The sequence below is a fragment of the Nipponia nippon genome, unplaced genomic scaffold (assembly GCF_047370975.1).
Source record: "Nipponia nippon isolate SJK-2023a ecotype South Korea unplaced genomic scaffold, ASM4737097v1 scaffold_6, whole genome shotgun sequence".
NCBI lineage: Eukaryota > Metazoa > Chordata > Aves > Pelecaniformes > Threskiornithidae > Nipponia > Nipponia nippon.
Genome location: NW_028262380.1, coordinates 60,689,954 through 60,834,132, shown reverse-complemented (window position 1 = coordinate 60,834,132; position 144,179 = coordinate 60,689,954). Strand labels below are relative to the sequence as shown.

The 144,179-nt window shown below is 41.6% G+C and overlaps 1 protein-coding gene and 1 long non-coding RNA gene across 8 annotated transcripts; one reads left to right on the top strand and one right to left on the bottom strand.

The window, feature by feature from the left end:
• Positions 1–50,941: 50,941 nt before the first annotated feature.
• Positions 50,942–120,697, bottom strand: TECRL (trans-2,3-enoyl-CoA reductase like). Of its 5 annotated transcripts, XM_087736949.1 has the most exons (14): positions 109,165–109,285; positions 108,056–108,159; positions 106,097–106,148; positions 81,699–81,743; positions 80,326–80,429; positions 67,807–67,922; positions 65,034–65,139; positions 62,035–62,107; positions 59,947–59,990; positions 56,151–56,208; positions 54,765–54,850; positions 54,283–54,328; positions 52,631–52,719; positions 50,942–51,955 (listed from the first exon to the last, which is right to left on the bottom strand). In XM_087736949.1, the coding sequence occupies exons 1-14, from the start codon at positions 109,202–109,204 to the stop codon at positions 51,818–51,820; spliced, it is 1,101 nt and encodes a 366-aa protein (XP_087593075.1). In that variant the 5' UTR covers positions 109,205–109,285; the 3' UTR covers positions 50,942–51,817. The 5 variants fall into 5 exon arrangements, 4 of the variants coding, with proteins under 4 accessions (XP_087593075.1, XP_087593074.1, XP_009472907.1 ...); XM_087736948.1 differs by lacking the exons at positions 108,056–108,159; positions 109,165–109,285 and adding an exon at positions 120,413–120,697; XR_015699792.1 differs by lacking the exons at positions 108,056–108,159; positions 109,165–109,285 and adding an exon at positions 120,413–120,697 and having other exon boundaries at positions 51,921–51,955; positions 54,733–54,850.
• A 165-nt stretch (positions 120,698–120,862) lies between these two features.
• Positions 120,863–132,122, top strand: LOC148051508 (uncharacterized). 3 transcript variants are annotated; one of them, XR_015700006.1, is made up of 4 exons: positions 120,863–121,045; positions 121,533–121,659; positions 129,205–129,337; positions 131,670–132,122. It is a non-coding gene; the product is annotated as an uncharacterized LOC148051508 (long non-coding RNA). The 3 variants fall into 3 exon arrangements; XR_015700005.1 differs by lacking the exon at positions 121,533–121,659 and having other exon boundaries at positions 129,208–129,337; XR_015700004.1 differs by lacking the exon at positions 121,533–121,659.
• Positions 132,123–144,179: the final 12,057 nt, after the last annotated feature.

The following is a 144,179-nucleotide window of genomic DNA, read 5'->3' as shown; positions in this document are numbered from 1 at the left end:
GAATTTTAATGCGAAGAGGCAATGTTGTGTTGCTCAGCGCAGACCAAAGCAATCACTCTTTGCTTCCACTTCCTATGTGACTTTGTAGTTGTCATTTTGACCTCCGTGGACATCCATTTCTCATGTGTAAAATGGGAGTCCATCTGGAGTACGTGTTTTGGGACGTGGACTGAAGCTCATTTGTTCTGGTTATGCTGAGGCTAATGTAGCAGCCTTCATAGTGGAAAGCAACAAGAAATTACTATGTATTGTTTCGGATGGAAAATTCAAGAGGAATATGTCTGATGATGAGCTAACTAATTCTAATGCAGAAGTGGCAGGGGTTTTCAGCAGAGTTACAGCACGGTCAGTTTTCAAATGCCATTTAGATATGGTCAATAATTCTTACTCTTTGTACTACTGTAGCAGCTAGAGGCTAGCAGCGAAGCCAGGATCTGGTATATTGTGTGATGCTGTAGTGTTTGTGCACACAGTGTAAGATATTCCCATCCCAGAAGATGTGCTAAGATAAATAGATAAGACAAAAATACTGAGGGAAAGAAAATATTTTTTTATTTTTGCTTGGTCAGCCCATGGAGATAGGGCAGAAGTTAAGAGAGACTTTCTGATTACCCACGGAGTTGCAAGCACAGCCCTGAGGCAGACACTAGTACCTTGGTTTCCGGTAGGATACTTTAACCTTGTGGTTATCCTTCATGTGCACAGGAATCAGAACACAGCAATGGGGGAACATTGTGTTTCTCAAATTTTGAAAAGGTCCAGAGCAAGCAGACGTTTTTGCATAACAAAACTGCTTAAGGATTGTCAACAATAACAGTATGTGTAGAAGGGAAAACATATATTTTTAAAATCTGCTCCACTCTGATCAGATTAGGAAATACTGTCAAGGCAATTAGAGGAAAATAAAGAAGAATGAAAGTGCTCTCAAAATAATGGAAAAATAATTATCAGTGTGCTAGCCGATTGCATGTTGTCCCTGCTGGATGCCAGAGGAGAAACATCTATTTTCAAAATGCTCTTTGGGCCTCATTGTACATCACGCTCAGCTTGCTCAGTTCTCATGCAATGTTGATGGAAACCAGAGGCACCCAGCACCTCAGCGGCTGCCCTGAGCATCTTCCAGGATCAGCCCACTCATCATTGACAAGAGCAGCTCACGCACTGGCAATGAGAACAACACAAAGGAGTTGAAAACACAACAAATGAAAATAAAATGTGTTGAAAAACATTATAACTATAGATGATGGCATCTGATCGTGATTTATTAACTTGGTTGCTGTCATGTTTCCAATGATTATTTGCTGTTTTGGAAAAGTGTCTCCTTGGATGTGCTTACACATTTGTGTCTGTTTATTGTGAGAGATTTCCACAAAACAGCTCAGCAGCTGGGAGACTGCTGGTACACTGGAAAGTGTGTGCATCTCCTGGGGAAATGTCCCCTTGACTTTGATGAGGAGTGGATGGAGGCTATTGTGGAGAGGCTTTGAAACGCTGTCCTCCTGCTCACATTAAGCTACTCCTAGAATGGGCATAGAAAATAAAACAGGAGTATGGGGGTGGCTGTCTTTGACAGCTCCTAAAAAAAGACTAAATATATTTAGTCACTGCTGATAGGAAAAGAGTAGAGCTCAGAGGTTCATTGTGCTAGCTGTTGTACATGCATAGTTAAGAGATGATCCCTTCCCATGCTGGCACGGTTATCAGCATAGGCACTGGTGCTGCACAGGCAAGGTAGAAACTGGGCAGTGAAATGATGTGCCCAGGGCCCCGGTGTCAGAGGCAAGAATGCATTTGAGGGTGAAATCTGGGCCTTATTGAAGTTAGCGGACCTTAGAGTTTGATCTGCATCTCAACCCAGTATCCAGTAGTCTCACACTGCCTTACACCCACACGGATACTTAGTTAATGTCCCTGATTTTAATTTTAATGACAACTTTAGAAAGGTTGACATTTACTTTCATGGCCATTGGTTTGCAAACTCTTGCAGCAGCAAAGGGAGAGGCCAGAAGAAGTACTGGGAAAGGGAGTTAGCACAGCTACTGCTTCTCATGGCAGGAAAAAAATGTAGTGAAATTCATGAAGCTGTTGTTTTTCTTCTGTCTTGCTGCTATTTAACAGAAGCAGATGTTTTTTGAAGATCAGAGGCACAGCAGTCATATGCTCTGGCCTGTGACATGAACACATATCAAACCATTCTGAAGTCTTCCCTTTCTTGGCCCAAAAAGACGATGGCAGCAGGAGTGCTTACACCTTACCCTCCTGCTGTAAATGTTCTTAGGCCCTTATAAGTAACAGCCAAGGGGAGGACTTTCTTAATCAACCTCATTGGTGATCTGACTGGGAAGGTCTTTAGCAAGGTTTATTATTTTCTTCATCTTTGGCCTGCGCTGGTGAGATGGGTAATTAATTATAGTTTATCCATTTGTCAGGATGATTAAAGCAGCTCAGCTGTGTAGCTTGACCTTCAGATAACCGGAGTACTCCTTTCACTTAATGCTACCTACCATTGCATGAGATTTGTCCAGCCTTTTACATGTAATACTTTTCTCTATGTTTTTCTGAACATTTGTATTCTTCCAGTAGGATTTTTTTTTTTTTTTACTGAAAAATACACAGAATCATTCCGGTTAGGATTGGAAGAATTTCTGGGACCCACAAGAAAATTCACATTGAATATTGTGGGCAGTTCTTGTAGGTTTATCAGCTTCTCTACAGAGCTACAACCCTTTTATTGAAACTAATATATAAAGCTGTCCTACCTCTTAGTAATTCATGCTCTCTTTTTACCAAAGCTAAAGATATTTCTTTTGCGATCCTACTCCCAGAGGTTTCATTGAAAACTGCACTTTTGCTTATAGAAGATCCTCAGAGAACCAGTTTAAAGCCTACCAGAGTGGTGGAGGGTGGTGAGGTTTTTGTGACTGCGAGTCCAGACTGATGCTGGAAAGGGCATTCCTGCAGTCTTGCATGTCATCCTTTTGCTTGTGCTGAAATAGTAAAACAAACTATGACTTACAGATTTTCTTTGTCTTTACCATTCCTTGACTTAAAGAGTCTCTCAGTTTCTTTCTCCTTCCAAATTATCTCTTTTGACTTCTTTAACTAGACAACTCCAGCAGATGCTTCTGTTTCCGTCTTGGGAAGGACTTTTGATCTAGGATCCTAAACCATAGCAAAATAGAACTGGCAGAATGATGGAGGACAGTAAGCTTGAAGCTTGGCCGCCGTCCCTCTGGTGTGCTCTTGAGAAGCACCTGCTTTTTATTCCCTAGCGACTTTTCTTACAGTACCATTGCGTGTTAATTCACTGCATTTCAAAGGAAAATGTTCTAATTTAAAATACAATAGTGCCTGGTGTTGATACTGTAATTGCATATTCGTATTCATAGATTATTTCAGAACAGTTCGCTACTTGCTGAAGAAGAGAAGTTATGAGCAAAGATTCCATAAATCATGAGATTGCCTTAAAATCCTGAGACTCCAGGATGCGTGCATGTGTATTTCTCTTGGGTATTTCTTTAGGGTTTACATTTTCAAGCTTTCCTCTGCCAGCTGAAAGGCAAGTCACTTATGAATAAAAGAAAAGCTGAGAATTTCCTTCATGTTAGAGGGCTTCAGGAGCCACAACTTGAGCATGAAATGTCACTGGATTTGTAATGAAATATAGGAGCTGGCAGGACTGCCAATTTACTGTCCTTTGCCTACTCCTTAAGAACCAAACCCTTTAAAATTGGACTAGTGTTCCTGGAAAATAAAATATTACTGCCCTTTAATACATTCCTCCTGTTCTGTGGAACCATGTTTAATTACTTTGCATTAAACATATGATTAGCAGTGAAGCAGAGGTTTTTAATAATGATAAATATCTGAGTAATTAATGTATATCGTAGTCCCATTGACGTGAGTCCACCTCTTTTTTCATTGTTATTGTTGGTTTTTAACTGCCTTACACATCTGCAATAAAACTGTAGTAAATATTTTGAGGAAACTTTTACATTATTCCTTCCAAAAAGATTTTTCTCCACATTCCAAAATTTTGTAATTTAAAACCAAACATACATTGTCCATACATTTCAAGAGGCAGCTGGATTAAAACCTTTTGGATGAGATTTTAATGAATGACTGTGTTCTCTCACTGAATCAGTGCAGGGAGTAAATTTTTAATGACTCATTAACAAAGTTAATAGTTTTGAAAATCATTACAGTGTGATTCCATTATTTTGTTTCTTTTTGCAGTGCGACTAATGCTCCGTGCATCATAGTAATGTTTTTCTTTTGGCACTTCCAGCAGAAGTCGTTTTGACTCAGAGATTCCTCTAGGAAATGTGTTATGAAAATGGCAATTTAGAAATACTCCAAGATGTTCAGGAGTCCTTAATGGATTTAGAAGCACTATAGACCTACTCGAGGGACAGACACCACAGCTCACATGGGTCCCTTGAGAAGCAGATATATACCTAACATGATTTTTAAAAGTATTTTAGTAGCCTAACATCTTGATTTCAGTATGAATTAGAGGCCAAATCTCTGTAGGCACTTTATATTACCCTATCAGCTGCCTAGCTTAGTTTTCCTTCCTTCACTGTTTGAAATGTTTCAGATGGTCCTAGGTCTGCTTTCATACGGCTGCTGACCAGCAGCCATTTGCCTGGCATAACAAGAGCTTTATACAATACTATGTGTTCCCTTTTGTCTACAGGCAGCACTTTCTATTAACTATTTTTTATGTACAGACATATCTTTTATAGGAGCCTTTTTGCTACAGCTGTCGCCATGAAAATCATTCTGTTGCATTCAATTCAGATTGACTACTTCTAGTGGATAAAAAAATACCTAAAATTATTTGCTGCAATTTGTCTCTTAGTCAAATGTCTGTATAGTCCATTGCCCACTGAGTGAAGAGTATTTATAATAAATGTTAGTGAATAAGCTTCTTCCTTGCTAACTAGAGCATTAAATTCATTGACAAATGTTGTCATGAGTTGGTTTGTGAGGAAATAAATGGAGTTCAGAGGCAAGGAGAAGAAATATGAGGCCACAAAAAGGGGTCTGGAGCAATTTGAAAGCTTAGCGCTTGTAAGCCTTAGAGAAGACTTTTATCTTGACAAAAACTCACAGGACAAAGTTTTATAAAGTGATTAACGGATTAGGTATTATGGTCCCCCAACCCATACTGAAAGGTATATAGGTGTTCAGAGACACCAAAAGAAGTGAGTTTAAAACTAAAACAATGATCCCTGTTGATTTGAGAGCAATTTATGGTACCAAATTAGATAAATACAGCTGGTCTTATTTTTTGTGAAGATTGCTTCCCATATGGGCAGGTATTTACTATTTTGCAGACAACACCAGTATTTAAGCCTGCACTCAGGACACCTTGCAGCTTGGGCCTAAATGTAAAATAACCATAAGCAACTGACTTCCCCTCTTGCCTATCTACCCCCTGCCAAGCATTGTGTAATTTTGCCTCTTTAGATTACAAGATCTTTGGAGTCAAGAAACCTCCTAGCCTGCAGCATATACCTCTGCTGAGGCCTTGAGGTGCTGCTACGGTGGCATTATATTTCTGAAAGATGCTAAATTGTAATTTCTTGGCAAAGCACCTTGTCTCTGTTTTACACATTTCCTGCTGTTCCTAACAGTCCTACTGCAGTTTCTCCTTGACCTGCATCATCATCTTCATATGCATCTGTGTCATGATGGGGACTGTCATGCAGGAGATCTTCATGGATGAGATTTCCTTTGTCTGCAGGAGAAAGACCCTGCAATAGTCTCAGTCTTGCTGTTTTGTAGGGACTAAAGCCTGCTGTCATAACAGTGAATTGGGTTACTAGCAGAAATGAATTTGAAGTGCTTTCATGGACAGGACTACAGGGAATCAAGATTTTATAAAATGTGTAAATAGGAATTTGTAAGAAACACTACATCCACTTGCTTTTACCTACTGATAATAAAAATGTGTTTCTTTGGCTGCAGGCATATTATTTTGCTTGTCAGTTATATGTGATACTCTATTAACCACTGTATTTAGGATTGCTATTCATTCAGTACTTTTGTTCTCCTTTCAATAGAGGTATGGGGGAAGAGTATCTTCTCAGTGTGTATATGTGTGTAAAGTTCTTTTGCGCTAATGGAAGATACACGTGGCTGCATTCATGTCAAAAGGAGCCAGCACCTGATGCTCTTTTATCTCTCTCCTTCCCACAAGAATAGGAGACCCCATTTATTTAACAAGGTGACTCCACTTAGAATATTTCCTTATGAACCGATGGGAGGGAGTCTTGCAGTTTATTCCTGAAAAGGGCTCAGGGAGCCTTATCCCAAGCCTGAGCTGGGCAGCAGACTTGGCTGGTTTCTGGGTATAACTTCTGCTTGCCCTGTCCTGTCGCTGTGCTGCCTCTCAGCCCCATGAGCCTCAGCGCAGTGGGTAGCTGCATAGGCAGCGTTGCACCACAGACTTGCCTTTGGCAGCACCTTCTGCTGTTTTTCATGCTTTTGGTTAGGCTTTGGGGGTGTGTGTGTGAAGGATGTACAAAAGCACGGAGTAATTGTTTAGAAAGCAGCTTTCAATGCATCAGGCTTGCAGCAGAGAAGTTAGGTGTGGCCTGTGTAAAGGGTATGCAATTTTCTCCAGGCGTTCCTGAGCAGGGTCTGAGCAGAGCCCACCATGGTTCCTACCTACCCAAGAAGCACTTGCAGATTCCACAATTGCAGTCATAACTGGGAAGGTACCTATGTGTCACTTATCCAGTCTCACTCCTGCTCTTGATGCTCCCCAGGTTTGGTTCCTTTTGACAGGGGCACCAATTTCCTCATCAGTCTGTTGGTGACAATACCTAAAACTCAGAGCTGGCCCTGCCTGTGCCAGGAGCTGGGTGGTGCTTAGCATGACTGAATGGGTCTGCAGGTATTTTGGTTTCAAAGGAACAAATTTATTTTTTACACTGGAAGTGTCCCCTGATGTTAAGGACTGTAAAGAGATCCATGGAAAAAGGGTGACCATCTTGAGGGGTTAGAGATTGCTGGAGAGCGTGAACAGAGAAGAAAGGCAACCCATATTTTTTGGCACCAACCTGCAACCAGCAGGCCTGGCTGCTTCTTCAGGTGCGCTGTGGTATCTTAACAGGTTATTGCTGTATTATTATAGTTGCTGATACAGGTTATGCTCAACCTATGCAAACAATCATAAAATTTGGACTCGTGCATGCATGTTTAGGTCAAGGCAGAGTGAGATAGAGCAGCGTTTGGAAGGGAGGCTACTTAGTATGTGCTGCCTGTTACTGGGGAAGTTCGAGGGGAAATTCAGTGTGCTTTGTCCTCATAAGAAACCAGTGAACTATGCTGTATACTAAAAATTCTGTGTAGAGGTCTTAGAAATGGCAGTGCTTGAAAAATAAAATGGACTAATAGTATTGGCACATTCAGCATTGCAGTATTTTTAAGAGTACTTATTGCTAATATATAGATTCTAATTGATAATTCCCACTTTTAATTATCTTACATTTAGTTACAGCAAATGGTCCCCTTGTTCTTTAAATGTAAATACATTTGTGTGAGCATGTGTTTAATGGCCTCTTTCATATTTTCCTTTTCGCCAGCACTGGAGTTTATTCTACTTGAGCTAAGCACCTCCATATTTTGTGGCTGTTTACTTTTCTGTCCTTCTTCTGAAAGTATCACAGTCAAGGTAAATGGATTGGCACCAATTTGATACTTGGGTGATTAACGTGAAAGCTATTTCTAAACCATTAGTTTGTACGTGGCATTTTGTCTTTGTTTAGGAAAAAAAAATGCATGAAATGCAGATGCTAATAATAGATTAAGAAATCTTGATTTATTTTGAAATGTAATAAATCTTCGAGAGGGGGTTGCCTCCAAAGGTAATGCCCTCACTCATAAGTGCTCAATGTGCCAAATATCTTTATTTTAAACCCACTTTTACTTATTAGTTTGAGGCGTTTAGCTGTCCAAATAACAATGCACTCCAGAAACACTGATTTGTGTTTTGTTTAAAAAAAAAACCCAAACACGGCCACTATTCAGAATTCATCTTTCTGAAATGTACGCTGTTACTCCTGCACATCCCCAGCAGCTGATGGCACTGAATAATTTGGTATTCAAATTCCAGTATAAGATTTTGTGTACGTCACTTCTGAGTGAAGATGTTTCATCCCCAGCAGTTTTTGTTAACACTTTTCATCTAACAAAAGCTGAAGGCTGTCCTTTAATGCTTTTTTTCACTGATTTAAGTTACATATGTGATTTTATGTCTCGCATACAGCCTGGGCTTGGCTTTGGGTCCCATGGGGCCTTCGGTTTTACCAGGTGCAATTTCTACTGAAAGCAGCAAAATTTCCAGCCAGTTCATGAGGAACAAACTTCAGTCCTGAGTGTGTGACTGATGAGTGGATGTCACGATGGCCAGCTAAAAGCATCACACATTGGAAAACTTTTTGGAGGGAGTGATTCTGGGTGATACAAACAATAATACAGATGCACAGTCACTATTTGCAGTATGTCATCTGAACTTGCAGAGTAATAAAGCAGGGAGATGGTACTATGAATTATCATGGGCAGGGAAAGATGGTCAATAGTGTGATATTAATGAGATTCATGGTATAGATTTCCATTTGCGGCCACAGTGCTACTGATAGAGAAGAAATAACAACTGTGATGTCTCTAATGAAGGTTAGATCTCATGTGCTGTCTATTTAAACCCTAGTTTTGTACCCCAAATCAGTTCTTGGTAGCTACAAAGTTATCCAACAGCCCAAAGAGAAAGAGATGACTCTAGTCCTTGATTAGATGGGAAATTGAACTTAGAGCGCTAGTTGCTTTTAGTGATGTTTATGGCAAACCAATGCCATGGTTTGGAATAGCACAATGTATTCTGACTTCTACCCTTAAATATTACTTTTTTCCTTCCACTTTGTGTCTACAAAATATTTTTAAACTTCAGCCTTTGGGGATTAACGTGGCCTGATTCTTGAAAGCGTTCATCTCCTAGCAGCAGCCAGGGAGATGGGAGAAGTGTGCCACATAACTGAAGACATATCATTAGCTCTGTCAAGAATAGTTCCCCAAGGACAGGCCTCTTTAAAAGCCCCAATTTCCAGGAATCCTGACAGAGATCAACTTGTGTGTCCCAAACATCTTTACAAATCTGGCTTCATATGTTGTCAGTCCTGGTGCAAATTTGAAATGTTGATAGTCATGTATATCAGGTTTCTGCAGAGTTTACACATACTGACCTCCTGTGGACTTTGGCCATCCAAAGAATGCATTGATTGCAGAAATATTTTGGTGTGTCCTATGGTCTGTCTGTCATGTGGCATCTCATGTCTTAGTAACCAATGAGATAATTCTTCAATAGAATAGAAAATAATTTTGCAAAATGAGAGCTAGTGAGAAAGAAAACTTAACCCAGGAAGATAGAAAACAGCATGATAGAATTAATAGATTAATCTATTCCTCAATTACTCTTTGAAGTATATGTCAAGTTCGTTTCTTTTGATTTGTATCAGATGGATCAGCATTACTTCCAGGAATAAAATCATCGTCTTTTTGCTCCTTTTGCTTTCTTTCCTTTCCCGCCTAAGACACATAATCAATATCTATAAATTTCTTCATTTTTATTGTTCCAATGTGTAAAATCTTTTTTAAAAATACTTTTAGCTAAGGCTTAATAGGCAAAACTTTTTTTTGCAATGACCGCTTGAAGGCATGTTGTTCTTCATTCCTGCTCAGCACTTGCAGTGAAAACTTCATCTGATGAGAAAGGAAAGAAGGATCAGTGACTAAGGCATAACTTTATCTTATACCTCTACACAGGAGTCTCTTTATTCCTGGGTAGGAAATGCTGCAGGTTTGTTAACCATACAGATATAGTAGCCTGAAAATACTGCAGTAGTTCAGATTTGGGCTTTGTCAAGGACTCCTGTGCAAGTGTAGGGGGGAACCTTTTCCTCTTCTTGTGTCTGGGCAGAAGCGGTCCCATTCTCCCAGACTTTAACTTTCCTTTCCTGACAGACTATAAATCTTACATAGCTGGGACCTCCTTTCTGCCTCTTTTGATGTGATATTAGCTAATGCTTGGAGATTTGCAAGTGGTTTCCAATGGATGGAGAAACTTTTGATAGGCTTGACTGTATTGCAGGAGCAGTAAGGCTGACTTTCCTTTCCCTCTGATCCTTCCAGTGTCCCAGTGAAGGAGGAACAGTCACTGGGTTAAAATGTATGAGGAAAATAATGGAGGTGAACAGAGAATGTGCATGATGATGTGGGTGTATTATTTATTCCTAGATTCAAGATTTCAAAACCCAATAAGATGGTTCTTTTCTGACCTTCACTATTACTCATAGATCAGAGCTCATAAATCCTGCACAGAGCCTATAGTTTTGGCAGAGATGCTGCCTCTCCTAAAAGGAGACACTGGATCCTCATTTAAATGCTTCAAATGGGAAAGAATCCCATGTCATCCCTTAATTAGGTTGTGATTGTTAATTATGTTCCCTGCTAAATAATAGCATGCAGTTTTCTCCAGCATGCATTCAGCTCACCTTTCAGCCAAGTAATCCCACTGTAGTGTTGCTGGCTACATGGAGAAAACCTCAGCAATCAGCTATTTTCTCTATTGTTGTGTGAATAGGGACAGCAGGGTAACTCATTTCACTGAGCCTAAGATGCATTTTGCTGTTTCCACCATTCAGCAGTGGTTGCTGCCTACCTCAGTATATCAGTGTGGGATCTGGGGCAGGAGGACAGTATGTTCTGTGGGCATACCCCTCAGTTTATATTGCTTCAAGGAGTAAACTTGACCAGCTGTTGGCAGAGGTGGGATCTTTCAGTGCTGTGAAGCCTGGGCTGTGACTGAAGGATGGGAGATCCTTTGTGATGAGAAGGGGAGACACTTGAAAAAGTGATGACTAGTGGGCTGGAAATCGCTCATTGGCATTAAACCCTGTGATAAAATAGATCTTGTAGTGCTACAGCAGATTGTATGTCCTAGAAAAACATTTTAACAAGTGTCTGTTTAAATTAACGTTTTCAATCTGACCTTACTAAAGAAATGTCATATAGATGCAGTTAGAGTTGAAAAGATGACTGGTCCAGAAGATTGATGTTTCTTGTTCCAGGCGCTTAGTAGCATCCATGTTACTGCATTTTGCAGGTTCTAGATTAGCCATTTAGGTGAAGAATTGTTCTGTGAAAAACTTCCCAGAGGGAAAAAAACAAAAGAAAAGAGCAGGAGGAGCTGCAACAAGGATTGGTGGTTGTGAGGAGCCTTGGTTGTAGGCAGCGCTGTCAGTTTGACTGTATTCAGTAAATAACACAAGTGCATTCCATTTTGGACCATTCTTTCTCCATCTTTAGTACAGACCGCAGGGGTAATATATCCAGGCATAGGCTTGTGATCATCTGGTACCTACTGGCACAAAAGTGAAGATGGCGTCACCTGTTTCCTGCAGTATCAGATCCTTATCAACAGATCACAGTGTTACTGAACAGAAAACACATTTCTGAAGGATGTTTCCTTGTTTATTGAATTAATTTATTTTCTCTTCCCTCCCCCCCCCCCCCCTTTTTTTTTTAAGAGCTGATTGTGAAGCCACATTCTGCTATGCAGGAAAAGGAAAGGAGCTGTCAGACTCATGCAACCAGTTCTCTCTTGCGATGAAAAAGCACATGCTTCGCATACCAGTGACAGCGCGGAGGACTAAAAGGCCTGGTGAGTTCACGACTACATAGGAGGCAGAACTGCAATGGCAGGTCATTCACAGCATTTAAAGCACACCTGTGAACAGTCAGATGCCTTCTTACAAACACTATCAAGTAGATATGGAAATATTTTTTTGAATGAACGTTTGGATTGGCAGAGGACACATTACTAAATAGTTTTGTATTGAAGCCACCGCGTGAAGGAGTTGGAAATGTTTGCAGATCAAAAGTACAGCACATTTTAGCATGAATTGAATTACCTGCATCTTCAGCGTCCACTTGCTCCTTACTGTTTTTCTTTAAAATCAGGAGATCTACTCCTTGAAGTACTGCAGCAGATACTTGTGAAGAGACAGACTGCATTCTGAAGGGCATGAGCTATGGAAAAATAAACAAAGATGCTATCATCAGTATTACAGGGCAGATCAGCAACAAAGCTAAGTATAGAGCCAAGGTTTCTTTTCAGTGTATCAAAAAGCACCTCCCAACAGCACCTTGTAAAGTGTCTTCATTGTTGTTTCCTATTTAAAATGTGATAGTCACGCAGTCTGTCAGCAGCCATGCCCAGTAGTTTAGATAATCAACCACATGGACAGGCAGCAGCAACTATCTGATGGGAAATGCTAAGGATCAATGATTATAATAATGAAAACTTTTCTCGAAATTTTTCAGAAATGAGAAAATGAGCAGAGGGATATCAGGCTTGCTAACCAAGAGAGACATTATTTGTATTGATCAATATTTGTAATAAAGTTCCAGTAGTTATAATGGTAGATAACACTGGATAAGAACAGACACTTTCAACATCCCAAACACCTTTTTCTCCTTTCTATATGGCTATATTTACTGAAATGACTGTGTGTCTCCAAAATATTTGAGTCACTTATCCCTCCAATGGCTGTGCAGGACAGGAAACTCTGTTACTTGCTGTCTGGGAGACATGGGAGAGAAGCTCTAGTAACAAATCCATGCAAGAACATCAGCAGGAGAAAAGTTTCTTGGCTACCATTTATGTGTTTGGGGCATGACATTCTGTATGTAGGAGTGGAAAGAGAAGTCTTATAGGAGGTGTTTAATTATCACGTGCCACATAGCACCTTTCCAACTTGGCTTTGATTTCTAGTGTCATGTTTTTTGTGGCAGCCTACAATGGCTGAAGCACGCTATTTGCTTTCATAGCATGTGATTTCAGTGCCTTCAGCTGAGCCATGTTCTCCACGGTAGCTGAAATGTTACTGTTTAACAGCATGTTTACCCAAATTGCATTTTCCACATCTACTGCAGGTCTTTTCTTACATTGTCTTAAAGAGAAGGTGATTTTTTTCTACCCAAGATGACAGCGTATTCGTTACAGACAAAAGATGATTACAGTAGATGTCTTCTCTTAGGCATGTTTTGTTTCTGATATTATCTTGAAAGCTATGATTGTACTGATAGTTACTCCTATAAGCAAATCTATTAACTTCAAGGTTTGAATTCTTCCTGCTAAGAGTGATGTTCATTACCTTTTGATTGGTATAGTTTAAATATTTTTTATCAGAGGTGGTTAAGAAATACAGTTCTCAAAATAATTTCCACTTTCACTGATTTGTTTTTCTGTTAAATTTTAGGGTTTTCATTGGCCAACTGACAACCAAAACATATTTGCCTCCCTGTATGAATTTCTGCCTTTGGTAGGAATCATACAATTATAGAATGGTTTGGCTTGGAAGGGACCTTCAAAGTCCAACCCCCCTGCCATGGGCAGGGACATCTTTCAATAAATCAGGTTGGTCAAAGCAATGTCCAACTTGACTTTTAACTCTTCCAATGATGGGGCATCCACAGTTTCTCAGGGCAACCTGTTCCAGTGTCTCTCCACCCTCATCGTAAAAAATGTCGTCTTTACATCCAATCTAAATCTACCCTCTTTCAGACCTGGAAGTTTTTTATTGAGTAGTGGTTGTCCGGACTGTTGTGCCTAACTAGGTAGCTGCTGCAGGAATGTGGTAGATGTGAGCTGGAGCACAGATGATTGTTTGGCTCAGTGAACAAAAAGTGAGTCGTATGCTTGCCGTGTCCTGTCTGTCCAGCTCATTGCCCTGTTGTTATTCCTCTCTTTAATTAGCACAAGAGCAGATACCTATGCAATTATCTCTCCTATCCAATGTCTCAAGAGCCCAATATAAACTCATTTCAGACATTTACATGATTAAAGTAATGAGAAGTAGTATGCATAGCTTGCTGTGTCCCCAGGGGGTGACCACTTGGCTAGCAAATTACCACTTTACACATGTCCACTCCAGGGAAAAAATATGTAAGACCAACTCCTGAAGAAGACACTGATAAACACACTGTAGCTGAACCACATTTGGGCAGTGGATTTACACACATATGCAAGCACTTTCCTAAGTGAGTTAGAGCCTTAATGGATAAATCTGATCACTAACTGAGAGAAGCTATGCGGGTGGTGACTTGTAGCAAAATGGAGGGGATGTCACCACTGATGTAGGAATCTGTTGGGGAGAGGAAATCAAGTTGAAGAGCATGCATTTATTGCATGGTGGAATAAAACTGGGAAAGTAAGAAATGAGAGAGCATGAATATGTGCATGTCTGTATCTGTACATGTGTACACTGACCTCTAACTCTAGAACTACTGCGCTCTTTGTGGTCAGGATTTGGGTATTCAGGAGATCTAGGAAACATCATCCACATCCCAACTGTGAGTCAGCCTGTGTTCATTGCACCCCAGCAGAACACTTGGCCCACGAACTTTTAAACTGAGTTGCTTTTTCCCTCATCCCTCTAATTACAGCTCTTCCACTTTGAATGCATCATTAAATATTCCTTGGAACAGAGAGAGCCTGTTGCTCTCTGGCACATCAGGTCATTCCTAATTCATGCCATAAGAACAGTTGGGGAGAGTTTGCCTGAGAAGGGACGGCAAGCACATGTGAATTCTCTAGCCACTTTATTGTGTGACCGTTTTGTTTCCTGTCTTGTGTTGCATGAATATTTGAAGTTTTCACTGGGCTCAGTTTCTGCTCAGGATTTTCCTCAGTATAAAAGAAGCAGAAGTTACTGCACAGTTGTATCATTTCTGGTTGAAATCATCTTCTTGGAGGGGCAGTAGCTTAGATGTGAATTCCTTGCAAAAAGCAAGATTGTGACAGTATGCTCAAGGGCTGACTATTGGACTGGAGTGAATGAGTGCACATACACATTTGCTCTGTGAAACACTGTAGGCCTAAAGTATATGCTTGTAAGTTTGTACAGGATATACAGCAGGCTTGCCTGGATAAGGAATTTCTGAGATGTTGTACAGGGAGCTCTTATGTGCACTGATAGCTGGCTCTGGAGGTGTACCGTGATCTCCTGGCTCACTCTGCAAGAAATTCCACACACTGCTTTATCCTGCGTTGGAGCTGTGATACCACTGAGGCTATAAATGCAAACATAAATGAAAAGGGGAGGTGGAGTAGCTCTGCGCTGTCACTTGCTGCTCTGTTGGCTGCAATTGCTGGCGTCAGGTCAGTGTGAGGGTAATCCTTTCCTCTTTCCACTATGTATGTCCAAAGGCAGTCCTCATCAGGGGCCACATGATAGCCCTTCTCTTGTGGAAAATGAGTTCATTGTTGTCAGTCCCACTACATGGGCTCTGAAGGTGGCATTTCCTGGCAGTATCTTCCGGGATCTGTGCGGAGGTCAGATGGCACAAAGGAATGCATTCAAATAGAAAAAATAAAAACCAAATTATCAAAGGCAGCTCATGGCTTTTTTTCTTTATTTTTATTTCATAATGCAACACTTAACTGCAAATACAGTGCAGACTGTGCTGGCTAGGTTTGGGTCTGGAGTGTGGGCAAGCTCATTTATATGTCTGTATGTATGTGCCTCTTAAGGAGTCAGGACAGCTGCATCACAGGTAGACTTGGTTTGGTTCCAGCCCATGTTCCAACAGTCTTCAAAACAAACTTATATGCAGTTCCAGACCAAGAAAAATGAGGGACTTGGACAGTTTTCGTTTAAAATTTGATCTGACTTTTTGGTGCGTGTGGATATATGACATCATTTGCATTATTTTATGTGCGGGCTGGTCAGAGAAGTGATACATCCTTTACTGTCCTTCATGGAGCACCATTTCAGGATGCAGCACAAGATGTGATGGGTGCTGGGAGGGAAGGTGGGTCTCTGCAGCAGATGGAAATCAAGTTGTTGTTTTGATTTCCCCATCCTGTGGCATCAGCCCAAAGAGAGAAGGGAGCTGCTGCAGGGAAAGTCTGCAGAGCCATGTGGCTGCAGAATTAAGAAGGGCTGGAGGAGGGATCAGCTGGGACAGAGTGACTCTGCATTACTCCTCCACACGCTTTTTCAGGGGATTGAGTAATTATTTGTGTGTGACTCTACGGCCAGTATATAATCTTGTTCACAGTTTTCAGCTGTGTTGTAGTGTATTTGCACTGGATCTAGAGGAAGCTATTTTAGGGCCATGTTATAAGTAGTATGATTTGGAAATCCATATAAATTGGCTGCAGTTCTGGTATTGTACCAGAACATAGGTGTTCACAAGAGAGTTCTGCAGAGCAAAAAGATAAAAATATGGAACCTTTTTAGAAATAAATCTTTTTGATCAAGAAGAGGATGAAATATATATTTTACAGCATTTTCTTTCTCAATTTGCAAAGGCTGATGAGATCATTTCAGTGTGCATGGCTTTCAAACAGGCAACAAAATGAAAACAAAAGTCAGGTTTACAAGAGATTAATGTTTTCAGAAGTAATTATACGGAGTGGTATTAAGACAGAGCACCTAAAACAATGCAACTGAATTATCTCAACAGATATGTATTACAAATCCTGTCAAGAGTAATTAAGGTCACCAAACATCTTATATTGAAAAATCTCACACAGGTTAAAAAATAGGAAGGTTCTTTAGTCATTAATCCAATTTTAAACCTGAAAGATCTTATAAAAAATAAACCGAACAGGAGAGGAAGACAGAAAGAATAGGAATGAGTTACCCATAAGGCACAAAAGTTGCAACATGGAGTTTGAAATCTTTGGTTTGGGGTCACTTTCATGACTGTCCGGATGAACTTATTCTACTCTTAACATAGCAGCAAACTCTTTACAAGAACTGAAAATTCAGATATTATTAGTGTCTTTAAAAAGACACCACTTTTGTGGGTGAAAATTCAGTGTAAAAAAAAATCTGAAAACAGTGTTCAGTATTGGTAATCATGTTTGTCTGCTGTCTTGACTGACCTTTGGTCTCCTGGAGTCGGTCCATGGTAGCGCCGTGAGCTGTAGCATCCCCTCTCTCCTGTCTCTTCTCCGTAAAACATTCTTGGAGATGTGGAAGAGCCTTTCTGCTGTTCAGTTCAGGGCTGCATGTTGGCTACGTTCTTGCGTCTTGGAAGGGGCAGCTGCCAGGATTGCTGAGTCAAGTTCCCAGCATCATGAGATTCAGAGTCATCTTGGGCAAGCATGTGGCAGCAAGTCCCCTCTGCATCTTGGTTTTTTTCTTCCGTAAGTTGACAGCCATGCTATTTGCCATCTCCTGTGTGTAGGGTGTATGCTCAAGTAGTGCACTGTGTAGGTGCCAAATATCTTCACTCAGTTGCTTGGCTATAAATATTACTAGGCTAGAATACTTGACTCGGTGACCTAATATGGGCATTAACTCAATAGGTTCACTACTGATAGCATTAAAATGTGCACTCCTTTAAAAGCTTGACCTTTTAATCACACACCATTTTGCAGGTTCAGTAATAACCTTTTGATGGATAGAAGAGACTTGGGATGATCTAGGTTTTAAAATTCCAAGTGGTGTCTTCAGTGGCTGCTTTTCTTTTCATCCAGCTTAGCAGATCCTCACCTGCCGCAGCTGACAAAGAAATCCTTTTGCCAAATGAGAGGAGGTTTCTCTGCTGGAATAGTGCAGTTTCAGCAAAGCAGAAATTTCATGGGCGCATTTACATTTTCATGCCATTTTCAATGGGAAGTGGTGGAAGCAAATAGCTTGCTCACGTCATTTAAGTAATGCTGAATTGCTTGTCTCAATGAGTTAAAACATTTAATTTCTACACTATTTCATTTAATTCAACTGAGACTTTTGTACTATAACATTCATTTTATGCTAAAATGCTCTTTATTTTCTTTTATACTGCTTCAATGTTGATTTAAAACATCCTCTTGTCTTTTTAAACAAAAAGATTCAATATTATCAAAACACAGCCTTTTGGTATTTCCCAATTTTTAAGTTTCACAAGAAATCTCAACTCTTGTGCTATTTTACAATACAAATGCATTTCAAAATGTCAGAAGATCCCACTGAGTAGAAGTATTTTCTAGTTCTAGTGGATAAATTGCTTTTGGACTGTTACAAGTACTGACAGGATGTATTATTACTTCTGCTGGGTGGTATTTCTTCATTAAGTCTTCAGTCTGAGTTCCGTCTAGAATGTGTTTAAGTAGTCAGCATATTGGTCTTGTATCACAGGCTCTTTCTTTGCATTTAAAGAAAAAAGGTATGCATTACTCAGTGTTTTGGTGATCACGACCTCACACCATATATAAAGGAGGTGGTCAATGACTTGCCAAAAAGGCATTTTATGCAATTCCTATTCAGGTTATCCTAGCATAGCACTCATCGCTGTTCGGTTTTTGTTGTTTGTTTGTTGTATTTTGGGGTTTTTTTTTGGTTTTTCTTTTTTTAATTTTTTTCTCTGTCATATTATTATTTCTAATCACAAACCAAACTCCTATTCCCATTAATCAGCCAGCTGGGCTTTCTCTTTGTTTCTTATTGCTAAGGCTGATCCCTTTCCTTGGAAAGGGCTTGTTTTTGTCATTCATCTAAATGATTCCTTAGGATACTCGGGGTAGATATGGTGAACGGGCTAGTTCAAAGGAAGTTTAGGTAGCATAGCCAACAGCTATGGAGTTCAGCCTGGGCTAACATCCAGGGCATCTGGATGTGTGCACTTTTGGGATGTGTGCACTCTTTGAGTGTGCTCTGTAGCCCACAGCCAGCTCAAAGCCTTCAGAGACACACTATTATGAGCAACACAAATAGCTTCTGTACAGTGAGCTTGATAAGACTTACCCATAAAGTAACAGGTCATTTTAATATCAGGATGAACTATTGTGATGGTGATTGTGATTTTATTGTTTCTGGTCTGCAATTTATCCTACACTGTATTGTTTGAAGTGGCATATGGCCTTCATTTGCAGGTGGTTTGCCCTGTCCCTGAGGACATGACTCTTAATTCCAGTTTGCTTCTACTGCAAACCTCTTGCCTTTGAATCACACCTTTGTCTTGGATAAACCTAATCAAATGTCTTTAGTTTCTCACTATGAGGTAGGTGATCTACATCCTGACAAGTACTAGTAACTCTTTTGCTCTCTCTCAGATGAAAGAAACACTGAGATCAGAAAAACACTGAGATAGAGTGGAGATGCAATGCTTTACATGATGCAGCTGTGCAGAAGCAGCTGTAGCAGGCAGGTGTGCACTGTCTGAGTTGGTAGGCTGTAACGACTGGCATGACCAAGGTTAGAGCCATAAAAATAAAATTCATTGGGACTGCTCACGCATGACTTTTTGAGGGTGAGGACTATGTATTAAAAGCATCAGAACAGCTTGATGTTAGTATTGCATTTTGAAGTTTAGTCTTCATGCAGTATTTCTGACTGAAGACTTCTGGATTGATTTGGGTTTGTGCTAAACAAGAACATAGCCTTCCCTCTCCCGCCCCAGTGGTTGGTGAGAAGCAAACCTACATGAGGTGTGCTACAAGTGTACTTTCTACCTTTACTTTTACAGTCTTTGTAATCTGTAAACACATTTTGACTTTTGGTGAGGTACATTTTCGTGGTACCACAGTTACAAAGAAAGGATGGATCTGCCCTCCCGTATGATTCCCAGAATGGGGAGAAATGCTACAGGTTTGTTTCCTCTAGAACTTACTCAGAGCAGTACAACCAACCAGGCTTTTAGTGAAATGTCTAGGTAAATGTCCAAGCTTCTTTAGATAGCCTGTATTCCTGTTGTGAGTTCATCCCTAAGCCTTCATTGTTGCATGGTAGGACATAGAAGAGGGAAGAAAAGTGGCTGTGAATGTAACTGTTATCCCTGCATAACAGAGAATTTGCAACCCCTGTCTCTGCTGTCAAAACCCAAGTACCAGGGATGTTACACTCCATGGTTATTGGAAATTGTTTTCCCAGTTATTTAATGCACTAAGAGCTCTTAAGACTGTATCAGTCCTCTGCATTAAAGAGGAAGACTAAAGAAAGATACAGTGTTTTCCTTGACTTGTCTCCCCTGCTGACAAAACAAGCAAATGAGAGGGCATAGCTTGTGTAAAGTCCAGGGAACGTCATGTCTCTTACTCCTGAGGTTCTGTGTAGGAGCAAATCAAATGTAAAAAAAACCTTGGAATGATAAAATATGCATTTCTAATGGTGTTTTTAAGGGATCATTTGCTGTCACAATGGCATTCCATCAGCAGGTCTGAAAAAGGTGAAGAATTCCTTGGCCATGCTAGTCCAGATCTTTCATGGCACATTTTCCATTGCAGATGATCATGTCAGAGCTGGGGGCAGCCAGAACAAAGAAAAAAAAATGCTACCCCCAAATTATAATTTCCAAGGCTACAAAACTGAGAAATAAAATCAAAGGCATGACTGTCATTTGGTGACACTGAAAATGTTTTGCTAAGTGTTCCAGTAAAGATGATACAGTAATGGTGTCACATTGTGCATTTATATGTCACAATGCTTTTTACAGTAGCTATAGACAGATGCACTCCTTGATAATCCCACAATTTTATCATCAGGGAGTGATAAGCTCTCAGATATGAAAGCTGATGTCAGCGTCTTCTGCCACTTTGATCTGCGTGAGCTGATGCCTTGAGAATTAATGAGAATGCTACATGTGAAATCAAAATCAATCTACTGTGGATTTTTTCCTCTCTCCGCCTTTCCAGGAGAGCTGGCAGGGGGAGGGGGTGGGTGGGAGACATGCGTTATCAAATCTGAAGCGTGGCAGAGTATAAAGGCTGTAATCTCATCTCAGGATTCTTATGGCTTTAATAAACTCTTCATGCTTCATTCTTGCCGTTTACTGCATCATAGGGACCCCTCTGCAAAACTGCAGCCATAAATTTTCTCTTCTGCCGGACAGATTTTACTCCCTTGCTTTGGTATATGTCATCCTGCTTTCAACAGAGTTGAGACATGACAAAACTGATTAAATATTTGTATTACCTTTTCAAAATATATAGAGAACTACAATTTCTTAGATGGAGGGAAAGAAGGCAAAAGCATTGTTGAGTACAGTTCATGGGTACTTCTTGGTGCTTACAAACACACAAAGAAATGTAAAATTCAACTCCTGTCACGTCTTGGGATGAAAATTCCTTGTCGCTTGATCTAAGATGGGCAAAATATCTTTATTACCACTGGCATTTGGCAAAAGGTATTAGTCAATCATCCAAAAAAGCATTATTGTCCTGCCATCTGCTCCCACATCTGCTTAAGTCCTGATGGCCCCCAAGAAACTGTCTGCCATTAGCAGTGATCCCTAAAAATAAAGTCCTTTTACTATGGGTAAGTGAGCTAAGTAGACCACGTTCTCCCTTAAGATGGTCATCTGGCTGCAATTGCACATTAATTATGTTTGGGGCTGGCAGCTGTAAATTGCAGTAATTGTTTGCCAGCTTCTGCTGGAGGAATTTGTGGGGTGGAGCCTATTGCAGTCCCATCATATTTTCATCTCTATTCTTTGTCTCCAAGGCCCAGGCATGGCCTCAGCTCACCCTGCTGCTAGCAGAGCTTTCTCCTTTTGCTGTGTGTATTGCTCACCGGGGCCAGCTTATGTGGCACAGGGCTGGCGGTAGCAATTGCTGTTGAAATGAGCACAGCAATGGAGCTATCTGCCAGGTGTGACACCTTTGTGTCCCTGCTGCCGTCACCCAGGCTAAGCCAGTGATCTTACCACTGTGTGTAGGGCCCTTTCCCAGGAGGAGGTAAGCATCGAGGGCTGTGGTTTCCTCAGCCAGGAGGGCCAGAGCTGGGATGGTTTCTATGTTCTGCAAGGATGGGCTGTCTGTGCTCGGGAGACAACTGTTTTCCAGCTGCCAAGGGAGGGAAACTGCAGAATGTAGAGTCAATACAGCTGGCAAATGTATCTATGCAGATGACAGCAGTTTGGTACCCACAAGTGAGCTAGCATCAAATTAACAGTGGGAACTGGAAGCGGGCATCTCTGGGCACTCTGTGTGCACATTTAGGTCATGGTCTAAGCTACATGGAAACTGTACTTACAGCTAGAAGTAAAGTTTTATGTGTTTGGTCTTCATTGCAAACCGTTTTGGGCAAAGTGTCATATCAGCATTGAAATGGGGTGACAGTGTGACATTTGTAAAACCTCGGCTTTATAATGCTTTGACCACTAGGAAACAAACTAATCAGAACCTAATTTTGGGGGGTTTGAGATGATCAGAAAAGGTTTTATATGGACAAGGACATCTCCATCTTCCTAAAATTCTCAAATAAGCTGTAGAAAAGGTAGAATGTTTCCATTACAAAAAAGCTGCTTAGTACTAAAGCTTAAGACTTAGAAGCATTCGCTTTGCTTTTCTTCTGTTTCAGGGACTTGTGTTCAAATTAATCACGACCTAATATATTGAAGGATCTTTTACTGACAATGAAAAATAAATTCAAATAACTCTGGTGCCTTGGTATAAATGTCATGAAGTTTGAAAATGCAAGTCTAGAGTATCAAAACTCAAAGGTCTCCAAACTAAGAACCAATTTTAATTTTGCAGCTATCATGCTGGTTTCAGCAGGGAGCGAGTCTAAAAGGATGCGGTATAGGAATTGAAAAGGCAGTTAAGATTTATATGTCTGCATTACCATTGCCAAAAGAATATTTTCCTTTTTTTTTTTAAATGGCACATATTAAGTCTGTAGATTCTTAAGGAAGGGAAGAAAAGATACTAAGCCTTAAATACGAAGACAAGGATGAGACATAAACATTTCATAGTTAAGGATTGTAAGATGGATGGGAAGGAAGATGGATAGACAATTACTGTGAGTTTCTTCCAGCCTTATTTCCTGTTGTCCTATAAATCTGAGAATTTGTTCTGATCATCCACATCCATGGTGGGATCCAGTGGTGTGTGGCAGTGGAGGTGCTCCTTTAGGTTCCTGACTGGGTCCAGTTGTATTGCTGCATGGACATGACTTGAGGATTGCTGTCTTCTCTACTGTAAATGAAGACCAGTGATTAAGCCGTTCTGTTTTAGCTAGGTTTAACCCACATTGGAATAGGCAGCTCAGCAGTTAGCTTTATATATTCATATGTATTCACGCTATTCCTAGAACCTCTGTCCTTCCATAAAGAAAAGTGAATATTTCAACTGAGTTCATGTTTTTTAATGACTTCCACCATTCATTTTTTTCTTGCCATTAGCCTGTGGAAGAGTTTGAGGCATACAATTTTCTGCAATTACCTTGCTCAGCTCTTTACAGGTATATCCATGAGGAGCACTTCTGCAGCGTGTTGCACCTCTGGTCTGCAGGACTTGCTGCTTCTCGTAATCCAGAGTGCTGAACATGGAACATAAAGCCCTCCCGCAGAATGTGCGCTAGCTGTATTAAAGGCCCTGAGATGTATATGCTGAAAAGACTTTGAGGACCTTTATAGTGTCTCACTGATGTTTTGCCTGACAGGTTGTAGCAAAAAAGGTAATTGAAATATGGAACACAAGATCTTCATTCTCAGTGGGTAGAAAAAAAAAAGAGGATTTCCAAAATAGTTATGGGATTTAGGAAGACTGGTTTCTTAGGAATTCATTAGGAATTCATAGAGCTGGCCAGGAAATTGATATCCAAAAGATATTTCAGCAGAAAATATGATTCCTGCTAGATTGTTAAAGGCATTTTATTTCCAGTGGAAAAGCTGAAAAGTCCATTTCATGTAACTTTCAATATTTGAAATTGTAGGGATCTAGAGGGTTTCGTTCCAAGCTAATGCAATAAGAGGTCAAGCTGTGCACTCTTTTGGTAACCTGTATTTCCAGCCCTTTCCATCTCGTCTGGACAGGGTCTCCTGAAGTACTGGTATTTCCAAAGAGACACTATGTTAAAATACATGTACCCAAACTGTACAGCACAGCCTGCCACCAACATAGCCACAGTGCTTTAAGGAAGATGTAGTTCATAGTAGGAGCTTGGGCCACGAGCAGGGCAAAGAACTACAACTTTCACGAGCCACCTTAGGGATCTCAAAGGAAGAAGCAGCCGCTGTGGCATTTTTCTGCCAATTTTAGCCAGACAAGAACTACACTCATTAACCTTCACATCACATTGCATAGTCTGTTTGATCAAGACTTTCCTTGAAGGAGAGAGGGTATACGTTAAGCTGATTTGGCAATAAAAGCATCAATGTCAGTTCTGCATTCCTTTATGAACTCATAATGTTTTAAATTTAAATACGTTTGTTCAGAGACTGCCATGGATATACATCCATCAGAGAGGAAAATAAAGTGTCACACTATTTCTGATTCACCAGCAGCTGTACAGAGCATCAGAGGCTGCTGTTCTATGTCAACTGTGCTACTTAATCAGGTGGAACAGGGGAAAAAAAAGTTTTCACAGCCACATCCTCTTTCCATTGTCCTGCTGTGTTGGTTGCTGCATTTCCAAGGCACTTGCCTGAGCATTGGAAACTTTCAAAGACATCCAGGACAGCTTATCGCCCAGCTCCCACACCAAACCCTACCCAGTACAAGATCCTCCTATGAGTTTACCCAGTCAGATAAGATGTTGTTTCTTGTAGGTTTATTCAGTCCTTGTAGTTGTACATACTGGAAGGCGGAGCAGAAGCAGAGCAGGGTGCCAGAATGAGTCAGTGCTGGGGCCAAGGGAGAAATGGATGGACATCTGCTAAGCAAGAGGATGTCCAGGGGAATGTATTGGCCCAGTTACTCCCCAGTACTCTGATCAGACCTGTTTTAGTGAGATTTGTCATCCGTGCTGTGTCCTAGAGCCTCAGAGGATTCAGTCAGCATAAATCAATTTCTTGTTCACAGGAAACATTGCACTGGAGCTGCAACCTGTCTGTGCTCTTAAACTGGATATCTCAAGAGCCAAAGGCAGGCCACAGGTTTGGTATCAGTGTTTGGACTGTCCTGTTTCATTGTCATGCATTATCCCTTTCACTTGGCATTTGCTAGTTTTCTGCCCATTATGCCTGCTCAGCTACTTAATCTGTTCACATAACAAAGCTACAAGAAACAGGTTAAGCTACATATTAATGTTTCAGTGCAACACTGCAATTTGATAACAATAAACAGAAGCTTTTATGAGGCTGTAAATGTCTCTTCCATTTATAAATATTGTACTATAATTGCAGGCTCTGGGGTTATCAGGCAGTCAAACCTTTCATCAAAGCCAAATAGTTCCTAAAGTACCACTCTTAAAAATATTTTGCAGGCATTAATGTTTCATTAGTTCTCTCAAACGAGTCTCCTTGGGAATCTGTATAGCAAGTAAAATGTAGCTCTAAACCATGGAAAAATTAACTGCATTTTTAATTCATTTCTTCAGAATTTACTCCACGTGGCTTGTGGTGGTACATAGCTGGTATTGCAAATGTACTCAATTTTAAAGGGTATCAGTAAAATTAACAGCATATGTACAAATGCACATTGTATAAACACACGCTCACCCTCTGGCCAGCTTTCTTTCTGCATGCCCATCCAGCTCTCCATCTATCCCTTGCTTTTCCATGGAGAGGGGCTGTGTCTACCTCAAGTAAGTGCGTACTCAACAGAGCATATTGCAAAGCTTGCTGAAGCTCCGAGTATGCTTATACTACCATGCAGCACCCTGCAGGGATAGTCCATTTCATCTTGAAAAGTGTGTCATTCAGCTAGTGTGATGCAGAAAATCTGTCTATGCAGGATATAGCTCTGCTGCTGCTAGATCGGTCTCATTTTGCCCAAACTGGGGAATCTACAATGCGTGGGGTCAGCATGTGCGCCGGCAGGCGGGTCTGCATATGCATCTCTCCAAACCTGGTGCTGCCTGTCTCTGCTTAGCCAAGCCAAATTTCCAGAAACTACACTGAAGTTGCACCCATAGTGCAACAACCAAAGCAGTTTAAGTGATTCACAGATTTTTCAGGTCAGCAGGGACCACAGTGACTGCCACAAATACACCTGTTGCCTATCTAATGTACTACTTGAAACAAATTGTACCAGCAGCACACACAGCCTGTGTATTCACCGTTCTTTTTTTTTTTTTTTTTTTACCTCTAGCCTTGAAAAATATATATCCTCTGTTCCTGCTCAGTGTTTAAATGTGAGTAATTGGTAACCTGTTGTGACTGCACATTGGCATGGGGTTTTATAATTGGTGTGAAAGAAGTTGATTTGGGCATCTGCAGTGGCTTTGTGTTTTCCAGTTCATATGTGGTTTTCCAAGCACTGCTTAATTTTGTGTAGCTTATCCAGCAGACATTTAATAAAAAGTATAGCCAGAGTGCAAGTGGGTAAGATTGAACCTGCATCTTTCATTTCACAAATGACTGACAGTTTATCCTCTCTGGGTAGGCTTTTTTGGGGTAGTCAAGGCCTGAACTGATCAGTAGATGTGCTTTGTGAGCATTTGTGGTCTTATAAGGCCTCTTAGAAGTAGAAACAAAAGGAAATGCCTGCATGCTGCCTTGTTGAGATGTTGGGAGTTGGGATGGCCAGTGCTGGAGGGAGGAAAGAGGTAGGGGAAGGCAGGAGCACATCAGGGAGGTGTGTCTCTGGGTGCCTGGGGGACTGCAGGTGTGGAAGCGGACATTAGCATGTGAAGTCCCATGGTTTACACTGCTGTTCACACTGTTGGTTTGAACAGGGTTGTAGTTCAAAGTACAGTGAGCTGAGCTGTTTCTTGCTTGGTCACGTCCAGCTCAGTGTGACCTTGGCTCTCCCACTTCAGAGAGCTTTGGCTTTGGGGCTAAAATGAACTGTTAGCATTGGGAAGAAGCACGAGTCTGTCCTTGACAGGGAGCTTGAACATGGTTATACCTGATGTCAGCATGTCTGTGGATTTCTGCAAAATACTGACATTCATCTCCTTCATCTTGCATCTCTCTGCTATTGAACCAATTGCAAGTGTGTTTACTGATAGCTACCCAAAAGCATTAGTAAACAGGAAGTCAGCAACAAAATGATCACATATCTGATGGGTCGCCCAGGAACCTCTTTGGAGTGATTATTCTACATTATCTGTTCCTGTGGTCTGGAAGAAACAGTCCAACCTTTGCTGGAAAAAAAAAAATTGAAAATAATAGACTTGGTAGAGTGAAAAATAATAATGGGGACAATCAAGTTGCATGGGGCAGGTGAGATTCTGTGGTGCCATTGCTTGATTTGAACTACCTCTTTAGCGTAGTCAACACAAGATTATGCATCCAGGAATGCACACGATAGTTCCCACTGGCTAGGTGGTGTTGAGTATCTCAGCAAATGGTGTCTCAGGAAAGGTGTTGAGCATCGCAAGAGAAGAAGTCAACAGAATGTGAGTTGACGACTTCTGCAAAAACCTACCTGTGCCAAATCATTATAATAGGCCCACAGGGATGTTTTACTGATCCACATGCTGAAAGCATTTGTCCTGCGATATCACATGGTCATTTGCAGTGAGTACAGAGGCCCAATTTGTGAATTCACTCCCCAAGTTTTCCTTCTTTCTTTCTCTCACACTTTATAAAATTGCTGTCTGTAGCAGTGACAAGGCAACATGTAAATACCTTGCAGAAGAGTTACTCATCATTAATGCAGACAGTTTGAAGCCCTAAGCAAACAGCATTTGGCAGGAAAAACTTTTTAATGAGAATGACATTAAGGAACTCAATTTAAAAACTGTGAAGGGATTCTCTGCACATGCCTCCTGCTGCTCAGCCTTCCAGTTCTTTTCTTGTCCACTAAAGATTAAAAAAAAGAGGCAATTTGGGGTTCATTTCCCCAAATTCTGGGCTTCATTGATTTCACATGACATCTTTGCCACTCAGCTTCTCACAAACAGGAACTGCAAAAAGACTTTAGAGTTAGGGGGAAGTGCAGCAGGGATTTTTGATACTAGAAATCTCTAGAAAAAAAGCATCATGAAAATAATTGGCTGGAAAATGAAGCTGGCCAAAATGAGTCTATAAATAAAGTGAAAATGTTTAACAGGGAAGGAACAACTAACCTCAAGTTGGGGTGAATGATCCATCTCTTGCTGTGACATCTTTCTAAAGAAACTGCTAGTGCTCAGTCAGGAATTACGGGGTCGATGCAGAGATTATTTGGTATTGATCTTCGGCCTGGCTTTATGCAGAGCATAAGTCTGTAAAATTACAACAGTCCTTGCAAATCTATTAAAATGGCTTAAAATTTATTAATCACTTTGGAGATGCAGGTCATGGACTCTGAACTAGAATAATAAAGCTTTAAGCCACTACCAATTATCTGAGGAGTTTGTACAACGGGGTGGTTCGATTACCCTGTGTGCATGTTTCCCAGCCAAACTGCAGCAAGGCCACACTCGCCATCTGTCCTTTCCTAAGTAACTGGGGCTGCCAGCACTCCCCAAATTAACACCATATCCCACCATCCACAATTAATTCTCATTAGTGAGGTACGTCTGTAAATTATTACAAGATTATTCAAATAAAATATTAATATCAGACTCAAAATATACCAGACATGAGAAATGGGAGACATTAGAAAAAGCTATGGGCATGCATCACTGTTCAGGGGAGGGGTGGGGGGACGCTTTCTTATCTACACAGAAATAATGGCTGTGCTGTCGTATCCCATTGCTCCTGATAAAGGAAGAGGTCATTGTTGTACATATTTTCTGACAGAATGAGGTCGTTGATGTTATCCCTGATTAGTTGAATAATGGCCATGACAGATTCTTCCTTGTCTTACCTTAGTAATGACAGTCTAGTTTCCTACCCTGGCTGACCTTTTTTTCTTAAAGGGAACTATACCTGCAAAACAGCAGCAGAAGCTAAGATATGTGGGGGTTGGGTTTTTTTCCTCTCTGCTTGTGAAAGAATAGTGGGAAGAAAAGAAGAAACTTTACTGGGTACTGCAGCAATAAGCACCCCTGTTTATCTTGCAGTGCATGTGAAGGATATGGTCTCTGTGGCAGCAGACCTGGTGGAAGAAATTCCTCCACCTCAGCTGTGGCAAATTGTTGCCCCTCAGAAGAAGCAGGAGAGCTTCTTGCAGGGTTATTCTATAAAAGGATCATAGAAACGGTCTGAGCTAAGAGCAATGCTGTCTGGATGGAAGAATGGGGGTTGGCAGCACGGGGAGGGCACTTTTACCATCAGCTCTGCCATCAGAAGTGGATCTGCACCCTCTGCTCTGCAGGGTCTCACAGGCTCGTGGTGGCTGGAGATGCTGCTCCTCCCACCTCTGCCAGAGATGATGTCCTTGCAGCAAGGGTCGCCACTTGTCATCATCCCACAGGAAGCGGGAGGGTGGTGGCACAACCCCAGGGAGGAGAGCAGGCTGTGACAGCTCACAGGACTGTGGCGAGGAGCACCCCAGATCATCTGCCAAAATGCTCAGCTGGTTAAACTGGGTCTCATATAGCTGGGGCAGATCCCTGCTGAAGAGACCCTGAACAGCAATGGGCTACTCTTTAAAGGAAAGATTTTACTGGTTTGCTTGTGTGAGAAATTTCTTAAGTTTGTCTCAGTAAGATACAGTTAAAACATTGCAGAGCTGAAATTGGGGCCTTCTTATTTCAGATAAGTTTAGCAATATTTCCACACAACTTGATTCAAACTGGAGAAGGCACTTTTATACCAAAATGAAAGTTTAAATTCAGGCTTTATTCATTTTCATAAATTTGAAGGCCAGGAGGACACATTAGATCATCCGCTCTGCCCTCTATAGCATCTCAGCCCTGTGCCCCAGTACCGAGCACAATAACATGACTAAAGCTCCTCTTAACATTTAACGGCCCCATTAATTTTCCATTGATGCACCACTCAGACTAAGGGGTTTGCACCCTTGACCTTGGGCATCTAACACATAAACTATCAGATTATGTTTTTGCAACTCTCTTGTACGCATTCAGTCTTTTAGTGCTGGGAGCACAGACAGTTATAACCAGCTCAGTCAGCAAACATAAAAACCACTTAAACTTTTCTGGCATAGACAAGGCTAGAGACACAGGAGAAATTCAATGTCCTTGTCTTGTTTAATAAGTCTGCAAGCTTGACAGTGTTATTATACATTCAGAAAACAGAATGTGACACACTTAGAGAAAGTTTGTGGGAATTACCTTTTTTTAAAAAAAAAAAATTCCTGTTGAAGTCTCCTTGAAAAATGAGAACTGAGAACAGAATTCTCATTTTTGGTGCCTTACAGTAATTTGGATTGAATGTGAACTGGTTTCTTTTCCTCTCCATTCATTTAGCCAGCAAATTCTGCTGCAAATTTAACCACATATTCTGCTTGAAAAACCTTTAGGGAGTGCATGAGAATGAAGTTATTCTAAGTAACCACTGCATTAGAGAAGTAATACAAATGAGGCTCAGTTTTTCTGTGGAATTTCTCTTGAATTTGACCTGAAATGCAATGAACTAGATCAGAGATACACATTATAGGAATAGTTAAATTATAGGGAATAGGAAGGAATGCAAAAGTTAGAGCTAGAGCTGACCTGTGCCTGTTCTCTGGATCATCCTCCTTCCCTGCCCACCAGACTTGGATAAATTTGGGGTTTGTAGTGGATGTTGTTAATTATTCACTTTAAGCAGCTATGGGGAACTAATAAAGCACTAAGGCATCATGAGGGCAACCTTCAGTGAGTTAAGTGGCTGCTTTACTGGAAAACTCCTTCAGACACTTCTTACTGTATTTGCAGCAGGAAGAAGGGTGACATGTAGGTACAGGGTGGCTGTAAAGCATGAATAAGCTCTTGGGTGAAGCACGGTGCTGTATTTCTGAGACTGGTGTGCCACGTGCAGTGCACCTCAGGATTCAGCAGGAAAGCAAGGAGGCTCTGAGACCCTCTGCAGTGTCTGTGCCGGGTGATGTCTATCCTAACCACCTATGGGGCCCTTAGGGCTGTCTAGGTGCTGTGAACCTTCAAATGCCATCTCAGTGCAGGTATCTTGGTAGTGTACAGTGTTTTCAGGTCACTTACAAAGCTAGTGGAAACCTGCTAATTTGAAAGAGGACCAAAGGCAGTGAAATGCCTTCTCTAGGAGTCAGTTTGTTATCCATCTTTGAGGCAGAGTCAGGACTCATCTTTGGTGGGAGACACAGAGCACTGAGATTATGGGACTTGGGTACAGGCACATGAGATGGAGATGGCATCAGTCACCTGGCAGGGGCACACATGCATTCCCCAGATTGTAGCAACATATTTTCTGGGATGGCACTGGCCAGTGTCTTCTGTCCTGCAGCAGGGCTTGGTTTGCTAGCCCAGCCACTGGCCAGGCCACGCCAATCCCCTCGTAGTACCCAAGGCGGGGAGTCCTGGAGAGGGAGAGATGCTCCTGCCATGCCATGGGAGCAGTGTGGACTCTGAGACAGCAGGTCTCACACACTGCATTTTTTCTGAGGCATGTTCTAAGCAACATCATCTCTGTTTCTTTAGATTTAATGAATTCTCATTGTGAAACCTGTTAGGAGGCTAACTCAAAGAGCTATAGTGTTTGGTTCAGTATCATCCACTACTTAAAATGAAAATAGTGACCAAGCCCTTTGTAGAAAAAGAGAGAGGGCAGTCTGGGATGGAGCAAAAAATAAACTGACAATCTAAAGTTATAACCACACCGGAAAGGCAAAATAATATTTTCCAAGGCTGTGATTAGGGGAAGTTAATAGAGCTCTAATGAATATTAATTTATATCCACATAGATTGCTAACTTCTGTGCTTTTGCTGACATGGCGAGCAATCAGTATTTAAATGTCTAGTATTTCTTTTGATTTGCCACAATTAATGTTTCATGGCATGTATGTGAGTTTATAAATTAAAAAATTTAATTAGAAGTTGTCGTTCTTGGTTTTTTGTAAAGACGGAATGGCAAACAGAGCCATAAAACCATGTCATACTTAGAATCAGGATGCTGATGTAAATATGGGTAGATGATGCTAACGACTCTGAGTCATTCCTTTTTAATCTCCTCATATTTTGAATGGAAACATGGCTTCAGATGAAAATGCTCATTATACAAATTAGATGGATGTTATTACTAAGCACATTAATCCTTTTTTTCTCCAAATGTTCACTTTACAAATGTAATTATTTTTAATCATACTAGTTCCACTAAATTAGAGATTTGGTTTCCTTTTTATACTCAAATTCAAGGCCTTTGTATTTAAAAGCACATTATTTTTTATAGATTATTTCCTGCCATTTTACTTCAAAAGCACCTAATAAAATTTCAGTAAATGTGATTAAATAGCACAGAAAAGTTGCCATGGTATTTTTCTTCCTTTCAGCATTGCAAAATAGCTGGTTTCTCTATTGCAGGTTTGCAGCTTCACAGGGGTGTGGGTGTGTAATTAATCTGATTCCTTAATGTGTGTATTGAAAATATATTCTCTTGCAGTGCAATGACCGATAACAAGCTATTGAGTATTTAACCCTGGCAGAAGATCAGGACAGGGCCTCTATGGCATTCAAATACTGCCTATAGCTTATTTTGAAGTCTCACAAGGTACTTAGTAGACCTTGTTGTCATCTCAAAAGCAAGCATGAATTCTAGCCCATGCTTAAAAAAAATCCCAAATCCTCAAACCCACAGGAGATTTTGTGGACTGCTTTTCCCCTGGCAATTTGCAGCAGAAAAAGCAGCACAACATGTTGTGTTATCAACTGCCATCTGGCAAAATTTCTTTGTCTGAGCTTTTCACTTGCTTTATGAGGAACAACAATTAAACTCCACACTGAAGACTGTTCAGCCTCACAACCAGATCCAGCCATTTTCAGTACTGCCCCTCTGTTATTGTGTATAATTAATATGGACTTTGAGACATTAAGCAACAAATTCTGTAATTGGAAGATATTTCATGTGCAGATTAGGAAGCAACCATCTGCCACTTTCTTTGTGCATTACTGTGGTTTATTTTAGAAACAGAAGAAAAACCCTAACATATTTGCTGTTTTGCAAAGACCAAACATGCTCCCGAGAGAACCTGGCTTTGCCTTTGCCGGAAAAGTAGTTCAGCTACAGGTGTAAATTCACATTCTCTGTGCATGTTTTCTTCAGCAATTTTGCTAATGTGTTAAAGAATAGTACTTCTGTGAGATTCTGCTTAGCAAAAAGTTTAGCAGAAGTAAAGAAAAAAAAAAGAAAAGAAAAAATCTGCCTTTTATGTTAATCCGCACAGCAATCCATGAATAGCATATTATTTGTCTGTGATACGATGTTACTTATGTTGGCATCCCATGTTCTAATTGCAATGTTGCATTCAGTGCTGCCATGCTCCATGTCTGATCTCGTATGTTACAGTGGTTTGGTGGGTTAACTCCTGAACTGCACTTCAGTGATGCTTCCCCATCCAGCTTGTACGATCTTCATCTTTTTTTAGAAAATAAAAATCCACCTAGCTCCTATTGTCCCTGACTTTGATGTTGGTTATATGACCAAGTCTGCCTCTCCACAATTAGTCTACAAAAGGGATCATGCAAAAGTGCAGATGAAGGAGAAAGATTAATTGATGGGATTTTGTAATTTGGAATGAAGCAGAGATGTGCTGTGAATATTCATGATAGTTAAAGGGAGCATAGGCATTCATAAATATGTAAAAGAGAACATCCATCCAAAAACTATTCCATGAGAAAACACTGCTCATGTCATTGCATTAGCTTTTTAATGCACTTTGAAAAATAGTGTGAAAGATCATCCTTTTTTCATTCGTTGTGCAGCAGGTTGCTGTTATAGAGCATAGTGCTACAGCATTGATGATTTGTTGTTTCAAAGGCATTTTTGAAAACTGGCAAAACATCTATACCGCTTTTGTAAAAGTGAGCAAACATCTGTCAAAAAGAAGGTTCGGGGGAAAAAAGGGATTAAAGACATTGGCAGGAGAGAGGCCCATTGGTAGCTATTACATGCAATGTCTCACTTGCAACCTGTTGTCTCTACACTGCAAGAAGGTGGGAGAGAGTCACAGAGGAATGGGTATTCTGCCTATGTCCTCCTCTATGGTCTTCTGCAAGGGCCTCTTCCTGTCAGGCTCAGAGGTAGAAGCTCACTCTGTGGACATTTGAATTGATCCATAAGGGCTGTGTATGTAATTCCTGTGTTGCATTTTATAGATTTTACCGAGATGATTATCTTGGATTTCCACGTGAAGTTCAAGGAGGCAGGGAGGTGTGTTTCACTGAGTTATGCTTGTCTCAGTCCTATAGGGTCTTGTAGGATCCCAACTGAAATATTTCTCTTCTGCACTTCTCTGTACAGTGTAAAGCTTGTTTTTTTCTTTCTGCTCCATAGCGGGCACCACGGACTCATCCCCTCCTTGCGGCTCTAAATATAAAACCCCTCAGGTGAATGACCACAGAAATCCAGCACCATAGAGAGTCAGGGCAGTAATTATTTTGCCAGTGTTATTGCACCTCACTGGCATGTTAAAGAGCTGGCAGCTCCATCTGTAATGGGATGAATTGAGCTTGGTTTCCTATGACTTTTTGTGCCAGTGTTGGCTTCTTGGAGGCTGATGCAGGTGACTCGTCCCCATCTGTTCCTTCAGTGGGAGGCTGCTAATATATCTCTCTTTATTAGCTTTCCCAGTTCTGTGAAAGTTTTTAGGAATTTACTGTCTTTAAGATCTCTGCTTTTTTGTCAAATTTGATGGAAATCTTTTGCATTTACTGGGGAGGATGAAGGCACAGATGTACGGATACATACAGCACGATTACCTAGCCTTTGTTTCCTTAGGGAAGCTAGGTAAAAAGTGTTCACTGCATCCCCAATCCCCATCAGTGCACAGTGGTGAAGCTGTCTTTCTTGAAAGGCATTTAATTACGGCACAATTTTAAAAGAGAGTGAGTGATTTGAGTTCTATCAAGTTTGTAGTAAATGGGCTGGGATTTTTTTTTTTCACCCTTCAGAATCCTTGACATATAACCTTTTGCTTATATAAAACACTTCAGCTGTTCATTCATAGGTTTAACTATGCCAAAGACTATCCAGTGGAAAGAAATCTTATTATCTCCAGCTTAATGTTTCATTATCTGGCACAATATGAGGATATTAGACTTTGATTGCTGGTTCTCTTCAGAGATTACAGCATTTCAGTTCTTATTCCCATCGTCATTTTAAATTTTATCTTTTTTTTTTTTTTTTTTTAAATTGGTCACATTTACGTTACATTTAAATCGTGTCTTTCAAGTTTTCAGGGTAAAAAGTTTAGGTGAGAAATATTCTAATGAGGTTTTTCTTAAATTGCCCAGATTATTCTGGTGTTCATCCACTCATTTTACATCCTAACAATATGTAGACAAAATAATGGACATCAAGAAATTGCAATGGCCATTTGCTACACACCACACCACACATCTGACCAAAAAAATCCCTTCAAGAACAATATGATGACCTGACACACCTATGCATTTTACGAAACCGTTAATCTGTGACATTGTCACCCAAAGTTACAGTAAATAAGTTATCGAAGTAGTTTTATGGGTCACAGTAATGCACCTGCTTGGAATCTGTTGTACTCAGAAAGGCATATACATTTTCTGTAAATGAATCTTCAATCTCTGTGAATCATTTTATTCTTTTTTTACACACTATAAAATGGTTATTTTTATGGCCAGGCTTGATGTACGATATGGCTGAAGAATTGTATGAGTTAATTAAAGAATAAAGGGCTGTCACTTCTGCTGTATATTTCTTCTCATGACATTAGCATCTTAGGACCACTGGTTTGTACCGTGCAGAGATTTAACTTTAAGTGAATCATATAGGTTGTGGTAGGTGTAATCTCATACTGTGCAGGAGCATGTGGTCTGGTCCAAAATCCAGAGGCTTTGTATCACCAAGGCAAGCATCTGCACTCCTAGGACATCTTTACATTTCTTTGAAAGCATCAATAACATCCCAGACTGCAAAGTGGAGTAGTTTCTGTAAATAGTAATCCCACCAAGAAAATGAACATGGAAAAGTAGGGCAGGAAAGGATCACTTAAATTCTGTCTGCTGCTATCACAGATGGCCATGCTGTCTCATCCCAGTCAGGCATGCATCAGCCTCTACCTTAAATCTCCTCAATGTTTGCTTTTTTTTTTTGCTTTTTTTGTTTATTTTTGCTTTTTTTCTTCCCTCACTGGAAGGCTGTTCCAGGAAATCCCTCCTCGAATAGCTAGAAATCACCCTCAGCTTTCCAGCCAAAATTTATTCATGCCAATTAATGTTCATTTGCTCTCGTGCCAACATTGTTCTTTAGCTTAAATTGCTCTTCTGGCTCCCTGATGCTTACCCCAATGTATTTATAGAGCTCAATCAGATCTCTCTTGGCCTCCGCTTTACTAAGCTAGGTAAGACAAACTCTCTTAGTTCACTCTCGAGAGACAAACTCATTGTTTCTTTGATCATCCTGCACCTATGGCCTGTTGGGCTATATTTTTGCACAGAGCTGGCAAGAACTGTCCCCTGAACTTCAGTCAAGGTCTCCCCAGGTTGTCTTATGTGGGAAATTATACTCTTCTCTTCTGGGAGGAGGGAATCAGGGCCACCGAAGTGTCCTGTTTTGCATCAGCCCTCAGAAGTGAATGCGTGTACCCAAACGCCTGACTCTGAACTTTACACTAGCCATGTATTTCCCAGGCAGTAGCTCTCATCTCATACCAGAGATGAGCAAAAATTTTATAGCCAGGAAGCACCTTCAATTTCAATAATTTCCCTTTGAATCCTGGCTGCTGTGCATTAAATAAGATAGTTTCTTCCTCTGTACCTGTGTGATGGGAGTTCCCATAAGCACTTTCCTTTTCATCAAGAGAATATAATTTAGATAGCCAAAAGGAAGGCCATTGTAGCATAGGATGATCATCAGAAAGAGAAAAGAACACCTCCTTATATTTACATTTTAGAAAGCAGGAAATTCTATTTAGCTTGCTCATCATTATCCAGTATGAGCTAAGACATTTGCAGAATGTGTGCTCTCCAAAACATTTTTAAAAGATAAAATATTCTAGTTGCTCTGAAGTACAGAACAACTTTTCTTCTCCATATTAGAGAAAAAATAGCATGAAAGTATCAGGAACTGTAACTCATTGCTGGTTTTCCACATAACTTAATCATGTGCTTTAATTTGGAAGCCCATATCCAATAATGCAAGTTCATGTTTAACAGCATCTTCAATAAATCATCCCAATTTTGTCTTCACAAATATGCCATACAACTATCATTCCTCTCACATACTAGGATTATCATCTCCTTGCCCTTTACAGCCTTCCTCATGTCCTCTGTTAGCTCTAATAAAAGTTAATCCATAAGAAAAGGCTCAAAAGACCAAGCTGACCGAGCTCAATTAGTTCTTTGATTAACTTTGTAATTGAGCAATAAGCCACAGAGCCAGACCTTCCTCAGCCAAAAGGGATGGCACTCGCAGGGGCAGGGTAGAGCCTGCTCAACGTGTGTTTCAGCACAATTGTATTTATATTGCAGTCTTTTATAACTTAAAGCATTTGTTCTTATTACTTGAGTCTTCATGCATTTTTCTTTTATCTCACCCTGTCTGTGAGCCAGCTGGAAGGGCACTCTCATAGCCTCTCTCTCTCATCACATATGGACTTCAGTAAATGAGGATGCCAGCCCTGTCTACTTGGCACGAGCCACTTAGGACCTATAAATATAACTTAGCATGAGTGCAAACCATTTGGGAAAGAAACCTGTAGTTCTTCTTTAGACATTTCACCTCAGTAGAAGGAGGGCTTTGTATTCTAATGAATGTATAAAATGGTTAGGGGTATATATCTTGGTTAACACCAGGTAGATAGGTGTAAGACCCTAAATAAGACCACAGTTTGTTTCTCTTGCAGATATACGCCAACTGTAGCCTGCAAGATGCTGATCTTCTAAGCAGAGTGTATTCGCCTGGGCATATATGTTATTGCTGTTATGTGTTTTCTGCCCCAGAGATATTTTGATTTTGGCTCTTTGGGTTGTACGCTGAGCCTGTCTGCTTCTGCCCACGTAGATGCACCTGCTGAGTCACAGTCCTGAGGCATATGCAATCGCTTTGTCATTGTGTTCCTCCTCTATCATCCTTTCTGGATGCTTTTGAAGACAGGATGCTGGGTCAGATGGGCCTTTCATGTGATGCAGTGTGGCCTTGTGCTCTGCTGCGGATGAGGGTGCCCACAGCTGTACCCAAACCTTTCATGTGCTCATGACCCTTTCCCTGACATCATCACATTTTCATTTGCAAGGTTTAGCAGGGAGGTAGTCTGGGTGTAACATGAGCTTTTGTTAGGAACACCAAAAGGTAAGCAGCCAGAACTAGACATTAATTTTTAAACTTGTTTTTCTGTGGTAAGAAAGTCCCCCTGCAGTGTACTGCAGAAGTGTCATCTTTTTGAGGCAGCTGTGTCCAGAAGCTCTGTATTAAAGAGGGTGGGAAATGCAAGGATTTGGGCAGGGAGGCAGAGGGGAGGCAGTAGAGGAGAAAACAGGAGGGTCCAGGAAGGGTGCCTGTGATGCACTGGTATTTGGGAGCAAAGCCCAGATGTCTGTCCATGCAGGGGGAAATCTGTCTGTCCTTCTTGGCATAGTGTGCAGTAGGTGGGGTTTCCCTTGGATGTTTCTGTACTGAGATATTCATATGTACAAGACACTGTAGGTGTTTGGAGGAGAAGAGACAGAGGAATATATTTTTAAGGAGTCTGCAAACAACTCAGGTTGGTTTTCAGAAGTTTTCTCTGGCAATTGAATATTCAAAAAATGCTCTCACAATAAACGTGTACCCATCTGTGATATTCACTAGCAGCTTGTTTCAACTTTATGATGCTGGAGACAGACCTCTAATCTCAGCGGGTGCATTCTCACTGAAGAAATAGCCCTATAAAAGGTAATGGATAATTAATATAATCAAAAATTCTTCAGTAATGGCTGGGGATATCAGAATTTGGCTCATATTTCCTTTTGGGACCATGGAAATTAAGTTTTATACTTTCTGGCAAAAAGGCTGATCTTTCTATTCTGAGTACTTTTATCTCAAAGTGTATATGCAACAGCAAATAACACACTTTGGCAGTTTTGTACTTTTCTTACCGGAATTTGATTTCTTCCTTTACTAGTTAAGGAAGGACAATCTGAAACATCCTCAAAGTCTAATGAGATGCTAACGTGCTAGAAGGAGCCTTTGAATGAGCTTGTTTTAGTCAAAATATTGCAAGTGTGTTAATTTTGAGACCTTCAATGACACTAAAAACACTCATTGACAAATGCCTCATTTTCTCTTAATAACACTTGCTTTAATGTTGCTGTAAATGACATCAACTTTGCCGTAATGATACAGCACTAGCAGTTAAAATCTACCTTCAATGGTTATTTGTATTTTAAATTTCGCATTTTCATTTGATCTCATATGCTTTTGACAACCCTGGATTGATTTAAACCCAGGTGATTACAGAACACTGAATTAAAGCAGAATCCCGCGTACATTACAAAGGTGAGGGGGCAGCTAGATTCTAGGCAACGCCTGAGCTAATGTCTCTTTTCTAATTGAGTGATAGTCAGGCAGTTTGCAGTGCCAGCAAGTATGGTTAAATCAAATTGACTTTTAGTGTTAGACCAATGGTGCTAATAGGCTGGGTTCACGGTCTATGAATGGATATGGAAAGACAAATACATTAAAAGCAAAGGTCATTCTTATCTTTTGCTTTTGGCAGCACAGACTTAACCATATGAAGTTCGTTTCCCCTCCAAGAAATTATTGTTCTTCCAGTTTATCTCAAATGAGTTTGGTACTGAAAATCTAGAAGGATTTTTTCTTTCCACATCCTCCTCCATAACTCAAGACTTATCACTCTCATACCTTGTTGTATTTGTTGCCTTCCCTCATGCTCAGAAGGGAGTAGGGATTGTTTTCCTTTTTAATTTTGCTTACAGCACCCAGCACAACAACGTCTTGATCTTTGCTTCAGGTGTAATGTAGCAACTAATAAGCAACAACGGGTCCAAGTATGGGAAACAGGTGGAGGCTGTGAGCTGTCTCGGGGAACGGAGCACATGGTAGGAAATGTGGATCATTGCTTCCTTCAGCATCCAACCGAAAGAGAAACAGGCACTCTGGTGAATTTGCAAAACTATTCCCCTGCTGAGTTCATGAACTTTTTGCCAATGCTAAAAGAATGGCCTTTTCACATAGCTGAATACTGTGGGCAGGGGAAGAGCTTTAATACTGCTTTCAGTGTTAAATGTCAGGTACTGAGGGCTGCAGAAGTCTTGGCCCATTGATTTGTGTGGGGCTTGTAGTCTACTTGGGGTTAAGTATGTGCCCGTGTCTTGGCTCAGGGTAGCGACCAGAGAGCTCTGAACGCTTGTGTAATGCAGATTAACAGCAATGCTCGTAGCAGTTAGTCGGGGTACAGAATAACTACCTTTAGCACAGTGGTAGCAATGACAGCACAGTAAAAATCCTACATGTTTACAGCTGAAGGTTTGCATCTGGTGATGAGGCAGGATGAAAGGAGTTGCATTTCAGGAAGGACCTCAGCAAAAGACAGCAACATCTTCTTATGCTAAGAAGTAAGAAAAAGATTTTGTCAGTAAATAGCAGGATCCTCTACCTATTGATCATGCCTGAGAGTCCTGCCAGCATTTCAGCATTGTCTGATTTGTAGTGTTATGTATCTAGGGCTTCCTGTCCCGTAATAGGCCTCTGAGAGCCATCTGGGCAGTGCTGTCCCCCACACCAAGTCACCTGTGCAGGAGGGGAAATTCTCCTGAGAGCCTGATCCGGTCAGGGGATCCATATGGGATGTGCTTCAGATCCTGCCAGCACCCACAGGGTGGAACAGGAGAGAGATCTCTTACTTCTGGCTTGGAGCCATCTGTTACGCTGAACGTGATGGCCATGATTCGCAACGCATCACCTGCTCCCTAAATGATTCACAAGGCACCACCCGCTCCCTAAACTGCTGACTCACCAAGGTGCTTCTTTCCAGTCTCAAACTTCATGGTTTGTGTTACTGGGGGGTGCACATGGAGGGAGCAATTTCTGCATGCTTGGGTTTAACGAGCCGAGAACTGACAGTGCTCTGTGCATTGCTGCTGCAGCCAGGAGAGGCTTTGTCATGCTGCCTATCCCTGTGTCTTTGGAGAGCATAGAAATATGAGGACTGGGGAGAACAGATGCAAGAGGTCCGACACTCAAGAGCAGGTTGGGCCTGAGACTCATGCACTTTGTACCTTCAGTTATCAGCACATTCCCTGGAGCTGGCCAAAGCCGTTTTCTGGAACGATTTTTGTTGGGAAATGCTCTTTTGTTGACATCTGAAAATTCTGTAGGAAGATATCCAACAGCTGAATTCAGACAGAGCATTTTTTTTTCTGAGTTTCATTTTACCCATCAATAGTACTGCCTGTTTGTATTAGTTTGGATAATAAGTCATTTTTAAATGCAACTGTCATACTCTGCATTGTGAATTGCAGTGATTCTACCATGTTGCAAGGAAACACTTTGGCGCTGTGAAAACTAAACTTTTTACTCAAACGTTTTTCACATCCACAAAGGTAAAATTTTGTGTGCTGGTTTTGGCTGGGGTAGAGTTAATTTTCTTTATAGTAGCTAGTATGAGGCTATGTTTTGGATTTGTGCTGAAAGCAGTGTTGATAACACAGGGATGTTTTCGTTATTGCTGAGCAGGGCTCACACAGAGTCAAGGCCTTTTCTGCTTCTCACCCCACCCCACCAGCGAGCAGGCTGGGGGGCACAAGAAGCTGGGAGGGGGCACAGCCAGGACAGCTGACCCAGACTGGCCAAAGGGCTATGCCATACCATATGCCATCACGCTCAGTATATACACTGGGGGAGGAAGAAGGAAGGGGAGGACATTCAGAGTGATGGCGTTTTGTCTTCTCAAGTATCGGTTACATGTGATGGAGCCCTGCTTTCCTGAGGATGGCTGAACACCTGCCTGCTGATGGGAAGCAGTGAATGAATTCCTGGTTTTGCTTTGCTTGCGTGTGCAGCTTTTGGTTTATCTATTAAACTGTCTTTATCTCAGCCCATGAGTTTTCTCACTTTTTCTCTTCTGATTCTCTCCCCCATCCCCCTGAGGGGGAGTGAGCAAGTGTCTGTGTGGTGTTTAGTTGCAAGCTGGGATTAAACCATGACATTTTGGTATCATCATTTCATGGTTTCACTATAGACCAGGTTTGAAATTCTGTTCCACAATACATTTTGAGCATGCAACAAATTTTTTCTCACTTGATTTAGGGAGGACAGAATAACAAGTGAACAGAATACCAGAAATCTGAAGCTTCTTGCAAGTTGAAAATTCCATGTTTTGTTTCCCTCTAATACCAAGAGAGAAAAGGTTAATCTGAAAGTACACAGAAATTCACATTTACAAAATCTGGTCTCCACAAGGCCGTGAAATCGTTAATTTGTTTATTTCTCCCAGAAGAATATAAATCACTGTTGCATCCTCGAAATGTTTGTGACTTTATCAAAAGGAGCATTTATTCAGCATTCATTCCACTCTCTCATTAAATCCTCTGGATTATATGGCTGTTGTTGTCTTTTAAATTCCTGGTAAATATGTTGCTGACAACCAGCTGTTCTTTTCAGTGCATCATAACCAAGCGTCCTAGAGTAGATCATTAGTCTGCTTGCATCCATCTATTTTATTTACGTCACTCAGGGAGATTACAATGGCCATCTGCAACTGTGGGCAACTTTTGTTTTGGAGGAATGCGCTATGGCACCATCGAGGGCAGGGGAACGTGAGGGACAGGGCAGAGCTTCAAGGATATCAACTCACTTGGAGCGATAAGGCTTGCTAAAGAGCCCAGTAAAGGGACACTTTGGTGTCTCTAGTGACTTTGGCCCCTCTTGCCCTGAGGCTGCTTTGGACTGATGCAGACTGGGGATGCTGTGAGAAGCCTCTTGGGGCTGGAGTCCCAGGCAAGGTGTGGTGAAATGCATGACCCATCGTACCACCTGGTAATCCCTGGGAGCCAGCGGGTCTCAGAGACCCTGTGCTCCATCAGATCCTCTGCTTCCTCCTGGCCCCTGGCCAGTGAGCCCATGCTAGTAGCAAACTCAATTGCATCAGCTGGGGGGAAGGAGAGAGGCAGACTCTTTCTCACCTGTTTCTCTCTCACATTCATCCCATGGATAGAACAACCTGGACACTGTCCCCATGTCTACACTGCCATTTCTGAACATGAGCAGCAGTGTACCCAGGTGGCCAAGAGGGCCAGTGGCATCCTGGCTTGTATCAGGAATAGTGGGGCCAGCAGGACCAGGGAAGTGATCGTCCCCTTGTACTCAGCAGTGGTGAGGCCGCACCTCAAATATTGTGTTCAGTTTTGGGCCCCTCACTACAAGAAGGACATTGAGGTGCTGGAACGTGTCCAGAGAAGGGCACTGAAGCTGGTGAAGGGTCTAGAGCACAAGTCTCATGAGGAGCGGCTGAGGGAGCTGGGGTTGTTTAGTCTGGGGAAGAGGAGGCTGAGGGGAGACCTTACTGCTCTCTACAACTACCTGAAAGGAGGTTGTAGCGAGGTGGGGGTCGGTCTCTTCTCCCAAGTAACAAGCGATAGGACGAGAGGAAACGGCCTCAAGTTGTGCCAGGGCAGATTTAGGTTGGATATTAGGAAAAATTTCTTCACTGAAAAAGTAGTCAGGCACTGGAAAAGGCTGCCCAGGGAAGTGGTTGAGTCTCCATCCCTGGAGGTATTTAAAAGACAGGTAGATGTGGTGCTTAGGGACATGGTTTAGTGGTGGACTTGACAGTGTTAGGTTAACGGTTGGACTCGATGATCTTTAAGGTCTTTTCCAACCTTAATGATTCTATGATTCTATGATTTCAAGTATAAGGGCAGCCCATTTTCAGAGCAAAAATTTGGGTGTACAATAAGTCTCAGTTATGGTACAGTCCTTTTCCACTCATACTCTTACCCCATGTTACGTTTGTTAAAGAAAAGGTCAGAGCTTTCCAGCTATGCTTGTTTCCCCCTTGGCAGCATGCTGAATCTTCCTGCTGCGGCTTTTGACTTTTCAGTGGTCTGAATCATCAGCTTTGGTTCACTCACAGTTCACGCTATGTCAGACTCCCATGTACAGAGCAGTCAGAGGATGTTTCTGCTGGGGAAATCAAACATTATGTTTTCCAGTTTGTAGCATTCAGCCCAGCTGGTTCTTTCTCTGAAAACAAGGGAATGCTGTCCCTTGCACTTGTAATTTACAGTAATTAGCAATGAAGTGATACTTGGTTTGAGGGAAAGAAGCACTGTGAGCAACTTCTTCCTAAAGAGGAGATTTGGAGAGGGGGTCCCCAGTGGGAAGTAGTGCATTTTGTTTCCTGGTGTAAACATAAATATTCAACACTTTCTGTGAATCAAAAATTGGAAGGGAAAAAAACAGTGATTTTGGATTGATTGAACTTTTTCTCTCCTAGCTTATGCTGAAATGCTTAGTATTTCAGCTGTGTGTGAAATGCAAGCAAGCTAATAGATTAGTTGTATTAATTAGAAAAAAGAAAAAAAAACTAAAGCAAAAAATCCTAGCTGAGACACTTTACTTTCAAGGAACAGATGGCTTTCATTTCTCGCAACTGTAGAATATTTTGCTGCAACATAAAGGCATATAGTATATCCTCTGGGGATGAAGGAAATTGAGATGGAGAGAAAATGTTGCAGGGAAATTCATTAGAAGCTCTAGAAGTAATAGAAATACCAGGCATGATTTTTGGTGCCACTAACCTTCGTTGGCTTCAACGGGCAAGTCCTACAGGGCTTGCCTGAGATCAAGGCATCAGGACCCCTACTTACCCTGAGTTTTCCACCCTTCTCCCCATCAGGACAGCCACAGGAGAAGCCCTGTCTGCAGACCTTTGTTGTGGCAGAGGACATTTTTTATGTTTCCTCTACCAGCCTGCCTGGCTTAACCTTTTGACCATCCAGCCTGCCTCTTAATGTGACCATTTTATTGACAATTGCAGTTAAAATGGCAGTCAGTTTAGCCAGTCCTGTCTGCTGCTGCTTGAAATTTTTATGTATTGTGACCTTCTTTGTGCCCTTAATTTCTGCTGGAGATGCTCATCTCCTTGCACTGTAACCAATGAATCAATTTTATTTTCTCTGCTGAAGGTGGAAACAAAGTTCCCCCCCCCCCTCCTTATCTCCAATAAGAAAACTCCTGCCGTTTTTCTCTTTATAACTGCATATTGATTGCGTATGTCAACCACACATTTGTGGGCACCAAAGGATTTGATTTTATTTCTGTTTGCTCAACGATATCTGAAAAGTGAGTGTTCCAAGGGCTGCTGAGAAGTGGGGAATATTGTCAATATGTTTTATAATACATTATTCGCATATAATTACAACATGGCAATGTGATTACAGGAGGTATTTCCTTTTGCTTGCTTAGATATTCCTTTTGGATGATATATGCATCTGCAGTCCCGAGGCCCCAGAACTGCAGTAGGCAAGATTGCCCCATATTGCCTGTTGCACGTGCCCAGATTTAGTGCTCTTATATAAACTGTTTGCGAGTAAATAAAAGTAGTCATTTTTCTAAGTGTTTGATGGCAGCGGCTGCTGTGCTCACTTCTGTTTGTCTGGGCAGTTCTCCACCACTGAGAGTGAGTCAGATGTGTGCCTTAACAAAGCACAGGCTGGGAGGGACCACAAGAGTTGCCTAAGGGACGAGAAGCAAACATCAATGACTTGCTCAAGGATGAAAAACTGTTTGGCAGGCTGCTTATTTAGATGGCTAAGCCCATCTTGCATCTGGCTTCAGCATCCTGGCCTTGCAGCTGCAGCACATCTCCTAGCACAGCTGTGGCCGGCTTGTGACACTTCAGCTCTTGAGTAGTTCAAAGAGGACTTGTGCACTGAAACTGCTGGCCGGGGCCATGGCCCATGGGCAAAGGGACTCAGAGGGAGAAGCAGTGGCTGAGATAGATAGATAGATAGGCTTTGGTCCATCGTGGGCTCAGAGCCATCAGCACTGGAGCAGGGCAGTCCGTGGAGACTGTTATCTCCTACCTGTGAATGACTCCTGAACTCCCTCCGTGAAGCTCACGCCCTTTGGCACACTCAGTCAAAGTCTTGTGTCTGCCCTAAGGATTTGGTATTGCAGTTTGTAAGGGCAGGAAAATCTGCCACTGCTTCTCTGGTAGGGAAAGCACTTAATTTCCCTGAGAATAAATGAAGACAAGTGACTATATATAATAACAGGGCATGCAGTAATTCCCTGTCTAACTTGCATTACTCTGTGCAAGTCGGTCATGTGCTTATAGTGTGCGAGTGAGAATTATTCTAAAATTTTCAAACCAAGCACAAAAATGTTTGAGGTACAGCTTCCAATGAATATTTGCATGTGATCAGAATAGATTGCCTGTTTATTCAATTTCAGATCCATAATCAAGGTCAGCATTGCCTTTATTAGATCGCAGTAAATCTTTATTGCATTGCCCTCTCCTGGGATAGGTACCCAAGGCACAGAGCTCCTGAGTAGACGCCAGCTCTCAGACTACTACAGCCCTGTTCACTTTGTCCCTGTATCCGTATAAGCACAATATCCATCTTTTACCTGCTAGGGCCCTCTGAATAAGAAAACATGTCAAACATGTACATGAGAGCATTGCAGCTTCTGTTGTTAAGATTTACGGTTTAATAGTAAGACAGTGTTGCAAACCTGGAAGAATTACACCTGTATTTTTGCAGAGAGAAGTCCCTGAATAGCTTCAGCCCTGCAGAGGTCAGGAGCAAAGGAAGCAAGGAGAGTCATTTTGAAGTTAGGGCTCAGGTAGCGCAGAGTATTGCAATTCCCTGCTTCGAGATTTAACTCTGCGCTCTGCAACTGGATTAAGGTGGGATGTTTGGCAAGTCTCTGAACATGGCATCGTGCCTCACATGGCTATTGGAAGGATACGTAAAAATGGCAAGGGGCTGAAATTGGTTAACACTGGGACATCACTGCATATATCAAAGCTCTAATAGGTAAATAATTAACAGTTAGAATGAAAGGCATACAAATCCAAATGCAAAGCACCTTCTGCAAAGAGATGATGTAAACCAGAGGGTGGAAGAATACAGTTTCTGTATATGTGAGAAATACTCCCTGTTGATTTAAGAATAGGTACTTTGTTTTTCATTAGATACAATATTGGAGATGTGTCATCTTTAATCCATTTCTGTAAAGCTCAGTTGTCAGAAACAGTGAAGTTTCTTTCCAAAAAGACATAGCTGGTAATCCCTAAAAGCACACTGCGACCACATTCTGGTCCTTCCAGCTCTCTAATCAATGTTTCCTTCTGCAAGGATGCCCTTGAACCTGGTCAGGTTCGTGGCCTCATGCTATTAATAGAAAAGACAAAAAGTACCTGTTTTGTTTTTTTTCTCTATTCTTGTCTTGAGGAGAGGGACAGCTTTTTAAATATTTGTTTGTTTTGTAACTTAGTGTCACAGTATTTCAGTAGTCAACTGAAAACTCATCAACTTTTCAGTACAAATAAGAGGAGAAGAATGTTTGATATGGTATGTTTTCTTTGGAGCCTGTCCTGTAGATCTTTAAAAGAGCCCCCAAATGGTGAAACCTGTAATTTTAAAAGAAAAGCCTTCCTTATTGAGTATGGCCGGGTAGTCAGAACAATAGAAGGGATCACTAGGAGAGCTATATTACTTTTTCACAGGAATAATACTGTGTATTAGGAGGAAGCTGGCTAACAATCAGATTTCTTTGACAAAAGATGTGAAGTATGCTTTTTTAAATAAGGAATTCATTAGTATTATTGAATACTCTTATCATATCTCTTTTAACTATAAATGATTTCCTCTTACTTGGTTCCTCAGTCTTCAATGGCTTTAGAAGTTAGATAAAAGCAGGTATATGTTAGAAGCCTGGGTATTGTGGAGGTGTTAATATGTGGTAGATTTTTTTTAATCTAAGCACACATATTTCAGGACCCATTAACTTGTCTTTTCCTTTGGTAAAGAGATTTTAGATTGACTATTACATTGCAAGGAAATTCACTGCGGATTATTTCAGTCACGCAGTGACTGACGCTCCTCACCTGGACAACTGCTTGTCCAGTTGGACAAGATGGACAACGAAATGCTTTCTCAGATGTCCTCACGGGGCAGAGCCGGGTGAGAGCCAGTCTCTGGTGTGCTAAACAAATAAATAGCCAAACCTCAGGACCATGATAAAGGCCTACGACAGCTCGACTCTTGGTTCTGATACCTGCAGAAAGAGTTGTATGTTTGAGTCACATATGGCTGAAGATGTGCAGAGATGATGAAAACAAACATTCTTCTGTGATGCTAAACATGTGTGATGTGAAAATTGCCTTTAATCGTAGCTATACAGCAGCCTTTATACACTCACCTATGATAAACCAGGCTTTTCATAATAAAATATTATTCATGTAGATACTAATCTGTGTGCAATGACAGCACAACACTTCATTTACGTTTATCTGTGGAACACTGGAACAGGCATACAGTGCGTTTCTCTAAAAGCTTTCATGAATGTTAATGACTTGGAATATCGCTTGAAGACAAAACTTGTGCCTAGGAAAATATAGAAAAGGGAAGCCAATAAAGCATCATGTGGAAAATATTAGCTTGCTGGAAAACTCTTTATGGTTTGAATTAATTTTTAGTTCAGCAGCGCTTGTTAAAACTATAAATAGATAAATTAGTCTCTTGCTTTCCTATAGCCTTCTTCCTCTTATAGTGTGCTTTAGAAGTCTTCACATTCAGTGATTTTTATTTTATTATATTTAGCTATCACTGCAGGCTCTCTTTCAGAGAACTGCTTTGATATCAGGCTGCTTTATCTCAGTTCCTAGTGTGATAAAAGCCAATTTAGAGTCACTTTCTTTATACAAAACAATGGAAAGTATAAGATATTTTGATGATAATAGCATCTTTTAAAAAGGATGACCATCTGCCTTTATTCACTTCTCCTGCTTTCAGTGTCCTTTCAAGATCTACTTTCCCTATGGAAAGATGAAATCATGGAGATAATTTTCAGTCCTGTCAGCTGCGAAGATGTGGTAACCGTCTTATAATACAAGCATATGGCTGGGTCTTAAGGGCTTTTTCAAACTGGGGATCCAAATATAGTCTGCCAAGTTGTGTACAGGAGCATCTGCCATTTTGGTTTCCCATCATAACGCCTCCCTGCACTGCCAGAAAACCTAAGCTGGTGTCTGCTCTTTTCCAGGTTGGCATTTCATGGCAAGAGCAGACCACAAAAACGCAGAGCTGCATTAAGCCTATCTGAAGGCTTAATTTTACACTCCTGAATTTGAAAGTCTTGGGAATACTTTGGGAAAGATGAGACTCGCCCATCTGAAGGATCACAGCAGAAACCCAGTTGCAAGCTGCAGGGTGAACATAGAGGGACCTGCATGTTGAGCAGTCTCTCCAGGTGGGCCAGGAAGCGGTTATTTTGAGATACACTTTGAGCCCTCAGGCCGAGCAATGCCATTTGCACAGTCCTTGTTGGGCAGGCTAGGAAGGACCCATTAGTACTTAATCTGATTTATTTTTACACAGTCCCTGCCAAAACTGTTGTCTAGTAGGCCCAATGTGTCCCTACCTTGCTTCATTTATGGTCTCTTGGCTCAGATGGCTTAGCTTCTGAGGAGCGTTGAGCAGGAATTGCCCCTATGCATGGGGGCCTAACTGTGCCAGTGACTGCAACAGCTCCTCATATCGAACCAGAATGTGTCTCCAACTTCACCCACTCGATTTTTCTGCTATATGGTGTAGTTGCCTCCTGCCTTTTTTGACAAATGTCATAATTTGCCTCTACGAGCTGTTAGGAAAGCTTTCAGGCTGACAGAAGTCACAGGGCAACTCAGGCTGACCCTGGGAGCAAAGGGCAGAGCACCACGGGGAGTGGATTCACTGCTCTGCAGTCTGTCACCTTTCCAGGTGTAAAAACTGGGGAAAACAGCAGCATCAAGGGATTTAGCTCAAAGGACAAATTGGTTTTTGTTGCAAGTAGTGGATTTCATGGCCCTCATGGAGAAAAAGGATTGGAAAATGTAATTCACATTGTCCTGATTATTTTCCTTTTTCCTTGGACACGGGTGCATCCAATGCACTGGAACAGTGATATCCTTAGCAATGCCTGTGAAGAGGCTCCATATTAAGAGCGGCCAAAGTGGGGAGCAACTACCTGAGCTGCATCTGACGGTTCATGTTGGAGGCTGACTCCTTCCCTTTGACCTTGAATCATGATGACATTCTGGTAGTGGTGTGGCCTTGCCCATGCCTTCCTTCTGCTGATGGCTCTGAAAAAGTTAGGTCTGTGCTTAAGAGAAAATATTATCAAAGGAATTTGCAGTTAACCATTTACTTCCTCATTAGCCCTAATACAAGAAATACCAATATATTTAGAGTTCATTAAGGCATTTTTTCCCCAGGTAATCAGCACAGTCATGACAAACTTTTCCATGAAAATGTTTGTGTTGAGACAATTGTTTTGGTTCAAGAGGTGCATGGTACTTGTGGCTAAAATCATGCCTTCTGTAGCGTTATCTTCATTTGTTCTTACCTAGCGTGTGCTCTTCATTTTAAAACTTTAGTCATTTACTACAGGAGCCAAAACCCTTCTCCCCCCCACCCCATGTACTGAATGACCAACTGATAATCAGGGAGGTAAACAATTCCTGAAGTACTTCCTTTACCTAAGCTAACTGTTGAATAAGAACCACGCTTCTAGCTATTGGAATCACTCTGGAAACATGCCTTGAACAGACTTAAAGCTGCAGCCATTGTAATCAAGAGACTAACAGATAAGGAAGTAATTTTGGCAAGTAACCCTCCCACATGAACTATTTTAAACTTCAAGGTTGCTAAAATGAGACATTTAATAAACATGAAATGAAAACAATCCCAGTACCTGGATTAAAAAAATAGACAACAGTCTTGACTCACACATCTAACACTGGCTGCAAAAAAATGGGTTTCAAAAATATTGTTGTTAGGTATACATGACTAAAGAGCACAGAAAATAATTTTTCAAAAATAGATCTTTATTAGCAGTCTGGGTTAGAGAACTTGATGTTCACTGTGACTCAGGTTTTCCATTGAGAGTAATAAAAAATTCTAGGTGTTCACAGGTTACAAGTTACAAAATATGGAAAGCGATTTATTTACATTTCCAAGATGAAATTGAGTTACAGTGGCTAATAGGATAAGTGTTGTGAGTTAGACATTAGAAGAGGGATATGAACCCAATTTACTGGGCAAATTAACTTTGTTAGAACACTTGAGCTGGCACACAGATAACAGCGCCTTTAGGAGACAAACTGCCTGCCTTGCTTGTGTACTCCGGTGTTTCTCTAATGATTAAAGTTCTTTAGGCAAGCTTTTTCACCAGCCTAAGGGAGCCAAAAGACATTGATAAATGTGCAACAGAAAGAGAACGAAAACTGGACTTAATGCCCTAACTCTCCATATCTTAATACTTGCTGAAGCAGTTCTGGTTCTTTTGCTCTCTGTAACTCAAATTGTTAAAAATTGTGCTTCTGCATGACATGGATGCCACTGATTTGCAAATGGAGCTAAACAGAGTTTTCAGGACCTGAATAACAAGCCCAGAGAATCCCTTAAAAAATAATATCTTGGAAAGCAAAGTAGCAGACAGAGACTGACCAAATTGAAGGGGAGCTGAAGCCTTTCAGCAGTGTCCATCTGAGGCAGTTCAGATATGGACTGAAATGCATTTGGCAGGATCCCTTTCCTTTTCAATAACGAGCTGTACTTTGGTTCGCCTTGTGCCCAAGGATTTCACAGTGCTTCACACAAGTAAGGGGAATGGTGTTCAGTGCCTGACTGCATCCAGACAAGGGGATCTTAACACGCTTGTTAGTCCAGAAAGTCTTCTGCTATTTCCAGAACTGTTCAATGTGAGAAAGGGGGATGGACTTAAATGATGTACCCAAGGTCATGCTGCAAATTAGTAGCAAATTGGGAAGCACCTCACAAACAGTCCCCTCCTGGGATCGTGGGGCTGATCTGCCTACCTGAAAATAAAAGAAAGCCAGACCTCTGTGCAGTGATCAATTTAAGCCAATTTGTATTGAACAATTTTCTATGAGATTCAATTAAAAAAAAAAAGAAGAAAAACCTTGTAAAGCTAGACTAAACTGTGTTAACAGCATAGCAGTCGTTCTTTGATGTGATCCTTTAGAGGAGCTGAGGCAGAACATGCTGTTTCTGTGCAGTTTAATAAAATAAGGCTGTGAAACATCTTCTGATGCAAAAATTCAAGACTCTAGTCAACATCTAACACTGAACCTTAAAATCACTAGACCTGAATGCATGCAGATGAGCTGTATTTGTTAATTCTAACAGCATCTGTGCCCATTTTTACCAGCTAAATATCTAGCCTAACATTCAACATAAGCAATTTTCTTGTCCCTTCCCAATTAGCTCCATTACAGAAACTCTAATTAAATCATATCTTTTAGCAGGAACCAAGAATTCAAGAGCTATATTTTTTCACTTAATTAAAAGCTCTTCGTCTTGAACTGTTAATTTTCTGAAAAAGATATCCAGTAGTTCTTCCTCTGATCCACTTTGGTTACTGAATGAAAAGGCTCATTTACTCTGAGTTAGCTCTTGAACCGTACACTGAGGCTCCAACTCTTGCGAAGAGCTTAGAAGATGATAGGAATCATAGCTGCTTTTCTCCGCACCTCTGGATAAAATCTCTTCAGGTACAGCTTGTGTTTCTTTTGGGCCCAGAGAGACATTTGGATGACCATCAGGAAAGCAAAAATGCCAACTACCAAGGAAAAAGAGAAAAAAAGAAAAGGATCATGTGTCTTCTTCGATGTCTGTTTCTGTGAATACAAGAGGGTTTATGGAAAAGTCTGCAGTCTCTTCTGTGGGCAGAGACAAGTTAACTCTGCCCTTGCCCTCAGCCTTGCAGTTGCTGATATACCACAGCCTGAGGCTCAGCCTACACATCAGAATTCACACAGATGATGTTCACATCTATTAGACACACCCGGTATCACCTATGACTTCACCACAAATCACAAGGCCTCCTTGGGCATGGTGCCGTCTCAACACAGAATCACCCGTGGCCTCTGTCGACTATTTTTCTGGTTTGCTGTTGGCCTATAATACTTTGTCTTTATCTCTGGCTCCCAACCATGATTGGGAGCTGTGCTGTAACTTCCTGTTGCATGGAGGAAAAGCTTGGCCCTGGAGCAAGCAGGCAGCAGGCCCACGAACAGATTTAGCTACCTGGCAGCAAGGTCTCCCAAAGCCGAACAACTGCAGATGCCCAGGCCCCTGCTGTGGTTGTCAGGAGCCAGTAAGTGGTCTCCTGGATACCTCTCCCTTCAGGCTGAGTGGCACCGAATGGGGAATGCTTTTACAGGTGCTTTTTGCAAATTCATTATCCTTTCTTCCTTAAAATGAGCTGGTAGATCAGAAACATTCATTTGGCATCTGGTCAAGTTATGTTTGGGACAATTACAGCAAGGATGAGTGTGCTGCATATATTGCTGCTCCCTGCCCTCGTAACCACAGCCCCACAATGTTCCCAAACTTTCAGGTCATTTCCATACCAGAGCCTAAAGCACAAAAATGTTGTATGTTTTAAAAAAAAATTAAAAGTTTAATTTTTGCATGTTGCAGTTTAATCCATTTTTTAAATTCCTTTCTTCTTCATTTGTAAACCATGTGGGGCTACTTTTTGCGAATAGCTTTTATAGGTTTCTATTTTCGAATGGAAAAACAATTAAAAAGTGAATGTTTTGGAGAGCTCAGTCCCAGGGACCATATTTGTATGGGTATTTAGGTCTCTAAGGATGCAGGAAAGTACTGAGCAAGAGTTGCAAATGCTACTAAGCAGGCTGCTGTTACAAGCTGGCTGCCTGATATAAGCAAATGGGGAAATGCTACCAGGAACATGTGTGCTTTTCCTCTTTTGAAATATTAAGTACATCTTTTTTCCTCTCCCTATTAGAAGTATTATTCCAGGTTTACGATGCAAAGAAATTTTCCTATATCAAAAGTGATTGACTGTAAATGAAGAATACTGACTTCTTTGCTTTTCTAAATTTCAAGGTCTGTTTTCACTGTGGAAACAGAAGAAACAACAATATTTCACAAAAAGCAGAGAGCTGGTTTTGATCAAAAGAAGGTATTGCAGTAGTGTTCGTTCTCTCCGCATCTTTCTGAGGGCAGCACTTTGAAGGTTTATACAGTCATGTCACAGGGGGGATTTGATCACAATATTTCATATGCCATAAATTTTTTGGCAAATTTTAGATTTCCAGAATTCACTTCTGCAAACAACAATTTAGAGGCTATCTTCATTCTGTTTCAAACTTACCTGGCAGGGTTTGTGTCATCACTGTGAAACTAATCCAAGACCCGACCTGTTGCAAAGAAAAAGGCACTGTTAATTGCATACTCTGTGTAAAGCAAAAGGGCAAGTTTTCACAAGTGAGCACAGCCCCAAAAGCTCCCTCTGTAAGAAAAGCATCATACTCATACTGGAAATGTGATAGAAAAACCAGCTAGCAAGGGATCCCCCAGTGTGCTGAATGGGGCTGAAGAGATGGCTGGTAAATCCTTGGATCACTGGGGAGTCTGTAGTGGAGGGGAGTATACACAAAAGTCATGATATTGATGTGAGGGAACAGAAGGGTCTGGTGGAGAAACATTTGTGGGCGCAAGGAGACTCTGACATAGAGAACATAATGATTGATGCGCAGGGGGAACTGTGTGGAGGCGTTGCAGATTCTCTACAGGCAAAGGCTGAAACACGGTAACCACCTACCCTTTGCATGTAAGCAGAAGAAATTCATGTACCTCATACGTATAGTTGGGACAGGATACCAGCAAGAAGAGCCACGTGAAGGGGTTGTAGGTTGGACTTGGAAAACAGGCTTTACTTCCTTTATGAAAGGAAAATAAAAAGAAGGTGGAAAAAAAAAAGAAGGAAAAAAAAAAGAACAAATAGACAAAGCCAGTTTCAGTACAGGGAGGGGAACTGAGCCTTATCACAACTTGCTATGCAATAGGCATCCCCTTGGCCAATGCTCCCAGAGTACAAATTGTTAAAAAAGTTTCAGTGAAATCTTTTGAGACAGCAAAAGCTGTATTTATCCTAGTGAGAATGCTGCTTAGCAAGCCCTGTACCAGTTTTTACAGGAAAGGTCTGGCATGTCCTTTGTTCAGAGGGAGACAAGCAGTTTAATGCAGACTAGGCGGCAGGCGAGGGTTAAGGGCATTCTTCTGGGATATAAAGGATGCAGTTGTATCTTATTCAGCCTGACTCAGGAATGTGAACCTGTCCCCTCTTGCATCCTCATCCTTCATCCCAGGGTAGCACAGGAAAACAACTCCAGAGCTAACAGCATGACTCTGCACAGCCACTGATAACGCTCACACAAAATGCCACATATGCAACACTTCATTTTTAAGTTCTGGCTACAATGCTATCTTTAATACTTGTAGGCATTGAGAATGCTGATGAATTATTTGGCTCTTGCTGCTTTTAAACTTAATTAGGCCCCTTGCAACAAACAACGTAAGCACCTGCCTAACCACAGCACATCAAAAGCTTTCTGGAATAGAAACTGACTTCTGTGTATGAAGTTGATCATACCGTGGTGAAGTATTTTCTTGAATAGGGTGTTATAGTGTGAAATTATACTATTATTATCTGAAAATATATTTTACTTTCTACTATATATAGTATAACTTTTATTCTCATGGTACAAAAGACCCTGAAAACCCATGCTTGGAGCAGCCTTTTAAGAGCATACATATACACTGATGCCTGTGTAGGTATTCACGAGTCTATCTTTGTCTATTTGTGTGTGTGTATCTTTGCATGAGATGCACGTATCTAAGAACTCTGCAATCTAGTTTCAAAGTTTTTGAAACTTATTTGAAATGGAATCCTCTGTTGTCAGTCAACAGGGTGCTTTAGAGAACTTCCATGTTTAAATCCATATTTAAATTGCAGTTGTGTATAATTAAGATAAATTTGCTATAAGCTTTGGAACAACAACAGTCTTGCTAATGTTTCCTTGTCCCCACATTTATTTTGAAGATGTTACATCAATGGCCTGGTACCTACTTCATCTTTCTTTATTCTGTGGATGTAGATACATAAATTACTGTACACCAGCAGAAGACGGATAGGTTAAGCATGCTTCAGTCTTAAATAGACAGGAAACAAAGACAGACCTGAATGATTTTGGTGAGCTAAAGCTACATTGATAAAGTGATTTCCAGCTTCACACATCTGCAAGACATTAAAAACATATTTTCAGTTGTATGTCTAAAATGCTGTGGTAACTGCGTTGCAGTGCATAACCAGAGTCCCCCCATTACAGCTTAGTCTCTGTATCCAGAAAATATGTATTCCGAAATGACTCTCCTATGGGAAATACATTATGTGATCTTTGTCAAACGCACAAGTGTCTAGTGAGCGCCATGGGTGCAGCCTGGGGTGAAAGCCCATGTTTCAGCTCCGTAGAGCTCGGTGCAGGCAGGCCTTCAGTGTGGTTCCCATGCCCAGCATTTGCAACATGCAAATCTCTGGAGAGATCAGAGAGGCTCCCTGGCGTCTAAGGAATTTAGCAACATACTTTTCTGAACTGAACATCATTGTCAGGATTTGGATGTAATCCAGCCTTCAAAGCAGCAGGTGAAAAGTTGACTACTGGCTTTGTAAAAATGTCATGAGTTAATGTGCCTACCCTCTTCCTACCCACACTTTCAAAGGTGTTCAGTGTAACACCTTTGTTACGTCAGTTACAGAGCACAGTAACCAGTTCTCTGGGTAAGTCATAGAGGAAGGAAAAATAGGGTTAATAAACAGGCAGCGGTTCTCTGAAGGGCAGACTGATCAAATGGATAGTAGTTGGGAATTGATAACTGAAGGAAGCTAGTATTATCCCTGGTTCTGCTACTCTCTGGTTATGCCACTTCCAGCCCTAACCAACCCCTCAAACTTGGTCTTTAATATTTAGATGGTTTAAATCTTTGGAAGAGGTACTGTGTCTCCCCAGTTGGTTATACAGCATGTAGTACAAACTGATTTCAGATTTGTTTGTGGCTTTCAGTACTTCATCAACTACAACTACTGTAGAATCAAAACCAATTACTACCCATACTTGAAGTGGGAACTGGTAGGAAAACCAGTTTCAATTCCTGAAAAAGAAAGCCTGTCAATACAACATTCTAATTTTATGTTTTTCATTTTTCCCCTGCTTTATGAGGAAAACCAAAATGCTGTATACATTTCAGTCCTGGACTAAATTTAACTTTTTTATTCATTTCTGGGCTTGAAGACTGATTTCTCCTCTCAAATTGAAAAAATGCAGTGTTAAAAAGTTGTGGGTTTTTATATCATTTGTCTTTCTAAATTTTGCAAGGCTGGAAAAATTAAGAAATTAAAATAAAAAGGAAGAGTGCTAAAACCTAGAGACATTAAAAGTATAAAGTCACAAATTAATACAGAAAAAAAGAAATACGATTACAATTTTTTAAAGCCAATTCTGAAAGTCATCCATAACAAACTTCAGTTAAAACTAATTGAAAGGAATATGTAACTTCATTTCATATAGAAATGTGCCATTATCTGAAAGAACATTGTAGATAGCATTGCTGAAGAATTTTCCCCTTTTTGGCAGAGATATTTCTGTGGGTTTTGTTAGGAAAGTTTAAATCAGTTCTATTAGCAAAGCTGTTATTCTGCATGGCTATGTAGTCATGGGTCAAATCCTGCAGTCCTTTTATGTTTTTTAATTACAACTGACTGGCTGTCATCTATCATAAACACCAGATGTAAAACACTAAATAGCCAGAAAAGGAAATTCTATTATAAAATATCGTATCAGAAGCTATAATTCTAGCCATAGTAATAGAAGTAATTTTAATTTACGTACTTCCAATTATGAGCTAGGAACATGATTGTTTTGGATTACTATTATTTTAAAGAAAAAAGTTTCAAAGTTAAAAGTGTTTTTGTGAAACACTATGCATACTGAAATGTGCAATGCCTATACTATTGTGGAGCAAGAGAGACTCACACATTATAGTTAACACCTACTAATTCTATAATCAATTCTAAGTAAAACAAGCAAAGGGCATTTCCGCAGGGATTTTTATTGGCTCACCTTTGACTCTGCAGCTGCATTCTGCTGTAATTAGCTCTTATGTCCCTCTTTAGAAATGTGGCTGCTAATGCTCTATATCGAGAAGTACTGCTAAATGTAAGCTAGTTCTTAGTGTCTCAGATGTAAAATATGGCGCAGTGGGGAACAGCAGAAAAAAGGCTTGCCATATTTATGACGATAAAATATTGAAGTCTACATACGGTTCCCCCTCTTTATATTCCATGTGTACCCTATAAGAAAAATGTCCCCACAAAGCTTAGAGTAATTTCTCTAAATATGAAAATTTTTCAGAAGGGCCTGCTGACGCGCTTCAAATTACTCAGTACTGTTGTTTACAGCAGCTGCAGATGTATACACCTAAATCAGGATATGTAATAAAGACAAGCCTTAAAAGAGGGGGGGAAAAAGAAATCTTCCAAATATTTTATTCATATGTTTTAGAAACCTGTGAAAACAGCTTCAAATTATTTTATTTTATATGTTGCTGTTTTAAATTCATTGTCTGGGAACCTGCCAGAACAAGGTCTGAAAGGGAAGGGTTTTGCATTTCCATGGGTAGGAAGTTCTTAAAAGAGCTGCAAGAATTCAGACCATAGACCACGTGCTGATGCAGATCTGAAGGGGATGGCCATATTTTATAGCAAATACCCCCAACAGGACTCATCTCTTTGCTTGATGGCAGCATTTTTCATAAAAGCTCTAGCAGGGCTTGTTACATTGAGGAGAGGAAGGATGTTTCATTAGAAAAGGAGGCTTTTTCTATGCAGAGATTTTGACAAGGACTAGTTTTACTGGTAGCACTGAATATTCAGGCAAGCAGTTTGCTTGGTTTCAAGTAACCCTCGAGCTTGGGAAGGGCATAAACAGTAAGGCTCTGGGCATGCCACTGCCTACTGCTGCCACAACCTCCTGTCTCTGCTGTGCAGGATTATTGCTTTCAGCTATAGAGCCTAATTGAGTGCATGAACTTCTTCATGTGAGTATTTTGCTTGTATTTGCTATACCTTGTTAGGGTAGGAAAAGCTGAGAACTGCGTGGCCAACCCCTGGAGACAAACGCTGCCAAAACTGTGATCTTTAAGGGTCCCAATTTATGAAAGCATTTCAATATTGCTAAGTTGTTTGAATTCTTTTCTGAATAGTGTTTGCCTGAAGGAGCCTCGACATGTTGCTGTCCCGTCTTTCTGTTATTTTGGGAAACTGATCTGTATCTGATTTTCAAAGAGACTGACTGTTTTGGCTACTGACCCATGCTTGCTTGGGTAAGTCAACACTCAGCATTTCCAAGCGCAATGCCCACAGAGGATGGAAGAGAATATACATGTCCATGTGAGAATTTCTTACTGAGCCTCTGTCTCACTATATGATTATGTTCATTCAAACATCAGGTTCAGTAGTCTCAGCCGTCCTTCATGACCTGCACTTTCCCTTGCCTTAACCCATTTTGGCAGGGATTGTTCTTATTGTTTTTAATAGCTGTTGAGGTTAAGTTATTCAGGGTACACAGTACTATTACAAAGTCTGCTTAGGATTTAATTCTTCAGTGTTTTAAAAAGGGCAAGTTCCAATCTGTCTACATATTAGTGTTTTTACACAATCATGGATAGTAATAACACTGATGATGTTCTCATGGCTCTCAGACGCAGTGCTTCACATTAAGCTCTGTATAGGTACATAGTCCTAGGAGACTTCCTGGCCTAGAAACCTTAATAGATTATCACTAAATCCAGTTAAAGGACACAGGGCTGTGGGTGTGGATGTATATATATGCACAAATGCATAGCAGCATTACTGCATTTTGCTAAATCGTGAGTTACTCCTATACCACAATCATTAATAAAACTTTATTTTTGTACGTACCAGAAAAGCAAGGGCAGCAAAAGAAACTTGTCTGTGGCCAAATGCTAGAAAATAGAATGAAATTATAAATTGCATTTTACAGTATGCACATGGTTTGCTATGGGTGAAATTAATCTAGTGCTGAGGAGCAGAAATACTTCTTTCCTGACAGGCTCTGCAGAAAGAATGGATATTATCACACACAATATGAAGACAATGCAAATAGTAACAGCACTCTAGAAATGCCAGTCTCTTCACCACTGATCTCAAAGCAGTTTTCACCTAACTTTTCCTAGTATTTGTCATCTTCATATATCCATGTGCTTTGTCAAAGCAGCTGGCGGTGTTAAATTTCTTGGAAAGGCAAGGGGAGGGATGAAGTGAAAGTCAGTGGCAGAACCAAGCCAGGAATCACAGCCTTATCCATAGGCCCTTCTGACTCCATGAGCAGAGAAGCCAAGACATAATGTATCCATTGCTTTTTTTTTTTTTTTAGTAGCGAGGCTTTACTATATAGCCACTATCTCCTTCACAGTCTCACCATGCAAGAAATACATTTAGCCTTTGCAATTTTTACCTGCCTTTTGCCTGCCCTCTCCTTTTTGCTGTTGTCCCAGACCACTGTAGTGCTGTATCATGTTCATCTCCAAAGGTTTACAGTTCTCAGGTAAACCTTGGTTGTGGCCGAGGGACACAAACCACGTGTATGTACCTCACTTCCCTGACCAAGTCTCAGCAAGCCTTTACTTTTGAGAACCCTTTTTCTCTGGCTGGCACACGACTCCTCTGTGGTGCCAAGAGCATGCACTAAAACTCCTCCTCAGAACAACCAGCACATGTCACCATGTGAATATATAGCTGCTAAGCAGATGTTCTTCATGGGCCCTTTGTCAGCCTGCTTTAATTTACCTCTCTGCATAGCATTCTGCAGCTACCCGCTTGCCTTTCTTTACCTGTCCCCAAACCAGCCATCTCTGGATGGCTGCATCCTGCATCCAAAAGAAACCATCAATCCAGCTAACTATGCCAGAGAGCTGGTGATCTCCAGCATTAGACCCATGTACCTATAATTGTCATTTTAAGGCAGTGGCAAGCAATTAGAAGCACTTCTTCTGAGTGCTTTCTCTGTTGGAAATCTGTGTCTTGAAATAAGGATTTCCTCTATAAAGAAGCTACACCTACTGATCTGACAGCCCAGACTGCTAAAAACTGTATCTAGGGAGGTTTCAACATTGTTTTACTGTTAAAGCCACACCAAATTCTACTGTCTTTCAATGAATCACATCATTTTGAAACTGAACTTTTGTGTTATTTTGAAAGGAAAGTAAGTGCCATATAGGAGAAATTTTTGATTTAAAAAGAATTAGGAATTTAACAGAGTGTAAATAAAAATGGCTAAGCAAACCCTTTGTTCCCAGAGCTCATAAATAAGTACAAGATGCAGACGAAAAGACTAAGGTGTAGCAAGGAAAGTAAAGTAGCAGGAAACAAAACTTATGACAATTATGCTCAAAAGAAGCAAAAGTTCAAAGAGCAAACCAGAAGAAAAAAATAATGAAGAAAACGCAGTGCAACAATAAAATATAATAAGAAGGAACAAAATGATGAGTGAAATGGGGAAGCAAAAAACACAGGATTTTTTTTTCATTTTTATCAGTAGTATCTGATTGACTTTTACTGGTTTCTCACCAAAACAACAACAAAAAAAACTTAATTTTCATGAAAAGGATGTATCTTTAGCAAATAAATATCTCCTCCAAGAAAATGCAGCCAGCTCTAGTTCTCTCTTGCATTCTTAATACAAATATTGTGAAGATGAGCAAAATATATCGATGTTTGTGTTTTCTCCACTTGGACAATATTTCTAGTTCATAAAACTGGACAGCGATTGACCATTGCTAAACAGGCACATACATTCAGTGGCACAGCAGGAGTCCCTCCAGCAGAACAATCTTCCTTCTGACAGGGAGTAAAGGCTAATCTCTGGCTAGATTAGTCATATGATCTCATGTGGGGGCCACCTATTGAATTTGGAGGACTGAAGGCTGCATACCAAAAACTTCTTAAAACCAAGGTCAGTTGTTTTTTTTTTTTTCTACTTGTACATACATGGTGGCGTATATCGTGGATGGTTGATGTAGTATGCAATCCAGGAAGTGAATCCCCAGTAAAAGGCACAACCCTGGAATGGACAAAAGATACTTTTTTATGTTAGAAAGGGCGATAAGCAAGTACAAACCATAACTTTATAAATATAAATTCTGGTGAGTGCAAAACCCAGATGACCATTGAAAGACTTTGCAGTGGCTTCTTGAGTCACAGAATATAGATCTTTTTAAGATGCTATGAAGCCATTAAAAAAAAAATAAAAGGGCACACAGTGTAGACTTTTTGGATTGTGTTGAATGTGTTTTATGCCTGTTGTAGCAGTTGGCGTTTGTTTTCTCCTTATTTGATTCTACTGCTGAAGGGCACATTTCTCTGAGTAGTACTGTTAGAAGTCTAGGGCTGGTTAAAACAGCTGAGCTGTTACTATACCTTAAGCTCAGCATTTCCAAGCAAGATAGAGCTAGCCAAACAGAATGCTAAACCAGTTGAGACAGTAAAGAGTAAAACTGAATAGGCCTGGTTTAACCCTGGCAAAAAAAAGGCACACAGTTCCTATAAAGAAACTTGAGCTACACACTGCATCACCTCCCATGGATTCAGCCCCACTTCATCCTCTTGTTAAAAAGCAGCATCCCGGCTGCCTTTGCTTGGTGACTGAAGCCGTGGGCTTGGGAAAGCCCAAGCAGAGATAATATGATCATGTTCTTGCCCTGTGTAGGGTTCACTGCTCCCATCCTTTGTACAAGGGAAAAACAAAACCCACCAGCCAAACAACTGAAACCACCCTGGAGACTGGATAAAGCCTTTCTACCTGTTAAGTTAAGGGTCCCACGCTCAGTACCTTCTCAGGAAGAGCAGTGTGCTGGGACTGGCTACAGCTCCATGTTGTCTACTTGGACTTTAGTAAGGCCTTTGACACTGTCTCCCACAGCATTCTCCTGGAGAAGCTGGCTGCACACGGCTTGGATGGGTGCACTCTACGCTGGGTTAAAAACTGGCTGGACGGCCGAGCCCAGAGAGTGGTGGTGAATGGAGTCAAATCCAGTTGGCGGCCGGTCACGAGTGATGTTCCCCAGGGCTCAGTACTGGGGCTGGTCCTGTTCAACATCTTCATTGATGATCTGGATGAGGGGATCAAGTGCACCCTCAGTAAGTTTGCAGATGACACCAAGTTGGGTGGAAGTGTCGATCTGCTGGAGGGCAGGAAGGCCCTGCAGAGGGACCTGGACAGGCTGGAACGATGGGCCGGGGCCAACTGCATGAGATTCAACAAGGCTGAGTGCGGGGTCCTGCACTTGGGTCACAACAACCCCATGCAATGCTCCAGGCTGGGGGAGGAGTGGCTGGAGAGCTGCCTGGCAGAAAAGGACCTGGGGGTGTTGGTTGACAGCTGCCTGAACATGAGCCAGCAGTGTGCTCAGGTGGCCAAGAGGGCCAGTGGCATCCTGGCTTGTATCAGAAGTAGTGTGGCCAGCAGGACCAGGGAGGTGATCGTCCCCCTGTACTCGGCACTGGTGAGGCCACACTTCAATTACTGTGTTCAGCTTTGGGCCCCTCACTACAAGAAGGACATTGAGGTGCTGGAGCGTGTCCAGAGAAGGGCAACGAAGCTGGTGAAGGGTCTAGAGCACAAGTCTTATGAGGAGCAGCTGAGGGAACTGGGGTTGTTTAGTTTGAAGAAGAGGAGGCTGAGGGGAGACCTTACTGCTCTCTACAACTACCTGAAAGGAGGCTGTAGCAAGATGGGGGTGAGTCTCTTCTCCCTAGTAACGAGTGATAGGATGAGAGGAAACGGCCTCAAGCTGCGCCAGGGGAGGTTTAGGTTAGATATTAGGAAAAACCTCTTCACTGAGAGGGTGGTCAAGCACTGGAACAGGCTGCCCAGGGAGGTGGTTGAGTCCCCATCCCTGGAGGTATTTAAAGAACGGATAGATACGGTGCTTGAAGACATGGTATAGATGAACTTGGCAGTGATAGGTTGACGGTTGGACTCGATGATCTTAAGGGTCTTTTCCAACCTTGACAATTCTATGATTCTATGATTCCATCCCATAAGCTGGGCTGCAAGTCAGGCTTTCTCTTTTTAATCTTTTTATGCAATGCCACTATGGTACCTGTACCACAGACACGAGGGGACAAGAGTAACTGTGGGTGTTTAACTCCCACATGCATGAATCACTTTGGAAATGGCACTCTGGCTCCAAAGCCGTTTAGCTTATCTTCCTCTTTTTTCTTTTTTTTTAAACGCTGTGTACTTTAAAAGAACATCTCTAGCTGTGCATCTCGCTACCTCCTTTCTGTCTGGAATCGAGTTGAGTCCCCTATCATGGCCATACGTTTATCTGCTTCACTAAAATCTTAAATGTATTGCAAAACTTTTACAGGGCGAGTCTTTACATCACACCGAATGGGATGGGGGGTAGGGTGATACAAAATGACCAAGATTGAGTATGTGAGATAAAAGAAGGGAAAGCCTATAAGCAGTGACACACAGTTGAAATTCAGGAGGCTTTGGGAAACAGAAGACTTTAGGCCAGCTCAGTATATTCCTTCGTGAGGCCTCCATCTCTAGAAGGAGAATATATTTTTTTTTCTACTTGTAATTTGATTTTAGCTTCCTAATGCAAGGCCTGTCTCTTTCTTTCTATTTATATTGCACCGAGGAAGTGGAGTGTGATTTCTGTCAGCATTTCTAAGTGTTGCAGCAGCATATCTCATAATAAAATAGCATTCAGTCTGAAAAATATCCTGGACATGACAATCAGCCCCTTGGGTGGATGAGTCAAAGTGGACATTGACATGCAGGAGCTAAAATGGACATTGATTTCAGTTCATGTCCTTGGGCACATGGCCCTGAAATTCTTCCTATATTTGTATTTTGACTAATCATAATTCCTGGAGCTAGAAAATAAATTATTTTTTATTTTCCTATCTTCTTCCAAGGACTGCTTTGATATGAGGATATTCTCTCTTACACAATATGATAAACATATTGTCACCTTTATCATATTTTTCAGAGGAGTGTGCCCTCCCGAAAACTTGTGAACAAATAATGTCTCCAGAAGATGTCTGATGTAGTGTACACAATGGCAGAAGCAGGCCAAGCTGGAAGAAAAAAAAAAAAAAAAAAGGAAATTAAGGTAAGTGAAAGATTGCTTTTTATTATTTCACAGTTTAATGTCACAAAAGGAATAAGGACTAATATTCCAAAACTGCAGAGCCACACAGAAATCGTGGGATTTAAGATATTGTCTTAATTGAAACATCTGGAACCAAAGATTAATGGAATCATTTTCAGTGCTATACAAAGTTGCTTCCATTTTGCAGGGAAGCAACTTATTTTTACTAGCCTTGAGTTAAAAAGAGCTCCTTGGGCTCTGAATGTGATACATAGCCCTGACAAGACATTAGAACAGGACAGCTGTGTATACAAGCAGGCGTCTGCCGTGCTTTTCCAAAAGATGTCTCCCATGTTTTAAGGCCACCTTAATGCTCCTGTAGGATGTGTCTGACATTTAAAAACATTCTGAATATCTTCTGAATGGTTTTCTTGTCCTTTGCCAACTCAAGTAGCTGCATGGAGGTAGTCTGTATTTCATTTCCTTGTGGAAGCAAAATGAGATTTTGTTACAAAGTTAATCCATTCTGATGGCTTTTTTGTTGCCTGTTACAAAGAAATGAGGTAATTGCTGTAGAAATTATTATACTGATTCTCTTTTGAGGAAGATTATGAAACAATAACAGGCGTTGCTGATTTGCTTCCGAGAATGAGTTGCAGCTCAGAGAGATTGAGTTTCAGAAACAAATGTCAAGAGTGATTCCTGGTGGCATTTTATCTTGGTTACATTTACGATACTACCAGAGTCCGTCTCACTGCAAACCAATTATAAGACTTAAATGAAAAGTGATTTTCAGCATGTGAAATCAAAAATACTTTTATTATGCATCTTGTATAGTAGCCAGAGTCAAAGATTAAACAATTTCAAAGTAATTAAACCAGGGAGAGTTGAGCTAAGAAAATTTCAAACAATTAACGACTTATCCAAATTCTGGAGCAAACTTCCAGCTTCACTGGGAATTTTAAAATTAATTTAGCTTAGGATGGGGACCTCAGATGAACCTATTAAGGAGTAGTCACTGGAAGGATTCTGCACATCCCTTGCCCACTTAAAAGAAGGTTAAGGTATTGCTGGCTCTTCTGTGCTACCAGAAACTCTCTCCTTTGAAGTGTATGAGCAAGAGAAGGAAGGCAAGCGTCTTGCAGCTCTGGATTTGAATTCAACATTCTGTGTTCTCATTCCCAGCTCCACTAACTCCCTTAATGTCTCTCCAAGTCTCTGTTCCTCCATCTGTAAATGGTATTATTACTCACTGTGTTTCTCTGCTGTATACCAGCTTCCTTGATTCCACAATCATACTTTGGAAAGAGTGCTGTGGGAAAGCTGTACAGTTCCTTGAGGCTCCTAGTTCCCTGTGTGCCCTCTCACTTCCAGTGCTCCAACTTATGCAGCCAACAGGTTTTCCTTGATCATGTTCCACACCTCTGCCAGGCGCTAATCCCCCAGGATGGGGACAATCACAGTGAAGAGGAGTAAGTTCCCTAAGTGTGAAAGTTCCCAGCCTGGCTGGTGCATTAACCACCATCCTGTGGAGGGGTACAGTTGGTGGTGGCAGTGCCTTGAGCCTCCCTGGCAGTTATCGTGTGTAGCTGCTTGCCACTTTCTTGTCTGTAACGGTTCTTACTCCCTCCTATTGATCAGGTCTGCTTTGTTTCTTCCAGAGTCCTTCAAAAAGCTTGGGAATGGCAGGGGCTGTCGAAGATCATAAAAAGCTATCTTGGTTGGCTGTCCTCTCTTTGTTGCTTTTTGGTATGCTCTTGAGTTCTAGCAGACTAAGCAGGTTGTGTTTCCCTGTGGTCAGCTCCTCCTGTATTACATTGAAGCTGTTTAATTTTCCTTGTTAGCATTACTGTTCCAGTGATGGAGAAAAGCAAAGCTATCTGGTTTATGCTTATATATGAGCTCCTCTGATTTGTTTCTGTACAGCTAGATACAACCTGTGCTCATCATTGTTCTATAACAGTGGCTGAGCTCTTACTTTTGTTTGTCACTTAAGTGTTTTATTTCTTAAAAGTCTTTCAGAACTCAAATATGTTGCATAAGGCCCTGGGGAACAATTACAGTTCAAAGAGGTAAGTTTCAAAAATCACATCACTAGTTCTGAATTCCCGTGATGCTTCTTTTGAGTTTCTCAGTTGTCCTTCACCTGACTCATGACATTCAGACCTCTCAAAATTCCTCCTTGTTGTGCCTAGGTGAGAGCTGGCGTGGGGGTAGTTATCTTCTGTGCTGGATGCTGATGCTACTCATCTTATAAGTGGGAATGTACTGTAAAGAGACTGGGAGTGGGACACCTGAAGTCTTGTCCTCTTCTCTGTCAAGTGTGACTTTGGGTTACTGCCCGCTGTGTTTATTATTTCACCTTCTGTTCTGGCTGTGTGTCTAGAGTGCAGACTGTTTGGGGAAAATACTACGTCTCCCATTGTGACCAGGGGCAGTGACCACTGCAACTGGGATCCCATTTTTGGTCAGGCTTATGAGTGCTGCTAAAATGCCAAACCGCTATTGATAAGAACGGTCTGAAACTCCCGCTGACTCTGAGACCAGGCATGCATCCTCACACCCCCTGTAACCTCCTCAGCCCTGGAAATGCAGTCTCCATCCCTCTGGCTCCCTGTCCTCCAGGAAAATAGTTCACGCAAGCGTCACTTACTGAACCACTGGGTGGCGGAAGTTCTTTGTACTTTCCACTTGATCATAAATAGTTGAGAGACGAATATAAAAGAGCAGATATATTAGAAGAGGCCCGGTGTATTCTGTTAGAAAAAACTAGAAATCAAAAAGAAAATAGCTGTATCAGAGTAGGAAATTGTATCAATAAAGGCATGAGAAAAAGAATACCCCTATCTGCAACACCTATTCATCCTTCAAAAGTCATTTTGGCTTCAATTTGAGGACTTAAATGACATGTAGGTTTTTTTTCCACTGTCTCTTTAGCAAAGGAGTAAAATCCATCTAGGAAATGAGAGAGAGGTTTCCGTGCAGAACATTAAACCAGTCAGGAAGGCTTCATGGAAGGTGGTCAAAATCACAGTCATCTCCTTTTTATATTTTTGGCTGTGCCATCAAATGCCTATTTGGAATCTAAATAACACTGAAAATCAAGGCCCAAAAGCTGAAGGCAGCTTGCTTTCTGCCAGTGTTTTTTGCAATTAAGTGATACATCAGTTAAAAGCCAACTAAGCATGACAGAAACAGACATAGCTTTGAATCCTGGTTGCTAGCAAGAGTCATCTGGAAGGGAGGGATCATTGCTTGAAATTTGGTGGCGGGTGGAAGAGCAGGACCTGGCTGCCTGTTGTATGGTGCTTTGAGCCTTTGTTCAGTGACCGAGTGGGACTCCTCCCTGTGCAGGCATCAGCAGAAGTAGCCTGCGGTGGGCAGAGTGGACAAATAAGTTACCCTGTAAAACAGAAAGAAAGAATTTAATCTCCCCACTGTCATCCCTGCTAGCCACAGAGAGCTGAGAGGAGATATGGGGACAGGGAGAGAAGGCAGAGTTATAGCACTGCTATGAGCCACCCTCAGTTTTACGTTCTGGCTTTGGTTTGGTACAGCCTGTATTGCCTTTTGTCAGGGCACACTCTTAAGCTGGAGGAAGTAAAACGTGGTTAGAGTGATGTGAGGTCTGGATTTGATCATCTGTCCCCACTGGAATGAATCTCAGAATAAAACGGAAATGGTGTAGTCCTACGTGTTTACAAGGACCGGCAACTGGCAAATCATAACTCAAGTGCATCGTATTGCTTAAGGGATAAAGATTCATTACTAATGGACCGTTTGGCTTTAAGGTGGCTATTTATGCTGCTATAGAATTGTAATGGATAAATACATGTGGCTTAAGGAAGCAAAACAGAATTTAGACTACCTTTCTCAAAAGTAGGATTTGGGAGGAAGTCCAACCCCCCGTGGGCTGTTCTAGTCACTCTTCAGAAGAGCTTTGAAACAGAAAGGTTTTCCTGCAGAAAAATTCTGCAATTACGTTTCCTTCATTTGGGACCCCCAGTACCATTTTTTTTCCTCTGTCACAGGGGGAAACTTTTTAAAATGTCAGGCTTTCATAGCAGGACTGTCTCCAAAAGTAACAGACTTAAGTGTTCTCTACCAGGGAAATGTCAAATTCTCTTTTGTTCCACATGACACCATGATTTCTGTGCTCCATTTAGACTCTGCATGATCCCAAGAGTCAGGGGGGGTGTGTGTGTGTGTGTGTGTATGAAAACATTTAATCAAGGAGTGTCTAAGAGCCCACATTGTTGTGGAACACACCACAGCCAAGGGCTCATTAGAGTTTTGTCCTAATAGCAGTTGTATGGGTCTATTCCTAACTGTAAGCCCACTGTGTTAGGTACTCTGCAAACACTAAAAGAGACAGCCTCCACTATTAAAACCTAATACACTAAATATAGATGATGGTGGTATAGGAGACAGAGGTGAAGATAAAATGGTCTGGGCAGGTCAGTGTAAGAGCTTGGAATGAGCTGCTTTCTTCAATGTAGCTTTTCCTCTCAGCCATGAGTTGCACCACAAAATACACCCGTAACTGCCAGCTTTTATCATCTGTTTGGCATGAGCATATTACAAAGCTGCCAGGAAAAGTTTGGCAGGACTTAGCACCGAGTTGTGGCTACTTGTCACTGCACCAAGTGTTCCCCCCTTACCCCGGGGTGATTTCAGACGCTGAAAGGAGAAGGAAAGCTTCAGGATTTAGTAAAAAAATCCAGTCTTTATTTAACAGCCAAAGCTACCAGCCACGTGATACCTGAATCCCTGTGACTGGGTGAGGAGGTGGTTTTGATGTAGCAGGGGGGATGCAGAGCCTCCCATCAGAGCAATCAGAGAAGCAGCTGAGAGCACCACCAGCAGCTCTTGAGTTGGGGTTTGTGGAGGTGAGCAGCATCAGCATGCTCAGGGTGCTTTACAGGCCGGGGACAAGGTCCCATCTTATCTGTGTGTCAGTCACATCCAACACAAAGCGTTAATCGCCCATGCGGAGGCAGGCGGTCCAGGGTCAGCTGTGAGATTTGCAATCAGAGTAGGTATTGTCTGGCAGGCAGGACTGTATTTGCCTTTGTCATAACCGCATCACACTGCTGGAACATAGTTAAGATCAGTAGCATTCTGGTTTAGAGGGTGAGGTTCAATTTGCTGTAGTGTTTTTTGTTGGTTTTTTTTTTACATTTTGGATGAGTTTCAGTCTGTTTCCCTCTGTTGCATCTCCCATATTGCAACCTCTGCTCTCCTTCTCTGGTCCACTGATTTTAAATTCATCAGAAATGAAAAGTGAGTTCCAGAAAGGCAGGCAGAGAAACTTTGCTAAAAATCCCATGAGTTCAAGCAGGTGGAAGGGAAAGTAGTCTTAAATTAACACAAGATTACAATCGGTTCTAACCATTGGCAGTCAAAGGCAAGCACCATTCTTTTACTATTGATTCTCAATGAATATATGCAATTAAGCCTACCTAGTATCTTCATGCTCATCCTATAGTTGACTAATTGCTGGGCTTGGGGAGTTATTAGTTGTGTTAAGGATCAGTTCAACTTATTATTTTTACAGATGCTCAAAAAAGCCTACAAAATTACTAAGATACTAGTTCCTGCTAACATATCCTGCAAAAATAATAATCAAATTTTAAACAAAACCCTGAAAATAATAACATTGTATCTTGTAGTTTCTAGACAAAAGAAATACCGTTTTGTAAAAGCCAAAAAAGTGATCATTTAAAACACAGAGCATTTTTCTCCTGCAGAAATGTAGTAAACATCCAATATTTAGAAGAAAATTACTTTTTCTTTACCATCTTCTGGGCCTGCCTAGATTATTTTGATGTATTTGGTGCAGCCAAATATGGTGTTCCACACCATAACACAAAGATCTTTTCCTGGAGGAGCATTACGTCTCTATTACAATGTGCATAGCTCAACAGAATTTAACTGTTGAGCCCATCATTAACTCCTTGAAGAAAGAAAACAGGAGATTGCCCCTTTTTTCCACATCTGAACACACTATTTCATATCTTGCACAGCATCCAGTTCTCTTACCTTCCTTCTCTCCTCCACAGTGTCTGGCATTATATACTCTATATATCTCCTATTCTCAGTGGCACAGAGAAAGTGCTGTTCTTGAATCAAACCTCTCCCAGGCATGACCTCCATGCAGGGTGCTAAACTCAAGCTTCTTTAACTGTTTCAATTATCAGGTCCTTAGGGGCCTGATATTAAGTAATACCTAAACTGGAAATATCTACTACATAAACAACAAAATGGAGATCTGAAATATGTCAAAAGGGAGCTTTTGTAGGAGTCTCCATCATTCAAGAGATGATGAGACAAATGGAAAAACAATATAGGATAGCTAATTCGCAAACCAGCAAGGCATTTCATCTTGCATGAGACAGATTGTACCTGCTTCTTTTATCTCTGTTCAGATGATTGTGCCGGTAACACCTTGCTGAACTGAGTAACAACCAGGTCAGGAATTATAATGCCAGACCTTATGAGGCAGAGGGTATATTTAGGGAGATATGAATGCAGCAGAGGTGAAAGGAGCTCTTTAAAGTTATTTGAGGGAATGTGAGGTGAATTTTCTGGCTGGTAGGGGCAGCTGGCATAGTGCCTGACACCATCGCAGCAGGTCTACTACATGGAATGGAAAGGGTTTTGATGTGAGATGATAGTACTGGGTGTACTAGTTGGGAAAAGGCAGAAAAGGACAAAAGGCAGCTATAAACAGAGCGGGGTGGAGGGAGTCTGAAAAAATTCCAACAGAATCTTTATAAACAAACAGCCCACAGATTAGCAATCTTCACATGAGGGCATCAGCTAATTCCTCTCTGTAATGTTTACGACATGCCCTTTCTGTAATACCACACAACACACCCTATCTTGTATCATGTTGCCTTTTGGCATAGTCTCACATTATCTCATTTATGACAAGCTGCAGAGCAGACTTGAGGAAAGGCCATACAGCCTTTTCCATACTGATCCTTTCCCACAGCTCTTTCCATGCCATGTAGGGACAGTTTCCCAGTTCATCGGTGCTGGTCGTGATGTTTTCTCTTCCCCTGCCAACGGGATGTCTGGATTCAAGCAGGGGAAGTGGAGGGCATGGTATGAGGATAATACCTGCAGCCAGGACAATGACTTTGGGTCGTTGCCTGAAGCTCTCGGCACAGCAAGGGATACAAAATAGCTCAAGTGTGTCCTGGGTAACTTTGATTGAAAAACAGCTGCAGTATATAAATTATCTAATGGACAGAGCTTAGTTTCTCTGATAAATGTGAGACAAAGCCACTAGTTGCAGGTCTGAGCCAGGGTCAGACTGAGACAGTACATACTGCATAAAGAGGAGGATCTACTGATATCAGACAGACAGACCATTACGATGTGCGAGTATACAGAGAGCAGCTGGGATTCCTGAGAAACCCAAGAGAAACAGGCAGTTGAACCCCCCCAAGTCCCCAAATCACATTAAACTTAGCATCTACCTACCTTAGACTCCTTTTACAATGCCAGCCCTAAGTACTCTTGAGCTAATATGATCATTCAGAAACATCACTAATTTCTGGACTAATTTCTACTTCATATGCTTTGCTACCTCATTAAACGCCGTATAGTTACCTGGGGATGATAATGGCATAATTTTAGCAGCATCTCTAAATCTTCACCTTTTTAAAATTTTTGTATTTTCATGTTTGCAAAAATCCACAGAGCAGCAGAAGTTTTGCATCAGGTAGTACAATTCTGCTTGAATATTCAATGATTTTTGTCCCAGTTCTCATGGAACTGGCTAATCCATTCTACAGAACTTAAATAGCACATGCAGGGGCACCTGAAACTTCCCTTGTCTGGGCAGATTTTGCAGTGACTTGGTGTCTAAGAGTATTTCAGGCTGCAGCTCAATATTTACTGCAAATATCAGAGACAGGGATGGATTTGCTGTAGGATTTTATAGGCAAATTGCAGCTGACTCAGGCCAGCTTCAGGAGCTGGGGAGTGAGCAGTGATGGATGCTGTTTCTCCCTAAGCCAGGCCTGTGCTCCCTCTGTGGGAAAAGGGAGGTGAAATCCCAGCTTCCTCCTGTCTCTTCTCCTAAGACTGAGCTGTCTGAAACTACTGGTTTGGCATCAGACCGCTTCATACGCTGGTCAAGATTCTTCCCTGAGAGCACAAGCCTTTGCATGTTTCTTACTCAAAATGGAAAATTACTGCAAATTACCAAATGCTCTTCTTATACATACACGTATATGCATGTTATATATGTTTGTACCTATACATATTCCACGAAGCACTCAAGTTCTGTTTGTAACCAAACACCAACGTGAGTTCAGATTTGCTGCCAAATCTTTACAGGGCTTTGACAGCATTTTGAAATCTGCCATATAATGTGTATCATTTTAACATGTATATCTATCGTCTGCTGTGTAGATACCTAAATGAAATAGTGCTTTTTAACACCTGGCTATTACTAATAACCTCAACTAGTTCTTCCACAGTGCTTTTCATCTAGAAGCCTCAAAGGACTTCACAAGGAGGAAAATACTATTCTTTTCTTGCCGTGGGTCTGGAAACTGAGATACAGAGAAATTCAGTGACTTCTCACAGTCACCAGACAAGGTGGGCAAAGACTGACAAAGGGGAACCTGGTCCTCCCAAACACTGGTTCACTCTCTGGTTCACTCACCAGTTTGTGCTCTCCTTACCTCCTGGTATGGAGTTGGGCAAAAATTCCCCATACAAAATAATCTTGCCAGCTTTATGCATTCTAGAGGGACTAAAACTTCTCAAATTTGCATAGACTGACAAATTGTCAACCTCCCTAGTTACTCTGAATACAAATAGGAAAGGGACTGCACTTATCAGCACCATACATCAAGTAGCTCTTTGTTCCTTAAGTAGAAGGAAGAGTTTAAGCATAAACCTGTGTATAACTGAAAGAAACAGCTTGTTCTGTTTATGCTTACTGAATTCCCTCTACCTTCTTTTTGTGCTTAAGTGGTAAAAACTCAAGGGTATTACTATAAACACTTATGCATAGGTTCTTCAGCCTGTACTGTGCTCAACAGCAACCAAAACATTCACCCCTCAGAATTAATTTTCCTAGTAGCTCCCTAACTCCCTTTGGTGCCTGAAAAATTGACACGCTGGCATGGTTCATCATGAGCTTGTGGCATTTGTTGCTGAGACCAAGAGAAATTACTGCAACACTGTTTGCCTTATTAGAAGCAGTGTCTGAGGAATCCCAATCAGCCAGCTGGGCAGTTTCAGAGATCTCCTCTTCCCTTATCAGTTGACTTCATGCTGCCACTGGGCAGTAACAAAGAGCCAAAAGTATATGTGGCCCAAGGAAAGGCACAAACAATATAAAAGCATGGCAAGAAATCAGGCAAATGCAAGCTGTTCTCTCCTGATAACCCTGGAGGTTGAGAACTATTAGGCTTAATTAAATGAAAAATAAGACTAATCTTGCGTGTGTAGTTTGCCTTTGTGAAAGGTTACAATGTTTTGAAAGTTCAGCATTTGACTGGGATCAGCTCAAGACTTGGTCAGCTGTACCAAGGTAGAGCAGCACTTACTGTGTGTTCAAGCAGAAACCTCTGCCAAGTACAAACTGCTAGCTGTAAAATGGAGGTGCTTTGCATTACAAATAATTGTAGCTGGAAAAGGGGCTGTAGAGGAAATAGTGACTTCTTTTTTTCCTGGAGATCATCTTCTATGATCAAATTATCTATTGATCCAAGAGGTTTAGCAATGAAAAACCATTTGGGGATTCCTCTCTCTTTGGCACTTCGTTGTAGTCATTCTTAAGCCACCCACAGATCTACACAGAATCACATGTTCTGTTTATTTGGCACTGCTGCTAAGTTTTCCAGGTACCCACAACTCCCTGAAAGTGTTATTCAGTTTGTAGGGTCCTGTCCCACAACTAACTGTGTTTGAATTGGCCACAAAATATGCAAGCACTGATATGTATTCACTGAGAAATATATTCAGTAACATTCTCCACTGATACATCCTACAGATCCTCAGCTCTCTCTCTTACCTTGATCTCAAATTCCTTCCTAAGTAATGATCGTATGAGTTTTCTTACATTTATCTTCTTCACACTGGCCCACTGGTTTGCTGGGACTCCCAGCCCTCCCACTCCTTCAAATTCCTCAGATCCCGTCTTTTTTCTTCTATTATAATTGTCTGTACTTCTACATCCCATTGAGAGGTTATAAACGTCTATTGAAGTCTCTTCTTCCGTTCCCAAATTAGGGAAAACATCTTAAGTTGTTCCCCATGGGAAGCCCAAAGCTGACCTCAGTACAGAGGTGGTGGAGAAAATGAGTCTGCAGCAGTTTGGCTGCCTCTTTTTTAAACCCATCAATACTCATAATCACTTCATATCACACTCCTCCCACAGACTTCATGGGATTGTTCCACATTTACAGGACCAACTGAGTGACCTCTGCCAGCCACAGTCAGAGCAAACTGCTTCTCCCCTATTCACTCCCCACCCACACCCACAGGACAGAAAAACTTCGGTACACGTGCACTGTGTCAGTGAGAGGAGAGAAGCACGCTGACCGGAACACCGCCTTCCCCCCGCGAGAACAGGCACACCTCGCTATTCAGTACAGCATGCACTTCCCCACTGCATACACTTGCTATACATAACCACAAAGCTTCAAACATGAATCTCTTGGCTTCTTGTTCATTTTCCATAATGTCTAACTTGGTGATAATTTTGCTTGCCAGCCAGAAGGGAACAGACCAATTAGTGAAAGTGTAGATTTTCAGATTTCAAAGATGTTCTCGCGTTTAAATAAGTATTAGTCTCTACATTTCTAAATTGAGCAGAATCTTTTTTTCATTGAAAACTTTGAAATTATTCCAGAAAAATGATGTATAATATAATCTTAAACCTACGAAATACAGTTCCATTTTTCAGCCAGCTCTGTTTTACACCAGCAGAAGTCTGTTGAAGTGGTAACTCAGATCAGAGAGAATCAACGGTTTTCTCTGTGTGGTTATTTGTTTGTATCACAGAGCTGTGTGGAATCAGAGTCATATAGGGAGGGTATGCGAGAGGGGGGGACTGTACAAACACAAAGCAAAAAAATGCACAACCTAAGGAACTATAATCTAAGCAAATGGAGCAGTTCTGCTGCCAGCCTCAGTATTTTAAGGCTCTCGAGAGTCAAAGTATTTAAGCAATCCCTAATTTTAAATCAGAGTTACAAAAAATATTTACTGAAGTACTGTGTTTCAGGGTTAATCTTATGAAATTCACAGACTTGGAGGTAAAATATATTTTTCACAGTTCTATGCTGTGTTCCCAGTTCTATTTTGGTCCTTCTGGTAGCCTGCCTGGGTAGCAACTAGACAACAGAAGCTGATAAATCAGAAATTGCAATCATTGCTCAAATGAGGAAAGCTTTAACAGAAGTCTGAATTTGAGCAGAAAGAAAGGTTTTCTTTTTCCTTTTGACTACAGCAGCGGTATGCATTCTTAGCAGTAAAATGCCAGCCATGTTTCAAAAAGTCACATGCCGCATTGCAATATGTAAAAAGAGGTCTCTGTCAAACATGCTTAGGCCCAAAATCGGACAGAGATTAAAAATAAAACCCATCACTCCAGTGGTGGGAATTTTAAACACCCCTGGGGGTACAATCTTTGCAGGAGGCATATAGAAAAGATCTGTAAACTCAGCTCCCATCAGTATCTCTGCAGCATCAGTCAGCAAACCTCAACTATCCCCTCCAGGTAGGGTAAAGGAATTTTGGTAAATCTTGTGCAGAAGTAAATTATGTGTTTCAGATAATATTTGTTTTATAAAAAAGAAGGCAGAGTAGAGAGAGAGTTCTAACAAAATCTGTGATACTAAGAAACAGGTTTTGTTTTCTCCCTGAATTGCTTTCTGGAGATGAGCCTTGAGGGCCTCCATTCTTCTAAAAGAGCCAGCTGAGGTTGGATTTCTACCCACATTATCCCAGGAAAGGGCCTCATTCTCAAAAGAGATTGACAAGTAATTGCTCCAGTGGACGAGAACTGCAAACCCCTCACCCCAGTTTGTCCTCCCTCCTCCCTCAGAGTAACCCAGCCTCTAGAACTTGTTGAAATCTGGTCAACTCGTCTCAGAGCTGTGGTGTAACCTGAGCCTGGAGGATGTCTGGCCTTTCACAGCACAAAACACCAAAAATATTTCAGTCACTGTGCAACCGTGTTTCAAGAAGGCTGAGGAAGGAAACTTCCTTCCTACAAAGTGGCAGCCTCTGACAGAGGGACTTGAGCCACCAAGGTGAACTGTAACAAAAACTGTAAATCAGAGGCCATGCATGCTCCAAAAGGGAAGCTGAGGTTTCTTGATTCAGAAATATGCTCCCACACTTAGGGACCCAAACTGTCTGGGAACAGACAACAGCATCATCTTTTATTTTACAGCATGACTGGAGAGGGTACTGCTCCCAGGAGGAGGTGGGTACCACTTTTCCCCTTTTAAAAAACATGAGCTCGTTTTCTTGGTGTAAATCTTCAGCGCTGGGGGTCTTAGTGTTCTCGATCCTTAGGCATCTCAAGTGTGATCTCCAATGAGGTGACAAAGCCCCAGAAGACCCACTTCTGTTCTTAGTTTTCCCCTAAACAGATCCATGCCCAATGCATCAACCTCTGGAGCACCAACATATCTCCGTGTGCTTTTGTGTCTATTTTTGGAATCCAGAGCTGAATGTGGCCCTTTGTACCTCAGCTATCATTTTGCTGACAAGATAAGAATATTTTTATTCTGTGCCTTGTTTATTTAAATGTCAACCCTTTAAATCAGAAGCATCCCTCACTGTGTGCATAAATCTGGTAGAGCATCAAGGGGGATGGGAGAAAGGGAGCTCTAAGCACAGTAAAAATGGCAGAAAAATATCCTGTGTACAAATAGGTTCTTAATTGCTATTGTTAGAATACAATCTTCTGTGAACTTTTTCTCTATTGCTATAGACTAGCTATAATATAAAAATCTCTTGATTGTTTAAATGATGTGGCTAGGAAGAATATTTCTCCCACTGAGAATGGAGACAATTTAGAATATGGAACAGAATGGGATAAGATGAATATTCAGAAACTCATGGAGTCAACTTTCTGCACACACAGACTAAATCATAAAAAAATGCCACTGTCTGCAGTATCAATGCCTAGTCATAACTGCACTATTTATAATGGGATATTAAGCTTTAGTTATGTTACTGTCTTAGGCTACATAAACCACCAGGAAAGGAGAGAATAAATAAGGTCCTTGCATATTACTTAGTTGCAGCAAACAGGAGGCTGCACTACTCACAATTTTGCTTTGCAAGGAAATTCCACAGTTGAGAGGTGGTGGGATGGGTTGGGGGGGAAACAGGACCCCAGCTAGCATTAATCAGTATGGCCTCAGTAGGCCATTAATCAGTATGGGAATCAGTGGGGTAAAGCCTCAGCCTTGGTAAACTCGCAGACCTCTACTGAAACGGGTAGGTCACACAGTGTGAACTGCTCTAACTCCACTGAAATAAACTGCTTGTCACCACCCAGGGATTTGGGTCCTGTTGTTAAAACTGGGAAGGATAGATATAGGTCATGTTCTTATTCATAGGGGCTAAAAACTCCCAGAGTTTGTGCTGCTAGGGGCTATCTGCTTCCCTGGAGAGAGAGAAATGCACATGAGCTTGAGCAGGTGAGACGGATATGTGACCTTACAGTGCTGATCCAGAAGCTGACTTTTCCCAAAGTCAAAGGCAGTTCTGGCAGTAACATCCACCTTGAGCATCCTGTTTAAGGGATAAGGAGCTGTAAAATAGCAAGTCCATTCTAAGTGTCTTGTAGTAATGCTTCCTAGCCCATAGTGACCTACTGGAGAGAGGAACCAGTACTATCATCTGCAAGCTGCTTAAAGACCTGATGCTTACAAGCTCCATTCATATAGGCACAGCCAAGGAAGGACAGTGGCTTGTCAGTGCACCTTGTGGTCACCCCACATGAGCAGGGTGGGATCTGTGGGCTGCCTGAGGTAAGAATCTAATAATTTGACCTACAGCCATGATGCCAGTTAGAAAGAACTCGCTTCATTAAAGGAATTGCAAGAAATTGGCAGTTTGTTTTCCATTGCTATGAACAGTCTCATCACGGCTTTTATGGCTTTCAGAAACTGTAGTTCTATCTTATTCCTGTTTCTCACTGCAAAAATCAGGAATCTCATTACCCTATATACAGATGTGGGCTGTGTGTTACTCCAGCTAACGCAGTATGTGCAAACTACAGTAAAAGCTAGGTCAGTCTAGTAGTGAGACTACTTTCAGCTCTGCCCCCTATGTCTGCTGCAGGACGTTGGAAAGGTCTCTTCATCTCCCATTCCTTCACCGTCCTTTCAACCCTTCTACTGTCTTCTGTCTTTGGTCTGTTGAAGAATTGAATCTTTCACTTCCTCCTTCCGCAGGTGGGCCCCTAAGGTTAGAGTTCCCCACAACCCCGTTTGGGTGGAGCCTGTTGCCTCTCTTCTGCCACTCTGACCTTCCAACAGCTGCTTACAGGAAAGCAGCCGAAGCCAAACTGAGACCAGAAGTAAAAACAGGCTGTGGTTCTACCCACAGCATAATACAGGTATTGTTGCTCATGGCAAATGCTTTTGTTTTACAAAGAGATTCAAAAGTTTTGTGACTCCTGAGCCTGGCTGTGCATCTTCTGCCTGGAATCCTTGGCCTCACCACTCTCTCAGAACTGTTCTTTGGGTGAACAAAGAGTAAGACATTCCCATTCAATAATGTTCCTGCATTAGTAACAGGATTACCAGAAATCCATTTTTTCTTTTTAATATCCTTCCACTGCCAAAGCTGAGGAGCCTTGCAGCAAATGAATGTATTTGGCTACAGGTCCTGCATAGGCATATGAACCTTAGATAAACTAAAACTGTTTTTAAAAATTGATTTTTTTTTTCCTCAGGCAATATTGTTATGTCCACCTCCTAATCTTTAATTGGATGTCAGACTTAGCGTGTTGATAACTTGGGTCACTATCCATTAAATTTTGTTTTGACTGCTGATAACGTAATTACACCATTTGACAAAGGGAAGGACAAGCTGAGGAAGTTGGAGTAACTTGATGCTAAAACACATTACACATTAAGATGTATCATGTTGATTGTTATAAGAACATACTTACTGTGGTCCAACCGACCTGCTGACCCAGGTCTGTAAAATACAGTGTAATGATGGAGGAAACAGCAAGGCTTTGAATGTTAATGGAATCCTTCAAATAGGGCCCATCTGTAATGACAAAAAGGGAAAAGGAGATGGCATGAACAACAGGAAACTTCTCAGAAGCTCAGCATAACTTGTAGGCTGCCCTGCCTGGGTCAAGGTGTAAGCCCAACTTGTATTCTGATTTATTTCGGTGACTTGATACTTATTCTCCAGGTTAGCAACTTAGAGCATTTCTGTGAGAGTTATTCTCCTCCCATTTTAACAAAAGCATTAGGCTGACATGACACTGGGTGGCAATGCATAGCAATTGTTACAATGCTATCTCTGTTAATCTAGACCATTAGAGACATGCCATGCAATCACACAGACAATTTTATAGAGCACTTTTTGTTCTGTCTCGCAAGACTAATGGGAAAGTCAATGTTATGCAGTGTCTCCCACACTGATATCTTTTGCTGAAGCATTTGCATTCTCAGGTTATTTTACAATAGGTGGCACCGTCATGATGAACGCAACTTCTTGGGCAAAAGCCCAGAGACCAAGATTTCTTTGTAAGCTGTCTGACCTGGGCAGACCAGGTGTATCTGAGCATTACATTACTTTTCACAGTATTCTGAGCCATCTGCTTCCAGTCCTGATGGACCTAGAGTGTACAGGCAGAAACATAAAATGGCAACATCTGGTTCTCTTTTTTTTATAGAGGCAGTGAGTTGGATATTAGGAAACCCCAACAGCTACTGGCATGGGGTGTTGCCATGGCTGCAACACTTCTTTTCTCTTTTCCACTTTGTGTATTGCATCTCCCTTTCAATACGTTTGTTGACTGTTTAAGTCAGTGAGAGTGCTAAATTCCACCAGATGCTGAGCCCTCATTTTCTATGGCTCTGCAACGCTACATATCCACAGACCAAATGCCACACAGCCCGTGGCAGCTTCATCTCCCTCCCACTGCCATGTCCACCAAGAACTGGTGTACTGGCACAAAAAAAGAGGCTGCCTCCTGGAGCCGGTTGCATCTTCTGATGAGGCTGTAAGCAAGTATTAAAATGCATAACGCAGTGAGCGAGGGGAGTGAATGGTTTTAAAACTGCCTTGTCTTCATGATTTGATCATATACCGTATTCTGAAACATTTTTACTCAGCAGTTATGAAAACCATTCGATTCCTTTATTAATGAGAAAGCTAATAAGTTAATCATTGATATCAATTAATGAAAAAATGCTAACAGTTCACCCAATAACACATATATAGAGAGCAATACTGTTAGGAGGAGAATTTGCCAGAGGATTAGTAATACATTAGGTGGTTGTATTCAACCATGTGAATACTTACTGCGTTCTAGTTGCAGGCCAACACGGGAAGGGTACCACTGGGGACCTGTTTAAATCACAAAGCAGGGCTGTTAATTTTATGGTGGAGGATCTAAATTTCTCTTTCTGATAGCATTCTTTTTAGCTGATAGCTACAAATGTGAGATTAAAAAAAAAATCCTCTCTTGCAGTCTCAGCTGTAAAAGTAGAAGACAAAAAAGCTAGGAGCACACAATACACACATTAGAGCAGAAATCCCTTCTCCCCACTTGAGTGTTGGAAGGGCCAATCTCAATGCTGAATGCTCCATCAGCACATGAAAAATGGGCATGTGCACGCACCACTAGGAAGTATCAAGAGGACCCTGTTTATTACTATATTTGCCAAAACTCTGTACTAAATGTGTTAGTCTTGCCCCTCCTTCCGAAATGATGCTTGTTCTACAGTCTGGTCCAAAGGGGCTGGTTTTTCACATTTAGGAATGCAAAAACTTAGTAGGGACATGGAGCTAGCACTCGTTCTTAGTCACAGATTAATCAGGCAGATAGAGACACAAAAAGCAGAGGCACCTGTGTAGCTAATACTGGATTACATACGACTTCCATGATACCCATCAACTTAAGGATGTTCCCTAGAAGCAGGTTTTTAAATGCTCTAGTTTAAAGGTTGCTCCTAAATGCACAATAGCAGTTGGCAGTTGTTATTAGGTGCCCTTTGATGATTTTGGACAGAGACCCGTCAGTTTGTTCGAACAAGTACAGATCTCCAGCTGCATTTGTTTCTCTCAGTGTCAGGGCAAGTGGGTAAGTGCCACAGAAAGACTGCAGAAGGAATCATGGCTGTTCAAATTGTTAACTTGTCCAGCTCTTTCTAGTGCCTGTAGCAGAAGGCTGTGCCCCCACAGCTGTGCTGGCTGAATGGGCAATATAAGCACTCCTCCTTTGCATCATGTAACTTAGCTTAACCCCCACACATGCTTCAGTTTGCCCTTGAAGGTTTGTAGGGCTGACCTGGCACATTTTAGGGCTGAGCTGGAGCAGCCTGGGGAGACCTGACACAGCCCATGGGGTTGACTGAGATTTGGGGGCAGCAAAGTCTGACGGAGGAAAGTGAGGGAACAGCTGCACTATCTCCACCCCCAGCCATTTCTACCACATTTATCTTTATTTTCTTTGACACACTTTAGGACAGTTGATAGCCTGAAATAGGTTTGCTTTGTCTTTTCAATTCAAAGTCTGGGTGAAATTGGTCAAATACAGCCATGGTTTTCTTTAGACCTATCTTACAACTGTTAGTATTCCTGTATTTAAGACAACAGTATTCCCGTACCTTATACAAATGGAAAAAAATTCTCCACAATGACTGTGATCAAACATGGGAACATTTGCCCTGAGAAGCTGTGGGATCTACTTCCCTGGAAATAGTCAGGCCTCCGCTGGGGAAGACCCTGAGCAATCTTATAGCACTTGAAAGTTGGCCCTGCTCTGAGCAGGAGCCTGGACCAGACGAGCTCCAGAGGTTGCTTCTACTTTAACTGTATTTCAGGATGATCAAGAGAGCTCGTTCACCCCACCGGCTGCCAGCTGGAGGGGAAGGGGAGCTGTACACAGTGTGCACTGCACCCGCTGTGCAGTGGCACCCAGCACACTCTCATTTCAAAAGCACTTGGTCTGAGTTTTGTAGGCAAGAACAGGCATTAGATGAACCCATGAACCAGGGCTAATAGCAGGAGGTGAGATATCCATCAAGTAAGTCACAAACATTTTTTTCAAGGTGCCACAACAATATATGGCTATTAAAGATAACAAAAGGAAGATAGAGAAAGAGCAGCTGTCTGACTTGTCAAGGAAGATATGATTTGCTCCAGGACAGCAGATATCAATAGTTATTTGGGAGCCTGAAATGCAATGTACTTGTGTTAAATTGGAATCTTCCCCCCCAACCCCCCTTCATATTACAGTATGTTTCAATAAAAGCCAATTTACCTGATCCTGTGGCAGTGCACTTTTAGGTACGGCTCATAATCTTCACAAGGGCAAACAGAGGTTATGTGTTTAAGCACGTCATCCCACATTTCCAGTCCTTTAGCCTCAGTATACCATTATGTTCAAACATACTCAAAGATTTAGACAGATGGAAGTGTGCCTTTGCTGCTGCTTGTCTGCAGTGACCTTGTTATCACACTACTGTGTCTCTCTGGTTTCCAGACCGTCCTTGGGGTGCTGTGTGTATTTTGCTGGAGGGACCTGCAATTAGCTGTTGGGATGTTCCTTCCCAGCTCTCATCATTGGTGGGGGGCCACTAGCTAATACCAAGTGGAAATGCTATGCAAATGGAGTGGGGGACAAAATCCATACACGTGTCTATTTGTAAGTATGTTGGTTTAATCTGAACACGAAAGTTTCCCACTTTCAATCTTTACTGGCAGCAGACTTTACCAAGGCTGTTCCCAAGTCTTAGCTGCCCGGGGTCCTGCAAAAAACAGTGTTGCTTTCTGGAGAGAAGTGTGACCCCCACTTTATTCTTTGGGAGGTCTCAGAGGTCTGGCTGGTCTGCTCTGCCAGCCTGATGAGACTCCTTTCAGAGTGAGGAAACCCCACACATTCCTAGGCATCAGAGATTTTCCTGCTCACCACTTGGTAGCAGTCAGCCAAGGGGACCCTGGCCCCACTTGTCACCATTTACCGGCCTGCTTCCTGTGACGGGGTGTTTGCCACAGGGATCCTCCAGAGCTCTGACTAGGACAGCTCTGGATTTCTATTTGGCAATGCAGGAAACCATTCTGATCCAGCCTGGCTCTCGCAAACACACATCCATGTCATTTCTATAGGAGAAGAGCTCTTCTTTCTTTTAACAGTGAAAAAAAGACAAACGCAGTGACTAATTATCACCCATATTAATTCTTGCTACTGCCTGTCAGAATAGCGGGTTGATGGCTCTCTTGGATATCTAGAGCCAGTACTATCTGGCAGATAAACTTCACCTGCCATCAGCAGGAGTTCAGAAGTGCATGTGGAGAGTGCATGCTCCCAGACAGAGTAGCCAAGCACTCACTAAAGATGGAGACACAGCTGCAGCTGTGTGCAGCACTCGAAGGCCTCTCTGCACTCCCACACCTGGCAAAGCTCCCCTTGCTTCCAGTCTAAAGCTGGAGGGTTTCTCTTTTCCAGACTTGTTTTTTTTTAGTAGGGTTTACTTCCTAGTTTATTCTTATTAACACTTCCCAGTGGTGCCTCCTGCAGAGATGAATGGCAATCCAAGAGCCTGGGTGACTGAAGTTTATCTTGTAACTCCTGTTGCATCTAACATCAGGCATGTATTATTATTTACTTTCTGACATTGTGATGGTGCATCAGAGCTCAGCCACCGGTACTCGGTAGGTCCCGGTCCCGGTATATTCCTTGTGATGAGCAGAGCTGTTCAGCTCCCTTATGCAGGGTTACGGTTTTGGCTATGCATTTCACACTTGGAATGAAGTTGTAAAAATAACATTTCAGCCCACTTATATCCCAGACCGCTTTTGACTTGAAAAAGCAGATATAGGCTGACCAGAAAATAAGAATGGCCATCACGGTTCAAACCACAGGTCTATTTAGCCAATATTACATCCTCTGATATTTAGCCAATATTGTGGTTCCTCCATCGCATTTCTTAGATTTCTAGCATTTGAGTAGAACAGTTTTGGTTCCTTTCTTCGCAGCATGTTTGAACAGCTATTGAAATGTCTTCCTGGTTTTCCATCTCCTGTGTGATTGTTTCTACCTCCTGACTTATCCTTCTCTTGAAGGGTGTTTGTCTCAGACTTTAATACAGTCACCCCGCAACTGCATGTACGTAGGCACCTTTGCCCATTCCTCAGCTGAAAGGTTATTCACAAAGTCCTTGATTTTAAGTGTCATCAACATCATTCTTCTTCCCTGAGCAATCTGATCTAGTAAAAGATGTCCCTGCCCATGGCAGGGGAGCTGGACTAGATGATCTTTGAACATCCCTTCCAACCCAAACTGTTTTACAATTCTATGATTCATTCTGTTATAATTCAGACAATGTTCCTTCTATGTGTATAGGCTTCCTTTAGTCTGGAAGGGTAAGCAATTCATGATAAGTCTTAAGGCTTTTACCTTATTCCATCTTCTCTGTTAGGAATCTGTTCCAACTTTGTGGAACAAATCCATATATTTATTTAAAAACATTTTTCAACACAGGGTGATATTTCCTTGGAAAGTGACTCAATGTTTACTTTTAATAATCTGTTTTAAAAAATGAACATGAGGAAAAATATTTAATTTTGGATGGGCTGTTGGACCTGCCAGTATTTAACACAAAAATTAAAACATAAGCAAACTGACAGGGTATATAAAAACTGACAGCCGCCTTTAATTTGACCATACTCAACTATGAAACCACCTATTAATACTGGATATAAAAAGGAGATGTAGTGCTATTAAACAACCATCCAAATGCTTGCTAAAATGACAGCCTTGGTGCCATGCCCAGCTGCCAATACCACTATGCAAAGATGCACAGAAAACCAAGTTCTACTGGTCCCACTGCTCGCACAGTTTGTTTTTTCACTGCATTTATACTAGAATTCCAGTAAATGAATCAGCTGACAATCACAGGAACTGAGGACAGTTTTAAAAGCCATATGCAGTTTTAAAAGCGTCCAAAGGTACTCCATATCCATGATTCAAATTGACCTTAATGTGTGCTCCACCACTTAAATATCAGAAGACATTTTGAAAATTTAACAACTAAGAAATCTAAGTACTAGGTACTTTCCAATAGTTATGAAATTGAAGGGGTTAGTCTAACTTTTGTTAAGTTTCATAAAGAACCTTCCATAAAAATCCTTTAGTGTGCTGTTTGTTCTGTAGTAAATTACCAATCAAATGTCTATTTGTCACAAAGTATGCATGAAGTTATGTGAACCTGTATGAGAGCAAAGGATTAACAAGATGAAGACCTCTCTTGCTGAGAAATTCAGTGTGTTCTTTAGAACGCAGCCCTGCAAAAGCTATTTTGCTGGGGAGCAAGGAGTCTAGGAAATGCAAAACAGAGCTGACGGATACAGTTTGGAGATAATTAGCAGATTGACTTTCCATGATCAGCTAATTTTGTTATCAGATAAATTGTTTGCTTCTGATTGTATTTTACCACCCATGCATCTCTAATAACAAATAGCCTTAATAATTACAAGCAATACCTGCTGTGATATGAATAGGATGATATGAACAACAAAATTACTATAATCAATCATCAGCAGCATGTTGTTTAAATTTGCAGAAATACAGGAAATTCTGGGGACCACTGCAGCACCAGTATCCCTTATATGATCACAAAATGTTACACATCAGCTGAGAAATGTAACAGCACTTGCTCATGTGAACTGAGCACGGCTGAAATGCATTCCACCACCTTAACCAGCGAGCAGGCTGGGGGTGCACAAGAAGCTGGGAGGGAACACAGCTGGGACAGCTGACCCAGACTGGCCAAAGGGCTATGCCATAACATATGACCTCATGCTCAGCATATAAAGCTGGGGGAAGAAGAAGGAAGGGGGGGGACATTCGGAGCGATGGCGTTTGTCTTCCCAAATAACCGTTACACGTGATGGAGCCCAGCTTTCCTGGGGATGGCTGAGCACCTGCCTGCCGATGGGAAGCAGTGAATGAATTCCTGGTTTTGCTTTGCTTGCATGCATGGCTTTTGCTTTAGCTATTAAACTGTCTTTGTCTCAGCCCATGAGTTTTCTCTCTTTTACCCTTGGGATTCTCTCCCCCATCCCACCACGGGGGAGTGAGTGAGCGGCTGTGTGGTGCTTGGTTGCCAGCTGGGGTTAAACCACGACAGCAGCCTTAAACAGCAATGGTCATAAGTGTGTTTCTTGGTTGCAGCAGGTGCGTTTGAGCGTTCTCAGGAACGCTTCTGAGAAAACAGGAATAGATAGAGATATCACCATGCTGACAGTTGCAGCCTTTGCTGGACTGAAGTTTGCATACCCTTGCTTCACTGAGCTGACAGCAGGAAAGCAGTATGCTGAAATGACTTGAAGTTGTTTCTTCCTGTTTTTATTTGGAAGAAAAGGCTGTGGGATTTATTGTGCTAACATTGCACTTGAGTGATTCGTGAGCATAATGGCAGTGAGCAAAGCACACCTAAGAAACCACAGTAAAACTTAGCCGGGCCACAAGACCAAGAGAGAAAGTACCTGAAGCTCTTTCTTACTATGCTTGCCTTCACTGTAACAAATGACAGCCACCGAGGACTGCAATCTGAATGACCAGCCCACTCAAGGAATTGCAGCTCTCAGCAGCAAGCCTGGTGCAAGCAAGGCCCCAGCATCTCTTCACATCACCCCACTCAAAAGGCCCTCTTTGGCCGCAGACCAAGAGATGTTTTGCTGCTTTAGCTTGCTAAATACCAGCACAATCATCTGGGTCTTTTTTTTCAGGGCTAGTGCAGAGAGACCAGCTCTAGCCAGGCCCCTTCCCAGGTACCACCCAGCTGTACTGGCCTGGCACCATACTGAGATCCTGAGCCCAGCTGGGCTCACAGGGGCAAGGCTACCAACTGTATGCTGCTTCCATCTCTCCCTAAGTCTTTAGGGCACAGGGCTGGCCTTGGGAAGGCACTCGCTGAATCTGGGATCATTCAGGTAGGCTGTGTTTTTCTTGTAGAATGACCTTTTGATATGGCGTATCAGAATATTTAAAGAGTGGGAGCAAGGTCTTGAACTAGATCCAGGGTTTTATGGGAAGTCAGTGAAAAGAGCAGATCCAGTGTGTCCTCTTCAGTAAAATCTCAGCAGGGTACTGAAATGAATGTTGTTTTTAATGGCTCCATACGCAGGGATAAACCCCTTTTCCTTGTCGGCTTTTTTCTGTGAGTATTTTCTCTGATTTGTTTCATTTGTAAGCTTTCTAGGAAAGATCTCTGGCCATGTGTTTTACAAAGTCACCTTGACCTGTAGTTGCTATGGGGACACAAATAACCACTTTCTTAATGACATGTGGAATTTGAAAAAGGAGCTATTTGATCATAAGCATCCATTTCTTTCTTCTGGTTTTTGTAATACATGAATGCATCTAGCTACAACCATACTGCTTGCAGAGGGAGAGCAAGCAGTGGGCTGGCTGAACTGATGTCTCCAGACATTGGACAGGGTCTGGCCAAGGGGCAGAACAACACACACTTCCCACAGTCTACTAAGCAAGTAAGCCCCAGCCTGACGAAGTGTCTGGCTACATGCTTCTTTTTTTAGCTGTCCATTTGATTGTTCCCATTGGCCTTAAATGCTTAAAATCTGTGAGCATCCATTTTTCCTACATAAAGTCCTGTAACTGTCACCCTGGCACCTCCACTGAAGCCCCACAGCGCCTGATGCAGAAGGTTTTTCAGAGCATACCTAACGTCTCTATAGCAAAGAGTATTATATTGCATACAATGCCTGCAGCCATTCCCCTTAAAAAGTGTCCGAATTTTGCTTTTCTTGCCCAGGATCTGGCAAACAGGATAGCCCTGTCCGTACTTGGGTTCCTGGGAGCAGTTAATCTGCTGTGACTGTGCCCAGATGTGGAATTCCAGCCCGTGCACCTTGGGTCACAAATTCACCTGATTGCATTTTCATTGAAAAAACTTATATAAATGCCTCAACTCATTGAGGAACAGAACACTCCTCTCCCCCCAACCGTTTTTTCCCTGAAAAAAAAATATCTCAGACCTTAGCTATATTCTGATCGAGCAATAACGGATAAATTTCTTAAGAGTCAGCATAGTTTTTCTTAATGAAGATCGATTGTTATTACTGCTAAACAGAATATTATTTGTCATTTAGAGGTCAATTTACGTCACTAGCAGATTAAGCTTTCTATTTTCCTTCTGAAACAGCTTGACACTGAAAGCAACTGTGGAAATTTAGACAAGCAAAAAGCATCAGAAACTAAGCAAGCAAGTATGCAACATTTAGATGCGTATTTTAATATTTTTGCTACATTGTTTCTCCTTTCCATCTCAAAAAAAAAAAAAAAGAGTAAAGGAAGAAGAAAAGCCAGCCCTGTGCATTTCAATTTTCCGTGTAGCCTGCTGCAGAAAGTGTAATTAATTTTGATCTTTCTGTGTGGATTTGCATTTAAATTAATGTGCGTGGGCAAGGGAAGGGAATGAGGCTCACTTTTTATTTCATTAATAACAACCATAGAGCAGAATACAGAGAAACAAGGAAATAGATACTCTGACAAGCCTGGAGCTTGAAGCAACGTTCCCGTAAGGGACTGCCCTTAATCAGTGCAAAGGGGTGAGGTGGTGCTGAATGCATCGCACTGCAGCAGGGCACAGCAGTCGGGCCGCAAGTGTGTCGGGCTGCAGCAGCGTGATGCACGCACTCTGCCTGGCCTGGAGCAGCGTGCCTGCAGGGCTGGCTCCCCTCCCGTGGGCTTCATGCTGCCTTTACTGCCTGTGTGACACACAGTCACCGCACAGAGACGTGCACTGTCACTGCGCGGTGGTGGTGGGCACGTTGGTCAGTGAAGCTGGACTCTCCGTAATGGGTTTGGGGAGCCTTTTGACCAGAGACCCCCAGGGAGGACTGTGTCCTGCGATCCACGCACTAAAATAGCACTGAGTTTGCTTCATATTTGCGGACAGTTGTGTTCTGGCTCTGAAACGCCAACCCCAATTAAAAGAGAGATGAGTAAGTTATGCCAACTGGGGATCTGTATTCTGGCAGTTATATTTGTCTTTGATTCTCCTGTCTCTACGAGTTCCAAAAGGGTAACAACGATAATTGTTGAGGTATCGGGGGATGTGAGAATTCAAGCAGGATTATCTTCCTAAATATAAACTCTATCAGTGAAGCCTTCATACAAAGGGTGACCCAAACATGAGAAACTGCATGTTAAGGAACACACCTTTGCCAAACTAAATATGTGTTTCAGGGACTAAAAATATCCTTCCTTCTCTATCTGCCTGTCCATATTCTAACATGGGATTTTTAAAAACGCAGCTTAATATTTGATGGTTTATGAAATCGGTTGCTGTCTCTCTGAATCCTTAACTGCTCAAATACCTTTACTGGTGTGGCAGTAGCCAACCCAGCCAAGGGTTTCATAGGCAACAAAGCAGAGCATTTAAACACAGGTATCCGACCATCCTCATGGTCTCAGAAAACAGGAGCAATAAGATGTAAAGGCCTGTTTTAAAACATTGTTTCTTTTAAAACCTTTGTTCATGTTCCGTTCAACCTGTGCCAGGTTCTGAGAGAACAAGAAGTGCTGTGCCTTGCAGTGAAGATGATGTGCGATACGCTGTGCTTCAGAACACTGATAACACAGGTCATTGCCTCCTCACTTCCAAAGGCTCTTGTTTGGATGCTGCCGCAATCAGCACGACTGCTAAGTACATTTAGGCCGCGGGTCTCCACAGCGCTGCCCGAGGGGCAGAGAGGAGAGAACTGGCGAGGTCGCTGCTTTATCCCGCGCTGCTGGCGTGCTGTCTGAATGCGGTACGGTGCCGGTGCAGGTTGCAGCAGGCTTGGGGCCCTGCTGATTTACATTCCAGCATGAGAAAGTACGTGGTGGTCCAACAATCACAGCTGATACAGCAAAGATGGCTCAAAAGCTCATTTGCACCTCCCCCTCGGATGTACTGGGCAGAGGAGAGTCATATCCCAGACTCTATCTGTGTTTCTTTAAAAGCATTCCTTAATCAATTAGCTAATAAAATATGCTAATGAAGTATAATTTTCTTTCAATATTTGACTGTCCAGGGGATAGCGCTTTCTCCAGCCTTTAATCTAATCAGGATGTATTCCCTTGCTAACCCCAAAATAGCAACGCGTTTTTTCTATCTAATGGCCACACCAATGCCATCAACAATTAACTGAACGCATTTGAACTGACATGATTTCTTCCTTAGTGCAAATTAACTTCTCATAAATTCATTGGTAAATTCACCACACTGAAAATTAATCCCCACTAATAAGGGGGCTAAATTGTAGTTTCTCCATGAGCGATGAGGAAAAGGCAGCATAGATCTGCCCTGCTTTGGCAGCAGATCAGACACCAGCATGTGAGCCAGAGGCTCAGTCATGTTCCCATATCCTTCCTGGAAGGACTTTATTTGGGCTGGTTTAATTCCCCCATCCCACCACCTTAATTAGGTTGAGTAGAGGCTTCAGTGCCTCAGAAGCACTGCCACAAGGCTTGGGAAACTGTTCGTCCCATCTCAGCTCTACAACAAAGGGTAAATAATTTTCCCTCTGCATACTGCAGTTCCCCTGACATGAAACGAGGCTATAGTACCTTTCCAGTGAATAGAGACATTGTGAGGATACACAGCAAACATGGTTGATTCCAGATCGTCACCTGTGCACACTGTGAGTGATGCTCTAGCCCACAGGGAGAGCACAGGACCCACCATCCCACGGTCTTCCAGCAGGAAATGAGGCCAGGCAGGCTGTCTGCACATCAGCCACAAGGCGGCCATGTAGAAAGAAGTGTAACATGCTTAAAACTGATCAGCAAACTGCTTTTCTGCAGTTATACAGACACAGCCCATGAGGGACTTGATCATGGTGATATTGCTTGGTGAGTATGTTCATTCTCATACTCGAGGGATGATGTTTCGTCCCAATCTATACAGCAAACACTTAATGGCCTTTGAACACCTCTACTGATTTTCCCCTGTAAATGCTATAGCAACAACTCATCTAAGCTGTTTGTGAACTCTGAACTTGTGCTCTAATGGCAGACCAAAAAAAAAAAAAAATCGCCTTCCCATTAGTATGTATTTAAAGCAGAGTAACATATGTTCCTCAAAGCAAATCAATCACTGGCATAACCTTTTGTTTGTTCTACTCCTGTGCCATTCGGAATAATTTTTGGAGCTGGCCTTCTTATTTGCAGGCAGAATTAGTTGAAAGTTTTCAAAAATATTTTTGATGCTGTAGAAACATGGCTTTTGTTTCAGAATTCAGAGTTGTTCATGGAGAAAGTGAGGTTGTATATTTCAAACCCACAAAAAAAGCTAGTCTTGTGTTCAGTGACTGGCTTGCTTGTTCTTCTTCAGCCTCTGATTGTCCATGTCGTTCTCTTTTTACTTTTTCTACCTCCAGATTTTCTTTCTAACCACATTTATGGAATAATTTAGACTATAAACTTTCTTTTCTTTGTCTGAAGTTTTGGTAACTTCTGGTTGGCAGGCTGGTTAACCGATGCTAGGCATGACTTAGCTTTCTGAGCTGGAAATCTTGATTGGAAAACATGGTACCTCGTATATTAATTTTGATGGGAAATCAAAAGTGTGAGCTATATTACGCAAAAAACAAGTCAAAATGTAAGTGTGCATTGAAAACAGGGTAGTGTCTAGATTGCAGCCTTAAACCCACATCCAATATATGTCATCACAACAGCAACAACAAAAGAGGTGAAGCAAAAGTTAAGACTTTCCAAGGTGTATGCTAAATAATTAAAAAGTTTATCTAAAAACAAAATGGAGCAAAGTATGAAGAGAAAACTTCCTACCCTGGTACAGCCCTCAGATTATTATCCATTATTGATTTTTCAGGTAGGCAGCGATGAAGTTGCAACTAGAAGTCCAAGGGCAAACAAGAGAGACTTCAGGGCCTCGGGATGACTGGTTAAGGGATCAGGAGCACAAGTAGTGTTCTCCTGTGTCCTTCCAGTTGCAGGGAATGATGAGGGAAGACACGGGAAGAGCCAGCAGATCAATATGTGGCTCCAAGCCTGGTGTCACAGGCAAAATTTTGGGGTTTTTTGATCATGGGTCAGTCTACACGATACCAGGCTTGCTGGTGACAGACGGGATACACCTGCCTCAAAGGGGGAAAAGGATCCTTGGACAGGAGTTAGCAGGGCTCACTGAAAGAGCTTTAAACTAGAATTGAAGGGGAAAGGGATAAAACCAGGCTCACTAGAGATAAGCCGGGGCAGGGAACGCCAATGTTTGAGGGATAGTGTGCTAGTGAGAATCTTTGGTCTGCCATCTCAGTGGGGGCAGGGGATGGAGAGCCATGCAGCAGCAAAGACACAAGGGTTGTTGATGTGTTAGAAACCACAGAAGTGCCTGAGAATGGTCATGTAGGAATTAGAGCTTGGGAGAAACTGGTTCCACCCCAAAAAGGTGGCGGGATCAATAGCCCAACTGAAGTGCATCTACACCACCTTGGATCCACCCAAGGGTACTAAGGGAGCTGGCGGAAGTGCTCACCAAGCCACTTTCAATCTTTATCAGCAGTCCTGGCTAACCGGGGAAGTCCCAGTGGACTGGAGGTTAGCAAATGTGACACCCATCTACAAGAAGGGCTGGAAGGAGGATCCAGGGAACTACAGGCCTGTCAGCCTGACCTTGGTGCCGGGGAAGGTCATGGAGCAGATCATCCTGAGTGCCATCACGCAGCATGTACGGGACAACCAGGGGATCAGGACCAGTCAGCATGGGTTTATGAAAGGCAGATCCTGCTTGACCAGCCTGATCTCCTTCTATGACAAGGTGACCCACTGAGTGGATGAGAGGAAGGCTGTGGATGTTGTCTACCTGGACTTTAATAAGGCCTTTGACACCATTTCCCACCGCATTCTCCTGGAGAAACTGGCTGCTCATGGCTTAGATGGGCGTACGCTTCGCTGGGTAAAAAACTGGCTGGATTGCCAGGCCCAAAGACTTTTGGTGAATGGAGACAAATCCTGCTGGTGGCCGGTCACAAGTGGTGTTCCCCAGGGCTCAGTATTGGGGCCAGTTCTGTTTAATATCTTTATCAATGCTCTGGACGAGGGGACTGAGTGCACCCTCAATAAGTTTGCAGATGACACCAAGTCGGGCAGGAGTGTTGATCTGCTGGAGGGTAGGAAGGCCCTACAGAGGGATCTGGACAGGCTGGATCGATGGGCCGAGGCCAACTGCATGAGGTTCAACAAGGCTCAGTGTCAGGTCCTGCACTTGGGCAGAAAGCTGCCTGGAAGAAAAGGACCTGGGGATGTTGACTGACAGCCAGCTGAATATGAGCCGGCAGTGTACCCAGGTGGCCAAGAAGGCCAATAGCATCCTGGCTCATATCAGAAATAGTGGGGCCAGGAGGACTAGGGAAGTGATCGTCCCCCTGTACTCGGCACTGGTGAGGCTGCACCTCGAGTACTGTGTTCAGTTTTGGGCCCCTCACTACAAGAAGGACATTGAGGTGCTGGAACGTGTCCAGAGAAGGGCACTGAAGCTGGTGAAGGGTCTAGAGCACAAGTCTTATGAGGAGCGGCTGAGGGAGCTGGGGTTGTTTAGCCTGGAGAAGAGGAGGCTGAGGGGAGACCTTATTGCTCTCTACAACTACCTGAAAGAGGGTTGTAGCCAGGTGGGGGTTGGTCTCTTCTCCCTAGTAACAAGTGATAGGACAAGAGGAAATGGCCTCAAGTTGCACCAGGGGAGGTTTAGATTGGATATTAGGAAAAACTTCTTCACTGAAAGAGTAGTCAGGCCCTGGAAGAGGCTGCCCAGGGAGGTGGTTGAGTCCCCATCCCTGGAGGTATTTAAAAGATGTGTAGATGTGGTGCTTAGGGACATGGTTTAGTGGTGGACTTAGCAGTGCTAGGTTAACGGTTGGACTTATGATCTTAAAGGTCTTTTCCAGCCTAAACAATTCTATGATTCCATAATTCTATGATTCTATACACAGAAACACTCACATTTCCCCTGGGCTCAAACGCCTGCATCTTTATGTGGTAAATCTTGTTCGGATCACACAGGAAATGTGGCTATACTTCATCACATTCAAAGGTTGCCTCATGTCAAGGCCATCTAGACAGTACTGAATCCAGTGTGTTTGGACTCACACAGCTACTCAGTTTGAAATGGAAGGTTTATAACAGATCTTCAAAACCTCAAGAACAGTGTTATTTTCTTAGGGATCAGAAATGTTCCTTCAACAAAGTTGCCACCACGCAGTCATCTCAGCGTAAATTAAGACAGTCTTTGGCAACGGTCAAACTAAATGACTTCTTGTCAGATTTCTATGTGGGAGTACAGCAACCACTGCTCTTACCTAATGGATACTGGGGTTATCTCCAGGAAAAACTAGATTGCTCTCCTGAAGCATATTCCAAACAAGTCCCCATCTGCTCTTAGCTAGGTGCTAAGCTTTCCACACTTTCAGAGGCCCCATCTACTTGTGTATATGTTTGCTTTTTTTCAGACATTCAAAAAAGAGATGAAAATAATTTGAAAGGGAAGGTAGTAAGTGAAATATCACATAGCCTCAGAGACTGGCTTCCCTTTCCAGAGTCTTTTGAGGGATCCAGATGTGCTTGTGCCTCTGTTTCCCCAGATATGAGATGAGGTATTTGGGTCCTTCATTGAAAACTTTGAGACTAATTTGTGGGGATAGGAATTAATTTCAATCTAATGTTGGTGGTATGGCATGGTTTGGGGATTGGAAATAACTAAATGCAAGGCTGGAATACAGTGGTAGATGCGCAAAGGCACCTAACATCCATTAGCAGCAATGAGAGCCAGACAGTGGGCAAGGCCAGCCCACATTTTACAGCACAGCTTGTGAACGAGCTGCAGATCCAGTATAACTTGCACATCGATTATTTCAATGGTGAATCATTTCCAACAGCAAATATATTCAATATCATTGCAATTTGGGGACAATTTAGAAAGAGGCAGAACTCCCCTCTACTACATTATTTTTATTGTGAATCATTTGTTCAGCTTCTTGTCTTTGATGTATTGCTTTCATTAACTTGGAACAGTGGCAAATATCAAGTTTTGAAAGATCTCTTATTTTGGTTGTTCTTAGGATTTCTCTCCCCCCATGCCCAAACAGGAAAAAAAATAAACCGGTTACAAATATGAGAGAAAGCATGTAAACAAATGCAAAACAAGTCACCATCACAGGATGACGTCCTTCACATTCAGGTCTGAACAGCCTCCCTTGCTCTTGACCCTACCCCCAAAATTGCAGGTACTGGTTATGTCACACCTCCTCTTGGCCCTGTGGAAGCCGGGGGCTGTAGAAGCACAGCCAGGGAAGCCATGAGGCAGAGAAGACCTGGGGGAAAGCCTGAACTGAGCAGCTCAAGCTGCTGCCTCTTCTCTAACCTGTCTAGCAGAGGTGACTCCATGGGCCTTGTCTTTTTTTTTTTCTCGTGCTCTCCTGGAGTTTTCCAAGAAGGAGGTAGGTTCCTCTCATTCTGGCATGGGAGATACACTTCGTTGTTTGTTATCCAGTGCCTGTTGGCTCTGTTTCACAAGAAGTCCCTGGGACATTTCATGCAGACCCATTCCATGCAGCTCCTCCTAAGAGAAACTGTTGGATTTTTCTGTAAAGCCATCTGCTCAACTCTGCTGTCCAAAAGCACAGGGACTCCTATGAAAAACCTGATGTAGATGCAGAGCAAGTTTAAAGGCCTGAAGTGATCTTGACTCTGCTGTAATCAACAGGCATCTGCCTTATTAATGGACGTGACATTCTTTTCACAATCATGAAGACCCACTGTGGCTTTTAGTATCTTGAATTCCTTGAATGAACATTAAGCCCACATGAATCTGGTGGTGAACACCAGGTTAACACTGGAAGTCTATCTGTTCTTCAGATAAAAATGTAATACCTGAGTTTAAATTGATGTAGGAGCTATTTAAAAACCCAAACTGCTGTGGCATCTTCTATTAACAGTTCAGTAGGCTTTCATTCTTCATTTCACCTGAGACTAGATATTCCCTAGGGCCTGGATTATTTCTATAGGGCCTTGCACTGTCCTTTTCTCAGTTGAGCCACAGGCACTAATATAAAACACATTGTAACTAATAATAGGCAATTCTGATAAACAAATTTTGTTGTTTCTCATCTAGATCTGTCAATTAAATCTACTGCAAAGACAAGAAAAGCAAAGAATCTAGCTATGAAATTTCCTTTTCTTAATGAGGCATTTAAATAGCATCTCACATTTGTTCTCCGATTGTTTACATACGATGTCATTTGTGATGCATTGTTAGAGCCCTGTAAATCTCAGCTGGGAACAATATCCCAGAGAGCAGAGAGGGCCAGTTCTGCTTCAAGCTACATCTCAATAGATTCGCTGCCTTTTCTTTTATTATGTTACTCATCGGAAATGATATCCGTAATCCTGCTAATGAAATGCAATAACATCAGATGCAGCAGCTGCCAAAAAAAGAGAAATAATGTGAATTTCCGTTAAGGTTTTTGAGTTGATCTTCACTTTTTCTATTGCTGGTTTAAATATTGCTGTTTTTTCTGAAGGTCATCTTATTTCTATGAGCGTCTAATGGATAGCCTGGCTTTTGTGTTTTAGACACCTTATTCCCTCCGGTTCAATAGGTCATTAGGCATATATTTAAGTCATTCTTTGTCCCAAATGTTTCTTATGGGATCACAGCCAAAACAGACAAAAGATCCCAAGGTGGATGAAAGGCAGGTTAATTATTCTTATTTTATAGATGAGAAAATGAAGCTCAAAAGGGAGAAAGTGTCTAGCACACAACTCACCCCAGTCAATAGCATGACTCCCCCTGGTTTTGAATCAAGTCTTAAAGACCTAAATCTTAAACATCACATTCATTTCAGTGTGAATCAGGAGACTTCAAAAATCCCAGATGGCCCTCTGGCTTTTATTGTTACCTGTAGAAGACCAAAATGCTTTAAAAATCTGACCCTAAAAGTCTTGCTTAAGGTCCCATGTTACTAAGGGCACTGCTTCTAAACCAGCTGGGTGAGCCAAACCTCAACCATTGTTTCCTAATTCAGTACATAATTAAAATATTCTTTGTAACCACATGTACATTTCAGAAAGCAAAACTCCAGGGATATCTGATCAGATGCTTTTCAGACTGATTTAATATTTCTTTCTCCACAACTTACAATGAGATTCAAATGCTCAGCAAAAGTGAAGTGCAGGTGCCTAGTCTGGTGCTTGCTCTCATTATTAAGTCCAATACTTGGGAACAAGAAGTCAGACATCAGCACGCCAGCTAGAAATGTCCAAATGCAAGTTCTGGGCTTTAGCAGTGTCAACAAGAGACACATGAGTCAGGGCTCAAACGGGAGGGTTATGACCACAGCTCAGGATGCAAAATAGTGTCTGAAGTGCACAGCATCTTCTGGAGGGCCACCCAATGGCTACACCACTGTGATTGCAGCTGGAGCGCTCCAGGCATTGTCTGTCCCGTTTGAAAATTGTCTAGAATTGGTTTTCTGTAATTCCAACACAGAATGTGGGAGAAAAAAAAGAGAGATTTCAGGTATTTCAAGTATAATGTGAATTTTTAGTCACTTTGAAGATGAAAATCATGAGGCTAACTCAGTTTGGCTTCTTCTTTCTTTTAACTGTGTTAGGTCAATGACACCATTCTCATTTCCTGACTGGTTATTATTATAAAAGAAGTGAAAGTATTTCCAGCTTTCACAGGTGTGCTTCAATTATTTTGACAGCTAAGCCATAAATTCAAGTTACACAAATCTGTACCAGCAGACAGACTCTTCTATTTTGTATAGAGAGAGTTGCACAGATATGCCACAAATAAGCTGAGAGGGGGTCATCCTCCTGGTACTTCTTCCTGCACAGATCAGAAATGAAGCCTACCGGACAGACTGGCCTCATGGCTGAAGCAGCATGCCAAGGCAAGAATTTAGGTCTCTGTTCTGACATGCACACGCTGCAGAGGCAGGATGCAATTTACTCACAGATTAGATCTCTGTGAGCTGCGGAGGAAGATGGTAGCGACTGGTTTGAGTTTTGTGGCAGGAGCTGTTGCTTACTTTGTGCTTAGCCTTGCAAAATAAAAAGTAAAGAGTTTAAGTATATGAAAGCCTCACTGTGGCAGTAACAAGAAATTCAAGGAGTTTCTAGTAAACTGAGTTGTGCTGACAGGCATAGAGAAGTAAAAATTGCTTAGGATTGTGTTATTTGAGGGATACTGAAATTCATCATACACTAGTCTTCTATTGCTATCTGCTGTGTGACTAAGACAAAAGAAAAATAAATTATAAATATAAGACAAAATAAATATCATCATGTTTCCTCCTAATCTAGTCATTTTCATTTACAAAGTCAACACAGATGAATGAGTAATTTACCCAGATGAAATCACTGTACTTCTTAGTGCCCATTTGCAATAACTGCCTGTCCCTAGTGATTCGCCTTCATTGTTAATTTCCAATTGAGTTGTTATGAATGCAGAGAGGGAAAATTTATTGAAAACAATAGTTGGATGTGACTGCCAACCCAGTGCGCTCTGCGAATCTGCTCTGGGGACGTAATGCTGGGCCTATGAGCTCCGCAGTCAGACAGCCTGCACAGCAGGATATTGCCTGTCCCTTTGAAAACTCATTCATATATGGATTCGAGCTTTGACTCTGGGATAGCATGAACTACTTAGGATAAAAATGGGGAGGACTGAGTTTGAGATTTGTTGAAAGCCATAGACTTTGCAGCTGCCTTTCTGTCCAGGGAGTGCATCCAGCTCAAGGCGACTCATGGCAGCATCAGGTTGTCACCCTCTTTCCAAAATTTTGTCTTTTTCAAAGCCTGATGTCCTAATATAGGGCAGAAGAAAGATCCCTCTGGAAGGCTCTGTGCCCTAGATGTAACTTATTTGAGTCCCTTCAGTTTGTGAGACACATGAAGGGCTCCTGGCTGATTGACAGGCCAAGACTATGAAGTCATCTTGGGAGAGCCATAAATAGCATAATTCAGCTTCTCTGAGTCCCCAGCAGGTGTATTCATTGGGCACATGAGTCTCTCCAGGCATCAAAATTGACAGATTTCATTAACTTTCTTCAACCTGAGAATCCAGCTGTAATAGGCAGTGTGGAGAAATCAGAGGAACTGCAGGTTCTCAGCAAGACTGTGTTATCAGACAGTCCTGATTATACAGAGACGGTAGGCAAGGCACTGGCTTAGCAGTCACCGTTCTCCCTGGTACTGCTCTTAATGACTAATCCCCACAGCATCCTTTCTCACCTCTCTGAGCCTTGCAGTTTAACATCACAGCCAGCCTCTAGGAGGGAATTACATGATGCAGTATGGTCAGGCATCCTTTCCAGCAACAGCTCTGCATCCAGCTCTTGCGTTTTAGCACAGGCCTGGCAAAATATAGAATTATTCCTTAAGCTCTTGCTCTTGGAATCATGCTACTAGCTCTCAGATGTCATTAAAAACAGGAAAGTTGCAGATTCAGAGCATGAAAACAGTTAGCTGACTTTTTGGAAAAGAGAAAAGAAAGAGGATCTCCTCCACTAAAGGATTAGTTTTAGTACCTCATGTGGCTTAAGCTCCTCTCACAAGGCTTGCCTTGTGATTTCTAAGCAATGGGAGATTCTTCTCCTTGCTCTTCACCAGGCCAGCTTGGCTTCCACTGTTCTGTGTTTTGAAGATCTTCTTCAGTGTTTTGGTTGAACAATAACCTCTTGGTTTTAAAATGCTCTCCTTCCAGCTGCTCAGCACTGGCTGAGCTGAGCACTGCTGTCAGGCAACTGCGGGGAGAAGTGAGCTGGAGGCAGTCACAGGTCATTTTGAGAAGAATATATATAGAGAGAGAGTCCTCCCGTGCAGCTGGGAAAGAATTGCATGATGTGATACTTCTGCTTATGTTTGTCCTCTGAGATGGTAAGGGATCTCCTTGCATTAGGCAATAAAGATCTTATTCAAGGCACTTGGAAGTCAGTGGGAGTGTTTAATAAACTCAGTGAAATAGCATGTTGGAAGCGCCTGCAGAGGAGCCTCTGATCTTGCTTTCGTGCAGGGAGTTAGCCGGGATACGCTCTGACCAGGTGATCTGGAGGGTGATGACATCTAAGAGGCTGCCTGTTCTCCTATGGCTTCTGGGGAACATGCAGGATGAAAGCAGTAGGTAAAACCTAGCAGATGAATGTATCCTAACACACTGTCCTACAGCCTGTAAGGAGGAGGCTAAAAGAGAGATTGGTCCCCACCATGAAGAAGGAATTGCACTGTATTTCTCCTTGTCCTCTTGCTAGAGGAAAGCAACACAAAATATCTCAGTGGTTTTTCAGGGAACATAGCTCTTAGGATTGCTATAGAAATACCTGTAAGAAGCAGGTGGAAGATGGTACAGTAGACTTCTAAAGTTTCATTGTGTCCAGAAATTATGCTATTTATTCTTGAGTGCCATCTACTGACAATTTCTTTCTTAATGATTTGCTTTAATTGACATTGCTTATTTTAAATACCCTATGTAACATCCGTTAGCTTAGATGGGGGGGCCTGCAATTCTGGAGCTGAAGGATTAGGAGTTAATATTTTATTGGGACAGCTGGCAGCTTGTAATGTTCCTTATTCCTTGAGCACCTCATTCCCCTCTGCAGACTGGGATATTCTGCACATGACGTTTTCAACTCTCTCTTCAACTTCCCTTTTTCTTTTCACCCATCACCCGGCTTCCTCCCATCTGCCCTTCCTTCCCTGCCTGCTCCTTCCACCTAGAGGACAATTTCTGGCTGCCCTAAGCTCATTATTCTGACTTCAAAGAGTAGCTCTAGTTGTGCTACCTCCTTGGGCTGGAGGTTGCATCCATGAGTTTGTTACAGCATTGCTGAGATCTTATTTCCTCCCCTCCTTTCTGTTCTTCCTCTTCTTTCAAGCGCTTTTTCAGCAACTTTTGTGCAGTAACCTTGAAAATATTTAATGATCACTGACTCCACTATATTACCTGTTCTAGAGGTATTTTATTTTAGTTATGTGATACTTGAATTAGCATTATTATTACAGTTTTTCATTTTCTATCTGTAAGATTTCCTCCCCCACCAGTCCAATACATTTTGCAAAGATAAAAATAAATTAAAGGTGAAGAGTTATGGCCAAGGACAAGAGCTTGCAAAGTTTAGCTTACAAGGTATTTCTTTCCCCATTGAAAACAAAATCTTTATAGATAAAGAAAACGCCAGGTACCTAACTCATTATAAGCAACTGAGAAAATGGGACAAAAGGCTTCCTTCTTATACACTTAGTTTTTTGGCTTGGTTTCACCTCTGCCACCTAGCCAAAGGAATGAAGAAAACAGTAGTACTGTCATCTAGTGCACAGCACCAATTTGATTGAGGCTTCTTTGACCACAGCTTAGATAGCACAGTCTGATGGCCAGTACACCCAGGCACTCGGCTGCCACTCAATTTCAAGCAGAAAACGTCAAGCAGTCGAAGCGTAGACATTTGTATGATGCCACTATAGAAGATGTATTTTTGTCCTCAACATACTTATATCACGGAACTCCTTCCTAGAGGATTTTGCTGAGGTCAAAACTGTAAGTAGGTTTAAAAAGGATTAGACATATTCATGGTGGGCAGGTGTGGTGTTTGCTATTAAGCGTGACAGCCTGGATCTAGCATCTGTTATAGAAAGCCCCTGTAGAGCTGATGGCTGGAAGGCTGCAACAGGGAAACTGCTGTTCTGTGCTGACCCTGCTTGGTGCTGCCAGCACCAGGGGCTGATTCAAAACAGCGGTCTTCAGTCTGGAGAAAGCCTTTGAATTCCCATGGAAATGGCAGTTTGCCTTAATTGCTTATTCTCCACTAAGAGCTCATAGAACCCCGAATCTCCAGTGATAAAACTGGGATTGTCCCCCTGAACTCAGTGCCACAGAAAGCACAGGGTTAGGCTTTGCTGGGGCTGTTTCAGTAGAGACAGTTTTGCGGACTTGAGGGCTGAGGAGTATTTCAGTATTTGTTCTTGGACTTCTAAGTCCGTATTCTGCCTTTCATATAAGCGCAGATCCAAACTAATGTTTGACTGACTTAGAAACTACTGAGCAGTAACATGTTATGTGTCACTTGCATCCCATTTCTTCTATTTTAATGATTAACAGCCTCCTGTGCTGCAATTCGTAATGCAGTCTTTTTCCTCCTTTCTTGAATCAGACAGCGAGAACTGATCAGTGACAGAGATGATGCTTGTGAAATTGCTGCACAGGGGTTCCTCTCACTGAAGGGCTGACAAGATACCAGCTGAGGAGAAAGCTTAATTGCATGGGTGATCAAAGGAGAATGTATGAAGACAGGGAGACTGTAAGAGGGTGTGCGTAGGAGTGTGTTTTAGCAAGAGATTATAGGGGAACATGCGAGTCTGGCACACTCAAAATGACAGAAATGAATGCATGAGCTAGTACAAAATAGCATGCTAACCAAAGGCATCCACAGATCAGCTTCAGTCCCTTCTCAGCTCTTGCCTAAAAGAACTGTATTCTGTAACCTGTCATCCTCCACAGTACATGATGAGAAAAAAGGGAAGGTTTGTTCTTTGCAACTGGGAAAGAAGGAGGAGAGACAACATGAGACAACAACATCCAGGCTGAACTGGAAAAGAGAGATCAAAGCAATGAGCTGGAATGGGAAGGAAGGACACAGGACACTGACAGGGTGTACTCCCGGGAAGGGTGGGAATTGAACTAAAAAATTGAAAACTGAAAAAGCATTGAAGGCACATGCCAGCCCTTCCATGTGCTGTAAAACGCTGTACTGTCAAGAGTTTCGGTTCACAGTTTGTATCGTGCTTTGTTGTATTGCTTACTGTCTTCCTTTATGCTCAGCTCCACTTACATCACTGGGAGTATTTGAGGAGCAAGGTACCTCTAAATATAAAAACAGGTGCCATTAAAATGGCTTATACAGAGACTTGTACCATTTTAGCCCAGATCCATTAAAAACCTCATTACAGTTAAATTGGCATAAATCTCTGTGCCAGTGATCTTCAACTGATTTAAGCTGCATCAATATAAATCCAGTTTCAATTGATTTAAGAGAGTCTAGGCAGAAATGCACTGCATTTCACAAACTGATGGCAGGACATACTCTTATTGAAATATTAAAACTTATGCACTCAGTCTTTTCATATTCAGCTGTGGGGGTTTTGAACTTTTACCATTTTGCATTTTACAAGCCCTTACAGGGAGTGAAAACAAGTAGTTTTGGAACAGTCAGGTCAACAGCCTTTTGCTTCATCAACTGAACCTTTGTGCAACCACAGAAGCCTTCAGCTTTAGTGTTTTATAAAAGTCTAAGGACAGAGGAAAAGCATAATATTTCTTCTACTTACCCTACCCTGAACTCAGTATTAGTGTCTGACTAAAGCTTTTTTTTTTTTTTTTTGCAAAAGGCATCTAGCCTTTAGTTGACTACACCCTTTTTTGTAAAAATAATGAAAGCCCATCATCTAAGAGGCTTACTCCAACAGTAAACCATCTTGCCTCCTGGAACCAAAAACCTCATTCCTAATTTGAGTTTCTCTGGCCTTCGCTTCCACCCCTCAACCCCTGTTGCATCTTTTTCTACTCAACTAAATACCTTTGCAGTTCTAAGAAGTCCAGTTCAGTTAACAGGCCTTGCATAGGCCTGCACATCTCAAATGTGAGTGACAATCAATCAAGGTTACCAGTCCTCATCACAAGTAGCACTTTACTTCCCACAGGCAGGAGTAAGAGAAACATTTCTCAGTCTAGGAGCAAGGGTGGCACGGTTAGGATCTCTACAAACACAGATACAGCAGTATTTTAGCATTTCAGAACTCAAGGCATACTATACACACATATACATCCTGTAGGTTTCAGGTACATTTGGCCCCACTCCCCAAAATCCTGACCAGCAATTCAGTGGATAACAGTAAATGCCATCAAACTTTGGAGCTCGGCTACTTTCATTGCTCGTTCTTCCACCTTTCCAACCACCTCCCTCTAGTAAAGGCTGTAGACATGTGGCTAGGAGGAGGCAGAAAGGAAGCATGCAGTGAAACTGCTCTGTTCTCTGGCAGGAAGAAAAGAGGGATTTTCAAGTATGATTGCTCTCATCTCTTCTCATGTACAAGGTCCATATCTGCAGTCTGTTTGTGCAAAAATTACCCTCTTCCCTCCTTATGGGTATGAAAAACAAAAAAAGCGGTACTAGAAGAAAGGGAGGTTGCCCTGACCATTAAGGAACTGGACATGGCTGAGTCAGTTGAGAAGTCTGTCAGATTGCCTGCACGATCCCAGGTAAGTCATTTAATCACTCTGCGTTTGAGTTCCCCGCTACAGTAGTTATTTGGTCTACATGGTTTGTTTATGGCCAGCTTGAAGCAGTCTAATGTTATTGAAGCTTATCTAACATAAAACCGTGAGGGCAAATGCAGTTGTCGTCTTGAATTGGCACCATGTAATGTTAAAAAAGAGGATAGAAAAGTATTGCCCCCATTGGGCTGGCAGTGATAAATTATGCAGTCCTCTCCTTCCAGCCTCTCACATCTGCGATAGCTACAGTAGAACCTTAGTCCAAACACTGCTCTTATTTAGCACTGGAACTCTCAAGCCAGTCTTGGCTTTCATGCAAGATTTCATGAAAAATAAATTTGACAGTTCCTCCAAGCTGAAAGGCCTCTAGCCATGCTCCAGCCTCCTAGCTGTAGTACTTACATGCTTTGTGAAATTTGTGTTTCACATCAAGAAGGGTAGATGATGGAGGTACCTGGAAAAGAAAACAAAATGCATGCAGATTCATTTTTCTATCTTTTTCACTCTGGGATCCCTTCTCCCCTCCTATAATGAAGAGATGATTCAATTTGTCTGCAAGTTCCTTTGTCAATAATGAAGCAAATCAGCAAATTTGCTCTCACATGTTGATATGTTATTAAGGATTGCCCACATTTGATTTACATTTACATTACCTGGGCCACCTCTGCTTGGCCAATGGAAGGGTAAAATCCCAAAGGTCAAGAGGGAAAGCTGCTCGCCCTGCTTGAGGTAATAACTGCCCCCAAGATCAAACCAGTGGGACAACTTGAAGGGTTAGCTTTAAAGTCAGGTTCAAGCATGCTGGGGCCCAACTCTTAGAGACACGAAAGGGTTTTCCTGAGGGGCCAGTAGCAAAGGCGGCAAGTTCTGTCCTTTCTGCCTGAAATGAGTTTGCTGCTGCGTGCTGTTGTTCATGTGCACTGAAGCAATTCAGGTGTCACAGTGTTAGATGGCAGTCTGGAGGCCTTTTAGGCTCTATTTTATTATGTATATTGATTTCTTAATACACTTTGTACAAAGTATCTGAGAAACACAGAATTTACTAGAGCGAAAGACTCAGAAGTACCTTGCATTTACAAGGAAAGGCAATGGAACACTTCAGGAAGTAGTATGTTGAGCCTGAGATCGAGGTGGCAAGAGGCAACGGGTCTGGTCTTAACAAGACCGTCCCTTTGCAGTTGAAACCGATTTAATATTCTATATTGTTCATTTAAGCACAGAGACCGAGAAGTAAATTGAATTGTGTCTTAACCACAGGGATCTGTTTTGGCTCTAGCGAGAGACCTCATCACTGCAGTCAGACAGCAGAACGCAGAAAACCACCTTCCCTGGAGACTTTAGGCACCTGCGCAGCATAGGCTAATACCAGTGGTGGTGACATATAGCAAAATCTTGAGGAACAGCAGAATTTATTTGGGCTGAGGTAGAGAAACAGCCATGGCACCATTTTCCCTGGCTGGGCACTCATCACTTGGTTCACTCTATCTCCAGCTTCCTTCAGTCTAACCAGAACACGGTAGCTTCCTGATGTAGCCTCCTTGCCAGTTGCACTGGAACCCAACAGTTCTGCTCCGCATAAGCTTGTCTGTCTCTTCCCACCTAAAGATTTCTATGAGGTTTGCTGGGCAATGCAATTCCTCTTTCATTGCATTAGTTAGAACTCGTACACATAGGCACTAATCGACTTAGTGAGCCTTGCTTGGATCTTGGCACCATCTTTAGACCATAGCCCCACTTCTTCCAAATGTGACTAGTGATATTTACCTATCTGTCTATTTTACTTATTAGTGATATTAGTGAATTGTGACAATAACCGTGCATAAAAAATAGAGAACATAAGAAATTCTGCTAGTAGAGATCAGTCAGCAACTTAACATGGGTTGTTTTGCTGAAAAGACTGAGTCTGGAGAAATATTCACATAAGAAAATAAAACTGCTGACTCAAAAGCAACAGATCAGTACAGAAAGAAAAGTTTTCCTCTTATATAATTTGACACCCCATGCAAATATACAATATACATGCCATTAGTGCTTAGGGGTAAGCCAATTTATTTCCAGTAATAATATGAACAGGCAGAGAGCTCAATACAGATTTCAGTGATCTAAAGCTGTAAAACAATACCTGTGCTAAATGGTACGTAAAGTTCAGATTTGTCCTAGCTTTTTCTTTGGGTTTAGATGAGAATGCTTTCTTTTCCACAGTTACAGAGGGTTTTATTGGGCACTGGAAAAGTGCTTATTTTCAGAAACTGGTCTAAGTGAACCTCTACTTAAACCCTGACTTGTCTCTCTGATGCACCTGCTAAGCGATGCCAACTCCACCCAAATCATGGGCTGGACTCCTTGAAACCAAAGACGTACCCTTTCCCCCATGTTGCACCCAAACCATGTTGAACAGTACTGGGCCAGGAGACGGACATTGCCCTTGGAGTTCCTGAAGCCAGCTGCATCCCTTTTCTTCCCAGCTGCAGAGAACAACAGAAGAAGCCGCCTTATCTTTCTCAATTCAAAAAGGACAGAAAACATTTTATCTGTATTCATTGCACTGAAGTCATTCCACGCAATATCCAGTAGAACAGCACATCTCCCATAGTCTACACGTGCCTTTTCTTGTAATGTATATAACCTCTGTGGCCTTGAATACAGGAGATGGCGGGGGAGCTTATGTTTTCAAAACCTCTAAAAATATCTGAAATTACTTTCTCACACCTTGTCATCTCACACCTGTGAGGTCTGGAGCCCAGAATCCATCAGATATGGATGCGAGCGCTGTTAGCTGGCAACAACTACATGCACACAAGACTGCAGACCAAATCTGTCATATGTCCTAGTGCAGGGCAGGTGTGCAGGTTTTCAGAGCTGGCATTGCCAGCTCAAGGACAGGGATGGTCTTTTCTGATGTGATGGAGGATCATCTGGCTTTATAAATATAGTATAAGCCACATTACTGCAGGGCCTGCATCCCTGCAGAAGATCAGCATCTCACCGTGCCGGCTTCTGGGAAAGAGCAGCCAGGGCTGCTGTGGATGCTCTCTCCATGCTCTCTGCTCTTTCTGCTCTCTCCATGCTCTGGAGAGCTGATCATCTGATTAAGTCAAGGGAAGCTGAAAGACTGTTAAGCTGAGCACGCTCACAGAGCAGCACTAGCTCAAAACAGAGCCCACGGTCTCCATCTCCTGCACTCCTGAGTATGTGTCGACTTCAGGACAGCGCTTCTTTCAATCAGTGCAAAATTTCTAGTCCAGCCCTTCTTAGCAATTCTACCTTTACATCCCTCTCCCATTTTTCAACCTGAGGCTTTCAGTGCTTTCTCCCCTCCAAATCCTGCTATGCCAGCCATGGGATTCATGTCACCGAACTTTAGCTATCAAAAAATTAGTCTAAGCTTGTGGTTTAGGTCTACTTATAGAACTATTCACATGCCTTAGGTGTTTAAAAGTTACAAAGTGCCTGCCAGGATCTGTGCTTACAATGGCCTGCTGCAGCAGAGGAACCCGTGACTGTATCCATGTGCTGTGATGTGAATCATCACACACCACCTCCCCTACATCCAAAGCTGGTGCTTGAACCGCGTCGCTGCAGCTGGGGGGGACTGTGCTCTGTACGACACCTATGAGAGAGGCAGAGCTCATTAGCAAGAGCACTGCTGTGCCTGAGTACATCCAAGCTGCTTTAGGCTGGTTTAAATCCTGCCAGCTCAGGCCCAGGCAGAGCGTGCACTTGGTTGGTTAGTCGCAGTCTGGCAGCTCGGCGTGGCACCACGCTGTGCGGGCTGCGTGTGCCCAGGGAAGGCCTGGAGCACGCGTCCAGCCAGGCGGGCAGGAAGACACGTGTTTTATGGGCCAGCTGGCTTAGAGAAGGACCCTTCCACTTGAGACAAACTACACAGATCACAAGTTGAAAAATAACACAAATACTTTCCACTTCAGAATGGGCTATGACATAGAGGAATCGCAGTGTCCTTTCCCAGGCAGAATAATGAGGCTATAGCCACAAAAGAATGAAATACATTTTTTTATGATCTTGATAATTCTGTGTCCTTTTTTTTAAAGACCTCATAAAACAACCAGTGAAGTTATAGATTCTAATATTGATCAATGTGAAGATGGATGCTGAGACATCAGCTTACTACTAAGAGTGTCCTCTTCGTAGACCATTAATTATCTTTTGTTCTTTTCATTGTACATCAATACGAGCTGAAGAATTGTAGGGACTGGAACAGCATCTGCTCTTATTACCCTTTGTGCTAAGTGAATAAAACACCCTGGAACATTTCACTGTAATTGTTAGTCTTACTCTCCTTTTATTCTTTTAAATTATTTCTGAAAGTGTTATAACCTTCCTTTTCCTCTTTTTCAGCACTTTTCAAATATGCAAAGGGAAAACAGAGTGAAAGACCACCCTTGGTTTATTTAAAACAAGATGGATTTCATTGTAAAACCACCTCTTACTTGGCATACGTCTTCTATGTCTGATGGTCAAGCCAGTTTTCCCTCCAACTTCTTAACTTGTAGTCTAACACCAGATTTTAAATATACTTAACTTTCTAGTAAGTTGCTATCATGAATAATGTTCAAGACTACTTTTCCTTCACAAAAAAATGTTATGAAGAAATGCAGATTTTACAGGTTTGGGTTGCATTCATTACACTTTTCATTCAGAAAAGGATGATTTAAAAACCTCAAATTCTGTTTTTCGTGTATCTTCATAGCAAAAATACATTCACTTTTCCATTCAAGGCAACTTTTCATTTTTTAGGAATTCAAGAATGAAAGGACCTTCTGGGTCATCCATTCCAGTTCAATCCCTCCTTTATGCAGCAATGCACAAAGTATCACTTTTCTTTTTAAGATTTAAAATACCGTATTAGTAACTTCGGCTATGACTCAAGGAAGAGCACTAAGTGGAAGATATTATGGGAACTTAATACTGCCTTTTGTGAGTGCAAACTAATCAGATAGTTATCCACTTTCATACCTCTTTCACATTTATAAGTCAAGGAATTATAACAAATCTGGTGATCTGTATGTAATTGCATCACACAGTTCTTGCACTCCAGAATTATTTTAGGGGTTAGAGGTTAGCAGAATATCAATAAGAATTTGAATAATAGAATTTTAGCAAATAAGTGATCTTCCATTGAACATTTTCCTTAGAATGTTTTTTTCTCTTTGTGACACGTGAGTACCACCGCACTGCTGAGTCACCCACTTTCCAATGGGCAGTCATTTTCCATAATTGCAGAAATTCAGAAATTCTGCCACTCCAGCTGCTCATTAGCCACACATGACCCCCTCTTCAGACAGGGTACATTTGTTCAAAAGGGTGACATTAGTTTATTGCAGCTGAGGATCTGACCCCAAAACAGATAACCAGGTAATAGGAAAGCCAGGTAATTTCCAAATTCAGCACTCAACAAATACTCCACCATTACTGCTTTTGCACCCTGTCCTTGCTTTGGGACCATGCTGTATGATTAGAAACACAGCAGCATTTCACAGAACGTTAATCAGGAAAACACCTGTTCTAACTGATCTCCACATTTTGTGAATTTGGCTTCTAGATCAGATTGCTTTTTCTTATTGTTACAAAGACGGTATTAAAAATTGGGTAATGTTTTACTGTAACCTCCCTCAGTGTGTCCCACACTGCTCTCTTGTTCGCCTGGTGAACCAGTGTGCTGGTCGTGTCCGAAGAGATATAAATAGATGAGCCCACCGTGGAAATGACATAGAAGTAACTACATATAGACAAGTGTTGTCAGCAACTACACAAAGGCTTTATATGGAATTTAATATTTCACTCGGTAGACTGCAGTGAACTGCCTACTAAAGAGCGAGCTCTGATCTCAAGCCAGTCTTTCCAGAAAGTGGAGATATTCAGAACTATGGTTTTAGCTGAAGCTGGTTCCAGTATACGTGAGCAGGGGGCTGTATCGCTTAGTAATCTCCTAGATTATTATGTGGTCACATGAACTTTGGCATATGAGATAATCCAACTGACTAATATTCCCAGTGACTATGGGTCAAATTATCTAAGAATACACATAGCCACATGCTTACCCGGTGCAGTCATGCCAATTTACACCAGCCAAGTTTGTCTCTAAAGATGTTACATTGGTTTTGTACTGCTAGCTGGGTACTTATACAAAAAAAATCCTGTCCATTTGCAAGAAATTTTCTGAAAAAGCGTCAGATACCAGAAAGAGCTTTTTCTCCCTGTTAGAGATGAGAGTGGAAGTAAAGAGAATGCAACCCCTGAGCAGACGACAGGCGTGCAGGCCATCCCTCAATTTACAGAATTCACCATGTTCACCTATTTTTGAACAAATCTGACTAGAATTGGCATGCCTCTGTGCCTGCTGCCCTTTTGTTAAAGGGAACTGAGTAAGGTTGCTGTATTCCCCGTGAGAGCTTAACAGAGGAACCAGGCAGGAAGCCTCCGTCACAACACTTTTCTACCAGGAAAATGGAATTGTCCTGGCAAAACTCTGGATGTGTAAGTTTGTGTTGACTTCAAATTTTAAAAATTAAATAGAAAATGTTGTGGGTTTTTTTTTAAGATCCTGCTTCAGGAACATGCTGAAAATTCATTTCGTTGTGCCATTTTCATTTCTTTTATTTCTCATCAGTATGGAACTTTCATTACTTTTGCATTATTTTATGACACATCAATCATGATAGTGTAAAATAATGTAACATGTGGCTCTCATGCCATGGAAAATAGCCCAATAGAAAATAATATTCAAATAAATGCACTATTAAATTGTAAAATAAATTGCACTCAAAATGAAATATTTATTGTATCAAAACAGATTGAAATATTCCAAAATTAATTTGTAATACAATCTTTCCCAAATTCTACCTCATCAAAAATTCAAGACTCATTTGTTTTCACTGTAATTTGCAAAGAAAACAACATTTGGGATATGCACTTAAAAAAAAAAAAAACACAAAAAACACAAACTAATTTTGATCAGTTCTTCTCAAGAAGAAGGGAAGAAGGTGGGGTTTAGAGTTTTTTTTGGATTTTGATTGCCAGTCCTTGCACAGATTAAGCATATATATAGCTTAGCTGTGAAATCTCTCTGAATTTGTCTTCCCTTTTCTATCAAATGGCTGTAGAGATTTATGCTTGCTTTTTTATACCTATGCAAACGGCTAACATTTAAGATCAAGCAATGCACCCAAGAAACTCAACCAATACTTAGCATAGGATGGTCACAAACTATTTGGGGGACTGTATGAAAACAAAAAGCAAGAGTGAGATCAACCAACTCAAAAGAAAACTCACAGGAGAACATGTATTGGCAAAACAAGTGGTTCTATGAGTAGCAGGGCTAACAAAGCCATACTTTCTACTAATAAAGGACCCCAAAGCCTTTTCCAGATGCCCCCTATCCCTTCCCTGTTTCCTATGACATTTCCACGGGGGAAGAGACCGGGGCTGTTTTGCCGCCATGCACTTGCTGTCAGAATGCGCATGTTGAGCTGACCGCTGGCTACTGGCGTACAGCAGGGGTGAAGGCTGCACTCCGCCTGTGCTCCCTGCACTGAAACACTGCTACCCAGCCACCAGCTTCCATTAGACAAGCAGGAACTAAGTAATCCTTTGAGCCTTTTTTTTTCCCTCTGTCAGAGGTATTTAAATTTGGCCAGTAGGTCCAAAGTTATGTTGGGGAGAGCAGGCAAGGAAAGATGGAGAGACAGCAAGCCTCCTGTGGTCCATGAGGGGTAGTACGAAGCTGAGAAGCAGAAAGGAATGGGAAACAAGGGTGATATATGAGTACAATTAGACATCATCAGGTCAGTTAGAAAGCTCAGTACTTTTCACCATACCAAGTGCAATGAAGAGGTGCTTGCTGTACTTCTGGTACCGATTCTCTGACTGCCACAATTTGTTCTCTTGTAGTACAAGAGTTGTATATATTAAAAAAGAAAAGCTTGCATTTTAAAGACTTTTTAAAATCCAAAATTGTTTAAACATAGGCAGATATGTTATAATGATAGCATTAATATATACTGTTAGGTATTTATAGTTCCATCACTACAGGGCTCAGGCATTTTGTGAAGAATCACAAAATTCATAGGTCTGATCTCAGAAAGAACCTGACGCACGTTCTGATGGACAGTAAATCATGGGCAGGAGTATTTTAATGCTACAATAATGCCTATATGAGATGCCATTATACACCTAAATTTCCATCATGGGTTGTGCTGATTAACTATTAGACTAATAAAACACCTACAGCTCCCTATGGTCTCATATTGCTCCAGTACATTCATAATTTGCAATAAACTGTGAATTATCTTTGATGCAATAAGGCAAATGTGCAGCTGGGGTAAAATGTCATAACTTTGTTGGGAAAGAGGACATTTTCACACTGGCTAGGAATCTGTCTCTACAGATACACTTTTGGTGATATTCACTGCTCTGGTAGCATAGTCTGGCTTTTACTGTTGGCCAGAATGGCTTATGCTCACAAAGAGCTGGAGCACTACTGGTGTATCAAGAATTCATTCTCTCGTTTTTGCTGAACTTCGAATCAAGCTTAAATTCTTTGGATCATTTATTACATTTCACTCTTTCTTTCTTTCTTCCCCCCAGGCTTAGACTTTTCTATCTAAAATAAGAGATGTATAAAATCTGTCATTTAAAGGCACTTCTAAACTTTGAAAATTAGTATCAGCTGAAGCATTAGTCTGCCGTAGTGGCTTCTGTAATTCTTTAAATTATACCTTTACAAAATGCTAAATGCCCTAAAGTTACCAGCTTCTTCCCTCCACAGTCTCTCCCTTCTAGATAAATCAAAGGCCATTTCTCCAGGTATTCCATTTTAAAAGCCATATTGAAACAAGAATGGTGACAGCAAAGAGCAAGCAGAAATTAATATGTCTAGTTGCCTCTTTTCAACTGAAACTATCTGTAGCTATATTGACATTAAAATGATGTGAATTTCTAGTACAGCAGGAAGAAATGAGTGCAATGCATTGCTTCAACAGAATTTGAATATGTTTACCTACTTTACCAAGTGTAACTAATAACTGACGAAGAAAATACTACTGTCATCACCTCCAGCACTGGGAGGGTAGGCATAAGATTCAATTCTTACAGGCAAGAAAATGCATAGACTTTGTAACATGTTTGTAAATGTAATGTATTTTCTTGCAGTGCCTCCCAGCAGGGACCAGATTCCCGTTGTGCTGGATGCTGTGAAAACATACAGTAAAGGACACAAGACACTACAAAATCCCCCTTCCAAAAGGAAGTAAAAAAAATTACTTCCACAGCAATGAGCCTACATCCAGCTAGTTTTGCGTCTTTGTTCCTTCACCCGTATTGCTGTGTGAATCCCTAGTTTGCGGGACTCAGCACCAACGTGCGGTCTTTCCATTCAAGCCCCCTCCTTTGACATAGCTCGTTATTCAGTCTCTTTGGGCATCTTTGGCATCAGAGGCAGGACATCTCTAATGATAGATTGCTTGAATGAGAAAGATGATGATCTTAAAAGTCCTATGCATGAAATGAGGCTGCTGTGGAAGCGCACAGGTTCTGCTCATTCTCCACAAGGGAGAATATAGAGTCCTGTGAAGTGAAATATTAAAATTTCAAGATTTAGGAAAAAAAAGACTATACAAGGCAATGAAAATATTAATCTCTTTTCTGGGAAAGGAGTTCTTTACTATGCTTGCCTAGAATGAAGCAAATGAGGAGAGTCTGATGTAAAAGGTAATGCCCTGGTACTGCAAAGAGTTCCTTTGCAGAGTTTCATTGCCTACTTTAATGATTGTATTTGCTCACCTAAAATGAATGTGGTATGTCTAACCTCCAAGTCATAATGTGAGAAGTTATTTTTATTTGCTAGTGATGACTATGCAAAAGAGAGCTGGTGACGACTGCTCTTCTTGGCTGCTCCCTTTCTGTGACAGAGCTGCAACCCACAGGCAAGAGTAATAGATTTCTGATACTGGAGATACCATTTCTGCATATATATTTCTGATTTTGTTGTCATGCCAGTGTAAATCCATTGTATCGCTAAGCCACAGTGTGCGGATACAAGGACACAATTATTTTAGGGGCTTCACAAACAAAAATGCCTGTGAACTCCCTTAGAGGCAGACAAGCCTTTCAGAGTAATCAGAATAAGCCCTAATTCATCTTTTGCAAAAGATGTAGTAATACATATACGGTGTAATATTTAACTGCAAGAATAGTTGTGTACGTAAGTAACTGGATGGATGCATAGATTTGTGTTATGCTGGGCATGACAAAAATGAGCAACAAAAGGACAGGCCCTACGCAAGCGTCCTTTAATTTAAGAAGAATAACAATGTTCGCATAACTTTCACTGTAGGCATTGCACAGCATGTCTCACTCACAAACAGGTAGTTAAATGTTCCTGCAGTATATATCGTTAACCACAACCATTTACCTATCAGTAACTGGGTTTTCCTAAGAGATTTCAGCAGGAGAGGGCATTGGGTGCATGGAGGGCTGGTTTAAGGAACAGTAGGAAAGCGGCTTCCATCATCTTTGCAGCACACCAGGAAAAGAGGCTCTATCCTGCACACCTTGGGAAGCAAGCTCTCTTCTGTAGGCTTTAAGATTTCTGGAAAGGAGGGCCACTGTGTAGCAGCCAAAACCTCAGTTTGCACCTCTGCTTATAGCTTAACTTGCAAAATTGTATAGCATGAAACTACTGAGCTCTGAGGCTTTTTATGGGAAAAAGCTTTCTTTGCTGGTTTCCCCAAAGGTGGTTTATTCTGTAAAAACTATATTGTGTAACACTTTCTGCCTTAAAAGCAACTCATGCAAAATTAATTACATTGCACTATGTTTGTGGGAAAATGCATTTTACTACAAATTAATTTGAAGAAAAAATATTATACAATGAATGCTATAACAGAAACAGTTATGAGTTGCCTTAACAGCATTTATAAATCAAATCACTGCACATCCATAACTTTAAAACTAACCTACGTCAGGCTTTTGGAATAATGTACCAGTAAAACAGTTTTTGAGTAGCTATGTATTTTTCATAAGTTGTGGCTGACGATGAAAAATGTGGATTATTTGTTAAAAAATACAAAAAGGAATTATTTTCTTTCATTTTTAAGACTTGATGAATTTTGCATGTTCTGTTGTTTTCTATAGCTTTTTGGAAGTAATATGGGAGCCAAAATCCTTAGACATTTTAGGATTATTCTTCATTGAAAATATTTCTAACAAGAAATCACTAATTATGTGCCCTCTCCTCCTTACAGACAGACAGGAATTTCTTCCATAGAAATCAATAAATTGTGAGGAAAGAAGGGACTTGTGATCATCTAGGCTCACCTGCTGTCTTACACGGGCCAAAGAAGAGATTTATTCCTTGCCGAATACTTCTTTCACTCTTGAGCAAGAAGCCTGTACGATTGATGTTTCAACTACCCACCATCTTAAAAAAATGCAGTATTGATTTGCATGTTGAAGTGACTGACGATTCACCCACAATATGCCCAACTGTTACTTATCACCCCTTGACTGACGGTCAAAGCATGGGCCAAATTGCTTGGCTAAATTTGCCTAATTGTGGCCTTCAGCCACCAGTTCTTGTAAGGCCTTTGCTTGCTTGGGTAAACACCTTTCTGTTCTGAGAAATCCTCTCCCGGGCCATAGAGGGATCCCAGGTCAGGCAAGACGCGTACAGCCGAGCCATGCTGTGCCTGAGGACACCGGCCTGCCTCCCCCAGGAGCGGGGAAGGAAGGAAGACCCAGGACTCCGTCATTCAAACTGACCCACACGCCTGGACTCTTGCCCTCTCGTGGGCAGTGCACAGAGCAGGAGGCCGCTCGTACACCTCCTCGAAATCTCAGTGCCTTTTGTCCCCCTGCTGCCATCACATCAGGGTGAGGATACTTTTGCTGACATGAGTACAGTCCCAGGGTACCTCCTCTGAGCATTTATATACTGCTTTTAAGGACAGATGGATGGGGTTGTAGCCTAGATTTAAATTAGCTTTCCCTACTAACTCCTTTTTGAAGCTTTTTTCCAACAGTCAAGGGTAGCCCCCTTTTGTATATAAATCGCCAGTGCCTGCTGCCCTGCCAGAAGTAGTTTGGGGACATTCCGTAGAATAACTGGAAAAAAATTTTGAGACATGTTTGTGTTTCTCTCCTCATCCCCAAAATCTGAAGCCTCTTCTCCATGACATCTCACCCCAGAATTAATTTCTGTACCAAGAGCAAATCTGGGGAAAAAGGTCTCACTGTGTTATTATTTCTCTTTTAAATTCTTTAAGTAACTCGCTGGAAAAGCTCATGTGCACCAAACTACTTGCATGTTATATCCATAGCATAGAAAGTCCCCAGAGCAGGTTGGCAATATTAAATAAAAGCAATGATACTCCTATACAGAATTTTGTGTTCAAAGTACACGTGCAAAATGAACTGCCAGTGTTGCTGACTCTTGTGAATTTACTTCAAGTTTTGCAAGATTAGGTATTTATCTTCAAGACCCAGCTTCTGGAGGGGATGACTTTGGGACAAAATGTCTGGGGTTTTCCTCTTCTACTACTTTCTTTCAATATTTTTTTCTGCCTTTCCTGACTGTGGAAAAGCCTGCAGTACGATGGGAATGTATCTTACAGGCTTAAAAAACAGGCAAATATGTATTTATTCTGTTCCTTTAAGCCAATCTTAAAGACAATCAGGACCTTGTAGTAACCACTCAGCTCACTTAATATAAGTGACTGATCCTTCCCCAAAGTGTAAGATGGGTAAGAAAGCCGAAGTAGATAATGTTATTTTCATTTCACAGATGATGGAGAATTAATTCACAGTTACTTATGCTGGATCCAAAGCCTACTGATGTCAATTGATTGCTCAAGATCGCACAGCTGAACACACCTCTTCTAAATCCCTGACACTGCATTGAGCACAAGACATCTTTTCTAAATACCAAAACTAGTTAGATGTATCATCATTTTGCAGACTTTACAGAGCTCCCGCTGATCTGAATAGGATTCATATGCATATGCAGCAGTCTCATAGAAACTAATGCTCTGGAAGCAGTGACTGGTATTTAACCACATAGCATTAATCTCATCACTCTGCCTGAGTTTCCATTAGGTAGAGAAAGAAAGGGGTCTTCTCTGTGCCATTATAATACAGTTTGTCCCTTTAGATTTCTTAATCTGAGAATATTACAAATGTGTAAATTGAACACAGATTCCTGAGCAGGTGCTTTCAGTTTACAGTTGCTATTGCTCCTCTGTGTGTATTTTACCTCTATATAGAGAGTTCTTTGCGATCACCACTCGTTTTCCACTGCTACAGGGGTAGAGTCCATGGTTTGGAGAAGGTATGGAAAATGTTCAGGCTCATTAAAATTCAGAATAAAGATTAAAACACAGATTTTCTGTCCCAGCAGATTATCCTTCTTCCGTGCATCATGGAAGGATTCCTGAAATGTGGCTCTTGGCCTAATTCTGTTTCTGTTAATATATTTCTTTTAATGACACTATAGGAAAGTTTAAGATAAGAAACAGATTCAGTCTTTTTTTGGATTGAAACCTTATTCAGTATAGTATTTAGATAACCTTTTTTAATAACTGCGTAAATATCACTCCGTAAATTAAATAATGCAAACACTATCATTAGAACTGGTATTAATAGTCATGATATTTGTTTGACCATTTTGTACATGTTTCCCATTTGGCTAGATTAAAAAAATCTCAAAAAATATTTTGCCCCATTAAGAATGAACAAATGAGACATTTACCTTTAACTGGGCATACCATGGCAAAAAAAAACCCCTTAAACAATCAAGAACACTAGAAATCTGGTAGTATTCCACCCTGCATATTTCAAAGGCATTAAATTAAACACTTGAAGCAAACTTATCCACCGGTTCCAGCTGTTGCCAGTGAGGATAGGGAATTTTTTATTTTTATTTTTTTCTTCTAGCAAAACAGTAAAGTCTCAAAACTCTACTATGTTACTGAAAAATCCTATAGTCTAAATAGATTAGGATTCCCATTTTCATGGCAGGCAAGAGACCAGCTCTTCTGCTGAGGGACACTGAATCACAAAAACTGTGATGAAAATATGTATGAAGCATTTTTTCAGCTGTTGTTTACTGTGTTGTAAACTTCTTTCCTACCCAGTCCTCTCATCCTACTTATACAATTTAACTGTAGTTTATATTTTTTTATTCACATTATTTAAAAAAATAAAAAATAAAAAAACAAACACAACTCTCTTAGCTAAGACCCTTCATTTAAAAATAAAAATTTTTTAAAATTGCCAGGTTCCTGCCCAACCTGATAAGTAGGGCGCAGCTGAGTACGTTTAGATACCAACAAGAACCCACAGCATTGCAGAGTTGCTAAGCTTTACAAATGTATTAAAACTGAATATCTATTCTGAAGTAGGTGTTTATCATGCTCTGAAATAAACACGGTAATCTAAGTGTCAAGAGACAGCCTAAGGACATATCTTCAGTCCACAGAGCAGCCAGGAGGTCTAAAAGAAACCAGTGTTGGATTATTTGTAAAAATCCTGGAGAACAACAGCCAAGGCTTGTGACTAACGAGAAGTTCTGAATATCTCTCAGAGAAAAGAACGAAAGTATTTCTATTACAGAATAAGTCCACAACAGAGTGAAAACAGAGCCCCTGCAGTGGCACCGTGTGAACCAGGCACATCGCCAGCATGCTGGAATAATACACTCACCTTGTCCACAATGCAGATCTGCTTCTTGCTTTGCACATCAAGAATTTCCACTTCAAAGTAAGTGATTTTTGAATGTTTGAGCACTGGTGGTGATTTGAAATGGCCAGCAGAGAGCACAAGCTGAGAGAGGTTGAAAAAAGAGCGTGTGTCATTGTGGGACATGGACAGAGCTCCTCCATGAGCTGCAAGATCCCTCTTGTGTTCTGGAGCGCTGGGTTTCTGCCTCCTGTGCATGGTGTGACCCAGCAGCAGTGATCGTCATACCAACAGGGGACAGTTCCAGGGGGAAAATGTTTCCTCCCTGCATCAGTTAAATACAATCACAGACTGATGAGACACGAAAGGTCAAGTGGCATTCCATTTTAAGAGTACTGTCTTATTTAGCAGGAGTGAAAACAATGGCTCTGTAATCCATGTCTATATTTAACCTGCTATTGTGATGTGCTGGATTGCTGCTGCTTTATTTTTTCTTTTTATTTAAACCAGCATTTGAAACAACACATCTAGAGCTTCCCTATTAGAAGTCAGATCCTGAAATTCCAGAACCCCAAAGGAATGAATGAATGCAGCAAATTCCACTGTTATCTACTGAGACAGATGTTTAAAAATGTCCACATATGCGCATATGTATAGGTATGTGTGCGTGTATATATATATATATGTTATATATGTGTGTGTATGTATGTACCCTTAGTGTATATCTCCAAGATTATGTCAGATGTCATCTATTCTAGAAATATTTACTAACAAAATGCCAGGAGTTCATCAGCAAACTTTAGGGGTTGCTTGCAAATATAGAGAGGATTTCGTACCTGCTTGTATTCAGTACTATGGACCCTCTGTTATTTAATGGGGTAGAGCTTTCCTTGCAGGTCTGCCAGGGAAACTCAACTGAAGTAAAGGAAATTATAACCATAAAGGCACTAATTCAGCGCTTGGATCATTTTACTATTTTCTTATTCTTTCCTGGCAAGCCATTTTCACAATACAAGTCTGCAGGAGAACAAAAGTAGCCTTAATGGTAAAAATAAGGATTACTTAAAACAACAGGTTTTTTCTCTAAAAGGGCTTCCCCAAACCTTGTTTAAACTTCGTTTTTCCTTGTATGACTTTTTTATAGAATTTAATAGAACTAGCAGCACTTTTCCATCCTGAGATTCTCCCCAAATTTCCCTGGGCTACCTACGATTTGTGTTAGAAAGGCACCACAGATTTCTGCAGACAGCTCTTTCCAGTGGAGACACAGAGTAAGTTCTGAATACATTTCTATATGGTAAAACCTCAGGGAAACCATGATCACTATTACAAAAATCATATAGGTTTGTGACACTAAGGAAATTTAATTAAGTGAAAAAAACCTTCCACACAATACAAGTGACCACACAACTAATAGTCCCTCTGGGAGGGAGGCAGGGTGGGAAGACAACAGGTCTCTTTTCTTTGATTCTGCTATAACTTATAGAAAATTTAGTGGTTACCACATCTTGTCTAGCGACACATGACAAGAAGCTCTATGAAATAACGGAGAAACTAATTAATAAGTTGTTGCAAGAATTAAAAATCGGAGTGAGGGGGACCCCCAAACGAAGGCAGTTTCCAGAATAAGTCTCCTCTCCTGACAACATTCACAGATACGCTCATCTTCACGTGTACGAGTTATCTAGTTGCTGTTGATGGAATAATCCATGCTACATCAAGCTGTATATGTGCTTAAGTTCTGGAGAATCAAGGCTGCATACATGAAATGTGTCCTGCTTATAGACATATGGAAAAGACACAGAAGAACGAAACAGTGAATCAGTAGGGGCTGAACTCATGACCTGGTCTGAGCTCAGTGGTAACAGGACTGGGCATTTGCAATGACAAAATTTTTGCAATACCAAGAGCTAGTCTAATTTATTTATGATTCTTTAGCCAGTTGTTCTGACTAGAGAGGCTAACCCCAACTCATAACTAAGATGCTTTATGTCCACATGACACGACAAACTTCTGTGTAGCTAAGGTCTGAGAGAAAAGTCCCTGCTGATGCAGTCATGCAGCCTTTGAATGCCTTCACTGTCGTTGTTAGTGCAAAGCCCTGACTGTGGAAATGCAGATGTATAACAATATTGGTCACTAATACAAATAAGGATTAAATTTTGGCTGTACTGAAATCAGGTAGTGTCTTGCCATTGATGCAAAACAAGTCAGCATCTAAAGAAAAAAAATGTTGTCAGACTTGAACAACATTATATTGTGGTCAAAGAAGTACACCTGTCTTCGAGTTCAGCTGAGAGGTGTGCAAGGAACCACATATTTTGGTATAAACTAGTCAGAACGTGGAGAGTGACAAATTATTGGCTGACTGTAAGGGGCTTACTAAAAACAGCCAGGTAAAGACCACAGAACACAAAGGCCCTGAATTCCAAGCGTAAGATACACTTATTTGAACAGGCTGCTGTAAGGAAACTGTATAAACTGATGTACAAGAGATGAGACAAACTGATGTAATATCCCCTTTTAGCTGTAAAATCTATGAATCAGTGAGCTGTAATAGCATATATTAATAAACTTCTAAATTTATTTCAATTCAAAAGCAATAAAGAATAATATTGATAATCATGGCTAATTTCTGTGTATATAAGGAACTCGTGCTGCAGTCATTACTGTGGGTATATTTATAACATTATTTAAAATTATAACATTTGAGCTGCTGCTTCTGAAAAAAAAAAAAGCTTTTGATTTACTGCAGACATTTAAATGATCTGAATTTTATTACTGACCAATGAACACTTGAATATCTGAACCAATTCCAGGAAAATGCTTACAAAAATATATATTTTTTTTTTCAATCTAAGCTGATCATATGCAATTTCAATATCTTGATAAACAACAATACTTACAGAGCCAAATACTTTGCTGACATAAACTAGTAGGGCTTCCCTGAAGGTGACTGGCCCTTTCCTCAGTGTATTAAATTATGGGTCTAGGATTAGACTGCAGCACCATGTCTAGAACAAACATATTACTTGCATATAAGGTGGGTGAGAGCTGCTCTACCAAAAATAATCAAGGATAGAGTTACCACTGATAACCTAAGCTCTAAAAGGGAGATGCATAAAAGCAGTGGAGATTTTGCCATTAATGTGACAAGTCCTGCACTTGCTTGAAATGTCATCGATGGGTTTGGATGTTCTGGCTCAATGCGAAGTAATTCAGCCCATTCTATGTAGAAGTGCGCATAGAAGGGAAACATTAATTACTGGACAAAAGGCACATCTTCCCTTTCAATGCAGTTATATGTACCTCATCTCAGTGCCCAGCACTGGAGATGGGGAGTCCCAGCACATATCAGTCCTATGGTGAGATTTATTGATCCAAATTAAATGGGGACAAGCTGCTGCCACAGCAGCTTCCCGGAGCTGTGGCAGGGCTAGTAGCCAGCAGTCACTCAGTCCCTGACCTCAGCTTCTTTCTGGGACTCTGAGAGGAGTCAAAGAGCACTCAGCAAGAATTAAATCATCTCTGACAGCTTCAACTCGCACTGAATTTCCTGCCATATAAGGGGCCGATATTTTCGAGGGGCCACGAGGATGGGCGTAACTCTTCTCAAAATGTGGCTCTACCTCTTCTCCTCACTCGGCACTCGGCTGACATGAGCCGTTTTGCAGACAGGCAGGCATTTTGTTAAACCATCCTTCTGAAAGGCACTTTTTCCAGGAGGGAGGGGATGCCATCCCCCAAAGCATGCAGCAGGGCATCATTTCTGGTTAACTGAACTGCTGATATTTTCACTACAAAAGCGACACCTGTAGTGGACTTTTTGCACCCTTCTAATACAATATCTTGAAACTAGCATCAACCTGTGCAGGTCATGACAAAACAAGTAACAAAGCGCTGGGCAGGGACTAAGACAGCATTCAGTTTCTGCTTATGACACTGATTTCCTGTGAGGTGCTAGGGAACTGCTGGTTTTCCTGCTTTTCCCTTCCCATTCCACATGCCTTCTCTGCGTGAGGCTCTCTTGCACTGTGCGTTTTGCAGACAGCCTGGCACAAAGGGATTTCACAAGATCTCAGCTGGGGCCTTAAGGCGCTTCTGAAGTTGCTCTTCATCTTTGGTCATGTTTTGTACTCCTCCTTCCCCAGAGAACTGGTCATCTCCTTTCAGTCTGCAGAATGTCGACTGTTAAGTTGGCAGCAGAGGCTCATCTCTGTCAGTCCAGATGCTTGTCAGCAGCCCCTCACACATCGCTTTTTTATCACGTGCATTTTGAGTGCTTGGTGGAAGCAGGGTTATTCCTTTCCCGCTGGCTTTGTGATGCCAAAGAACTGAACAACGCCCCCAAGACACGACTTCAGAGCCCAAAGTATGTGGGGTTCGGTACTGCAGTTCATGCAGCCTACAGCAAAGTGGATTCCCAAGGTCAGACATACTCACTTCAGTGCCCCATTTTTTGAGATTCTGCCATGCATTTTGCTGAGGAAGGAGACGCTAGCAACAAGCGCTCAACTATGTTGAGAACAAGCAGCGAGATCCCCTTGCTAAAGGAGGCCTGAGCCAACGCGTTCACGTGCTCCCTACCGTGGCCCATGGCCACACCACCCTTGTTTCGTAGCTCCGCAGCCCAGACGCCGGGTACTGCGCTTGATCTCATCAGCGCTGCTCCACATCTCCCCATTTCAATCTTGGATTTAATGTTTTCAGAGGCAAGCAGGAGTGTAGCTATGCTTTCAGTCTCTTTTTACTGCGGTGTCCAAGGAAGGATTTAAGAACCCAATACAATGTAGTCATTTGGAAAAACACTAACAATAATTTGTTTGTCTGGCTCCTGGCTTCGTCTGGCTGAGAGCTTACGAATAGGTTTACCAGACTATTTTTGGTGCTAATGCTTTTAAATATTTGGTTTGATTCTGTTTTCCATATCATACCAGTAACAACTAGAATGCATTTCTGAAGCAGAGTAGAAATGTAATCACGTGACCCCAGCTGTCAGAATTGATGCACATAGATCTAAGATTGCAGTGTATATTATGAGAAACTTGATATCGTTATTCCCAAATACTGTTTATAAAGGCTGCATGGTAAAAACAAAACAGAAAAAAAAAACCAAAACCCTGCATGAACCTCTGGGATTTCTTTGCCTGCACATGCCTACCTCAGCAGCCTCAAAATCAATTTAGAGCATTCTATCTACATGTGCATACACACAAAAAAGCCACTTAGAAGAAGCTCCGCAGTGTTACTACTAAAACTACTTGGTATTTTAATTTTCTCTCTTGAAGATAAATCTCTTAACAAGTAAGTAATGGACAGGATAGAAAGGCACAGAAGGAGAGTGCACTGACTCTGTAACACAAAACAACCCTAAAGGTATTTTAAATAATGCTGAAGTCAGAACTAGACCTCATCACTGCTAAGGGACAGGGCCAAAGTGATACACACCCATGTTTCCCCCCCTTCAGCTATACTGGCAGGGCTCCTCAGCAAAGGATGACAACCTTTCTGACCCTGTGAGCTGTGCAATGAAAATATTACACGGCCAAAAGCCACAAGCCTCAGGCCACATCCTTCAGAGGCTGTGAGAAGGGACAGTCCAGGGAACAGCTTGCAAGCAGGGCCCAGAGATCTCCAGTTCCCACCTTGTCCCTGCAGGAGAAGTTTTTACCACTGACTATCGCAGCAATGGAGTTCTGCCAGCTGTTTAAAATCTCACTCTAGTAGCTTGGCTTTATCCTTCTGGCTTTGAAAACCGAAAATGTTGACTTTAAACTTTGGTGTGGGTGGTGCCAATTAGAAGCAAATTCACAGTGCAAATCAAGTCCAAAGCCAGCGCTTATTTTATCCCCCACAGATATCCACAAGAGATGTAAGAGAAATAAGCAAAGCCAACAGACAGGCACAGTAATTCTATCTGCAAGAAGTACAAAGTGAAGCCTCCGCCCCCAGCCCCTGTCGCACACAAACACACCACCTACTTCTCTCCCAAAATAAGTGCAGCGTGACACAGAGCTCAAATCTGATGACAGTCAGGATATATTGTAAAAGACAGCTGTTGGACTGCAGCATAGAAGAAGCCTGAGGAGATACTCCTGGTGATGAAGAGGTCCAGAGGAATCTTTGTAGGTGACCTGCTAGATCAACCTTTTAATGTTATTCACAATAAATAGTATACTTAGAGAGGTGCAGCCGAGAATTTTTCAGTTCTTGTTTAAACTAAATCAGTGCAAATTGTGCTATTCCTGATGTTACTAACTCTCATTATTTGAGGCATGTAATGGTCTTTTCCCCTAAATACATGGTATTTGGAAGTATGTGGCTATGTGAAATGCTATGTGAAATGTCTTTTTTTTTTTTTCTTATGTATTTTGTTATTCTTTTTCACTTAGGTAAGTGTGTAGCCCTTAGAAACATACAGGAATGTCTGAAAACTTGACCTCAAAAGGTCTAGAAACAAAGATACTATTTTTTTCAAAACAAAGTCTACAATTTTTAAGCCAGTCTTGGCATTTTGCAGACAGCCAGACAGGGAGATCAACACTGTTCATGTTTAAGTCCTTACACAGGCAACATGCTTTGTACCCCACTGTTTCTTTGAGGCAAAGATTAGAAAGCAGTATTAGAAAGCAGACAAAGAAATGTCGCCCAAACTTGTCCAAGAACTACTTTTAAGGAAAAGTCCATTGACCTTTACCTGCAGAATTTTCCCTACAGCATTACATTCACCCTTCAGCATCTCCTTAGGCAGCCTTTGCCTTTCAAGGACAACAAGTGTTTCCGTACATTGGCCTTAATATGGTGTGACATCCCCTTGCTGCATCATCAATTCTGCCTCATAAAATGGCACCTCAGTTAACAAATGTTAGAAACGTGCTTCCAAATGTTTGGCTTCATTTCAGGGTCTCACAATAGGCTTTGTGCACCCTAATGTGCCATTGCTTACTTGAGGAAAGCCACTGTGATGAGCGCCCTGTCAATCTCAGCACCCATACTCAATGCCCAGCAGCAAAGCAAGCAACAAGGCAGCATCCAGGTGGATGAGAGTCCTCAAAGCATGGACAGACAAAAAGTTTCCATGTATTTCATTGTGGCTTTATGTTGTCATGCCACTTCACAGTGTAAAGAGAGAGGACTGAGTGGATTAATGAAGGACAGGTGCTGATACCCTGTACTTTGCAGCGGTGTAAGCTTACTTCATGTCCTCACTTAATTTCAACTGAGTATATGTATTACTGACAGCATTTTTTTAATCCCCCTCCTAGAACATATCCTGACGAGATAATGGATTGTAATTTCACAGGGTAAGATTGAGTAACCACATTATCGGAAGCTGATCAGCCACTAAGAAAGGATTATGAAAAGAAATACAGTAAGGCAAAGCCATTTTTCACAAAAGGCAGCAGTACAGAACTGGCAAATCCATGCTCTTACAGCTGAGGTGAAATGCATCTTTCTTTTGTGCAAAACTATTACATGCAAGATGAAGTTGGAGTCACTTGGAATAGTTTCAGGAAAACAAAATGGTTTTCAAATATGCAGTTTTCATTGACGCTGAAGCACTTCTAAAGATTTACTCATTTGGACGAAAAGATTCTGAAGTTCAGAACAATATGGTCTCTCTAATAATTTCTGACCAGTAGGAGGGAAGAACAACCTTGACTAGAACACCTACAGATTCCTAAAGGAGCTATTTCAACATAAAAATATTCAAAAGGTTTTGTTTGCTAATGGAGAATGCACAAAAATCCTGAAACCTCAATAATTGTCACAAAATATAATCATGGTCTTTCACACAGTTCTATCCAGAGATGTATTTAAAAAGTTTACCATGACAAAAAGAAACCTAACTCCTGTTTTACAATACTCCTTTTTTATCTGAAGTTCTTGGGGTGATTGGTCTTTCATTACTTTTGAAATGTTATGCATTATTTCTTCTCACATAAGAAACCAAATTGTTCTCAGTCTTTTTCATTTCAGGGCTTCATTAATTAGGTTTCTGAAACATCTGTCAGCATAACCTCCTTCTTTCACAAACTTTCAAGTTTTCAGAAAAGTTGCCATTTAGTATGACATTTTTAATATTCAGGCTCAGCTCAAAAATTATTCTTGAGCTAAGAGAAAAATGATCAGTCTTTTTTTACATTCATTTTGTGACTAAAAAATATTCTTGTGACATTTTTCTCTCAAGGCAGAATGATTTTGAGAAACAGCAGAATTCCTGAAAACTTGGAATTAGACAAGTAAACAAAAGAGGATTTTATTTATTTCATTGGAACTGTTGTTCAGTGCCAGGTTTTTTCAAGCTTGAAATGTTTGGAAAAATGTTTCTATGCAGCAAAATTAAAAAACAAAGGCAAGCACGCTCATCAGATTGAAATACTCTTATTTTTTCTAATTCTTTCTCCTGTTTAGACTCTTCTGCCTATACAGCTAAATCATCTGCCCCCAGACTACTACCATTCTCAGTAATGACCCCGATGAAGAAGTGACCGTACCCTAATTTGGGTATTCTCCTGGGCTAGTGCCTTCCGTTTCATGGTTTGACCATTATTTCTGCCAAGGCTGCATCAGAGACCAGGGTCTCCTCACTAGTGTTGTTTAAAACCGTACAGGAAATCTGTCATATTGAAGGCACTACAAGAAACCCACTCTTTATTTATACCTCAGAAGCAGAAAGAAGTTTCACCTGAGATCAGACCATTTTTCCACTATGGCTGGGGCCTGGTCCAGCGTGGGAAGCAGTGCTCAGCCAGGCAGTTCTGCTTACAGCAGGCTTAGGTGAAAATGTCACTGACTTACTACCTCCAATTTAGCAGGATCGCACGCTCAAGATTACCACCTCATCAAACCTGCCATCCTCACACCTGGAACCACCACATACTCTGAAATAAAACCAGCCTTTCCTCAGGAAATCCAGCCAGACTGGAGGATACTGACAGAATCACAGTAAGTAGTAGCTCCACGGGAAGCCCAGTGGCACATCCACGTGTGCCATACTGAATCACAGAATCATAGAATCGTTAAGGTTGGAAAGGACCTCTGAGATCATTGAATCCAACCTGTTAACCCAACTGCCTGGTCTACCTCTAAACCATGTGCCTAAGCACCACATCCACACGTTTTTTTAATACTTCCAGGGACTGTGATTGTACCACTTCCCTGGGCAGCCTGGTCCAATGCCTAAATCACGAGAGCTGGCTCTCTCACAAGCTAGTTGAGCAACCTGGCCCTTTCGCACATGCCTAGACATGATAAGGCTCAGAGACCAGGCACAGAAAGACCTGCCTCCTAACCACCTCTCTCTTCTTGGAGAACGCCCAGCAGATCAGGCTCCTGAGCCCCTGCGTAACTTCAAAGGACGAGATCCAGGTAAGTACCCCATGCTGAGACACCTGCCTCCCCTACACAGGAGAGGGTGCCCTGGTAGCTCAACACTGGACTCTGAATACCTCTCCAGGACCCGCCTGCCTCCAAGCAGAGTGCTGTGGCACTTGGGTCCCTTTTAGGATCTGGCCCATGCTCTCATGCTCCGTGCCACAAGTTTGTACTCTGAGGAGGATGCAGAACTGACCCGCAGGGGAAGTGAGCTGCCCACAGACATAAAGTCAATGAATCTCATTACCGTCAGGGCGTCCTGACACACACAAGAGGATGGAGCTCACATGAGCCTCCCCTCACTTCCATTGCTAACCACCAGAAAGAGGCACAGACACAAACAAGTGTGCATTTCATCTCTGTAATGGTATTATACCACACAGCAACCTGGAACAAGTTGAGAAGAACAGGGTTTTAAACTTGAGTTCCAAGGAAAAATGGTACTGTTAGCTCCAGAAATGCTTTTGTGGCTTCTTGTGAAACACTTGTATTCCTAGTGAAGAAAGCATTTTCCACCTGGCTCTCTGTTGCTGGCACATCCCAGTTTATTCATGCTTTGTTTTATCACACCAACATTGGCACAGAAGCATTTTAAAGTAAAAAAATTGCTTCTGTACAGCACTGTTGGCAGGGAAGAGTGTACTAATTTGTGTGAAGTTTGCAATGCACAGACTTCCCTTGTCCTGTAGTAAATCAGAAAGGAGAGAGGCTTGCTGCTTATATTAGTTAGCATGTGACAACTCAGCGGCAAGTGCTTTGGCTCTGAGGACACGCAAAGCCAAAGCAGACAGTTGCCATAGTAGACTCTCAAACCCTGACAGGAGCCGATACGTAAGCTCCGGCTGCCAAAAGACAGCACTTGTTGCTTGACACATTAGGACAACAGCATGTCACCTCTGGAATCTGAATTCCAGTTTAACAGCTTCTAGTCAGGAATGACTGTGACCAGCTTGCAAACAATGTCAGGACAACCACCGCGTGGTTACATCCAGCTGTCAGAATTATCTTTGCTTTAAAAAAAAAAAAAAAGCTGATGCTGTTCGTAGGCTGACAACTGTCACTGTAAAGCATTCCTGCAATTTCCATAGCCATCCTGGGGGCAAGGTCATACAGATAGATGTGACAAGGAGAGCCGTGGCGTTTAACAGTCTGGGAAACTACACTGGAGGATTACAGGTAAGATACCAGCATGCTTCCCCAGGACTTCCTGTTGCAGAAAGCAACTCAGATCCACGGACAGCTTCAAAAACGCTGTAAAATAAAGCCCCTGGGTAGAAACAATGCCTTCCCTCTATACCCAACGTTAGGAAATACTCTAAAAGGCTGAAGTTGCTGCTCATTTATAAGGGTAAAATGAAGGAAGACTGAGCATCACATCTGCAATCTTCCAGGGCTAGCAATTTACCAGTGCAAAGGGAAAATCCACAGTTGCCTAGTGGGACTCGATGCAGTTATCGTTAGTTCCACAAGCTGATGAGATACATAAATTCATTTTTCTTTACAAATAGGGAAACTCTCCAAGAACCCTGGCTTATCTGTGCTATCTTACAGCATGAGACTGGAGTATCTGTCCGCATTTGAAAGGACCACTCTCATCAGCCAGATTGCTAGACACCCTATACAGCCTTAATAAATAATTGGTCCTGTGTCCTGTCTGAAAAGCAATGAGATATAGCTTTGCTTTTTCTGTCCTGACCATCAGCTATTTTTCCATATGCCCAGCACCTCAAGCTGTCAGATATTTGGCAAACCATGTACTGCTGCAAATGTACTTAGACATAATCCTTGTGCACTGCTCTATCATGCTGACTGGGAGGTCTGAGTTGACCAGGGTTACTCGCTGTGCGTGCGTGACAGCCATGATGTACCTTCACAGTTTCCATCTCTTCTTCTCTCTCTCCAGAGCTGCAGACAACTGTGGTCATCACTGCCATAAAAAGACCCTGCTCCAGCTTGCTTTCTGCTGCAGCTTTCCACTGAAAGCAAAGCATGTACAAGCACCACAGATGCTGTATCTGAGTCCATCCAGTTTAGCGGTCTTTGTGCCAGAGCTCTTGGCATTATGTCAGCCTCAAAAGGAACTGGCTGTGCCTGCAAGTCTCTTTACAGATAAAGAACCTGCTTTGCTGTTACTGCTGTTAATACAGAAGAATTGGAAATTTCATTCTGTTCTTGAAAAAGCTGATTTTGCATGCAAAAGCACAACAGCCAAGAACAGACACAGAAAATAACTAGTAAAGAGACTAAATCACTGTCTGTTGCAGTTTTTCTTTGTAGGTTTAGCTATTAGAGCACCCAGCTGCAATATGTGAACTGTTGGTGTATACAGTTTTAGTAATAAAAAAATTGGACATATTGCAAAGTCTCGGATCTGTAATGAACATTTGAATTCACAGCTTTTCTCTGAACTCACAGCATTTAGAGCAAAGCAGACTGACCACTGGTGGTGGTGTTGACCACCGGCGTAAGCTAAGCACAGGACTACCTACATAGAGGGAACCACAAACCCCACCTTGGAATATTTCTTTCAGAGCACTTCCTTAGCAGACTAATGCCCATTTAAACTTAAATACTTGTTCTTCAGCCAGAATAAAAATACAGTTCTAATGAATACGGCCAAAAAAGAAGTTTCTCTCAAAGTTTCTCCCAGAAAACATTTCTATTTTCAGCTAGCTGTAACACTCAAGGGTAAAAAAGAATCTGTCAGAACAGGAACATAGCAACCTTCTATCTTGCTTTTGCATGGCTTACCAGAAGGTAAGGATGAAATAATCTCTGCTCGTTCTGCTTGTATAAATTTTGTGATTATATGCTAACTACTGCAGCACACCTTTTTAAATCACCCCTAAACAAAGTGAGAGGTTCTTTGAAGAACAGTAGAGGCCCCAGGAATCCGACACACGCAGCCCCTGTTGTAGCTGACGCGCGGGCTGGACTCATTGCCGGTGGGGCGCAGCGCGGACCTGTGACCCTGTCAGATCAGGAGACAGGCTGAGCTCCTCAGGCCCATGCCTTAAGTTAGCACTGCTGAGGTGCTGATAAAGAAGTAGTCAGACATCTTCACCAGCAAAATCCTTAAAGGTTGTTTTAATAATGTTCTGTGTGTTGCCAAAGGGCAAGTTCTGAGCCAAAAGTTAATGGTTTCCTACTTGATGCTCTTTAGACTTTGAGAGACAAGCCTTTCAGCATCAGTAATTTCTCACATGGATATACTTTTCCAGCTCTCTTGCAAAATGCAAGCCAAAAAGGCAAAATATTCAGCAGCAGCATGAGCCTCATTTTCAATAGCTCTGTCAGCTTTGTCTCAAAGAAGCTGAAGTACAGTTTACATCTCTCCCTCCTGAAATCCAACAACTGATGGAAACAATACAGGACAATGTAAAAGTGCCAGTGTAGCATATGTAACTACTTAAAAACACCAGAACAAGGAGAAAGCCATTAGTAAGACTACTGTAACCCACAAATTAAATTATATATTTCTCCCCTGAGGAAAATGGGAGATTGAAGATCGCAAACTATTCCTGAGGAAAAGACCATCTGGGTAGAATTTTGAAAATCACAGCAAGTGCATTAGTGTGGACTGGGTGTTTGGCCAGAGGGAGCTTACCAAAAACTGAAGGCCTCAGGGGGCTCAGTGGACAGTGACCTGGAGGCTGAGCTCAGAAACAACACAAAGCAAAATGAAACTCTTTGCAGCAGCCAGAAGAAACTTGGTTTTGGTTGAATAACAGCAGCACGTTTGTGTCCTTGATTAAAAGTATCTGAATGAAGCACTTAAAAAATGAAATATTTTGAAACCTAAGATAGATAGTACCATTTTATGGGATAAAAGGTTTAGAGAGATTTCAGTTTAGTCGTTGTCTCATTCAGATGATCTTAGCCTAGAAATTAATAAAATATGGCTATTCACACCATCCAGCATAGGAAACTGCTTTTTGTACCTTTCCTGCATACATAGTCAGTGGACAGAAGGTAAATCAAGGCACCTAAATCAGGCCTGGGAAAAAAACATGCCTTCTTCCATGGAGTTGCGTGCCTAAGGTTGGGCTCTCTGAATATCCTTCTGGATGTCCACCATCAGAAACTCACAAGGAATGGAAGCTCTGCTTTCTGATCTGCTTTACTCACTGCATGGCCTAAATTTTGGGATTAGCAGACTTCTCAGGAAAGGTAGGCAGGGATCCAGTCAAGCTGTAGGTAATCAGAAACTGCACTTTAGATTTCAGCTACAAAAAGCCTTCCAGTAGCACAGGACTCCCACTAAACTTAAGACAAGTTACTACCCCATTCTCCGAGCAGTGCACTTGCACACATGCCGCCAGAGAGTCCCATCATTCCAACATTAACACTTGCAGACAAGCTTTTTGTTATGAAAACATCTACATAAATCTCTTGGCCCCAGCATATTTATTGTCATTCCTTAGTGGATAACCAAGATCAAGATCTGGCCTTTCATTTTCAGCACACAGTCCAATTAACAACAGATACATATATAAAATAAAAGCCTATTTTGAGAGCTGATTTTTAAAGATGGGTATTTATCATTTTGTTTGCAGGGTAAATGGTTAGGTTAGGTATAATTCATGTTTATTAAAGTCCATGAAAGTTGCTGTATGAGAGACAAATACAATTATCTTTACTATGGGTATAAATGCATAATGAAATCCTAGCTTTCCCTCTTTAAAATAACATACTTCACAATAAGTATAGATTTTGGCAAAGCAATGTTCCCCTGCCACACAGCACACGTTTAATGAAGTTACTCCTCAGCTGTTTGTTGCTGAACTGAACTGAGCCAAAATGAGATAAGCTAACTGAGTCTGTAAGCACTCCTAGTCCATTAAAGTGGAAGCCTCCACCGAAGGAAAACACTTTACAGTTTCAATCTAAAAAGTATGTCAGCTTATCAAAAAGACAATCATTCTGTCTTTTCACGAAGCAATTAGAGCAGAAAGCAATCACAGAAAGGAATTAAGAGGGATTTGCGGTCAGATCTCCCATCAGGATCTCTCAGACCAGATGGATTCATACAACCTCAGATCTCCCCCTTTGCCTTGTCACATTCTGGCCAGCAACAGCTTTGGCACGGGTATGCTGAAAGAATGCCAATGGCACTTGCATGCACTGCAATTAACAAGTAAGGTTTTAATTTACCTATTAAAAAAATTACATTCTAGGAAGCTAATGAAAAGCCATTTTATTGACAAAACAAAGTATTTTCTCTGGCCTGAATAAATGACCCCAATATTACACAGCCCGCCTGAACTCAGAACGGAAGATTTTCGGTTTCAGAAAAAAAAATAAAGACTTTTTTCATGGAAAACCATGTCACTGGAACAGTATGCGCTGCAAAATGGAGCTTTAATAGTCAATAAAGACAGAAAAATGCAGTGCTTTCTACCTCATAGCTAGCAGGTTTTCGAATTATGGAATTCATCTGTCACACTCCACTTAGCATATCTGTATCATTTCACCAAGTAATGCCGCCATCAGATAGTTATTTTACTAGTGAACAGGTAAATGAATAGTGTAAAGGGTAATAGAATGGGGAGGAAAAAGAGACAAGGCACGATTTTTTTCCTGTTTCTCTGACACTGAAGAGTGAAGATTCCTCTTTAACTTGCTTTAAAGGGGGAGGAATGTAAAAAAAAGGGAGATGTAGTCAACAAGGCAACTTACTTAATACAAGAGAAATCTGCAAGCTTATTTCAGAGGCAGATCTCTACTGGTGCTTGCACTTCTCAAGGGTAAATGGACACAAAGGACTTTACTGCATGGATAAATGATTTACATAAAGCAAACTGTGGTCCAGGCTTAAGAGTGACTTGAGACTTGTCCCTAAAAATTCAAAGCCTCCATCTTTACAGTCTTTGTTCTCCACAGCAGTTGATAAGCAGTGGTCTTTGGTCAAGTAGTTCTCAAGGTCTAGGCTGCAAATTCTGCAGCTCTCTTGAGCAGGCTGGCTGTGCCTATACTGCTTCCTGAGTGGGCTGTCGGGAGCAGTGACAGATACACCGCAGTGCTTCGAGCCTCCACGGCAGAGGCAGCAGTTGAACATGCAAACTGCCAAGAGCCGCAGGCAATTCTCCAAATGTGCATCCATGCATTCCCTGCTTCTCCAAGTGCTTATATCAGGACATTGAAAGGGAAAATCACCTTCCTTGAGGGAGAGGTGCAGAAGTAAGCATTCAGCATGCAGGAAGATTCCTAGATAAAACATCTTGTTTTGTCTGTTTTCCTGGTGGCTGGCTTGCAAGAGCAGCACATGAGATGGCCATCCTGCTTTTCATTATGAGGAGGCTCCCCACCTTCCATGTGCTCTGAGCAGGGAAAAAATGCACAGGCCCGCTCCACTCTGGGAACTGGGGACCTGTGGAAACGTGGGCTGCTCTTCACCCCATCACTCACATTTGCTAGCACAGCTGAAGCCATTGAGAGGTTTTAGTAGCCACTGGGTTTTTCTCTGAAAAGCTGTTTCCCTCAGCTCCTTCGGTTCTAGCACTAGCTTGGGCCAGAGAGGCAGCACAAAACATTACCATGGCCTGAAAGCTCAGAGCTGCAACATTTCATGTTTTGTTTTTAACCTGCCTTCAGTTGCTACTGATCACCACTCCCACACCATGCAGGGCATGGAGACTGGGGGAGTGAGGGAGTCAAAGAAAGAAGAGCTTTTGCATGCAGGGCATGTTTTCTAATGTAAAGCCCTAGCACCCTCTGATACGTGTAGCCCACACATAAAATCTGCCCCCTTATATATTGCTACTGCATACATACTGCCACATTTATTAACCAGCCCACTAGAAGAGAGTCCTGTATCTTCTTCAAGTTTTCCCGTTCCTTTTCATAAACTAAAGTGTACCTACTGCACAAGAGATTATCTGAATTTTGCAAAGATCTTTTGTTCATTATTTAATAGAAGAAGATAGCATACATTCAGGGAATATAAAATTGTTCTATTCACTATTTTCAGCTGACTCTTATTTTTCCTATACCCCAGTAATAGAGCTAATACATTTGTATGCAGTCTCAATATAGTATTTCACATTCCGCCTTCAGATATATCTTTTTGTCTTTGAAATACCTATGAAATGCATCAAATAATCACTGTTAGCCATCTTTTGTTGATAACTTTATCATTTTACTGCCCTGAATTATTCATACAAAGCCAACACCGTATCACTATATTATTACAGGAAAGCAATTAAGGTACACTATATGATTTGGAGAAAATGGAAACCCCTCTATTCTGTTGCATAGAGCATGTTGTTTCTGTCCCGTTTAGGTCAGTGTCAGAAAACATGAGAAGTTTGCAGAGCTATTTGGGTGTATGTGTGTGTGAAGGGGGTGGTTGTTTAGCGGTGTTACCAGTTGCATAGGGGAACAAAGACAGGCCATTTTTCTTAGCCCTGGTGCCTGGCTATAACAGAGCACTTGTCATCAAAGCACGTAGAAAGAAGTGAGTGCAATTTTTTCCCTGGCCGCAGCTGGCGGAACAGAGGCATGGCACAGTCTGCCTCCAGTTACACTCACAGCTACTGCCTGCTGCGAGGCACCTGCGGTTCTCAAATGCCAGCTCAGTGCAAGAGCTGGTCAGCTGTACAACCACACCAGCGGACAAAACCTCGGCCTCGTCCCAGCAGATGGAAGTGGCTGGTTTTAAAAATGCGGCCACTGGTTTCAGGTGCCTTAACACCTGCATATTGCTTTCAGGTACCTGTGAATGCTACTGATCCCTTAACACCAGCCTGTAAATTAAAGTCTACATTGTGACTTACTTTATGGAAGAATCTGAGTCCATTTGAGCACCAGTCTTCCTATAGCTGTTTGAAATCTGATTTGGTAAAGACACACATTTCTTTCACAGGGCACTCCTTATATGAGATAAGAGTATCCAATACTTGTCTGTTTTTTTTTTTTCCTTTTAACAACTCACAGAACACTGAATAAAGCACTCTCTAATCTAAAACACATATCAAAGTCATGGATGTTGCTGATTTAATGAAATCAACTGGGAAATCTGCATAGACAGTCGGTACAGTTTTTGTGTTGAGACCAGATTTAACGCAAACATGCCAGAGAACAGTAAACAGGAATTGTCCCCACACAGTCTCAAACAGACAGCATTATGGCCTGGAACAGCTGGCCTGTGAAAAAAATCAATCCCATCGATGAACGGCGCTGACAGAAAATGGAAACACTCCACAGTGAAACATCTCACAAAAGCTCCCTGTTCATCATCAAAAGCTTTTGCTATGAGAAAGCATAAATACTATTATACATACATACAGATATATGTATATATATATTTTACTAGTTCCAGTAATGAATTATTCTTTCCTAGGAAGCACCAAAGAAATTAATGAAACATTTTCTCACTCTGTAGAGATGTATTTTAGGTAATAACTGTAAAACAGAAAAGGAAGAACTATTAAATAAAAATAAGAAAATCTTGCCAAGAGGGTTCAAATTCTGGAAAAAAAAATAAATAAAAAATAAAAATCCCCTCTTCTTTGAAAAGCTGAATTGTTTAAAAAAAAATACACACAGGAATTCTTCCTGCTTTGCCACTGTCCCCCACATCAGCAACTGTGCCTTCTCACAACTCTGGAGATGGGCAGGTGGGACCACAAAGCAAACGGGGACTGTGTAGTCAAGTAAAAACAAAACAAAACAAAACAAAACAAAACAAAACCCCACATAGCTATTACAGATGGAAACTGAAGTGAAGCCTTTTCCCTATGCCCAATACTGTGCAGCAGCCAGATGAAACCACAGCCCAAAGCGAATAACAAAACAGCGAGGCTGAGCCTGTGTCCAGCATGTCCTTGAGGTCTACAAGACATCTCAAGCCTGTCTGGAAATCCTGCCCACTGGGCAGTGGAAATTGCTGGGCAGCAAGGAACCATCCCTGTGGACACCAATTAGGAAAGAAAAATAGACCCTCCTGCCCTTAGGTACCTCTGTTCTTCTGCTAATGTGTCCTTTCTTATCAACTGGAAACAACCCTCATGGATGTAGAGCGCAGGAAATCACCTCTAGGTTTGCGAGAAACCACTTTAGGTTCGATGGAAAGAAAAAAAGCTCTGTCAAGTCACTTTCTCTGTCATTTGCACAATGAAACAATGGTCAAATAGGCACTATTCGCTTATTCACATTCAGCAACCCAGAGCATAAAACAAACCAGGGAGCTGGCAGGTTAGCTGAACATAACATGCTGGGTAATTTATTATACACAGCTCCCTAATGAGCTGTGAAATAAATTCAGATGTAGCCATTTTAGCAAATTCAGAATAATCTCCATTTCTCAAATATCTGAGCTAATGATTCACAGTTTGTTCACAAATGGAAATGTCACTCCCCCAGTCTGTTGCTACTGGTTTTAATGTCAAGGGAGCAGTAACAATTCTATACCTCTTCTTTGCATCACAGCGATATCTAAACGCTCCAGCCGAGCTCACGTTTCTCTCCTGCCTGGGACTGCACAGGCAGTCCCTTTGCAGTGCCTTCACTGCAGGGTGGACTTTTTCTAAGAATTTTGAAACAGCTCAGAAAACATCTTTTGATCCAAGAACTTTGGCAAGGGCTAGCGTGGTTACTCTTCCACATAGTTATCATCACTCTTCTCCATTTAACCATAAAACCAGTTCTCTACTAAGCATGCCTTACCAGCTAGGGTTTTTTTTTTTCAGAACTGAGAGGAGCAGATATACATTAAAGGGAGCAAAAAAATATAGTGGGTATGTGCTTATGATTCTCAAACATACATGATGGCGTGCAACAGGTAAGATGCACGTGTTATTTGGTGTGTCTGTTGGGAAGTATTAAATATGATGAGCCCAAGACTGCAAGGCCTCAGCTAGCTTAGCCCCATGGTAACTATACATTCATATGCTATAAACACACAATCTTTCTCGACCTGCAAGACATTTGTATTCTGTCACACACAGTTTTAAAAGTCTCAGGCGAAGGTGATTTTGCAGACTATTATATTTCCTTAGTAGAAGCTTTCTGGATACTCATTTACAATTTTCCCTTCCTTAGTTAAGTCCAACTACTTCGAGTTACACCTTTGTGTGCTTCATTAAATCATTTCCTTTCCTCCCTGGTACTTAACAGCCTTCAGTTATCTGCAGACTGCTTGGCTCCACTCTTACCCTTTAGGTTGGCTAGTGGCCAAAACTAAACTAGCCAGCTCAGATCCTCAGCTGGCGTAAATCACTTTAGTACTTTTAATCTTTCTCATACTGTACAAGTCGCTCATTCCAAGTCAACGATCTGCTCATCAATTTTTTCTCTTTCAGCTCTGATCTCTCCCTACTGATAACACAATGCCCAGACTCAGCACGACATTCAAGAAATGAGTGCACCAGAGTACTTCTGTAAAGGCAGCCCAGATTGCCACTGGCTTTTTCTAAACAGGTCACAAACCAATGTCTAATTCTGGTCTACTATCAGAATAGTAGCCTCTCTGTCTCCTTCAATATTTTCTTCCCATGCTGTATACATGTGGATGGTTTCAATAAAATCATTGGAAAAAATAAAATTTAATACAACTTAACTAATTTCCATGTATAGTTTTGTAGTTTTTCCCTGCTCCAATGCATTTATCTCTCTTGCTGAATCACAGAATCTCAGGTCTGTTTATCTCATTGAGTAAAACACAAGCCCCAAATGATTTTCATTGGAGTGTGCGCCAGTTAAGTGTACGGGATTAGCTGCTTCTGAAATGCAATGGCATAACACCTATTCAAACCTGCTCACTAGGAGATATGTGGGGAAGATCTGTGAAACTTACAGATGTCTGCAGTACAGAATTAGAGGAAGGAAGCAGAAGTGCTGTCCTCCGAGCTGAATCATTATCCAGCAGTGCTAGAGCTGCTATGCAAACAGAAACCTAGTCCTTGTCTATGCTGCTTGCAGTGTGAGTACTTTCAAAGAATCGCAGGCATGCCTGTAACTTTTATTGCTTGCTACTGAAGGAACTATGCATACCGCACAGTGCTGTCATTATGTGCAGAACTGATCTCTCTAATTAGATATATTGTCCTCAGTAATTTCCCAAGGACTCCAGTTGAATAACTGACAGAAGGAAATAGCTTCAGGTTTTTGTGCCTCTGAGGACTCAGCTTCCCTCCCAGCCCAAGGCAGATGTTGCTGTTTCTGCTGTACAAGGGACAGTGCTGCTGAGTTTTGCTTCTAAGCATAAATGCAGTTGCACAGTCCGGAGTGTTCAGAGGTCATTTTGTGCCACGCAGATTCTCAGAAACAACCCCACTAACAGTCTGCAGATGTGAAGCATGACAAATGGACATGCTATGAACAGCAATGATTTCTCACAACAGAGAAGGCGGGCGCACAGTGCTGATAAAAGACACGAACGGCATTTAACACCCAGGTTTTCAATGGCCTAAGTACAGAGGTTATTTTCCTCAAGAAAGGAAACAATCGTGGCTGGGGTACTGCAAAATAGTGTGAGCTGAACACAAATGCCAGGAAATAGTTTTCGACAGAACTGACACAGCTGAACTAGTGTTTAGCAAACAGGTCAGTAGCTGGGGCTATCCCAGAGGGCTGCAAATGTCAACATGGCCAAGTAGTTTCTGTGTGAGATGAAGGGAATTACATCCTACCCATTCTCTCAGAACAGCAACATAAGGGACAGCGGCGTGACTGCCAGCTTCTAGAAAGACAACTGTAGTTTGCTTCTCGCCCTTCCACACTAAAATTGAACACCTCCTGCATCCCGTAAGCTATATACATCTATCCCACAGAGGAATAACAGGATGGCTATCTAAGAATTACCTATGTGCAGGTTAACAAAATAAAAACCGTCTTCTCAGACACACTGGAAATAGCACTAGTAATAAACAGCCCTTCATGTTCACCAAAGATCAGACAAGGGATCAGATGTTCGGTATAGAACAATTTGTATCAGACAATATTTGCTAAGTAGACAATTCCTTGCTATGTCTTATTAAATAACCAAAATTAACCATGACTGCTTTAGAAAATCCTGTTCTTTACCTTCAAATACAGCAGACGGAACCCTGTCAGCTTCTTGAGGCAGACTGATTAACACATTAGAAACTGCAGACTATGAGAAAGCTGTTTCCAGCGCAATGATTCTCAAAACTAGAACTGGCCATATTATCATTTAAAGCTGCTCTGGGGTTGCTCTAAGCTACACCATACATATGGGATCTTAACATAGACAGTACCAGTGCAGAAAACCAGCAGGCTCCAGGCAAATATGATCCGTACCTTCCTTCCATATGGGCTGCATATTTTTTCTGCATCATTATTAGATGCTAGTTATACTACAATAGGTGCCAATATTTGTCCCATCAATGATCTCAAAGGTCAATTCTGCTCTCAGCCACTGAACGGTTGGCCCTGATCTATGCCAAATGTGGGTACAGCCACAGTGATCCAAAAAATCATGCTGTTATTAACTCTTGACATGGACATCTCCCATCCCCACATAAACCTCATTTTTCTCCAGCTGAGAAACATGCAAGACCTTTTGATGTCCTTCTGATCCAAGGATAATCCACATGGCAGTTATGATTTGAATTCAGGTCCTTTGAGTAGCATAAAGGAGGCTGTATGTAGCAGAGTGCCACTGAGTTCCCAGTATACATGAAAAATGAATGATATAAGAGGATAAGAGCCAAGTCAATACAGGAAAAAGTTGAAATTTGAGTAGCTTGCCCAGCAATATACAGGAAGAGAAAGTTACAAGTAAGGCTGAAAAGACAAACCTAGACCTGAATCGAGCTCTCATCAGAAGTTCTGACAAGCTGGTGCACTGCACTGCAAATTCTTCTGGACTTTAAAGGCTGCAGTTTGAAACTAGCCAATCTTTAAACTAATGAAATACAGGGAAAATTAAGTATATTTTCTGTCTTCCTTCCTAAGTGGGATCTTTCCTTTGTTTTCCATCACTAAACCTGTTTTAAGTCTGCTGCTCACAATAACAAGCACCATTACAGGACTGATTTTTCTCCAAAATCATCCTGTGCTGTAAATCAGATCTGCAGAGATTTTAAGCATGAACCTTGCAAGTTTTGAGGTTTTGGAGTTTTCCTGGAAAAAAATCCACCTCTTGGAGTAAAGTGGTTATGCTACATCAGCTTTCATTAACAAGAAGTTAGGCTTCTCATCTTTGACGCCCCATGTGTGATGTTTTTAATGTCCATGTTGGTAGGGCAGTGTCTGTCTTAGCAGAGAACTGGAGCCCTGATTCTAGAAAGGTGCTTCATTTTACATGTTATGATCAGCTCCAAAAGGAATATGAAGATGAGGACTTTCCACCATGCACAGAATTCTTGCCATCACTGGCAATCAAATGTGCTGCAGAGGCTTAGCACAACCCCAAGTTGCTTCCCCTGCCAGTCTGAATTTTAATATATTTATGCTTCTCTCTTTTCCTCTACCATCAGCCCACACACATACACATGCATACACTCCTTTCTCAATATCTTTACCTCTGCAATCCTGTAACTAATCCAAGAGTCAATAATGAAACTCTGAATTGTGAGCTTTTGAGGGCAGGATTGTGGTGTTTATACTGTGCCTCAGCCAATAACCAGCTTCTAACTCAGGTAATCCCTCTGAAAGCATCAAGCAGCTACACATGTGGCAAAACGACAGTGATCCTAATACAACTTTTGACAAACGTACCCTGCCTGGAATACTAGTGCTGCCTTCTGCCCCAGTGTATCTAAGTGTTAGGGTAGGACAAACAGTGACACGCTCTTTGCCTTCAGTTTTAGAGCAGTTTTATGTCAAGACCCTCTGTAATTGGGATGCAGCCACTTCAAAAAGAAGAGATTTGAGAGGGCTTTATCAACAGTCCTCTCCTGCAATGCCTGTTTTAATTAAGCTGTGTTGAGCCAACTGCACTTTGAGCTTCTTATGCCTTTGTTTGCTGGGTATGAATCATCTTCATCATTTGTGCTTCCATTCTTTCACTGATTGAAAAGATAGCAGGAAAGGATTCCTCAGGATTGATTAACTAAGCTCTCACCCCATTGCCCTTGGTAAGTTTAAAGAGAACTGGAGGTTATAATCATCTTTATCACTGCACGTTGCACAGCCATGCAGATTTACATCTTTCATTTTATCACATCATGACTTCGCACTTAAAGGAGCACATAGCTCTGCTAAAGCAACCATCCCCTCTCTCCAACCAACAGTTGCCAAGAAAGTTCTGTATAGCTACAGTATGCTGTGAAGCCCCCTTCAGCGAGCACAGCTTTATAAAAGTGCTTATTGTGATCTAGAGAACATGACATTAGTCATATGGGGGTTGAAATCTGTGCTTCATCCTATACTACCTGCGTAACCTTGGGCCATTCAGGCACAGTAGGACCATGCCTGTTCTGAATGCCTGTGAAATTCAGGGACCTGG

What these genes read in the sequence shown, in the direction of transcription:
- TECRL (XM_087736948.1), bottom strand. Translation starts at nt 120,646, where the DNA reads ATGCACAGGAGGCAGAAACCCAGCGCTCCAGAACACAAGAGGGATCTT. An exon ending in ACACAAATTTCACAAAGCAT is followed by an intron (nt 81,744 to 106,096) that starts GTAAGTACTACA and finishes TGATTTAAACAG; the next exon opens with GTCCCCAGTGGTACCCTTCC. An exon ending in TGAAGAGATTTTATCCAGAG is followed by an intron (nt 51,956 to 52,630) that starts GTGCGGAGAAAA and finishes TTTTATTTTCAG; the next exon opens with GTAGGCAGATCAGCCCCACG.